The sequence below is a fragment of the Peromyscus californicus genome, unplaced genomic scaffold (assembly GCF_007827085.1).
Source record: "Peromyscus californicus insignis strain IS unplaced genomic scaffold, ASM782708v3 Scaffold_6__1_contigs__length_162567912, whole genome shotgun sequence".
Taxonomy (NCBI): domain Eukaryota; kingdom Metazoa; phylum Chordata; class Mammalia; order Rodentia; family Cricetidae; genus Peromyscus; species Peromyscus californicus.
Window position 1 is genome coordinate 87,488,459 of NW_026294584.1, and position 126,160 is coordinate 87,614,618.

General features: G+C 51.0%; 2 protein-coding genes, 2 long non-coding RNA genes, 1 other non-coding gene and 1 pseudogene across 6 annotated transcripts; 4 read left to right on the forward strand and 2 right to left on the reverse strand.

Annotated features, from left to right (window-relative positions):
• Positions 1-2,430: 2,430 nt before the first annotated feature.
• Positions 2,431-36,036, reverse strand: Atoh8 (atonal bHLH transcription factor 8). The gene is made up of 3 exons (XM_052719028.1): positions 33,008-36,036; positions 22,263-22,454; positions 2,431-3,364 (listed from the first exon to the last, which is right to left on the reverse strand). The coding sequence occupies exons 1-3, from the start codon at positions 33,770-33,772 to the stop codon at positions 3,359-3,361; spliced, it is 963 nt and encodes a 320-aa protein (XP_052574988.1). The 5' UTR covers positions 33,773-36,036; the 3' UTR covers positions 2,431-3,358.
• On the forward strand, positions 14,509-16,914 carry LOC128098218 (uncharacterized). Its single transcript, XR_008214167.1, has 2 exons — positions 14,509-15,684; positions 16,266-16,914. It is a non-coding gene; the product is annotated as an uncharacterized LOC128098218 (long non-coding RNA).
• A 7,803-nt stretch (positions 36,037-43,839) lies between the features above and the next one.
• LOC128098220 (uncharacterized) lies at positions 43,840-53,129 on the forward strand. Its single transcript, XR_008214169.1, has 4 exons — positions 43,840-44,223; positions 44,834-44,999; positions 46,571-46,690; positions 49,050-53,129. It is a non-coding gene; the product is annotated as an uncharacterized LOC128098220 (long non-coding RNA).
• Positions 53,130-91,575: 38,446 nt separating this feature from the next.
• Positions 91,576-103,657, forward strand: LOC128099695 (S-formylglutathione hydrolase-like; annotated as a pseudogene).
• On the reverse strand, positions 98,362-98,463 carry LOC128100186 (U6 spliceosomal RNA). The gene has a single exon (XR_008214704.1). It is a non-coding gene; the product is annotated as a U6 spliceosomal RNA (small nuclear RNA).
• Positions 103,658-112,772: 9,115 nt separating the features above from the next.
• Sftpb (surfactant protein B) lies at positions 112,773-120,857 on the forward strand. Of its 2 annotated transcripts, none has more exons than XM_052719031.1 (10): positions 112,773-112,839; positions 113,149-113,276; positions 113,557-113,628; positions 114,035-114,160; positions 114,828-114,992; positions 115,213-115,302; positions 117,527-117,710; positions 118,242-118,402; positions 120,027-120,107; positions 120,795-120,857. In XM_052719031.1, the coding sequence occupies exons 1-10, from the start codon at positions 112,773-112,775 to the stop codon at positions 120,855-120,857; spliced, it is 1,137 nt and encodes a 378-aa protein (XP_052574991.1). The 2 variants fall into 2 exon arrangements, with proteins under 2 accessions (XP_052574991.1, XP_052574992.1); XM_052719032.1 differs by having other exon boundaries at positions 117,596-117,710.
• Positions 120,858-126,160: the final 5,303 nt, after the last annotated feature.

Sequence of the window (126,160 nt, forward strand, 5' to 3'; positions counted from 1 at the left end):
TGAGTGGAGCAGAGACAGGAAAGACACTGGGGCTGAAAGTTCCAGGTTCAGTGGGAGACCCTGCATCAAAGAAACACGGTGGACAGTGACGTAGGAGATACAGATACAGGTAAAGGAGAACGTGCAACACTCTCCTCAGGCTTCCCCACATACCTGCAGAGACATGTGCACATATACTGTGTACACATACATACATGCACACATACATATACACACACACACGCATATGCATATACACATACTCAGGCACACGTGTACACACACACATACAAACACAAAGTGTATGTGGTGCATATTACATGCCTGTATGTATATGTAAGAGGGGCGTTTTCTGAGAACTTCTGGTGTAAGACGGAAATGCAACCCCAGAGGATGAAAGCATGCTGTCTGTGGGCCAGATGACTTTCAAGATGGCTTAGGGCACGGGCTTGACTGCTCTTGCATGTTGGGGAGAAGGCATCTTTGCCCTGCCCTTCTTTCCCTCTGTGGCCCATCTGCTGCATCTGAACAAGTCTTCGGTACAGCGTACCTGGGAGTGGGAATGTGGCTGGTCCAGGGGGAACCTCAATCCTCCTGGAGACAAGACCAAGGTCCTTACTCGGCTGAGGCAGGGGACTAGCCATGCTAGCTACCCTCCTGCCTCATGGCCCATCCACTGGTCACCAAACGTTATAGGTCTGTGGTTTTGAGTCTGGGACATGAGAATAAAAAGACCAGACTTCGGCCGCAGCTGTAGGACAACCTTAGAGTGAGTCACAGCCCAGAAATGCAGCGTCAGGGGGAATTACAACTACTGGAAATACGAGAAGAGCTCCATAAATGGGGAAGTCAAGGCAATGCCCTGCTCCTTGTGATTTGTAAATGTTGTAAACTTTATCACAAACAGCAAAAATGAACAGCTCTCCACACTGTTGCCTTGTATGGGCTCTGTTTCAGGGACACGGGGTAGAGAAGGAATTGGCCAGGAGAGGTAGCTGAAGCAAGGGCCACAGGGAGCTGACCCAAGAGACCAAAGGCAGAGAGACCTTGGGATGTCAGTCCCCTGAGAACTGTCAGGGATCTGGGATGTCAGTGGGCTGTGCCTGCTTCCCTGGGACACAGGGTGGGGTGATGTTTTTATTTGTATGTGAAAGGAAAATTGTGCCCCAGGATAGACAGGCATGCACCCAGGTCATTGCCGCTGAATGAGTCCGATGTCTCCATCAGCCCCAGGGTCTGGCTCAAGAGAACTAGAATTCCCAGGGGAGCCGGAGGCCCGGCAGCAGACGGTGCTCAGGGTTAGAACTAAAAGGAACTCTCTCCACTGTCGCAAGCACAGGGCTCCAGGAAAGAACCTTGTTCCGTGGGAAACCACAGAAAAGGAAACAGGGACTTGAGAAAGGACCGATGGTCTTGGGATGGGACTCGGCACCCCAGCCAGGATGAGGGTTGTAATAAGCTGGGTAGAAGCTACAGATTTCAGAGATGTTGGAAGAGTCTGCAGTGTGCCTGCTCTCTGGTTTCTTCTCCTTTTAAAGATTTATTTTCTTTCTAATGATGTGTCTATGTGTGGGTATGTGCATGTGAGTATGGTGCCCGCAGAGACTTTAGATCCCTCAGAGTGGAAGTTACAGGCTGCTGTGAGCTGCCCGGGGTGGGCACAGGGAGCCTAACTTGGGTCCTCTGCAAGATCAAGTGCTCTTCACCACAGAGTCATCTCTCCAAGCCTGGTAGGCCTGTCCCAACCTAAGCAGTTGTACCCTGTCCCTGCCCAGGGCCAGAGGCAAGTGCTCGGACTGTGCTCTCTTCCAGCCACCAGCAAGGCTCTCGCCATGGCTCTGTCACTGGCTGGTCCCTGGACATGGAGGTGAGTGTGGTACAGAGTGAAACTGAGAAAACTGTGTCGGGCACACTACAGTCCCCGGAAAGCCTCACATCACACTCCCCACATCCAGTCCCTAACACCCGACAACCCTTACCTTCTCCTTAGTGTATCCGCTTCCCCGTCCGGTCTCTATCCTAAAATGACCCACAAAGGAAAGGAACAAGGCCACCCAAAAGTGTTGTGCTGGCCTGGAAAAGACTTGAGAGCACAGAGCTTGGAGCCAGGCCATCCCGATTCAAGGACCGTCTCTGTTGATGACTGGCCCTGTCTCCTGGGGCCTTGCTTTCCTCATTTGGAAAATGACATTAATAGTAATCCGGATCTCACAAAACTCGTGGTGGGGGCTCAGGGAAGGATGAAGAAGGCGTCTCACAAGACCTGGCCAGCCCTGCTGAGCATAGCCTAGCTCAAGGCCCTGCTGGGGGTCCCTCACCAACACTGACTCTGAAGGACTCCCCACCCCTCCTTCCCAAGCCCCAGCTAATAACTGCCCAATGTCCTGCTCACCCCCAGAGTTCACTCAACACACACCAGTGCTTTTTTTTTTTTTATGTTGCAGCTTTTACTTCAATTTGAAGCAGATGGTTGCACACAGATGTGAACAGCTTCGGCCTCTGTAGCACATGGAGCAGGCGTTGGCTTTGAACGTGCCCCCTCCCCCCACATACTGGCCCATTCCCCTGGTCCCTTCCTAAGTCCAAAGGTAGCTGACCTACAGCAGGGTTGCTGCTGTCTTGTGTGCTAGCCTGAGCCTGGCGGCGGGTGAGCACCTGGCGGGGTAGGCTCTGGGAGCAAAGACCCTGGGACAGGCTGTCTTGGGGCATGTCCTGGGTGGGGTAGGGGACGATACTGCTTCTTCACTCGACCCCTTTCCTCTCTGCTCAGGAGGCCTGGAGTCCAAGAAGGAGTCGGGACCCAAAGAGTATCAGGCATGGCGTCAGAGGCCTGGATGGCTAACGGGAAGAGACAAGGATCTCAGACCCCACCTTCCACAGCCTGCCTGCCACGGCCCTAGAAAGCCCGTCTTGCACCCAGCCAGCTCGGGGTCCAGCACACACAGAGCACTGGCCCAGAGGGTTACGTGCTTCTGAAGGTCACCGAATGTCTGCTCCTTGCATGAGTTCCTGGCAGAAGTGCTAATCCGTCTTTGGCTTGAGGTGGACTTGGTCGGGCAGCAATGGTGTGGTTTGCGCTGTTGGGGCTTCATCCTGTACTTTCCTCGGACAATCTCTGTAGAATCTTTGGCAATAGTCTGCCCCACCAGTCACAAGGCAAAATCTGAAGTAACCCTGGAAGGCTGCAGGACAGCAGGAGACCGCTGAGAGGGAGGCAGGCTGCCCTTGCCCTGGTCCTGGGTGACCCTGAGAGCCAGTTAAGTGGGCTGAGTATCTGGTGGCATCTTGGAGAAGACAGGGAATGAGGCTGGCTGTCTTTCTCCTCAGGCCCAACTGGGAAGAGACCCACAGCAGTGTCCGTGGTCTAGCCTGTGGCAGGTCACTCCTGAAATAAAAAAAAAGAAAGAAAAGAAAGAAATTATCAGCAACATCCCCTGTTTACCCTCAAGCGGGATGCTGACACTCACAGAACATTCTGGAGCCATTAACTGAAACACTGCCTGGGTAGGATGGGTTTAAAGATTTGGACCCAAGACTAGCTGTCCCCAAAGCACACACTGCCCCCTTCTCTCCACCTCCATGAACTGCTACACTGAGGAAGTCCAAGCCCTTTTAAGCTCAGGGACACCTGGCACTGACATCATGAACCCCAGATTCACACTTTTGAGGGACATCAGAGTCAATCCTGATACTATAGGGTGCTGGAATGGGTGAACGGTGGGCCTTCCCTGGTTCCCAAGGAAATGGGTGTCTGTCCAGGACTCTTACCATCTCCCCACCCTGTTCAGACAAGAGCATGCCGCAAGTCCTGAGGCCCGTCAGCCGCCACCCAGGTGACCTGACAGTCACTTCTCCAGTTCGAGGTCTCTACCTCTGACAGATGGCTCATATGACAGATGAAGGACATCAAGAATTCGCCTCCCCCCTTTTTTTCTAAGTGGAAATGAGAATGGATCCATAGAATCCTAACCCAGAAAACAAATCAGCAGAGTTCTGTGATTCTAAACGTCATGAGGTGGAGACACACAAGGACCCGAGTCCTACTGTGCTATGCCACCTTCCCTGAGGAACCCGGGACAGTCTTGAGAACCATGAGTTATGGGTCAGGCCATCTCTAAGTCCCAAGCTTCCATGAGGGGCAGAAGAAAAGGACAAGCCAAGGACACACTGGGCATCAGCGTGTGTGTGTGTGTGTGTGTGTGTGTGTGTGTGTGTGTGTGTGTGTGTGTGTGCAGAGGCACATGAGGGTTCCAAGAATCTACCCAGAACAAGGGAAAACTACTCGGACACCTTGGTGCAGCTCCCTGTTCTGCAAGACTCCTGAACAAGCAGCTCACGCCGATGTTAAAGCAAACCATCCGTCAGGTACCACTGACATGTCAGGATCCTCCTCACATCCTGAGTCAAGGGTGAGCCACGCAGAGCATGGAGTGAGTGCCACACACCGGCAGTGCCAGGATTTGAACCCAGATCAGCCCTGTTTCTCCTACCAACAGAAGCTGCTCCTACTGAAGCCTGGCTTTGGAGAGCAAGCAGGAAGGAGCCAAACCATGAGGCTGGAGAGCTGCTAACCACAGACCCTTGTACGTCTTGCCTTGGAGGCCCCAGGACGTTGGTAGGAACACAGCCAAGATGTGGTCCAAAATAAGAGTTTGGAGCCAGGCTGGATGCAGGGTCCAAGGAGGATGAGTGAGCCAGGCCATGGGGGAGGAAAGCTGTCCAGCTAACGGTGGACAGCAAAGAGAAAGGAAAAGTGAGAGACGGGCAGGATTTTGATGTGGTAAATCCCAGGCTTGCATTCTCCCGGCTCACTGTGCATGGCTGGCCCCAACAGAGATCTGCTTTTTGTTACTGAGTCTGAGGAGAAGGATTAAGAAGCGGAAAGGAAACCCATGGGGATGGCACTGGGTCTGTGGTCCACAGCATGGTTTATAGCCACGTCGTCCCAGCACTGGCTGCCTGGGCGGGTCCTGCCATGAACTGAGCCTGGAGCCCCTTCTCATGCAGCTTGACTGTGGTCTGGAGACGGAGTGGAGGGCTGGAACCATTCTTCTAGCCACACTGCAAAGGTGGCCAGGGCAGCCCGGCTCCAGCTACAAGCCCTGCTAGCTCTCAGACTGAGTTGACGACAGAAGCCCAGCTCTGAGCATCCTACCCTAGACCAGCAAAGGAAGACGACTGGGCTAGCTTCAGTCTTCAGTTGATTTCTTCCTCTGGACCAATCAGCTGTGGCAGAGGGCAAGGGAGCATACACAGTTGCATACTGTTGCTTCTGGCTTTTCCGGCATGCCTGGTCTCATTGATGCGATCCGGTCTGTATGGCCGATGGATGAGATCATCACAAACAGACGCTACCCCTGTCTATTCATGGTGTGTGGGGGTCAGGACATCAGCTGACCCCCGTGGCGGCCTGTGGGCAGCTCTGTTCACTGAGGTCGCCCAGGTCCCAGCCCAACTCCAGCTGCCAGCACCATCTCTGCAAACACAGAATAAGCACAACTCCTCTCAGCCGCAGCCTCCGGGGTATCGCAGTTCTCTCGTACCACAGGATCATCCTCCATTCTCAGCTGGAACATGGAGCATTTGTGCAGCTACGACTGTCCTTTGGGGAATTTTTTTTCCCTAAGCTAGAGCAACCTCAGCCAGCTCACCGGTCACCTCAATTGGCTTCTCCTTCCCTCTCTGCTACTGTGTGTCTCTGACCTGAAGTCCTTCGCTTTTCCTCTCTTGATCACCTGGGTTATGCAGGGTCACCGAGTCACTTTGTGGACATCGAACATTGATTTCAGGCCAGTGAGATGGCACCAAGAGAGAAGGTGCCTGCCACCAAGCCTGATGACCAACCTGAGTCCACTCCCAGAAACTAAGTGTTGACAGGAGAAAACTGGCTTTCACAGGTTGTCCTCTGACCTCCACATAGGTGCCACTGCCACACACACACACACACACACACACACACACACACACACACACAGAGTAATTTACTATTGTGTGAATGTTTTGCCTGCATGCATGTGTGTGCACCACATGTGGGCCTGGTGCTCACAGCGGCCAGAGGCGGCACTGGATCGCCTGGAACTGGCGCTATGGACTGTGTGAGTCACCACGTGGGGGCTGAGAACCAAACCCAGGTCCTCTGTGAGAGTAACCAGTGCTCTTAGCCACTTAGCCACCTCTCCAGTCTCCATCTCCCTCCTAAGTTTTAAAAATTCATTGCTCAGCTACAAAGTCCACTTTACCTACTTCACCATTTTCAAATTATGCATTTTTTCCACATTTAAGCCATTTGGATACAATCTTCCACACGTGGGAAAAAATACCCAGTGAGTTTCAAATCTGGAGGGTTTTTTTTTTTTTTAATTATTATGTCCTAAAAAGAACAGGCAAATTTCAAGCACCTTTAGAAATCTACAATGCAATAGAAAAGTGGGGAGATGGAAGAATTCTACAAGAAGCACACTGCTGCCATCCTTGACCCTTCCACATCTGCTGCTGCTGGGACAGTGAAGTCAGCTCCGGGGCCTGGGCAGGTCAGCTAAGCTCTGCAACTAAGTGTAGGTTTCCACTTAAAAAATGGCATGTGTGTGTGTGTGTGTGTGTGTGTGTGTGTAGATGCACATGCCACAGGGCTCACGTGGCAGCCAGAAGACAGCGTGCAGGAGTTGGTTCTCTCCTTCCTCCTGGAGGGCACCTCAGGTCCTCAGGCTTGGAGGCATCTCACCTGGGACTGCTGAAGCAGCTCCCCGGCCCCTCCCCATTTCCTCTATCTTTAGGGCGCGTGGGTGTGTGCGTGCCTGCACAGAAGTCAGAGGCCAACAGCTGCCGAGCCACCTCACGGCCCAGGTCTGTGTTCACATCTGAGCCGGGAACTGCAGATCAGTTCTGAGCCATAGGCTTCTGGTCTCCAAATTTCTCAGGGAACTGGAAACAGGCAAGAGTCCACCCATCTCTAGCCGCTGCTGTCCCACCTGACATGGACACCACGAGGCAGGCAGAGAATTCGGGAGAAGTTGCAGGTAGCTGCCGTTTACTGAGGACAGGGACATGATAGGAATCTGTGGTCCCCGCTCTGTCTTGGCTGGGAGGATCCTCAGAGCTCCTGGGAGCCTAAAGGCATCCAAGCCATAGGCAAAGCCTTTGTGAGCCAGGAGAGCCAGGCTGGGGAGAATCTGTTCACTCTACCAGTTGTACCGAGTTGCTGTCACAAAGCAGCTTGGGGACAGGCACTGAGCTGGAGGCCCTGCCCTGCTTCCTGTCTCCTCACAGAAGAGCTGTCAACCCTGCCCGGTCCCCTGTACTCCCCGGGGCTGTCCCCCAAAGAGAAAGACATTGTCCTGGATTCCAGGTTAGTGTCTGTGACCCCCCAGGTCCCAGGCCCCTGGATCCAGAGTACTGGATCCAGCGAGCCAAGTCTTTCCTCTGCTGAAGCCAATGATTCAGGACAGACCTCTACGCCAAGGGATGGTATAGAGGTGGACTTTCCAGACTTTTCTAGCAGTAAGAAGCAACCGCCGTTAAACCAATGTTGGGAGTTGAGAGCCGGTGGCCCGGAAGACCCCTCACGGTGCTGATGTGTCAAAGTTAGAGCTGAGTCCCGGGCAACCTGGGCCGGCACTCATTGACTATGGGCTCTGGAGACTGATGGAAATATCCTACCCACGGACTTGCAGACTCCAGGGGGGACTATGGCTTGTGTTTTTGCTGACACTACCCTGTAGAGAACATTCAGTGTCTGCTCAAGTCCACCCTCTCGTGCCCACCAGCTCCCACCTGGAAAGAATGAGCTGTTACTCCCAACTCCACTTGACTTCCCAGTCCCCTCCATCTTTCTCCATCTTTTCTAGATTACTGTTAGTGGAGGCTGCTCGCCCCACCCACCCCTCCACTAACTCCCAAGGGGCACTGTCCTAGGCATTGTGATCTTCCCATGGCCTCGCAGGGAAGTGAGGCACTGGGGCTCAGTACCATCTTTTTAGAAAAGTGGTCATATGCTGGGAACCTCGTTGCATTCTCTTGCTCACACGGACAAAGACAACCCTTGGGAAATGGATGTTACTGCGTCCATTCAGCAGATGAATAAACAGAGGCCTGTCTAATCGCCCTGTTGCTGGAACTGTTGTAGACAGAGCCTGGGCCCTGGCAATCCTAACAAGTTAACTTCTGCCATCTGCCTTCATTGGGCCAATTAAACAGACCGTAGCCGTGAAGAAGAGAGAGACCTGGTAAATGTAGCCAGGCAGGGAAGAGGAACTAAGAAAAGAGTTCCAGTGACCCCCAAATCTATTAAATAGAGAGGAGTGAGGTGTAACAGAGCAGCTCTGTTAAGACGTGGCCCAGCCCATCATCGCCACCTCAGCTCCAGACTCGCCCTGAGAAGTGGTCTGACAAGCTGTCAGAACTGTGTGAAATCTCTTCCTGGGAGACAAGGCTTCAGCCTTTTCCCTCTCCTGGCTGGCGACAGGAGAGGCTGGCACACCCAAAGCTCGGCCCATAGCCTACAAGGAGCCCCCAGGGCCTGCAGCGGACTGCCATGCCACACAGACGCCTTCTCTCAGGCTGCCGGTCTGTTTCTCGGAGCTCTGCCTGCGTCTCCCTGAGCCAACTCTTTCTTGGCCTCTTCTGTGTTTGTCTCTCTAGGTCTGTCAGTCTGTCTGTCTTTCTTGGTCTGGAGCCCTGGAAGGGCAGGGCTGGTCCAGGCGAGGCTGTAGGGCACAGCGGCTGCAGCTTCCCAGCTGCCTCCAGTCCTGCGGCTCACTCACAGCAGCCACCACCCCCCACCACACCCCCCGGGGTTGGGGACTTTACAACACCAGGCTCGGGGACGGGAAGAGCTGGGTGGACAGAGCTCAGTCAAGTGGGAAAGCCCCACTCCTCAGTCTTCCCAAGTGGGCCTGACCTCACAGACACCCCATACGTGTGTACACACCCGCAGTCTCTGGGGAAATTCCAATTTCTTGGGGCTCAGTGTTCAAACAGTCTGACAGATAAAGGGGGGGGCACAGTGTCTCCTTAGAGACATCCCTCCCCCACCAGGTTGGTTACTGCTCTTGCCTCACATCGCGCTTCTCGGGAACAGCAGAGCTTGGCAGACCCTGGCTTTGGCCTGCAGATGCTTGTCTTTTTTTTTTTTTTTTTTTTTTTTTTTTTTTGGTTTTTCGAGACAGGGTTTCTCTGTGTAGCTTTGCGCCTTTCCTGGAACTCGCTTTGGAGACCAGGCTGGCCTCGAACTCACAGAGATCCGCCTGGCTCTGCCTCCCGAGTGCTGGGATTAAAGGCGTGCGCCACCACCGCCCGGCCTATGCTTGTCTTTTCTACAGTGGACAGGACCTCGGGTTCCTGAGCGGATCTGCCCTGAGATGGCAATCGCTCCGTTATTGTGTATCTAGCAACATCTCCCTTCCGAATCCTTCTAGCAAAGTGACGGGGGTGGGGTGGAGGGGGCAACGCCAGATAAACCAATTCACGCTGGCCAGGAGGCCTCTATAAAAATCCCTATCTACACCCAGAAAACACACATGAAGGAGCCTGACACCAATGGAGTGTGTGTGCATGCATGCATGCATGCAGTGTGTGTGTGTTGGAGTTCCATGAAACCATGGGGTTTTGTTTTGTTTGCGTGTTTCCTTATTTACTTACTTACTGAGATAGGATCTCACTAGTAACCTCAAACTTGCTATACAGCAGAGAATGACCTTGGACTTCTGTTTCTCCTGCCTCTGCCTCCTAAGTGCTGGGATTGCAGGCGTGAGTCAATACTCCTGGTTTATGCGATGATGGGGGTCAAACTCAGGGCTTCACGCATGTTAGGCAAGCACTACCAACCGAACTATCCCTAGCCTGCAAATGCAGTTTTAACAGGAGATACCCCTTTCCCTTGTCTCTTCTGATATCCTTAAGCCCATGCCTTAGCTAGAATCCAGAGCACTGTGGGATGTGGGGACAGGTGGGAACATCTCTTCAGGCTTTTTATCCTGACACCCTATAAGTTACTCCATAAAAGGAGGTTCCAGCAATATTAAGGAAAGGCTGAGAATGGGATGGGGGAAATGACTCTTTCCTTCCTCTCACAGACGTCCACACATGTGTGTGCCACGCGCCCAGCAGGCAATCCAGTACAGTGATTGAAGGTGCCAACCAGTGGCGTCAGGGAGTCTGTGTTCTGAGTCAGAGATCCCCATTCTACTAGCTGTAGGACCTGAGCGTGTCAGTTAACGTCTTCCTGGACAACTCGGGGTCAAGCCCATGAGCACCACCAGTCTGGACAGGCCCCTGGGTCCCTGCCACGCACAGAGCCCTTTGCTCCAACACTACATGGCCTCTGCTTCGGGGCCCTTCACCATCACCTTTCCACTTCTTCCCCGGTGACGTGGCCCCTGGCCAGCTCTGCACCTGCTCCCAGAGCTGGCCTTGCTGCAAGAGGTTGCTTCTGTTCTGCTGCTCAGACCCCAGCACCTGGGAGTCCAGGCCGCAAGGTCTGCATGCACACCAAGCACAGCGAACTCCTGTCCACACAGGGCCCTCCTCTGGATTTTTAGCTTTCACTTTTGTGTCCTTTAGCTGCTCTCCAGGGTGGGGCCTCTGTCTGGTTTATTCTTTGAAGTAATCCTAGGGCCTAGAACGAAGCTGATGGGGTGAACACCGAGACTGAGACTCATGTAGTCTTAATAAAAGCTCAGGGCCCTTTGGGGCATCTTCATCATTTCCTACTCAAAGATCAAAACAGAAGTAAAATTTTATGGGCGGACGGTGTAGCTCACTTGATAGGGTGCTTGCCTCCCAGCACAAAGCCCTGGTCCTATCCCAGCATGGAGAAAGTGGCTGGGCTGGAACATGTCTGAAATCTCAGCTCTGGGGAGACAGAGGCCGGAGGATCAAAAGTTCAAAGTCACACTCCACTAGAGAGAAATCTGGAGCCATCCTGGGTTACATGGATCAAAAACGTACATACATAATTAAAAATTAAGATTAACGTATTATGTTGGGGAGGGTACAAAGTGGTCCACTTTTGTAAATAACCCTTCGGGTGCCAATCCGTGTCCTTCCTGTTCAAGTTTAGGGACGGGCAAGCAGGAAAGGAAGGTGTGAAGCAAGGCTACCATGATGGGAGGGGACTCCCAGAAACGCCTGTCACCCCCAGCCCCGTTCTTGGTGGGCTCTGAGCAGCTCATGTCTGCCCTCCCTGCCACCACAGGGCCATCTCTAAGGGCGCTTGAACTCTGGAGGGAGTACTTCAAACCATCAACTAACTGCATTCTGAAATGCCCCTTGTTCCCGTCTTGAAAAATGGTATAGTCTTCAGGAAACCTCCATCTGATACTGACAGATGTGCAGTCCTGCACACCTGTGCACAGCGCGCAGACGCAGACACACACACACACACACACACACACACACACACACACAAAGGGGTGGTAGTGCACAATGACCAGACTTGGGAATAACCCAGGCTAGTATGACACTTGGCTTCTCCTGGCCACTTTTCAGATGGGCCAGCCCTGTCCTCCAGGACCCCTTCTGACTTCCAGTTGAGAAAACCTTTTCACAGCCATTGTGCCCCCGAGTCCCCTGCCCCCTGAACAGCGGTATCTCCATTTTAGGAGGAGGAATTCTGCCTGCTGAAGGCAATACCCACGCTCAGAGCATGCACAAACAAGGGTGTGCTGAAATGCAGACCCCTGTCCCCAGAACCCACACTGCTAAGCAGTCCAGAGGGAGGGTGTGTCAAAGGGTGGTGGTGGCAGCCTGATGTACCAGCCTGCATGGGTCCTGCCCAGTCCTGCCCTGCTCTGGGCCTGGGTGACTTTGTCATCCCATACCCCTCAATAACAGAGATTCCAAAAGGTGGTAGGATCAAGGAACTATTGATGTGAGAAGATTCTGCAAACTGCAAAACACCTAGTAACTGTACAGAGGTGTGAGGTCACCGGGGAGCTGGCCACCTATACTCTGAGAACCTAGATGCCACCAGCTGAAAACGAGGCTGGGACACCAGCTTTGTAAGGATATGGTTAGGATGAAGTGAGCTAGGGAAACAGTTTTCTGCCATGGTGGTCAAAGTTAGAACACAAGGTTGGCCCCACTAAGAAGAAAAATGCCCTGTCACAATTGGAGTCAATTCTCCTGGGTTGACCTATGTGGGGGCTACTCTGCTGCTCTCCCCATGGACAAGCCCTGATGGTTTTCTTGGGTTCAAAGAGAGCCACTGTTCAGGGAGGGCAGGAGATACCTAGGCAGAACCGACTGCACTGAAGAAAAGATGCCTTCATCTGGGTCTTGTCCCCACCCAGATTCTGGATGCCCTTTGAGGTGGAAGCGCTTGAGGCTACAGCAGCCACTGTGTAGTCATGAGGAAGAAAGGAAAACCCTGGATCCCCAAAGCTGTTCTACAGGCCCCATGAGGAAACTGGAGTAGGGGTCCAGGAGGGCTTCCTGGAGGAAGTGAGCCTTTCACAATGGGTGGGAGTGAGGCAGAGCTAGACCAGCTGAGAGGCTGGGGTGGTTATCATAAACAAGGCTAGCATACACGCAGAGCAGGCCAGGAGCTCTGGGACACAATGAATAGGTGGCTGGGGCTGGGCCGGCGGGGGTGGCGGCGGGGACAGTCAGGTGTCCTCTTGAGTCTGACTTATGTCTCACCTATGGAGAATACCTGGGAATCCTGAATGGGTGAGTGAAGCTGCCGGCCTGGCTCCTGCTCAGCATCTGGGATGGGTCCTGGGGGAGTGCTGGAGTCTGAGCTGCTTGGCTGCTGGCACAGGACTGGGATAACCATGAATATCTTAAAGGAGGGACTGGCCCCCAACTCTGTCCTTTAGACACACGTATACTGGGAAATCAAGGAGGGGAGGGTTCTTTTTTCTCCTAGAATCTGTTATCAGGCCTGCTGGGGTGGGTATAAAGGGGACAAGCAGTTCCAGGGCCGGCCAACACACTCTGCCCATCAGGGCTAAGCAGTGGGCAGGTAACCCCTCCCCAAACCTTGTCCTCTGGAAACCTAGAACTAAAATCAATGCCTGGTCACTGGGCCAGTTCCACCTTGTCCCCAGGGGCATAGGCTCAGCAGTCACTATTCTTTCCTAGGTCCTCCATACCTCTGGCCTCAGCCAAGCCTAAGATTCTTGAACAAGGTCTCATGGTCCCCAAAGCACCACTGAGACCCAGTCCAGACCAAATACCCATACACCCCCACCCCCACGGAGGCCACACAGGGAGGACCCCAGGACTGGCGCCAAGCCCCTCTGGACGTGAGATTAATGGCCCTGAAATTATGGTAAAATAAACCTTTGGTCCTGCCCTATCTGCCCAGCTCACCGTGGATGGGAGAAAAGCAGAGGGTAAGGCAGGAGAAAAGGGGGAGAGGTTTGAAGAAAGCTCAGAAGAAATGCAACGCGCTCTCCAAAGGCCCAATGGTAGGCGTGGGGAAAGCAGGCCACTGGCAGTCCTTTCACACTGCTAAGCGAGGAGCTGATGGCTCTGGGGTCTTGAAGGGACAGTAGGGAGGCAGCAAACGGCAAAGAAGTGCAGGGGGCTGAGGAAGCAAAAGAGAACTCCACACTGTCCCCGGCCCCACCCCATAACTGCATTAACACCAGAGGCACCCTGCCCTACCCTACCAAACAGTCTTGACCGGTTCGTTCCCTGTCCCAAGGGGTGCCAGGGAGACGGGAGGCCCTGCTCTTCTCGCTTTTCATCCCAGCTGCCAGCCCTGCCCCAGAACCCCACAGCCCTGGACAGGCCACCTGGTGACTGTTCCCAGAAGGTGCCCAGATTCTGAGCAGACATGTCCCAGAAGCCTCTGGCGGCAGTGGCAGCAGCCGGTTCTTTAAAAAGACTTCATGTCAGGCTGCAGTCAGCTGTGGGGGCCCAGGCACCGGGGTGTTTCTGGCTACCACTGTTCTCCCAAAAGCTCCTCGGTGCTGCCTTCTGATGAGCCCGTGGTGGGGTCCCTTCTGCTGGTCCCACCCCAGCACATGCTTGCTTCTGCAAGCTGGGGTCAGTCAGGGTAACGATGGGATAACTTCCCACCTCCATGTTCGTTAGCACTCCGACGATGACAAGTTAGGACCGGGACTTTTGGAGACACCTCAGCAATGAACAGGTCGGGACCTAGCCACGCTAATCCAGGTGTGTGTGTGTGTGTGTGTGTGTGTGTGTGTGTGTGTGTGTATGTGTATGTGTGTGTATGTGTGTGTGTGTGTGTATGTGTGTGTGTATGTGTGTGTGTGTATGTGTGTGTGTGTGTATGTGTGTGTGTATGTGTGTGTGTATGTGTGTGTGTGTATGTGTGTGTGTGTGTATGTGTGTGTGTGTGTGTGTGTGTATGTGTATGTGTGTGTATGTGTGTGTGTATGTGTGTGTGTGTGTGTATGTGTGTGTGTATGTGTGTGTGTGTATGTGTATGTGTGTGTATGTGTGTGTGTGTATGTGTGTGTGTGTATGTGTGTGTGTGTGTATGTGTGTGTGTATGTGTGTGTGTGTATGTGTGTGTGTGTATGTGTGTGTGTGTGTGTGTGTGTGTGTGTGTGTGTGTGTGTCACGTGGGGGACAAAGGTTAACATCAGGGTATCTCCCTCACTTCTGTACACTACCTTCCTTTCTTTTTTGAGACAGGGTCTCTCCCTGAGCCCTGCCATTGAATCGACGACGCATGCTGCCACCCTTGACTTTCTACTCCGATCCTCACTCTTGCACGGCAAGCACTTCACTTACTGAGAGCATCTCCCCAGCTGCTGCCCTCCCATTAGACTCCCCGACCTTCTTGCTTGCCAGTCTCTTCCAAACCAGAGGGAAACAGTCACTTCCCACTACCCTCGGGGTTAACAGCTTTGAGACCAAAAAGAAAAGCTGACAGTATCCTAGGAACTAATTAGGTGGCCTTCAGGTACTCCCAAGGAGGAAGAAATGACACCTGGTGTCAGAAAAGGAAGAAAAAAAACACACTGAAGGCAAACAAGGGCGTGGGGGGTGGGGAGGAATAAAAACCCGAGATAAAAAGTCAAGAGCAAACAGCGGCGGCGCCTGAGAAACACGAACTGCGGCCGCCAACTTTTACGGCATCCAGCCCTGTTATTCATAAGCGAGTTTCCTCTCACAAAGAACCTTTTGCACGGTTTTCGCTGCTGCCTCCAAACCAGCTGCTCGCGCTGTTGTATCCTGAGTGATGATGAGGTTCTGAAAGGGCTTTTTGGGAACAGATGGCCAGGGGAGAGCTGGGGAATGTGCCAGCGGAGGGCCGGGCGGGCTGCCAAGGCCTGCGGTGACTGAGTTCTTGGGCTTCCAACTCGCGTGCTTTCCCTGCCCTCTGCCCTCCGTGGCGCCAGCAGGCCTTCCCAGCGAGCGCTCGGAACATCTGGAGTCTGGGGTTGCCAGGAGGGGGGGCGGGCGGCCTGGAGGGGGGGACCCGCTGTTCCTGCGGAGCTCCCATAGACTCGCAGCCAGGCCCGCCTCTCGCAGCTGCTAATCAAAACCACAGCACCGAATGGGAACCAGGCGGCGCTCCCAGCTGCAGCCGGAGGCCGCCAGGCGACTTAACCCGGTGTCAGGCCTCACTGGCGGCGCAGCCCTGGGGGTGCTCGGAGCTGATGACACCCCCGCCCCCGAATCCCGGCCCACCCCACTCCTCGCCACCACCAGCGGGCTATTGGCTCCCTGCAGCTAAATGGAACCTCCACGTGCTGCAGATGCCTATTTACATAAGGGCTCCAAGTGGGTAGGGCACAGGACATGGGGGGGGGGGGGGAGCTGACGCTCCTGGGCAAGTTTCAGGGGAGAAAGAGCTTGCAGTTTTCAGCCAAAGAAAGAAAACCTACTTCTTGGCCCTATGGCCCAGGGCCTTCTCTTGGCCTGTTTCCATTCTGTGCAGAGGGGGCATCGCTCCTGACTCCGGGGGTATTATTAACAAGGGGTAGAGATGGCGGGCGCAGTGTCTGGTGCACAGTGGGCCTCACCATATGGCTGGTGTCTGTTGATGGTGGTCTGTTTATTGGCATTCTTCAGCACCAAATGTTGCCTAGGTTCCTTGGTATAGATCCGTGCCCTTTGAAATCTAGGATTTATGGACTGCCGGCTTGCTGGCCTCACTTTAAAGGACAGGACCAATGCTTCAGATTCACATGCTAGAGACTGGAGAGTCCTCATCTGCCGGCCCTGCGGACCTGCCCTTTCCTGAGATGTTCCTTCCTAGGGCTGGATACGAACTTGTCACCTTGTCGCTGTAAATTCAGAGATTCCCTTTCTGAGAAAAGGGTAGTCCCTTTCTGACACACGGTTTTGTTTATTCCCATCAGAACAGGAAAGGTATGGCGTTCTTGCCTTATGGTGAAGAGACCTCGGGATCAGAGGCACCAAGAAAGAAGTACCGCTGCCAGGACTTAAAACCTAGTCTAGCCCCCAAGTCCTACATTTTGTTTACTTCAGAGCTAAACACAAACATGCCAGAGATGGCTGCGCTCTTGAGAGGTGTAGGGCTCCGGGGATTCCGCCCAACTCTACACAGACATCTTTCTGCAGCATCCATGTCCTAAGCATGGCGGGTTCCTAGAGCACAGACCGCTTTCATGTCCGCGCATGCGCATTGCTTCTCTCTCGCTACCATTGAGGCTCCTGAGTCTTCCTTCATATCCAGCACTGCAGGGTGAAAGGCAAGAGTTGTGATCCACGGGGCTGGGACCGCGGCACCTCAGCCTCGACCTCACCTCAGACCACCCAGGGAACATCATAGGCCCTTGCAAGGAAAGCCGGCCCAGCTCACCTGGGAGGCCCCCCAAGCTAATGATCCCACCAACCCAGGCCCTGCCAGACTTGTGGCCTAACAGTGTCAAATGTGAGAGAAGAAACGGCAGCTGAAAGAACGCTCCGTGTTGGAACAGCTGGCGACAAACATCTATGTAATTGGAATGCCAGAAAAAATAAATTGCATCCATTTTTATGACTGGAGGGGAACTGGGTAGTGGTTTCTTTCCCACACACCTCTCTTTTTTCCCAGCATAGATGGACTCTACAGGCTTTGAGAGCAAATGGCATTTAACTCAATGACTTATCCTAGAGGATTTGGACTTGAGGGCCACGCTGGCCTGCCTGTTTCACATGGGAAGCAGTCAGTGCCTGGAGGGGCTGTACAGAAGGGGAGAGCCAGGCACAGTGCAAGTGACCACTTCCGAGGCAGGTTGGGGACACAGCTAGGACAGTACCCTCAGTGGGTGCGTGGACCCACACAGAGTTGAGGGAGCTGGACCCAGCCGGGGAGGGGCTCTTGAGACTATACCACAGGCACCCAGACTCTATGAACAGACCACACAAGGACTGTTCAGGACTCAGCCACCTAGATAGGAAGCAACCGTGAACACCCAAAGCTCATACTGACTCCCCCCTCTCTCCTACTGAGGACCACCCAAAACCAGTCTGCCCTTGGTCCGTCCCCAGAACTGACAGTCTGGTACTCCACCTGCCATCACCTTAAAAAGCTCCCCCTACCCCCAGGTGGCAGTGGACAGCGGAAGGATAAAACTTTACCTGCTAGAGAGGTCTCAGACTCCCGGGCACCCACACCAAGAGGCGCTTCTCCACTTCCTAGCCCTACGTGCCAAACAAGCAGGCTGGTACCCTGGCTTCCTCCAGGGATTGCTGCTTATCCTGCCCTCCCGTCCTACCCCACTGTTCATGAGCAACTAAGGCCGGGACTTAGTGGCCATTCATTACCAAGACTCAAACAGCTCCATGGATGTCAGCAGGAGATGTTGTAACTGAGCTACCTGAAATCCCTGGAAGAGGGTGTTCTAGACTAGGGGTACTGGCTCTCCTATTCCATAGGTTGGGCAGGTCCCACAGAGGCCAGGTATGAAGGAACAGGTCAGTCCTCCTCGTTGTTCGGTCTTCCCCTCCTCCTGAGAGGCTCCCAGAAGCCGCCACTACAGAAACTGACTCTGCAGGAGCATGGCTCAGGGCCAGGTGCTCAGCTGCTCTCTCTTCAGCAGAGTTGGGACAGCCCTCCCTAGACCCTTCCCTCCTTCCCTGTCTCTGCTGAACGGCCTCTCATAGGGCTCCCTGCATGGCCAGGGCGTATGAGTCGGGTCAAAGCTCAAAGCTAGAAAGGGAGAATGGCTGGTGAAGGGCTGTGATGGACAGAGAGGCACACCTGAGGCCTAGGGAGTGGATCAAATTCAGTGTTGACTCTGTTCCTAAGGCAGACCTGAAGGAGCAGGGTGGCTCACGGAGTGGGAGGTGGGGGTCAGGAGCCACCAGACTCAGGCTCTCAAACAGATACCCTGAAGGAGGGTCACCCAGCCTCTGGGGGCCATGGTCGCTCATGGAGCAATCCCTCAACTCAAACTGTCATCTGCTGGGGGTGGTATCCTCTGGACCCAGCCAGTGTCCCAGACTGTGGCATGGCAGTGCTGAGCCCTGGAGCAAGAACACAGCCTCCACCCCCTCTTGCCATGTGAGGCTTCTCAAAAAGGCAGTTCTGCACATAAGAAGGAGAACCCTGGTGAGCAGAAGCAGGGCCTGGGAGGCCACAAGTTTCTACTTTGAGTGGACAGGACATATCTAAACATGTGCTTACTATGGAAACCCCCCCCCCCATCCCAGTACAAAGGGAAGTATCCTCCAACCAGTCACCAAGCAGGCAGGTCTGTCCTCCCAGGACCACCAGCGTCAGAGGCAGAGCAGACATCTGTTCACTGACAGCAGTCTTTACCCACAGCCCCTTGCTCCCAGCCTCTTGCCATCCTTCCTGGTGGTCTCAAATCAGAACTACTCTTTCCACTGAAGGCTTTTGTGGGGACCTCACTCGATAGTCGGAGTTGGCCTGGAATTCTTGGCAGTCTTTCTGCCTCAGCTCCCGGGGTGCTGGGATTACATAGGAGCCATCTCACTAGGCACCACTTAAGTTTTTAAACTTGAGTTCAAATGAGCTGAGTCAGATGGCCGCCCGTGAGCTGGCTCAGAGGGTGAACGCAGCACCTTCCACCAAGCCCAATGGACTGAGTTTATCCCTGGATCCTAGGTGGTAGAAAAGAGAGAACCAACAAGTGTTTCTCTGATGACCTCCACAAGCATGGCACACGTCCCCCTCCGGCCCCATGAATTATTTTTTAATGTAAATGAGTTGTGATGGGGTTTCAACTACACAATACATGTGCCCTCAGTTACGTGTATTGGAAACTCAACTCCAAAACTCAAGTTGTCAGTAATATGGGGGCAGGGACTTCTGGGAGTTGATCACATGAGATGAGGTCATCAAGGTGGGGCCCTAGGTGACAGTCCTGGCTTTGCAAGTGGAAGAGAAACCTGAGTTAGCATGCCCGAGGTCTGACTGTGTGATGATGCCCTTGGCCAGTGAGACAAGCAAAGAAAGTCCTTCTCAGAAACCAACACTGGGCTACTGGACTTCCCAAGCCTGGAACCCAGAGCTGAATAAACCTCTGTTCTTCACAAACTGCCCAGTCTGTGATATCCTGTTACAGCAACAGAAGGCAACAAGGGCAGAGGCAACCATGAAGCTATCCCCCACAGGCACATGAAGGGGCAAGCAACCAACCATGGCTCAGCCTTGGTGGGAAGGGGCTGGGGCGTCGCCTGAGACGGCTATCCCAGTTTCCATGGAAGAACAGCAAGGGCCCCTAGTGTTCCTGAGTTGCCCAGAAGCCAAGGGAGGGTATGTCATGATGTCACGATGTCATTCGGAGCTTGCCAAGGCCCCTGTGCCCTATCCCAGGGCCTCCTCGAGGGTAATTTTAATGACAAGCCCAGGGCATGGAGTCACCCTGCTACTCAAGATCCATAAAGGGCAAAGCAGACACCTACGTGGAAGGCTCCAGATCTTATCTTCTTATACTCTCTAAGGCCTGACAGGGCTCTGGGCGAATCTGCCCAGCCCTCCCACCTGCAGAACAGACTCGACTCTATCCATGGCTTCCTGGTGGCTTCTGGTGGCTGGAGACTCCACGTGAAGAACAAGAATTCTTCATTAGATCTCGCCTTCTTCACTCTGGTCACTCTCGGCTTCCAAATCCTCCAACCACAGTGTCCTGTTGCCACTAGGTGGCAGGGGCAGTGTGGCAAACTTTTTCTATCTATACCACCATGTCGGTCACAAAGAGGGTACCGTGCAGGGAATAGGCATACGGAGGGCTTTAAGACCCCACTCGATCGCCTGCGTAAGTCACATGCTCTGAAGGGGGTAGCTATCTGCTGGGGGTGGTATCCTCTGGACCCAGCCAGTGTCCCAGACTGTGGCATGGCAGTGCTGAGCCCTGGAGCAAGAACACAGCCTCCACCCCCTCTTGCCATGTGAGGCTTCTCAAAAAGGCAGTTCTGCACATAAGAAGGAGAACCCTGGTGAGCAGAAGCAGGGCCTGGGAGGCCACAAGTTTCTACTTTGAGTGGACAGGACATATCTAAACATGTGCTTACTATGGAAACCCCCCCCCCCCATCCCAGTACAAAGGGAAGTATCCACCAACCAGTCACCAAGCAGGCAGGTCTGTCCTCCCTTTGGAGACCCACAAACACATTTCATCTTCGAGGTGGCCCTGAGTGAGTGCCCCAAGAGTTCCGATTATCAAGCAAGCTTGAGGGGTTAGGAAATGGTCCTCAACTAGTAGGCAACAGCCAGGGCTGTCCAGTAACTCATCCATAGCCTGCTCTTTCCATCTCCTCGTCCGTACAGAAGGGAGGTCTCTATGGTTTCTTAGGCTTGAGGTGATGTCACAGGACTCCAAAAGTTTGGCTCTGCAGGGGCATCTCACTCTGCTGGCCCTGTTTCCCTCGCTCTCTGGCTGGGGCTGCAGTGCGCTGTCTACACCAATCAAAGGACTAGCAGGGGGCGGGGGGGGGTGGTCTGGCATTGCTCGGAGTGGGAAGGGGGTATAAAGAGGGGGGAGGAGGAGGAGGGGGAGAGGTAAAGAGTCTGCCCATGCTGCCTATCTGCACCACTGAGGGACACACACCAACAGCTGAATGCCACAGGAGTTCACCAAGAGTTTACCAACCTCCTTTGTCACGGAGCACGCGGCATGGAGCCATCGATCACACCTTCATTTACCCATGTCACTCTCCCGAGGAAAGCAGGAAAGCTGGCCCCAGAGTGGCCAGTGGCGCTTCCTCTCTCACCCACTTGATGAGGGCCTCTCCTAATTGGCCCTGCTAAATCACTCCCAGGAATGCAGTGTGCAATTAGGGGCTGCTAGCACCCCCTGAGGAGGGCCTCCCTGGCTGGGGCCTCGGTAGCCTCTGGGAAATCAGGGCAAGCCATAGGCTCCCTACCCAAAAAGAGCCTGGGGGAGGGGCAGGCCCAAAGGATTCAAGCAGGGGATTGGATGAAGGATACCAGAGTCCCCAGCTCCTGTTCCCAGGACCTCCTGGGCATCTCACAGACAGACTGGGTCCCACTGTCTGTTGCCATGTATTGACAGGGGAACAGAACCCAGACAGCTACAGGAACTCTGCTACGTTCTGGCTCCCGACTGGATATCCTGAAGCATCAGGCATGTAGGAAACTATGGTTGTGCCCAACCCCTTTCCTCCTCCACAGATTTCCTTAAATACATGAGGCTGTCTGTTCTGTCTCCAGGGCTGTCCACTGTTTATCTGCCTGGTGGCCTCTTAGCTGTCCCCAGCTCAAATGCCGCTTCCAATAAGATGTTCTGCCCAGCTCTCTTGGGCAGAAGTATTCTGTGACTCTTCCTTCTGGCCTTCCCCCGCCCCACGATAGGCCACACTCTCCATCCACACCAGGGATATCTTTCTGACTACCCTATCACTGCAAAGAAAGTTCATACCCCTATCCCACCTGCTCAGTGAATCTCTCCAAAATGAATAAGTGAAATAAAAGAAAGAACAGACAGCCTCCACCCTCACGCACACTTTCATATCACTCCCTAGACAAAACCACGCTCCCCAAACCTGCAGAAGGCCTCTCTTGGGATGCCACCTATTCAGGGAAATCTCATCCTGATATAACATCTGTCAGGGCCACATGGATAATTTGGCCTCAGATCACCTAAGAGCAGGAAGGGCTTCCAAGATGGACCATTGTCTTCATTTTAAGCAACAAGCAAACCCAAACCTAGAGGCTCCAGGCTATCCAAGGTCCCCAGTAGCTTTATGCCCATGATTTCACCCATGATCCCAGGGAAGTTAAGGATCCCTGAATCCGAGGTGTCTACTAGAACATTCCAAGGCTGATCTCTTAGGACACTTGGGATTCCCGGGCACAGATGGGGCACCCCCACCTTACTGTCCCCCGCCTCCCTTAAGGCTGCTGGCTGAGTGCAGGTGCATACCTTACGCTTCTTGGCACGTCCTTCTGCCTGCAGGGTGCGGGTGCAGCGCTGCACACACTCGGAGAAACTGAGGTTGCTGTGGTCGGCGCTGTAGTCCAGGTCAGCCAGGCGTGCCAGGGACAGGATGTAGTTGCAGGCGATCCTCAGGATGGCCAGTTTGGACAGCTTCTGCCCGTACGAGTAGCATGGCACCTGAGGATGGCAGGGGAGGGCATCAGGAACCGCTGCAAAGGCCTCGGTGCTGGACGTGCACCCCTCAATACCCACCTAGGCGGGCAGGGAGGGAGAGGCAGCCTGTCTACTCTGTGTCTGGGCCTGACACCTGATTTTATGACCTGTGCTAAGCATCTCAAGTGTACACTCCCACATCCCAGCTCATCCACTCCCACACTCCAGGTTGTGCCGGAATTCCCATCTGACAGGGGAAGACGATGAGGCCCAACCCGCAGCCAAGCACCGGTTGAAGTATCGCAGATTTCTGCTCTGACAGACAGAGCCCTGTCCTCCTCCCCCTGAGGGGGCAGATGTTCTTTCTACTGCCGACGCTTTCTCTTCATGGGTTCATTCATTCACTGACACTTATTTTGTTGGACCCTTGATGCCCCAACAGTTAAAACATTTTTTTTTCTTTTTCAAGATGGGGTCTCACTATGTAGTCCTGGATGGGCTGGAACTCACTATGAAGACCAGGCTGGCCTCTAACTCATAGAGATCTGCCTGCCTTTGCCTCCTGAGTGCTGGGATTAAAGGTGTGCACCACCATGCCCTGCAAAAACTTGACTCCTAAGGGCCTGCTAATACATACCTATAATCCCAGCCTTTTTGGGAGGCGGAGGCAGGGAGATCAGTTCAAAATCAACCTGTTATATAGTAAGTTCACAGAAAGCTACAGGGGACTCTGTCTCAAAAAAAAAAAAAAGCTTCTAAAAAGTTAAAATAAAAACATGATGCCCAGCCAAGCGTGGAGGTGTACACCTATAATCAGAGCATTTGGGGAGCCAAGGCAGGACACTGCTGTGAGTTGGAAGCCACCCCTGGGCGACACAGTGATTACCGGACTAGCTAGGGCTACAGAACCAGACCCTGCCTGAAAACAAGCAAGCAAATAAACAAACTTCAACTCCTGCCTTCAAAGAATTTAGACCCAAGAAGAACGATGCAGCCTGGAGTGATGGCCCAGAGGTAAAAGCTGTAGCCATGCAAACCTCACAACCAGAGGCCAGTCCTGGGACTCCATGTGCAGGAAGGAGAGGACCCAGCCTATCTGTCCTCTGCACCTCTCACATGTGCCAGGACAATATGCCCACATGCGCGCACCATCCGCACACACATTTAGTAATAAATAACATTTTTAAAGATATCATACACTCTCCTGGGACCCTGGGAGACATTCAGGGGACGGTGCAGATACTCAGACACAAACATGTGATGTGTTTTCTTCTTGCTTCGTTTTCCCTATGCCCTCTGGACCTGGGTCACTGCCAAGCATGGCACACAACAGGTGCGTAATAAATGCCACCAGCCCCAACCAGACTTGATTCATTTGTCTCTGATTCAGCAGCAGCAGCTAATCACTCACTAATTATAGAGGGGTGTGCTAGGAAAGGGGCGGAGCCTCTGACTTCTTAGCATTGTCCACCCTACACATGTGCTATGTGAGCCATCTAAGAGTGAAGACCACAGGATAGAAGAACTGAGTGTGGCGTTGTAACGTGGACGAAAACTCCTCAAAATATACCTGACAGCTACTAACCAATGGACCTGTTCTTTCTTTCCCCTGTTCACCCAAATGGTTGAAATGTTCCACCAGCAACCAAGGCTCTGGTCCCAACTACAGCTCTTTGGCATCTTACACAGTATCCATATCACCAACTCGCCATTACTCCACCGAGCATGGGGCCCACACAGAACTGCTGCTGTAGTATTTAGGGAGCATTCTCATGGGCCAGGGGCTCTTTGAAGTCCACGGTTTTGAACCAGGGATGCTTTTATCCCTCAAGGGACGGATGGCAAGGTCTGGGGACATTCCTAGTTGTCACAACAGAGGAGCAGCAGGGTTCGGAGGGATGCCTGGGGTGCTGCTGAACACCACACCATGTACAGGACCCTCAGTGCCCTCCACAACAAAGAACTCTTTGGCCCCAAAGCTCAGTAACGCCCAAGAACGAAAAGCCCCACTGGAAGCCCCAGAATTAAGGATGAGCGAGACCTCTGACTGTTCCCTAAATACAACATTCCCTTTGACCAGCACTTCATTTAGGAACTTTCTGTGATTTCTCATGCCTACCCTATACCAAGGGAGCAGCCTTGCTTCGTGGAGCTATAATGGTACCTATCTTTCTTTAATTCCACATTTTTGCCCCCACTCCTAGTGACCGGTGTCCCCATATGCTGGGGGAAGGCTCACAGCTGTGGAGTGTAATCCAGATCCTGCCCAGGCTCCAAAGGGGCTGATTAAATAAGGCAATGAGTGAATTAACTCCAGAATCTTTTGACTCTAGTTCCAAAAACACTATTTGGGGGCTGGAGAGATGGTTTGAAGTTAAGACAGCATACTGATCTTCCAGACAGCCAGAATTTGGTTTCCAGCAGCCTGATAGGGCAGCTCACAACTGCCTGTAACTCCAGCAACACAGGACCCAAGGTGTCTTCTGGTCTCCTCAGATACTGCACTAGCATACAAACCCACACTCAGACACATATACACGTAATTAAAATAAAATAAGGGACTGGAGAGATTGCTCAGTGGTTAGGATACTGGCTGTTCTCCCAGAGGACCTGGGTTTAACTCCTAGCACCCACATGGCAGCTCAAAGCCATATGTAACTCCAGTTCTAGGGGATCCAATACCCTCTTTCAGCCTCTTCAGGTACCAGGCATTCACATGGTTATGTAGACAAACATACAGGCAAAACACTCATATCTATAAACACAAATACACCTTTTTTAAAAAGATAAAATAAAAATACTTTATCTGGGCTGAGAAGAGTTTAATCATGTGCCTTGCAAAAATGATGTCCTGAGAGCCGGGCGGTGGTAGTGCATGCCTTTAATCCCAGCACTCGGGAGGCAGAGCCAGGCAGATCTCTGTGAGTTCGAGGCCAGCCTGGTCTACAGAGTGAGATCCAAGACAGGCACCAAAACTACACAGAGAAACCCTGTCTCGGGAAAAAAAAAAATGATGTCCTGAGTTCAGTTCCTAGAACACATATTAAAAATGTCCAGGATGGTAGCATGTGCTTATAATCTCAGTACTGGGAAGGCACAATCAGAAGCATCATGGAGCTTGTTGGCCAGCCTGCCTAGACTACTTGGTTAGTTCCAGATCAACGAGAGGAGAGAATCTAAATTTAAAAAAAAAAAAAAAAAAAAAGAGGCACAGAAGAAGCTATCCTCTGGCCTCCACACATAGCCACACGCAGGCACACATGCACACGCATGCACATGTCCTTCATCTCTCTGAAGACAAAGAAACAACACATACAACACCTCTGACTCCTGGATTCAACACCTGGCTCTGACTCTGTCCAGCGTTAAGACTGAGTGAATGGCATACTCACTCTGAGCCTGGGTGCCTTCGTACACTGGGAACAGGACTGACCTCACAGGGCAGCAGGGATTCAGTGGATGACGTAGGCACTGTACACAGCAAGCCTAGCAGAGGCCAGCAAGATGACGATATTCAATATTGCAGAAGGTCCCAAGCAGGCTCCAGAGAGGGTGAGAAACCTGGGCACAGCAGCTAACCACCTTTCAGCCTACAGGAACCGGGGGACCAGAAAACCAGAGCAAGAGGGCAGAGAACGCAACAGAGCAAGCTAACTCCCGAACCCCCAGGCCCCACCAACACACCCATCCTCCCCATGACCACGTCACCAAACCCACCCACGAGAAGCTGCCAGAACAACGTGATCTGCCTGTTTTTAGAGTCCAGAAAACCCTGTTATCAGTTTGAACAAATAAACAAGATCTGGGTCAGGGAAGAGGGTCTCAGGGGCAGGCCAGCTCCTCTGCCTGCTCCTCGACCCAGGAGGTGATGTCTGCCCTGCAGGGTGGAGGAATCTGGGGACCCAGAACTATTGTCACTTACAGATCATTCTGGAAGTCTCCCTTCAGCAGCCAACTCTGCACCTGGGCCCCCAAACAGTCTGGCCTCTAGGAAGAAGCGAGACTTTGAGAAAGGTCTATGTGCTGGGGCCCAGAATGACAGGTGGGGCCAAGGCCAACCCAGGAGCACCATGCCACATCCTGGGCCAGCCTGTCCTAGACTGGTCACTTTGTGCCACTGCTTGGGTCAAGGTCCTGGTCAAACAGAAAGAAAACCATGGATTGAACCCTTGTCCATCTGGCACGGTCATAGCCTTTCACAGCATTATCCTATTTGAAATCTGCCCCAAGTAAAGGTGAATGTCCCATATGCACATGAGGAAAACAGGTGACATTCTGAGCCTCGGATCAGTCAGCTGAGACCTGGCTGGAGCCAGCAGTTCATCTGCCTGGCACCCAAGGAAGGCACACACAACAGGACACTCCCCTGCTACCAAGGTGGCCACGCGAAGCAACAGTGGCCTTCAGGTGGCTTGCCTGTTCCTCCCCCCCTACCCCGAGGCTGGCTCTCTGGTTTACCTGGCTCCTTCTAGGTTATCCTGGTGCCAGGACTAGAGAGAGAACTCAGCAGGTAGAGTGCTTGCTTAGCATACCTTGATACCCTGGGTTCAGTTCCCAGCACTGCACCAACCAGGAGTAATGGTGCACACCTACAACCCCAGCACATGAGAGGTAGAAGCAGGAGGATCGGAAGTTTGAGGTTATCCTCAGCTATGTACTGAGTTTGAGGCTAGCCTCGGGTACATTAGACCCTGTCACAAACATTTAAAATACACATACCACTACAGCAAACAACAATAAAACCACTACCAGGCATTCTCCGGTGCCTATACAGCCTTTAGCCCTCAACAGCTCAGCTACAACACAGCCTGGAGACACCTTGGTCTGACTGCTCCTGCAAAGTAAGAGTCTAGAATATTCTGTTTCTAGGATGCTTAGGTGAGACAGGAAGAGCTCCTTTAAATTCCAGGCGCTTACACCAGCATGATTTAGCCCAAATGCCCTCTCCTCTCTCAGCCTTAGTTCCCTCCTTTACAGGGTAGGAACAGCAACACCCACGTTCCTCACTGGGTTTACTTTTTTAATATACATTGGTGTTTTGCCTGCATGTGTATCTGTGTGAGGGTGTCAGAAACCCCGAAACTCGAGTCAAGCGTCTTGAGCCGCCATGTGGGTGCTGGGAATTGAACTCAGGACCTCTGGAAGAGAGCCAGTGCTCTTAATTACTGAGCCGTCTCTCCAGCACCTCCTCACTGAGTCTTGAGGACATATATTGGTGTTGTAAAAAGTCCCCAACAGCCACCTCCTACAAATCCCTGCAGATGGAGGCATTCTGAATGCCCTGTCTATACCCATCTCTCCAGCAGACCACTGTGGAAAAGGCGATGATGTCCACTCCACAAAGATGCACTTGACTCCCAGCTGTGTGGTCTCCATAGTCTCCCAGCTGCAGAGAGATGCTGGGTTTTGAAGTCATGGCTGGACCAGGGCTCTTCTCAATTAGCTTAAGACGGGGGTGGGGATAGCTTTGGATAAAGTTTGGGGCCAGTGATCCCAGAAGACCCCACTTTTGCACATTACCTCTGTGAACATCCACAGCAAGCCACAGGCCCCGTCCACACCCCACTGCCAGCACAGGACCCTGCTTGGTCAAGAGCCTGGAGTTGAAGGAGTAGGTAGGGCCACCTGGCCCCCCACTCTTCATCTACACTTCCCAGCTCCCGGAATGGTAAGGGGACCCCCCCCTCGTGTTCACCCATAAGGACTAGCTGTATCTGCACACATCTGTGCAGGTGTACGTTCCTATGTTCGAGTGTGTGCGTGAGGGCCAGAAACCAATGTCAGGGGTCCCCCTCAACCACTCTCCATCTTAACTTTTGAAACAAGGTCTCCCCTGAACCTGGAGCTCACTGGTTCAGCTGAACTGGATCGGCTATCAAGTCTCAGAGCGCCTCCCCAGCGCCAGCGTGCCTGACGTCTTTGTGGGGGGTGGGGCGTTGAACTCAGGTCCTCAGCAAACATCTTACTGACTGAGATCTCTCCCCTGCTCCTGGATTCTAAACTGCACAAAAGATCAGCTATGGCATTCTCACACGGTCCTCTAGGCCCTCAAACATTCCACTCCTCCTCCATGGCCCAAGCTAGACCCTCCCTTGGCTCCTGCAAACACCGGCTGGGCAGCCTCGGGGCCTGGCTGTCCCTTGGACATCGTCTTGACTTTAAGGAGGGCCGTGGCCTTACAGGACCTGGTTCTTCACCAGAAACGTGGGCATCCCAACAGCTGCTTCTCAGAATGGGGTCACAGCGGACAAGTGTGGGGGGAAAAACAACACAAACAAAATCAAGAATCTACCAGAACATGCAGGAAAACCCTCAAGGCCCTTTGCCCTCTGACAGTCCCTCAGCGGCAGCCCGACCCCCCAGAGCTACAAGCACATGATGTCCCTGCAGACAGGGACATTCTAGATTCCTTCTGTATGAAATTATTCTCTCGTGTCTGTGGGGCAGGACTCATGGGGTGAAACTCCCGGATCTAGGGCTATTCAATATCCCTGCCAAGTCTACTTAGAAAGGTCCTTTAAAATTCCAAGTCTCTACAAAATGAAGTAGGGCCTAAGACCCCAACCATTCACTCCCAGGGCCTGACAGACCTGGGGACAGATCCTGGCCACCTTCTGCAAGTGTCCTTGTTGGTGTAATGACAAGCAGCCTACAAACTTATGACCAAAGATACATATCTATGTCACAGGAATCTCAACAAACAGTCTCCCTTGGAAGTGTGAGCTCGGGGTTAGGGAGAGTCCTGTCCCCCCTGCCAACTGTGGGGAACTCCAGTGTGAGCAGGCTCATCCCCCCACTGTCTGGGGGATGCACAGACACTGCTGGGGGTCCCCTGTGTCTCTTTCACCTCAGAGGATTTGCGAGTCCAAGAGAGGCTAAGCTGAGACCACCATCCCCATACCCTTCTGAGGCCACTTTGAATGAACCTGGGGAGACCCCTGGAGACCCCCAAGGTACATTGGGGGAGGTAGCCTGGACCCCACTTGCTCGACACCTCCCTCAGGGGGAAAGGCAGCAGCTAAGAGCCCATCACACTCCGCTGCCGCTTCTCCACGGACATCAAGGGAGAGAACAAAGCCACCCACAGGCTAGACATCCCAAAGGTGGGCACAGCTGGAGGGTCCTGCCAGGGAACCGAGACCCACAGCTCAGGCCCTTCCGTCCTCTACCCAGTACAGCTGGCCTTCCTCTGGACCCCTCCCACCTGGCAGGGAGCAGCCTGCACGTGGCCAGGCCCAGCTGCACACACATGGCCCTCATATGAGGCAGCAAGAAGGACTCCGGTGCAGCTGGGCTGGTGGCGAGTGCTGTGGTCTGACCATCTGCCCCAGAGCCCCTCTTCCCAGACCAGAGGGACTCTCTCCCACCTGTACCTCTGCCAGCAGCCACAGGGCCCCCTCTGCTGTTTCTTCCCAGTTGGGAGGGTCGTAGATTGTAATGACAGGCAGAGGCCGGACTGGTCCCCTGGTGCTCGGGGGTGGGTAAGCCAAGAAGCAAAGCCATTAAGCACTGGCCACTGGAAAGACTCACTAACCCTGATTCATTCCAGGCTTGGTGGTGACCACACAGCTTCTGCATCTGCACAACGCCATGAATGCACTGCCCAACTGGGACCTGAAGAGCGGCCCACGGATACAGCGTGGCACAAACACCCGTGAGTGAGGCCACCAAACACCCTGCGCCACCTCAGCCAGTTCACGCAAGCTTCCCGAGACCCCCGGGACAACCTGGTGTGAACCGGGGTGCTGTGGAATGATGGCAGCGCCCACTTCACGGCACCAGCTGGAACATAGAAGATGCTAAGACAGAGCCTGGCGCTTCCTGCTCTTGCTATCAGATGACTGAAAAAGAGTGCCTAGATAGCTCAGAGGGTGCCCGCTGCCAAGTCCAACAGCCCGAGTTTGACCCCCAAGGCCCACGTGGTAGAAGGAGAGGACCAACTTGGAAGTTGTCCTCTGACCTCCACTTAGTCTGTGGCACATCTATTCGTGCATGCACACACAAATACAAATTAAAGTGTCAGGTAATCTGGGTGTGGTGGTGCATGCCTTTAATCTCAGCACTTGGGAGGCAGAGGCAGGTAGATCTCTATAAATTCCAGGCCAGCCTGGTCTACACAACAAGATGCAGGCCAACCAAGGCTATAGAAAGAGACACAGTGTAAAGGGGGATGGTTTAAATAATAAAGAATCCACACTGTCTCATCTTACAGAGCCCCGCTCAGCCCTGAGGCCCTTGCAGACGTTTGAGAAATGTTCCTCCTCCTTACTGTCCCTGTCCGACTCTGTCCCCTCTGCCCAAGGGAGCTGCCCGTGAGGTAGGGCATAACATCATGATGCAACCTTAGCAGCCGAGGCCCAGAGAGGACAGGTGACTGTCCACGGCCACACGGAAAGACCACGAAGCCTGAAAAATAGGAGGTGGAGGTCCAGAGAGGGAGATGTTCCCTGTGACACAGCACCCCCTCGACCAGATGGGCACTATGGTGGTGGGGACATGGTGGATACTGTCTCAGTCCCTGGCTATATTCCTGTCCTCAGACAATAAGCAGGCATCCGATACAGCCCAGCAGCCCATGTAAGGAAAGGACAGAACAGTTAGGGTTAGGAAAAAGCAACAGGAGGGGTGTGTGTGTGTGTGTGTGTGTGTGTGTGTGTGTGTGTGTGTGTGTGTGTGTGTTGCGTCCATGTACTGAACACACGTTCATACATACATTTAACTACATGTATGCACACTCAAAGCCTCTCTTTTGATAATGTGTGGGCTCACTTTCTGCAGACACTCGTTGAACTTGCCCCCAGATGGCAGAGGTGAAAGGAGGCACTAGTAACCTCATCACTGAGAGTCTCCGAGGGCACCACCCAGTGGGAAGATTTTAGCCAGAGAAGCTTTCCAGAAATTGCTGCCGTCTAACCCCTAACTCACTACAAGACAGTCTTGGCTAAGCCGCCCACCTTCTCCTGGCCTCAGTATTGCTTGCTATAAAATGGGTCTCCCCAATCCTGACAGGGACGTTAAGACTAAATAAAGTAGAGTTCCTTGTTGGAAGTTACAAAAGCCACAGGACCCGAGAGACACAGATGACCACACAGCCATGGATGCTCTCTCTGGGAAAGGCTTTAGAAGGTAGCTGGACACAGATAAAGGGCGATGAGATGGAGGCTCTGGGCACGTGTACAGGCAACTTCCCGCCCTGTCACCCTCCTGTCCCGAGACAGGGACTGCAAGACACGCTGCAGGCTGTCACTGCCCAGGCATGCAGGGGCACAGCAGCTGACCAGGGCAGAGTCATGGCTCCACAGCTCAGGGTAACAGCTGATGTGTCTGCAGGCAGGAACAGCCACTGATCAAACATTTCTCCCACACTCACGTGAGACGCTCAGGCTGCAAGGCCATTGAGGCCACTTTTTTTCTAGAGGTTCCACATCCAATTCATAGACGGACTAAGTCCCCATTGCCTGACCTTACCCACAGAAGGAAAAGGAGAGTATGAGCGAAAAAGGTGATGTTTTCTGAAACGGTTTGTGACTGGCTAACGCCCAGAGAGGTTGAGTAACTTCCAGGAGACAAACGCGAATCAGCAGCACAACAAACGAAACTTTCATCCACCACCCACTCCAACCCCTTACAAGACCTGGACGGGAAGGCTCATACTTTTAGATCTCACTCGTCCCCAAGGAAACAAGAAACTAGAGTCCCAGGCAAGCACCAAGCTTATCTTAAGTGGAACTGTCAACTGCCCCCCCCCCTCCACCATGGGTATTCTTTTGCTTCCCCTACAGGCTCTGTCAGGTGAGGGCAGTCCCCACCAGCACCCAGTGGGAAGCCTGAGACTTATCCAGAACTCAGCTCTGCAGACCTCCCTGGAGAGAATGCTCCCAGCAGCTGTCTCCTGGGCAGAGGTGACTGATGTGACCAGAAGAGGAAGGGCAGTGGTGGGCAGGATCTCCTGGGAAAGTTCCCACACATCAGTTCCCGAAGCTGTCCCAGGAAGGACTTCAAGCTTGTAGCCCCGGTGCTTAGGGACTCCGGGAACCAGGCAAGTGCAGAGATCCCACAAGCAAACCCAGTCAACATGGAAGCCAGGGCCTGAGAAAGTTGACAAGCTCCCCTGACTTCCCTTTACATTTCAGGACACCCCGCCCCCTGCCCCGCCAGGAACCACCTCTGTGGTGTTATGGGTCTCGGTGCCACCCATAGGGGGCCAAGACCTCAAGCAGGCCAAGTGCTCGCAGAGCTGAAAGGTCGTGCACGCTCTGCTCCCCTCCCCTGCCGGGGGGAAGATTCCCGTATTCCCCCTCTGTATTCCCCACCGATCCCAAGGGATTCCAGGAGACAAATGCGCTGCGCGCTGCCGTACAAGTCAGATGCAAGGACAAGATTACCCCTCAGGAACACGGGGATGCGTTTGGGCCAGAGATCCTTGGCTTTGGCCCACTTTGCAAACCAAGATCCGTGGCAGCAAGGATAACTCAAAACCTGCCTGCGTTGCGGGATTCCCTTTATCCTGATTCCAATCCTGGGGCCGCTCACCCACCCACTCCTGCCACTGTCGCCCCGCGGCGGAGAGTGGGTACCTGCTTCCTGAGCGCCTCAAAGGCTGCGCTGATGGTGTGCACCCGGGTCCGCTCCCTGGCGTTGGCCAGGAGCCTCCGGGTCTGCTGCAGGGCTTTGATCTCCGTGGAGGCGGCAGTCGCTTCGCCTGGCCGTTTCCTAGGCGACGCTGAAGAATCCGGGTGGTTATTGTAAATTACGTGTGAAATTGACGAGTAGGAACTTTCCCCCGGGCGCGTGGGGGGCGCAGGGCGCACGGGGGACTCTCGTGGCGCCGCTGGGGGTTCGGGAGGCGCAGACGGCGTGGGGCGTGCGGGAGGGGCGCACAGCAAGATGCGGGGACGCAGAGCCGGCTCGCGGTAGGGCTGCGCCTCCGGACGCTCGGGTGCCAAGCTCTGGGACGCCGGTGGCGGCGTGGGTAGTCTCGGTCCCACTGTGCCCAGGGCGAAACCGCGTTTGCGCGCGTCTGAGACCTCAGGCGCTCGGATGCCCCTGAGCTCCCTAGCTGTGTCCGTGCCTCCACTTGGAGGCACCGCTGGCGCCACTGAGGCTGGTACTGGGGTCGCGATCGGGAACGGCTGTGTCCTGTCCCGGAGCCCGTTGGTGGCGGCGGTGGCGCTGGCCGTGGCGCCGGGCTCGGGTGCTTCCAAGTCCAATCGGAAAGTTTTATAGCCGTTCGCGCGCCGCACCGGCTCCTTGCCTTTCCGCTTGAGTTTCTTGAGGCCGTTCAGCTCTTTCACGCACACGGTCTTCCACGGCCCGTCCTCGAGGACCGGGATGTGCTTCATGGCGCGGACGGCGCCAGGCAGGGGCGTGGGACTGCCCGGGACGCGCGCCCGCTGCGATCGCTCTGCACGCTGAGCGCCTGGCTGCGCCCGGTGGCCGCCGTGCTCAGCGCCGCCTTGTCGCCGAGCTCTCTCCTCCTACCCTCCCTCCCCGGGTCCCTCCCTCGCTCCCCCACTCCCGGGGCAGCTGCGCCTCCGGCTCCGTGAAGCCTCGGAGGCTGCCCGTTCCCCCAGGAGAGCTCAGAGTGTCATCAGAAGTCGCTGCAGCCCTGCCAGCATTTCAGCAGAACGCCCGCTGCGTTCCATCTGTGTTTGTTTAGCCTCAGTTTACACAGAAGCCCAGTTCGCTAGATCACTCAGCGCCGCCCGCCCGGAGAGGAGGCAGCTCCCGCCGCCGCCGCCGCCGCCGCCTGCCTAGCCCAGGCCGCCCGAGCCGCGAGCGCCTTTAAAGAAACAGGAAGCATTTTTCAAAACAGCTGGGCTGAGGGCCGCCTCCTTTGTCCGCGTGCTCTCGGCCTCCCCCTACCCCCTTGTCTTGTGCCGGAACCTGCCTCCTCCTGCTCGCCCTCCCCGCCCCCTACTCAAGTTAGGGGCGCGCCTCCTCTCCCCAAAGGCAGTCGGCTCCCTCCACTACTGTTCTGAGCACGTGGCTGTTGACCGCTCTGGCCCTTCACTGCCCTGCCTTGTTGGTCTGGGGGGTGATGCAGCGCCGACCTTACCCAGCCAGAGCCTTCCCGTCTACCCCCGACCCAAACTGTCCAACAGAGGGAGAAATCCCAGAACGGTGACTTCTTCTGGGAAGGGAAGGGAAGTGGGAGAGAACCCCAGAGAGGCTGGTCATTGTCATCCCGCTACAAGGTCTTCTCTCTTCTTTCTCCCACTTGCTGGAGCAGAGGTCCCAGGAACACAAGAGGTCACATGGGCATTCGGGAAACGGAGGCACCGAAGTACACGGGAGGCAGAGGAGGGTGCAAGTTTCTGGTTTAGCAGACCTAACATCTGTGAAGATCTGAAGTCATCTCACCCGAGGCGCCCTGCTAAACCCAGATTTACTCATCTATGAAATGAGAAATCCGGAGGACGTGGAGAACATCCGTGCTTGTCACAGCCCGGCAGTGAAGCACCAGAGGCATGGAGGTGCCCGTTCAACAGTTGCTGTACTAACGTCGTGAGCCAAGGCAGGACAGCTTCTCGATCACGCAAAGTTCGCAGTTCCAGAGCTCAGCTTTGCCCTTTACCAAGTCACCTTGGCACAGTCATGCAACCCCTCTGCTCCTCCCTCTCCTTGTGGCTAGGATGGGGTCATAATCACGCTTGCTTCCTGCGGAGACAGTAAAGATAAACTGGGCACAAACCCTAATGTCAGTGGTAAGGGGCAGAGTCCGCCCTGCAGACCCCCAGTCCTCCATGCCACTGGAGATCCTTCTAGAAGAAAAGAGGCCAACCAGGAGGCCCTCACAGGTCCTCTCCAAAGACCTTCTTCCCCGGGCCAGCGTTCTTCTTCCTTGAGGCGAGGGGGTCATTAAAAGGGTTAAATGAGGCTTGTATATAGCATTTGAATGACGTCCAAAGTCAAGTGAACGGTGGCCTGGGACACCCTGGTCATGGTCACCCCGCTACACGGTCTTCTCCCTTCCTTCTCCTGCTTACTGGAGCAGAGGTCCCGGGAACACAAGTCACATTAACATTCTGCGAAACTGTCTCAAGATCTAACCAGAGTTGGGCAGAGTGGCAGAGGGGTCGCCCGTGGCAGTGGAGTGTATTAGAAGCGTCCACGAGGTAGGATAGATGTCATTCCTAAAGAGGCAGTTAGTGTGTGGGGAGAGCACATCTTCGGTTGAGTAGGAAGGGCTCCATGAACGCTGAATCCCAGCCCTTTCCTGATATCCCCCATGAGGAGGGAAGGACCACTGTAATGGATGGAAGGAGAGGGAGCAGATAGAGGATGATGACAGCTATGCTGGGGAGATCTTGCCTCCCCCACCCCCTTGCTCCCTCTGGACAACTGGAGTCGGCAAGTGTCCCCTCCGCATCCTAACACTGTCTCATTAGTCACAGGGTGGACAGAAGAGAAACGTAAGTAACCTAACCGATGAGAAGGGTGCCTGTGACTGCATCCTCACCCTGCCAGGCCACAGACTGCAGGATGAGTCCCGCTGTGTACACCGCTGAGCAAAAATCTGTCCCTTCCCAGTACTCTGGATTCCCATCAGCTTCCTTGAGAAGCTGGACAGAAACCCGCTGGACAGCGCCCCCTGGTGGTATAAAACTTCGGCGACTCACACTCACTACTGACTGCTCTTTTTTTTTTTTTTTTTTTTTTTTTTAAAGTTAGGTTTTATTTTACGGAGGGCCATCACAGAAACTTCACATTTTTTTTTTAAAGATTTATTTATTTATTATGTATACAGCATGTATCCCTGCAGGCCAGAAGAGGGCAGCAGATCTCATTACAGATGGTTGTGAGCCACCATGTGGGTTCTGGGAATTGAACTCAGGACCTCTGGAAGAGTAGACAGTGCTCTTAACCTCTGAGCCATCTCTCCAGCCCCCTGACTGCTCTTAAAAGGAGTGGCCCTATAAAGAGGGTACCAAGAACTTCCCGAATCCACAGAGGGGCAGAGAGGAAGAGGCTCTCGGTTCTCCATCCTTGCTTTGTATGAAGTGACACAGATACCCTCCAAGAAAATCTATATCCTTTAGTGAAACCTTCCCCCACTGAGACAACCTTTTGAGGTTATACTGGAAGAGCATAATGGCCTCCTCTGGAAGGTTCCATATCCTTTAAATGGCGGTTCCATGGCACAGAAGTGAAGCTAGACAAGGAAGGGAAGGAAAATGCTTAGAGCTTCCATGACAGGAGAGACATGCTAGCCAGCCACATGTTGATAATTACCACCAATAGGGAGCGACCACGTAGGTTCTATATCCCTCGTCTTTACAAGGGGAGGCAAATCCACTCTACCCACAGGAAAACCAAGGCTTCTGGAGGAAGAAGTAGCCATCAGAAGGGGCGTGAGAGAAATGCTGTTTGAATCCAGACCAACTGATCCTGAAGCCCGAGCTCTGAACTACTGTACTTCCCTCTGCCTCTTGAGAGCCCAATGACTAGCTCCTGGAGGTGAGGGACTGGAGGTGGGACTGGTCTTTTTGACAGCTGGCTGTCTCTGCTTGTGTTTCCAGCCTGAGTAGACGCTGCAGCCACAAGTCTCCTTTAGCCCAGCCTGACGTCTGCCTGGTTGCTTCCAGGTCAGAGTCAGATGGCAGGAACCTCACCTTGGACAGTCGGGAGTCTCGGGCTCAAAAAGCCTGAACCATAGTAGCCATACACTACCGTTTCTCTGTGTGCCGTGTGGACCCTGCCCCGTGGGGCCTTGGCACACAAGCACAACCCGTGAGATAGGACAGCTCTCCGGGATGGGGCTCTGTGATGTCTGTCTTCTTGGCCAGATGAGAAGGGACTTTAAATATTTGCTACATGAAGCTCTGCATTCCTGAACATGGAGTCTATTTCTGGCTGTTCAGATTGTTCCAGAGTGCCTGTGCCCCGTTAGAGAAAACAGGGAAGGGTGAGAAGTAGACAACCAGGTGCAAACAGAATTCAGTGCGGACAGCGCCCTTTGGCGTCGTGCTCACAGCGGCCCTGCATAGGACCAGCTGGGGAGGGAAAAGAAGAACAGGTTACCCTGGGTCCAAGTAAGCCCTTCTCTAGCCACCTAGCTAGGGAGCCAGGACTGCTGCTGGTAGCCAACAGGACATTGGATCGGGGAGTGAGGAATCTTCTACCTTCCTGCTCCCCAGTGGTTATCCAGCTGTAGAAAACCCAAGGGTCTTGGGGGTAGGACAGAGTAATAGGGCTCTGCAGGAAGGGAGGAAGGAGCCTTTCTCTGAGACCCTGTGGTTCTAGCTTTGTGCTGAGTGCGCTCTGCCCTTCGTGGAGCGGATTCTCTAGGAAAAGGGCAGTGTCTGTGGGGTGAGGGTGGAGGGCTTACTCCTGACTCAAATTCAGAGGAAAAGGAGGACAAAAGAGGAACAAGAGGAGTGTAGTAGAATGTGCAAGGCTCTGAGTTTGATTCCTAGCCGGAGGCGGGGGAGGGGGCTGTTAAAGTGTAGGATGAACTGTGACATCTCTCTGCTCAAATCTCCCCAGTAGCTTCACTTTGCTCAGGTGTCTTGAGGACTTTCATGGAGTCCTTCTCTCTGTGTCTTCCTGGAGAGAGAGCAGCGGGTCTGGGCTGTCCTGTGATTCCTTTGGCTAATGTAGCCTCGGAAGTGGCCATGTGCTTTACAGGGGCTGGCTCTGTCAGCTTCCTGTCGGTTAGAGCCCTTAGTAGAGACCCCTGTGATTCTGCTGGGGGTTGGGGGAGCACCACAGTGCCTCTAAGACCTCCTCCTCCCCCTGGGATAAATTGAGCAGGAGACAGCAGTTCAAATTAATAGCCATTCATACCATGGGCAGATTCAGCCAGCTGCCATGATGGTGTTGGCTAGCAGGAGGAATTTGATGAGGTTCCTGCTGTCAGTAGCCCACCTACTAAGGGCAGGTAGTTCCCATCCATTTCTTTTTTTTTTTTTTTTTTGGTTTTTTGAGACAGGGTTTCTCTGTGTAGCTTTGCGCCTTTCCTGGGAATCAGTTGGTAGCCCAGGCTGGCCTCGAACTCACAGAGATCCGCCTGTCTCTGCCTCCCGAGTGCTGGGATTAAAGGCGTGCGCCACCACCGCCCGGCCACATCCATTTCTTTGAGCATCTGTAGTACTGGGATGTTGTTGCTAAGGCTGGGGACAGAGCAGTGAATAGAGAAAAAGCCCTGACCACAATGGATCTACCATTCTGGTGCAAAGACTTGGTCATGGAGGAAGGCTGAGTTTGACCTTGTGCAAAATGGCATGCTTCTGGAAGAGTATAGGAAGTGGGGTGTGGTGGAACAGCTCTGGGGTACTTCTTGGAAGAAGAAGCGTTTGAATCAGGCTGGAAGGGGGTAGGATTTGCCCAGAGGACCCATACCCCTGGCTTGCACCTTCTTCTGTCATGCCTACGCTGTTATGTTCCACGATCACAGAGACCTCCTCTATCTGTTTGCAACTGGAACCCTGACCCTTTCAGTCTGGAACCTCCCCCAGGACATGCTCTTCTTTTACATCACATTTCAGGGTCTGTGATGTAGGAGGACATTTGGAAGATGAAGAGGAAGCAACCAAGTCTCCAGGCACCCAGTTTCCCTTGGCATGCCCTGCCCTCATCCTCCCCTGACCTTATTGTTAAAGTGAGGACTCATTCTGCATTCCTTTCTAGGGCTCAACAATGGGGGAGCGCTGAGGGGTGCAGGCAGGCAGGCTCTCCGCTCTTGCGTTTCATCCAGACAGTAGAATCCATCACAGTCACTTAATGTGGCCAATAGGAATACTGAACATCTATGTTTGTGTTCCTTTATTGGTTTGTTTGGGGTTCGAGGTTATAGAAGAAAGAAAGGGGGACTGGAGAGGTGATGGAACAGTGGCTAAGCTCACTTACTGCTCTTTCAGAGGACCCAGATTCAGTTCCTAGCCCCCACATTGTGTTGTTCAGCACCTCCTGTAATTCCAGCTCCTGGGCATCCAAGGCCCTCTTCTGGTCTCCTCAGGTACCTGCACACATATGGTACATATACACTCACTCAGACATACACACATACAGGTAAAATAATAAATATTTTAAGAAAGAACGGGAAGGGAAAGAAAGAAAAAGAAAAGCATAGACTATAATTCAGGGCTGGGGTTGCCTAAGCTGACAGAGAGCCTAGCATACAGGTAACACCGAGTTCCAGCCCAACATCGCATAAACTAGGCACTGTGGTGCACATCTGTAATCCCAGCACTCGGGAGGTAGAGAGGAGGATCCAACACAGAGTCATTCTCAGCCATATGAGGAGGTGGAAGCCGGACTGTAATACCTGAGACCTTGTTTCAGAAAGAAGAAAAAGAAGCTGGAAAGAGGGCTCTGCAGTCAAGGGCACATACTGACCTTGCAGAGGACCTGAGTTCAGACCTCAGCACTGCCACCTGTCACTACAGCTTCAGAGAATCTGACGGCCTCTCTGGTCTCCAAGGACACTGCACTCATGTGTACTCCCCACGCACATATAAACGTAATTTAAAATTTTTAAATAGGGGCCAGAGAGATGGCTCAGAGGTTAAGAGAACTACTGCTCTTGAAGAGGGCCTGGGTTTCCAGCACCTATGGGGTGACTCACAACCATCTGTAGCTCCAGTTCCAGAGGACCCAACACCCTCTCCTGACATCCGTGAGCACCAGGCACACACACAGCACATACCTACACTCAGGAAAACAAATACTCATAACGGATAAAATAAATAAATCTAAAACATAACTTTTTTTAAATAAAATCTTTTTCAAAAGAAGGAAAAGTCTAATTCAAATCCAGGAGTTTGGGCCACTGTTTCCACAGGTGCCACTCAAGTCCGAAGGGGCTCTGGGCTAAACAGTGTGTGAGTGAGTGAGCTTCCTACGGCTGTGAGCTGCACTGCATCCTCTTCCCAAGGCAGGTCTGTACCCTGCTCCGACCCCCTGCAAGGCTCCACTCATCTGTAAATGGAGAAGCGGGAGGATGCAGAACCACAGACCTCAAACCGCCAGCTCCAGTAAATTAAGATTTGTGCTAAAGATCCTCCCACCCCAGAGCACAGCACCCGCACCGGGGAAAAGAGAAACCTCCACTCTGGAGACAGAAGCCCCAGGAGCCTCCCCCACCGGCAGGGAAGGCTCAGGGCCCTTGGAAATAGGATCAGCCAGGGAGGCAGCCAGGGAGCCAGCAAGTGGCTCCTTAAGGCTGTGCGCTTCAGGACCTAGTTGTCAACAGCCTAACAAGGCTAGGCTTCAGCCGCTAGCCTCCTGGGATTGATTCCCAGTCCCCACCGCGGGGCTCAAGGGCTGGATGGGAAACTACAGTGTGATGACTCCTTCCTTTTCATTTTCTTTCTTCAGGAAAACAACTTTCAACTCCCTGTGGAGTGCATTCCTCCACTGTGAAGTCTTCCCAAACCCATCTCCCCCAGTCTCTCTGAAAGAAGGGAGGGGGGGCTTGGCTGCTTCTTCGGTGAGACTTCTAAAAAAGTCTCTGCTGATGGCAGCAGTCGGAGAACATGAGGGGGCAGAGGAGAGCTGACGCAATCTACATTTATTAACGGTGATGGAAATTAATAAGGCATAGCAGTGCAAGGCCCACTCCATAGGCCCGGGAAGCCCCGGGGACAGTTGGAGGTCTGGTGGTCTCCGCCCTGGCTGAGTCTTCAGAATACCTCATCAGTTGCTATCCTAGATCACCACCACAGCTGGAGCAAGGCTCAGCCATGGCCATCGTCTAATGTCCCAAGGACAAATGCTTTTTATCACGCATGCCAAATCTAATTGATTGGTAGGGGTGGCCTGAAGCTCTGTGTTGAAAAGGATTCTGAGATATCTGGGCCCCTGGGGGGCGGGGGCACTATAATTGATTGGCAGATGTCTGCCATGGGTGAAAGCGGAGGAGTAGTCGTGTTCACACCATGTGCTGGCCATACCTGTCGTAGTCCAGCCTTCCCACGTGATGGATGGGGGAGACAGTCCCAAAGCCCATCGTTTGTAGGGGTTTCTCCCCAGTCTTCTCAGGAAGCCAGCTGCTTTGGGTAAGTGGCACCCAGTCCTGACCTCAGGACTACAGCTGTCAGATCCAAGGGCTGTCTCCAAGAAGCAGAGGCAACTACCAGCTTGGGTTAGCTGGGTTAATCGCCTGTTTCCTGAAAACAACTGGGAGACGCAGTTATCACCGTGAACTGGCCAGTCGGCTCAGCTGATGCAGGTGACATGGCGGGCCTTCATAGTTGACCTAAGACTAGTGGTCAGTTCAGTCAGAACGGGATCTGCGGGTGAGATGAACTAAATACTTGGGCACAGGACAATAAAATGCCCAGCTAGTCAATGGAGTTGCCCAAGTGGGATGAATCACTGTCCAGCGTACTTGGGTTGAGCTGGCCTAGCCGCTCTACCCACGACCTCACCTCTTCTGTAGCATCTCCTCATGCCCTGCCAACCCGGCTCATTTCCTTCTCTCTCAAGCCTGACCTTGCTTCTCTTGGCAGAGGGGCCTCCTGTGGTAGGCTGGGTTCCTCAGACAAATCTTCCCAGCCCCACCTCACCTGCCCATCAGCTCCACTACCTGAAGTCTGCCACAGCACAAACACCAACCAGGCTACTTCCCATTTTTAAAACCGGGCACCCTGGGGCCTGATGATGGAAAGAAGTCACCTAACGTCACATAGGGGTGACAGGTCCAGGGCGCCTGGCCCTGACTTCAGGGGTTACCCTGGGTAAATACACCCTATAGAGTCCATCCCAGTTTCATTTACTCCTCAGAACAGCACAGACAACTTCTGAGGATGCTCAGGGAAGGTCCTGAACAAAGGTCTGGGTAGCCAAGAACTTGGCGCATGAAGGGTGTAAGGTGGGGCATTGGAAGGTAGCCAGGCTATAGGAAAGGACCCATGCGGTAGAAAATGTAGCAGGGCTGCCGAGGCCCCATCACCACCTCCTGGGAACACCTCTCATCTCCAGACACTTGTCCTACCGAGCCCTAGGAAATCCAGCCACCTCCTTAGGTCCTCGAGGTCCCTCACCTTGAGCAGAACAATCCTCTCTGCGGGGTGCTAGAGGAGAAACTTGCTCTTGCCTAAGAAATCTGCTGATGTGCAAAAAGACCATTAGCGTCGGAAGGAGGGCTCGAGCTATGGAGAGACAGACAGCCCTGGGTTGAGCTCCGGCTCGCCACTTCCAACCTCACAGATCGACCAAGTTTCCAGATCGCTTTGGGCCTCAGCTTCCCCATTTGCCAAGTCAGGACTGAAAGATTACTGACCCTCACGAAGCTGTGGCGAGGACAAAAGAGACCAAGGCCTGGGATGCAGCTCAGTCAGTAGCGAGCACACACCAAGCTCTGGGTTCAGTCACAGCACCACATACACTAGGTATGGGGAGGCATTCCTGTAATCCCAGCGCTGGGGAGGTGGAGGCAGGAGGATTAGAAGTTTAAAGCCATCCTCAGCTACACAGGGAGTCCTAGGCTAGCCTGGGCACAGGATACCTGGTGTCACACAAAGGATAAAAAGGATTAAGGCGATGATTAGTGGAAAAGGCTTGGCGCATGGTAACCACTAGCAGGCCATCAAACATAGATGCTTTTCTTTTAGTGCAAAGCTTCAGGGCCTTACCTCTCACACCTCCTCCAGGAAGCCTCCCCTGAACACTTGAGAATATCCATGCACCCTGCTCTGAGAGGATTTCCAAGGAAATTGGCCTGTGCTCTGTACTGGGAGCCTTCTTTCTCAGTCCCAGGGTCCCCCACTCCCTCCCACCAGTGTGCCCCTCCACCTTTGAGCAAAGGACTCCGTGAGTACTGAACGAAGTGGCCGAAAGGATCTTGCCGTTCATCCCACTCCACCCATTTTACCCACCCCTTCGGGTTTTCCTACTCCTTGTCTACTTCGTTCCTAATGCTTCTGTCTCCACGTCTCTGGGGCTCTGTTTGCATGAGGGGGGAAAAAAGTCTTCATGCACACACACAGCCCAGAAAGCATCCAGTTGCTCCCGGGCCGCCTGCCAGCAACTGAGTGACCTGCAGCTTCCTCCCCAAATCACATTCCACTGGCACGGATCTTGCCCCGCCTGACGCCAGCCTCCCAACTCGCCCCCAGAGCAAACATTTCCAGTTGGCAGCCTGGCCTTGTTTTTCTGAGGCCCTAATTCAGTCTCCCTTGTAGAAAACAGAAAACAAAATGCGTGGGACCAAAAACTGCAACAAAATAAACTTTAAAAAGAGGGGGGCTGGAGGGTGAGGGCTTTGTTCCAAGGCACATGGAAAAATATAAGCTTCAGGGGGTGCAAAGAGTTTTAAGCAGCAAACCCACATGCTGCCCATCACCCCGCCACTCATGCTGGCTTGGAGGCTGAGACCAATTCATTCAGGCTGCTGCTAAAGATGACTCTGTTCTCATTCATAGCTGAGCTCTCCGGAGGACAGAGAGAAAGACGCCCGAGAGGCTGGAGACTGAGGAGGGGGTGGCCGAGCTTCAGCACTGGTGTTTGTTCCAAAGGGGAAATTACAGGAAGAAAAACAAACATGGCCAGCCAGATTGGAAGTTCAGTTCGCGCAGCATTGGGGCGCTAGAGGGGCAGGGTGTGTGTGCGCGTGTGTTAGCGTGTGTACATGCCTGTGGGCGCCACTGGGTTTGCCTTCTCAAAATAAGGGCTGCTCAGTGGAAAGATGTCATAAGCCGGGCTGGGGCGGCCAGGGGATGGGCCAGCCAGGGAGGGCCGAGGCTGGCGCCCAGGCCTGCTCATGAGGTCAGGCAAAGGCCGGGTGTCAGAGTAAGGGAGGACTGCCAAGGCCTGTTAGCCAAGGACATGTCGGGACAGGATTCTGAAGGTCAGTGTCCGTGGGGGTCCTTCCTTGGGGAAGAGGTGGGCCCACAGCTCTCTAATGGAGTGATCTGGGGACATGGTGCTTATCTCGGTCCTTCGGGGACGGCTCTGGAGATGAGAGGCAGGCAGGGTGTAGGGTAAGTGAGGAAGTTGGGGGTGAAGAGGTAGGAGAGGAGACAGGATAGGGAGGTGGTCAGCAATCCACAGAAGGAGGACAGATGGACACAGATGCCGTCAACCCACAGAGGAGCAGAGCAACCAAAACTGGTCAGGAACCAGGGTGCTGGGACCAGCCTAGGCTCTCAGGTGGAGGTGGCCTCCCCTCCATCCAAGCCAGAACGCTTGTCAAACTTTAGGGACCAGGGACAGTCACAGAAGAAGCTGAGCTGGCCAAGACAGCTGGAAAACTATGAGGGAGGGTTGAGAGTAAACACAGTTCGGACCCAGGTCGCTTCCCCTTGCCCTGTAGTGCCAGCTCCCCACACAGGGAAGACCCTGGGGATGCGGAACCGTCAAGGTGGATGAGGCCTCGGGGTGAGGGGCTTGATGGAGTTTGAAGTGGCTGTAGGGACTGAGCAGATAAGGGTTGTTGGAGCAGAAATTCACTCTTGTAGAACAAGGGAGAAAAGCCCCGAGGGACACCGTGACAGGACCACACCTGGGGTGTGTCGTCAGCCTGCCTCCCTGCCATTCCTTCCCCCTGCTGGATTGGGCTTCATCTGACTGGCTCCTAAGGAGCTGAACTTCAGATGGCCAGCCTGCAAGCTTCTCTTTGTCCAGGTAAGGAGTCCCTCCCCTTGAAGAGGCTGACAAGATCTCTGGCCCCTGGGCTCTTCCCCAATTGTCCCCCAGACCTGAGGAGCCCAAGGACTTGCCACTTTCCCTCTCACAGAGAAACCGGGGTGGGGTGGGGTGGGGTGGAGGAGGTGGGGGAGGTGGGGAGTGGGGGGGGGGGTTGGAAGAACCCTGGAAAGTTGGTCAACTAGTTTTCGAGTTCACTGTATTGTCGCGAGTTCCCAAAGACGATTTTTGTAAAATTTCCCCTTCTTTTCACTCTGTCAGGTCTCAGAAGGACAGGCTGACTCTCTAAATGTCCTCCAAAAATCTCTTTTTTAAAATGTGTTGTATATGTGTGTATGTGTGCGTGTGCGCACATGGAGGGCAGAAGCCAATGCTGGCCTCTTCCTTGGTCTCTTTCACCCTGTTTTTTGAGTCAGCCGTCTCCCTGAAATGGGAGCTCACTGATGCAGCTAGGCTGACTGGCCAGCAAGTCCCAGGGATCTGCCTGTCTCTGCCTCCCCAGTGATCCACCAAAACTATTCTTTTGCTATTGGTGGGTTTCTCCCCCTCGTGGGGTCTAAGGATTTGAACTCAGGTCTTCACATTTCAGCAGCAACCACTTTACCTACTGAGCCATGGGCCCAGCTCCCGAATGTCTCTGTATCAGCATTTTGAACTCAAGGGTATTCAGTACGCGGATGGTCCCATTTATCCGGGATGACCGCCTTCAGGTCCTCTGTCATGGTCCTGCTGGGGTGTGATCTCTTTCTTGCTTTCTAGTACAAGATGTTCTGGGCTTATCTTACTCACTGACCTGGAAACAGGCACTTCTCCAGGAAGTGTTACTCCTTCCTGTGGGAGAGAATACTTAGAGACCACAGTTAGGGCAGTCCATGTTCTCAGAGACCGTATGTGTTCTCGGCTTCTCAGTTTTCTCCAAGAAGAATTTGCATTCAGGGAAGGACCACCCAAAGGATGTGGCATTATGCAACTAAGTGTGGCTCTCCCAGATCTGAGGCTGTCAGTCCTGAGAAGCAAGCTTTGTCTGGCTGAGGCCACCTCTCCCCCTCCCAGAGACTAACCTTGGTCCCAGGGTTGGCCGCCATGCACAACTTCTTTTGGATAAGTACTGAAATGTGAGGGGCTCAGTCACTAAAATTATACCTCCCAGGAGCTGAGCTTCTAAGCCAAAGTTCTTCCAACAGCATGTGAAAGTTATTGCAGCAGCAAGATGAAAGTATTTTTTAATGTTACATTTTTTATTTTAAAATATTGATTTTATTAATTTATGTATATGAGTGTCTTACGCGCATGTATATATGACATCTCACTGGCCCAAGGTGTTTTAAATGAAGTGTGTCAGGCAAACTTCTAAGCACACACACTGGCAAACAGAAAGCCCTAGGAAATGGTACAGATCCAAACTGTTGCCTGTCCGGAGACTCCTTGTGTGCTCATGGAGTTTCCGGAAGTTCTCCTCGATATCCTGCCTGTGTGATGATAGCCTTGATATCCACTTTGTTATAAAACAGAGTCAGGATGATATGTGGTAATAATGCCTGCAATTCCAGTGTAGCTCAGGCTGCAGGGCTGTGAGTTCCAGGCCAGCCTAGGCGACATAAAACCTGAAAGAAAGAAGAGGAGGACCAGGCAGAGACGAAGATGAGGAAGACAACACAGTGAAGGTGAAGGTGAGAAAGAAGACAGGAGGAGGAGGGAGGGAGGGAGGGAGGGAGGGAGACAGTGCCCATGGGTAAAGGTACTGTCAAACCTGATGACCTGGGTTCAGTTCTAGGAACCTGCATGGTATAAAGAGAGCTGACTCCTGCGTACTGTTTTCTGGATTCCACATGCGTCCATACACATACAAATAAATAAATAAATGTAGAAGAATGCAAGGGCATTGTGGCACATGCTCTAAATCCCAGCACTCAGGAGGCAGAGCTAGGGGGATCTCGGTGAGATTGAGCCCAGCCTAGTCTAAATAGTGAGTTCCAGGCCAGAGATCCTCTCTTAAAAAACCCAAACAAGCCGGGCGGTGGTGGCGCACGCCTTTAATCCCAGCACTCGGGAGGCAGAGGCAGGCAGATCTCTGTGAGTTCGAGGCCTGCCTGGTCTACAGCGCGAGATCCAGGAAAGGCGCAAAGCTACACAGAGAAACCCTGTCTCGAAAAACCAAAAAAAAAAAAAAAAAAAAACCAAACAATAATAATAATAATAATAATAATAATAATAATAATAATAAGAAGAAGAAGAAGAAGAAGAAGAAGAAGAAGAAGAAGCAGCTGGGCATCGGTGGCACACACCTTTAATCCCAGCACTCAGGAGGCAGAGCCAGGTGGATCTCTGTGAGTTCGAGGCCAGCCTGGTCAACAAAGCAAGATCCAGGACAAGCACCAAAACTAAATGGAGAAACCCTGTCTGGAAAAAACAAAATGATGATGATGATGATGATGATGATGATGACGATGATGAAAGGGAGGGAGAGAGGGAAGGAGGGAGGAAGTGGGGCTTGGAGTATAACTCAGTGGTAGAGCGTTTGCTGGCCTGTGTGAGGCTCTGGTTCACTTCCCCAGCACCACCTAAACAACAGAGACCAACCCCACAGACACATTGGTAACAACAGGCCTTGGAGGGAGGAATTTCCCAGTTGCAAAGGAGCCTCCAGATGAAACAAGATGTCTGTGGGTGGATGCTTCAAGTGATAACACACAAATGTATTTGTGCAAGTCAGTGAGGGACAGAGAGCTTGTGTGGACAGAGGACATCAGAGTCTCACACACTCTTCCTGTGGCGTCTGAGGCAGTTCTGGAACCAGCTGGCTCTCTGTGACAGACGATAAGGATGGCCACACATGTTCCTGTGTCTGTGCTTACGTTAACATTGTCTGCCTCTTTCTGCCTTTAAAATGTAGGTGAGGCTATGAAACTCACACTAGCCAGTGTGTTCTAAGCAGAAGAGGCTCCAGAGAGAATCCTCAAATTGTTCGCCAAATGTCTTTTTCCTGCCTCTGCACCCATGATGCTCACGGCCAGGTGTTCTTTCATGATGACCAGGCGTTGAGGTTTTTCTCTTCTGATCTGTGGGCCAGATTGGGTGTGGACAAGAACAAATCCTGAGGGCTGAAGAGTTGGCTCAGTGGTTAAGGGCACCTGTTGTACGTGCAAAAGAACCAGGTTTTGATTGTTAGCATCCACAGGGCACCTTGCGATGGACTCTAACTCCAGCTCCGGGGAACTAGACACCATCTTCTGATCTCCATGGTACCATGCACATACATACAGGCAGGCAAAACACCCATGCATATAAAATAATAACATTTAAGAAAAAAAAAGAAGCCCTGATTGATTTAACTGCTAAGATTTAGAGTTGTGTCCAAAATACAGTGTATCCTTGCCTAAATACCTGCACTCCATTTCTTCCTTTGTGCATTTCGTGTGTGTGTGTGTGTGTGTGTGTGTGTGTGTGTGTGTGTGTGTGTGTATGTGTGTGTGTGTGTGTGTAGGTCAGAAACCAACTCCATCACTCTTTCACTGTTTCTGCCAGCCTGGCTAGCTAGTGAGCTCTGAGGATTTACTGTCTCTACCCTTCCAAATACTGTGGTGTGGGCACTCATCACCATGCCTCGCCCCTATTTTTCAATATGAGCCACTGATAAAGAGATACAGGAGTTACTGGGGATCCAAACTCTGGTTCTCATGCTTGCATAGCAAGTGCCTCACCCACTGAGGCATCTCCCCAGACCCCTGTGCAGCCTCTCCCCTGCTGTCTCCCTCCACTTCTCCGCCCCCCTCCCTCCCCCTTCTCCCTCCTCCCTCCCCTTCTCCCCCCTCCCTCCCCCTTCTCCCACCTCCCTCCCTCCCCTTCTCCCACCTCCCTCCCTCCCCTTCTCCCCCCTCCCTCCCCCTTCTCCCTTCCTCCCTCTTCCTTCCCCTCCCCCCTCTCTTTTTCTCTCTCTGCTATTTCTGTGGTCAGCTCCATCCTCTTTTCCCCTGGACTCTAGGATGGTTTGGTCTCCATTTGTATCTTCCTTGGTTTCTGCTCACACAGCCCTTCTGCTTGCTTGGCATTCTCCCTGTGGACTGAGCTCTGCTCTGCTGCCCTGCCTCTGGACAGCATCGCATCTTCATGTAGAGAGGCAAAGGAAGACCCCTGGCTCCAGCTCCTCTCTTCAGATCATCAGATGGCCACCCGAGCTGTCTCTTTGTGCTAAATATGGATCCCAAAGAGCTCTGGTGAAGGAGACAAGTATGCAGATGCCATCACATGACCCAAAACTTAGCACCTGCTCCAGGATGTGGGCAGGGCGTGGCCACCTAGAAGAGGCTAGGAGCAAGCATACCTCAGACCACCCTCCACCCCTGCCCCAGAGCAGAGAGATGGGAAGGATACAGGATGCATTTGGTTAAGCATGAGATCATGTTAACCTCCCATCTCTAAGATGCTAAACATCTGGCCGAAAACAAGAGCAGTGTAACCGAACATCTGGATACTCGCTCTGCACAGCACGGAACAGCTGCACGCTTGGCAGCAATCTGCGTGAGGAACTGATGGGGGTCTCCTCTGTGTGCTTAACATCACATTCATGCTTTCCTTTGCCTTGTAACCAAAAACCAGACCTAAACTGGTTTAAATTTTAAAAGGGAAATGCTTAGCTTACTGGGCTGAGGAGCCCCAGGACAAGGTCGACTTTGGCTCTTGGAAAGTGTTAATCTAGCCGCTGAGTAGAATCCCCACGGACTCTGTTTCTCAGTTCCCTGCCGTCACCTTTGCCGCCTCCCTGCCCCAGACAGGGTCCCCTGGGTGGTCCCACACAGACCGCCAGAAGCCTGCTCTTGTTCACGTCAGAAAAGTGGGATCACATTTACCCCAGCATTGCCAGCAAAGGCCTCGGCGTCTATTCTGATCGGGCAGGACTGGGTCACACATCACACATCTGATCGGGCAGGACTGGGTCACACATCCCGGCGGATCCAGTCTCTGTCACCAGAGGTTCCTGGATGCTGGCTTAGTTGTCTGCTCCAGCTGAGAAACAGATGGAAGCAGCATCTTCAGAACTTCCAGAATCGAGCTGGAGAGTGAGAGGGAGAGGCATGGGACGCGGGTACAGAAGAGGATGGGACACCTCCAGCCCGCCACAGGGGTGGGGCTAAGATGAGGCACCTGAGGAGCTAAGGATACAGCTGAAAGTGTCACCCCCCTCACCAGAGACCGTGAGCTGACTCTGCCCTTCTTATTGTCAGTTTTCTAAAATGCATCCAGTTAGTTAGTATGTAGGCATGCATGTGGCATGGTACGTGTGGAGAGATCAGCTGGCAACTCACAAGAGTTGGTTCTCTTTCCCCACATGTGGGAGCTGACTGAACTCAGGTCATCCAGAGTGGGGGCAGGTGCTTTTATCTACTAAGCCGGTAGTTCTCAACCTTCCTAATGCTGAGACCCTTTAATACAGTTCCTCATGTTGTGGTGAACCCCAGCCCCAAAATTGTTTTGTTGTTAGTTACCTCGTAACTATAATTCTGCTGCTGTTTTGGGTGGTAACGTCAATATCTGATGGGTGGGATATCTGCTATGTGAGGTTGCGACCCACAGGTTGAGAACCACTGCACTAAGCCATCTTACAGGCCTGACTTGGGCCTTCTAAAATCCTGAGAGTGGTGTACCCCCTCCCACTATGTACCCCAGCTGTACCATGGGCTTCCCTCAGTGCCAGCCCCAACTGACTTCACAGCAGACTCTCCAAGACTTGCTGACTTGAAACAAAAAACATTGGTTCTGTGGAGGATTCTGTGGGCCAGGAATCTGAGAGTAGTTTAACTGGGAGAAGTGGCTTGGGGTCTGTCGTGAGGTGCAGTCCCGATGTCAGCGGGGGCTTCAGTCATCTGAAGGCGTTGCTGGGCTGGAAGATCAACTTCTAAAATGGCTGTTGGCAGAAGGTCCTGGTCCCACCCCCAAAGGGCTACTGATATATATGCCTCATGGTGTATGGTAGCTGTCTCCCCCCAGAGCAAATGATATGAAAGAGAAAGGAATAAGCTATATTTCCTTTATGACTCCCTCTTAAAACTCACACCCTGAGCCGGGCATGGTGGTGCACACTGTTAATCCCAGCACTCCAGAGGCAGAGGCAGGCAGATCTCTGAGTTTGAGGCCAGCCTGGTCTACAGAGTGAGTTCCAGGACAGCCAGTGTTACACAGGAAAACAGTGTCTCAAAACAAAACAAAACAAAACAAAACAAATGAAGCCATGCCCCATCTCTCAGCTACTGTCAGTTAGAAGTCACTGAATCCAGTTGCAATCTGCCTTCTGAAAGGAATGCCAAGGAGTTTGTAGACCTCTTTAGAGGTGCCATGTGAGGAAATGACAACATGGGTGGATCACTATAGGTGCCCTGAGGACATGGTAGTGCACACATGTAATCCTAGCACTTGGGAAACGGAGAGAGAAGGATTGCAAGTTCAAAGCCAACCTGGCTACTTGGTAAGACCCTGCTTCAAAAAGCAGGGAGGTCTTGGGACTGGGGCTGTAACTCAGTCAATTGTAGAATGCCTGCCCAGCAATTGAACAAATAAAACTCCCAGGGCTAGAGGGATGGCTCAGCGGTTAAGAGCACTGGCTGCTCCTCCAGAGGACCCGGGTTCAATTCCCAGCACCACATGGCAGCTCACAACTGTCTGTAACTCCAGTTTCAGGGGATCCAAAATTTTCCATGGCAAAACACTAACATACATAAAATAAAAAACAAAACAAATAAAGCTCCTAAATACTTGAATTATGGCTACTTTACCTCCCACTGTCTAAGGCCTAGATAACATATTTTGATTCTTTCTTATTTTTTTTTTTAAGATTTACTTATTTTTATTTTAGGTGTGTGGGTGTTCTGCCTGCATGTATGTCTGTGCACTACATGCATACCTGGTGCCCAGGGAGCCTAGAAGAAGACATCAGATCCTCTGGACTAGAGTTATAAACAGTTGTGATCTACCATATGGGTGCTGGGAATTGAACCTGGATCCTCTGGAAGAGCAGTCAGAACTCTTAACCAGTGAGCCATATCGCCAGCCACACATTTTCATTTCGTGTGCCAACCACTTGATTGGTTCAACCGAGAAAGTGCTATACTTCATTGATTACTAATGTCTGCCCTCGACCAAACCAACACCCATTGTTCCTTACTTCTTTGATAACAGAACAAAGAAAAGCAGAACTTTGTTCTTGCTCATGATCCAGCCTTAATGTGCTCAGAGAAAGTGAGTTCTAGACGATGCCTCATGATCCGGTGAAACTCTCCACCCCGTGGGAAAGGGTAGGCCCATTCATTCTTACCCGTGGTTGACTTAGGGAAGAAGATGTACCCAGTCTAGTCAAGATAGGGGCAATCCTGGTAGAAATGTTCTGGGAAAGGAATGCCCTCCAGATAAAATAAAACTGGTGAGGAGACTACCTCCTTTGAAAGCAATCTGGGGCCGAGGGGAGGCGTGGCAGCACACAGCTGCCATAGCAGCATTCACAGCAGAAGTAGGATCCTTCGTGCCTAAAAACAAAGAAAACTGGCTGGGGGAGCTGCCTTTGTCAGTAGAGTGCTGCCATCCAGGCATGAGGACCGGCAGTCAGCCCCCCTGAGCTGTAAGCACAGTGGTACGGCACCTGTTGTCTCAGGGCTGGGGAGGAAGAAGCAGGAAGATCAGAGACAGGACTGGCTTGCTGGTCAGCCACGCTAAATTAATTTGCAAGTTCTAGATGTGATGAGAAATCCCATCTCCAAGAATTAGGTGTGGAGACTGGGGAGAGGCTCAGCAGTGAAGAGCACTGGCTGCTCTCCCAGAGGATCTGGGTTCCATTCTTAGCACCCACGTGCACGGCATCTCACAACCATTTGTAACTCAAGTTCCAGATGATCCGACACCCTCTTCTGGGACCAGGCACGCATGTCTTACACTGACATACATTCAGGCAAAACACTCATACGCATAAAATCAAATTAAAACAAATTAAATTAAATTTGAATTTAAATTAAGGTGTAGGGTGATAGAAGAATTCTGCTGACCTTCCCTGCACCCCGACACACGTGAACACGGCTGTACACACATGCAGACACTCAGAAAATTCAGATCTAAAGGGCTTACAAGGCAAAAGGGCCTGTTGTGCAGGTTTGGCGATCTGAATTTGATCCCTGGAATCTATGATGAGAGAAGAGAATCAACTCCCCAAAGTTGTCCTGACCTCACACACATGCCATCGCATGTACCCCCACCCCTGCCACTAATAAATAAAATAAATATTTAAAAAGAAAATGAGAGCAGTTTTGGAAGGGCATCGTCTTTGGTGGTCTGACTGCCGCCCCACATCTAAAGGAAGAAGCACTGTCAGGGTTGTGGGAGATGGAACAAGAGCCCCAGCGCCAAGTCCCGGTGCCGTCCTCGGGGCTTGATGCTTTGACAGATACAGATACTCTCGTTCAACATTCTGGACAGATTTTCTATCATGTGAAGCCAGTTGTAGCCTCGTTGCTACATGAGACAGTCCTATATGGCGTATGTACCTTTACTACCTCGAAGAAAGCCCCTCAAGGTTCTTGCTTGAATGCCAAAAACATATAATTCTGTTGACATCCATCACACCGTAGCTACGCTCAGGAGCCTTTTCTCAGCTTAAGAGACAGTTAGACGTTGACCTGGATCTTTTTATTTTTATTTTTATTTTTCTTACATAGTTTATTGGTCTATCTATGTGTGTGTTAGTTCCTGAGGGTGTACATGTGTGTGGGTATGTAGGTGTAGAAGCCAGAGGTTGACATCAGTTTGCTTACTCAGTGGCTTTCTATCTTACTAGAAAACCATGTGTGTGCATATGTGTTGCATTTTGACTTTGTATACGCATACCGCTGTGCACATGTGGCCGCCAGAGGACAACCTGCAGGAGTTGACTCTCACTTCCTACCCTGTGGGTCCCAAGGATTGCACTCAGGTCACCCACCGAGTCATCTTGCTGCCTCCTCTCTATCATATTTTTTTTTTTTTTTGAGGTAACGTCTCCCAATGAACTCGGAGCTTGCTGCTTTGGGTAGACTGACTGGCCAGTAAACCCTAGGGAGCTTTCTGTCTCCACCTCTCCAGCACTAGATATACGGCCGTACGGGTCCTTTTCACATGGGTGTTGGGCATCAAATTCAGGTCCTCATGTTAATACAGTAAGCCTTTTACTGAATGAGCCATCTCCCCAGCCCCTGCGTTTAGTCTTCTCTCCTAGTGTTAGACATAGACCTTTCCTGGAAAACCTCACCAAAAAAAAAAAAAAAAAATCCACATCATACTCCCAGGAGTTCATAGCAGGCTTAACAATCACTGGACAAGAGAAAGGATCTGGCCTGCAAGGATCTAATCTATGACAGATTCCTAGAGCTAGTCACCCTAGGGTAAGAGCCGGGAAGGCTGATGGTCAGGTCTAGCAAGGCTGCTTAGTTTCCCCTGTGCGCCTTCCTGTCTCCCTCTTCTTCCTAAGAGTCCCCTCTTCTTTACCCTCCTCTGTGCCAGTTTCTATTGTCTCCTTTTTCATTGAGGTTTTTATTCTAGATCCATGAATGTTCAGGAAAAAAAAAAGGCTACGTTGTCCAGGCTCCCTTGCAGCTAGATGTAGCTATGAGAAATATTCTGCCCAGTAATAAGCCTAAGGAAGTTGGATGTAGCTCACACTGGGGTCCTTAAAGTCCGGCCTGTACCCTCCCCCACACCTCATCCTCCAACCTGCTGCTTAAAATAGGGGCTGAGCATGATGGCACATGCCTTTCATACCAGTGCTTGGGAGACATAGGAGAGGCAGGCAGGACTCTATGAGTTCAAGGCCTGCCAGGTCTACAAAGTGAGCTCTGGTTCAGTTAGGGCCACACAGTGAGACTCAGTCTCAAAACAAAAACTAAACGAAAGGCTGGGGAAGACGCATTAGAAAGGGTCAAAAGCAAAAGACCTTGGGTTTCCACACTAACACTAGACCTCCCCACAGCTGTTAGGTAGTGATGGTTCTGACATGTTGGAGCACTCTTACTTTGGGGTCTGGTGCTAACCGTAGCCCAGCTCTGTCTTCCCCTGCTGCTCCTGCTCCTCCTCTCCCCTCTCCTGATGTCTGATTTCTTCTCTGCTCCTTCCTTTTCCCCCTTCTCCTCCCAATTCTCATACTCCATGATCTCTGGCTTCTGCCTACTCCGAAGCTCCCTAACCCTTTCTAAAGTGACAGGTGGCAAAACTGGTCTGCTGAGGACACAGGTAGGCCTCCTGCTATCCAGCCTGTAGGGACATGTCCCTATCCCAAGGGCTCTGCCCTGCCAGAAATGTGTCTCCACCCACAGGAGTCCCTGGCCATATTCAGCTATGTGCCCTGACGGTGCCCTGCTCCCTGGGAGGAGACAGAGAGCCAGCCAAGGTGCTAACCCGAGGCAGCCTCTCCTGTGGCTGATGCCAGTGCCCAACTATGCCTATGGCTCTGCGGTGACTGCAGTGACGCCTGGAATTGGATGCTAGCCTGGGCTAGAGACCATCTGGCTGTGCCCTCTGGCTTCCCCAGAAGACACCACTCTTGGATGTCAGGGTAGTTGGAGCCAGCCTGAGCTGGGAGCCTACCACGGCTGTTACCCTTCAGTTCCAAGCTGCCCAGGTGGGTGATGGTGGCAGGAGACAGGCAAAGAGGGACAGCCCACAAACTACTGTGCAGGCCGCTGTGGCTTGCCCTCCAAGCTCTCCTGCCAGCCTTTGTCCCCAATCAGCCTTTGCAGTGACAGATGGTGCCTTGAAGCCAAGCACTGGGCTGGAGCCCAGGGGGACCATGTCAGCTGTGACAGGGTTTCCCTTTCATCCTCCAGCCTAGGGCTGGGGCAGCCCCAGCTCTTCACCTGGCTCAACAGGGCTTAACAGGCCTGGGACTGAGCTGCAGAAAGGCACATGGCAGAGTGGCAGTGGCCCTTTGGGAACGGAGGCCTGACTGAGAGAAGAGATGACAAGACTCTGGGCTGAGTAGGAGAACACAGAGCAGCCATACTGGGTCCCTCTTCCAGCCAGGGGTATAGATGAAGATTAGGCTCTAGTCCCTGGGAACAGATGAAGGGCACTTGTTCACATCCAGGATGGGCGCAGAGCCAGTCTGGATGCCCAGAAGGACTGTGCTGGGACCACCCCCTTGGTTCTAGATATCATTTCCACTTCCCCACAGCCTCCAGCAAGCCCAGGTCCTTCGCCTGGGCTAGCTAGGCAGGGGGAGGATGGGTTGACCCGGCTGCTGGGAAAGGGTGGCCCAGCCTGGGCAGCGTCGGGTGCTGTGATGTCACATCAGAATTCTCCAAAGGCTTTCCATCTGGAGTCAACACCACCCTGGCAGCTGCTCTTCCTGTGGTGCCCCTCCCCAGCTTTGGGCTGGATCGAGTGTCTGTCCCTCTGGAAGCCAAGCCTGGGACAGGCTTAGGAAGAACAGATTCAAAGACAGCTTTTCTCACAGAACAAGCTCACGGCAGAGGACTGGGGGGGGGGGGGGGGGCAAGACAGCACTTGGGTGAAAGATAGAGAAACATTGGAGAAGTCACCTCTCTCTGTCTCTGTCTCTCTGTCTCTGTCTCTCTGTGTCTGTCTGTCTGTCTGTCTGTCTCTCTCTCTCTCTCTCTCTCTCTCTCACACACACACACACACACACACACACACACACACACACACGTTCATTCCCCACACTCTCCTCTATGTTCTGTGACTTCTGTGTCCTTACGCTCTGCCCCATCACGAATGTCCTCTGCCCACCTGGTAAATTCCATTCAGCCTTCAAGAGGCCAGCTCAGATGTCCCTGACACGGGCCCTCACGCTCTGCCTTTCTCCTCACGAACAGATTCATTAAGCCCCCAGCAGCTCCATGCACGGGCACGGAGTGCCCACTGCTGCGCTAGCAGATGGCCTCACAGCCACCTGTCTGTCAACCCTGCCAGCCAGCAGGGGCTCAAGGGCAAGCGAGGTGGTCTGGCGGAGCCCGGGAATGGCTTGTCTTCTCTAGACATGTGACCACCAGGGCCTGTCCTTAGGGGTTACAGACAGGTATGAGTATATCAAGCTGACCCTGATGATGGGTTTGTCCTTGCTGAGGGTACATTGGGGGCACTGGCAAATAGTTACTGAGGGGATGCATTTAAATAGGCCTTTCCTCAGCTGGGAATAGAGCTCACTGGTAGAGTTCTGCTCAGCATGCATCAATCCCTAGGTTCCTGATCCCTAGTAAAGCATGAAACTAGGCAGCGCTTGGGAGGTGGAAGCAGGAGAATCAGAACTTCAAGGTCATCCTTGCCTACATAGCTAGTTCAAGACCAGCCTGTGCTACAAGACACTCCATCTCAAAAATACGTATTTTTGAAGAGATACTTATCATCATCTCTCTACAATTCTCAATCCATGGGGATCTCTCCTTCATGCCCTGGAGTCATTTGAAATTGATCTTAGTTATAGAGGGAGAAATAAAAAAAAAATCAAACTGTTCCTGTGAAATCAAAAGTACCCAGAAAGTTCCCGTACCCAAGAAGCCAATGACAAAAGCAAGGCCCGGGGATTCTGGGCGCCCCGCCCTCTCATCTGTCCAATGTCAGGCAGGATGCTTAATCAGTCAGAGCTGAAACTTATGCTTTGGTTCCTGAGAAAGAAGACCTACAACAATAAGATTCATTGTTGGAAAAAAAAAATGAGGTGACAGGTGACGAGGTGATTGACAATAAAATGTAGCACAGTAATGGACTCGGGGGTCATCCCGCCCAGTTCTAGAAAACCCATGCTGGTGCACAGGGTCTGGAGGGATTCTGTGAGAGATCATCTGTGAGCCCATGGCAGGGATTGAGGGAGTGCTGTGGAAAGGCTGTTTTAAAGAGTTCTGTTGTAAAACTTTTCTTGGGGAGGCATGAACTCATGCCTGTTCACCCCAAATAGGGCTTCGGTGGGAGACCGAACAGATGTCCCCGGGCCAGTGAGATGGCTCCGTGGGTAAAGACACTTGCTGCCTAGTCTGATGACCTGAGTTCAACCCCCAGGACCCACAGAGTGGAAGACTAGAACTGAGTCCTGCAAGTTGTCCTTTGACCTCTGCAGGGGTACCGTGGCATGTACGCCCTCGTACCACACACACATACACACGCACATGTGTGCAAGCACACACATACATACTCATACAAGCAAATAAATGTAATACAGAATAAAATTCCAGCTTGGAGACAATGAGTTAATTGTGCTTAATTACAGGAACATGCATGACTCCAAAAGCAGCCACATCGCCAAAAGCCTCCCCTCCCCCCAGCACGGGGAGGGAGACAGCCTCTGGAGAGCTGCTTGGATGGAACCCCCTTCAGTTACCTTCCCATCTCCTCTATACTCTAGCACCCCCATGTGTAGTTGGGGAGGGGGGGTTCAAGAGGATGTGAGTGGCAGCAGTCTCAGATGGGATCTGATGACTCCCTGGACTCCTTCCATGAGGAAATGTTGATAGGCCCTACCTTGTTTGGCATGGGGTGGGGGGGTGCTCACAGGCAAGCATCTGATTGCACAGTGGTGACATCAGTCTTGTGTCTGGAAGACAGAACTTCACAGCAAGGTCTTATCCCAGAGATTCCCATTTCCATGTGTGTTTCAGATGGCCCTGCTTCACTAGAATGTTCCTACTGACTAGAAGAGAGCCCCTGAACATGTTAGGTGACCAGTGGGGAAAACTCAGGGACAACTTATAACAAGCAGGACCTCACTCTATGCAATGGGAACGCAAAGCCAAGGCCGAGAATCATGCGTCTTCTTCTTGCTCCTCCAAAGAAATTAAACATCATTGTAGCCATAATTCTTCGTGAAGCTGACACTATCTGTGTGTGTGTGAGAGAGAGACAGAGAGAGAGAGAGAGAGAGAGACAGAGAGAGAGAGAGAGAGAGAGAGAGAGAGAGAGAGAGAGAGAGAGATGTTCCCCATAGAAGAGGACATCAGATCCCCGGGAGCTAGAGTTATAGGTAGATGTGAGATGCCCAGCGTGGGTTCTAGGAAATGAACTTGTGTCCTGTGGAAGAGCAGCAAATGCTTTTGATTGTTGCGCCATTTCTCCAGCCCCTACCAGTCTTGGATTTGCTATGTAGCCAAGGATGACCTCAAGTTTCTAATTCTTTTGCCTCTACCCGCCGAGTTCTCAGATTATAGGTGTGTACCACCATGCTCAGTTTATGAGGTGCTGGAGATTGAACCCAGAGTTCCATGTAAGCTAGCCAAGCGCTCTACCAGTGGGCTACATCCACAGCCCCTGCAATCGACACCGTCTTCAAAGTGTGAAAATAAACCAGTGACCTAACTTATTCTAAAAAGGAACTGTAAGTCCTAAGTCATTTAAGATACTGTCTTTGTGCTAAAACTTGCAAGGACACTCTAAAAAGCAGAAGTCCAACTGAACGTACACTTTTTTAAAAACTTATTTATTTTTGATTTACATGTATCATGTTTTGCCTGCAAGTATATATAGGCACCATGTGTGTGCCTGGTGCCCAGTGGTTATGAGTAGCCAAGCGGGAGCTGGTAACCAAACCTGGGTCCTTTGCAAAAGCAGCAAGAGCTATTACCCAATGAGACATCTTCCTGCCTCCCATAAACACATTTTATAAGAAAAAGGACGGGAGCCGGGTGTGGTGGCGCACACCTTCAATCTCAGCACTTGGGAGGCAGAGGCAAGCAGATCTCTAAGAGTTGGAGGCCAGCCTGGTCTACATAAAGAGTTCCAGGTCAGCCAAGGGTACGTAGTGAGACCCTGTCTCACCCCACAATTCCACTCCGCCTAGTAAAAAGAGAAAGAAAGAGGGGGGGAGGGAAGGAGGGAGAGAGGGAAGGAGGGAGAGAGGGAAGGAAGGAAGGAAGGAAGGAAGGAAGGAAGGAAGGAAGGAAGGAAGGAAAAGGGTCGGCTGGAGTGCTGGCTCAGCAGTTAAGAGTGTCCATGTTCTTCCAGGGGACCTGAGTTGGGCTCCCGAATTCCTGTTGGACTGCTCACACAGGTGTGAGCTCTGCTCCAGGTTATCTGATCAATACCTCTGGCCTCTGCAGGCACCTGCATTCATGTGCACATACCTACTCGTACACCCAAACGCATAAACATGATTAAAGATAAAATAAAAAAGTTTTGAAGAGGAAAGAAGAAGGAGGGAGAGAAACAGAAAGAGGATGGGAAAGAGGAAGAAAGGGGAAAAATAAAAGAGGATGGCTGTAAAATGCACGTGGTATGGCCACCGCATGTGAGACCAAGGCCGGTGCCCGGCGCCCCCACCCCTGCCCTTGGGTCCTGCCTCAGGATGAACCTGAAGGGCAGCTGCCTCCCATCACCCTCTTGCACTCGCCTGCCCAAAGAGAAGTGGCCTCGTGCTAAAATTAACTATTGGCAAAGCAGAGGTGTCCCACCCATGTGACACTGGCAGCCTGCTGGTGCTGAGGCACACCTGTTCACGAGGCCTAAGGAGTGGGCGCCCCTGAAGGATGCTGGGCAGGTGAGCAGGTGGAGACGGGGCAGTACCTCCAGCAGCTGCAGCACCGTGCTCCATCCCCTTCCAGGCCAGTCCTGGGCAAGCCCAGAGCTCCACAGACCACACAGGTTTCAGCCAAGAGTGAGGGCAGGTGTGAAGGGGCTACCTCATCTAGCCAGGCCTGTTCCAGACTTCTTTGGGGGGGACAGAGCGGGGGGGGGGGGGGGGGGTGTTGGGGGTAGACATGGAATCCTGCTGGGGTAATTGTGGCTGGGAAAAGTGTAAGAGCCTCACTCCGCATACTGGGGAAAGGATCCAGGCAGGGCCACACTTCACACACACACACACACACACACACACACACACACACACACACACACACACACCCCGCAGATGAAGAAGTGTGGCTGTTTTGGGTGTGGTGCAAAGGTAAGCGAGGCTGACCTTGATACTGGGTGTGTAAGTCTCCTCACCAGTGCCCTGTCTTTACCATCTCCTGCTGGAGGCCTGCCCCCGCTGTCCCAACCCACACCCATCAGGACTTAGAGGAGCAAGCTTCATGATCTCTAGTTTTTATTTTCTTTATTTTAGTCGGTGTGTGTGGGTGTTTCTGTGTGTGTCTATGTGTGTCTGTGTGTGTGTCTATGAGTATGTAGGAGCTCGTACATACGTGTGTGTGTGTGTGTGTGTGTATGTGTGTGTGTGTGTATGTGTGTGTGTGTGTGTATGTGTGTGTGTGTGTGTGTGTGTGTGTGTGTGTGTGTGTGTGTGGTGAGGTGGGAGGCTGACATTGGGTGTCTTTCTCAATCGCTCTCCACCTTTTACACTGAATCAGGGTCTCTCAGTTGAACCCAGGGCTGGCTGATTTGGCTAGGCTAGCTCGTCAGTTTGCCCTAATCCTCCGCCGTCTCCTGAGCCCTGTGATCCTGCCCACCAGGATTTCAGCGGGTGCTGGGGATCCAAAATTCAGTCCTCAGGTTTGCAGGGAATTTTTTTTACCCATGCCCATCTCCCCGACCCCTGTCTGTTGTTTTCTGCTTTAGTCAGGGTCTCATGTAGCTTAGGCTAGCCTCTAGCTATGTAGCTGAGGGTGGCCTTGAACTCTTCTCTAGGTCCTCTTGCCTTTACCTCCTGAGTGCTGAACTTACAGGTGTGAACCACCATGCCATTCATGGGGTGCCGAAGATCGAACCCAGGGCTTCGGCCATGGAGGCAGCACTCTGTCAACCAAGCCAGGCGGCTTTCTAGAACATTTGATCCACTCTTGCCCCCTAGTGCCTTACAACCTGGGTCTCCTTACCAGGCAGCCTCTAGAATGGGCCTCTCCTTGGCTCGTTTTAAAGAGAACACTCATTTATTGTCAGCTTTGGGGACAAGTGAGCAAGTGTAGCAAGAACATTCACAAACAGACACCCAACCTGGGACCCCCTCGGAGCCAGCCTCTAGCTCAGAATTCCTCCCCTCTCTCTCCGACTTTGCGCTGTCACGCAATCTAAAATATTAGTCACTGCGCTTTAACATTGTGTGCCTTGGCTGTTTGTTTGGGTGTCCATCTCCCCCAAGGGCAAGCCCTGGGCTTTCTTTTCTTTTATTGATCTCTGTGGCCCCAGGCCCCAGCCAGCATCTAACACACCATCCCAGGGAAGCATGAGGGCCTGGCCCACACCAAACCTGTCTGAAGAAGACGGAAAATGTACCCTGTGAGCAGGATTATGAAATGACGGGATGACGTGAGGGGCTTTCGAAACCTGGAAAGGCATCCACCCACGTGAATTACAGCCCCTTGCTATTCTCGGCCGGCCTCAGGGACTCAGGCTTTGACCCAGGACAGCCAACCAGAGCCTGCAAGTCAGCTGGGGACAGAGGAGCCCTGCAATACAGGCCTCTGCTGCCTCCTAGTGGCTGTTGGGCCTTGACTGAGCGGAGGCAGCCTGATAGCTGCTCTTTAGAACTCCGCAGCAAGCCTTCCAAATTCACCTCTGCTGCCAAGAACATCCCACCCCAATAGGGCACTATGAAAAGCAGAGAGAAGGGCATTCGGGGGGCCTTCCTTTTTTGCAGTGTGACTCAAGGGATGAGCTTCAGTGACCCCCTTCATCTTCCCGGGCATCCATTCTCTTATCTGCAAAAATGAAGATGGATCCTGCTCCATACAGTTGTTGTATAGAATAAAGGAGAGCATGCATGGAAGCTGTTGAATAAATCCTAAATACCCAAATGCTAGGTATTGCTAGGGAGTTGTAGCCCAGGTTGGCTTCAGACTCACTATGAAGTCGAGGCTGAGTTTGAACTTCTGACCCTCCTGCCTCCACCTCTGGAATGCTGGGATTACAGACATGCACCACCACACCCAGTTTATACAGTGCTGGGGATCAAACCCATTTGCGTTAGACAAACACAACCAGCCGAGCTAATTCCCCAGCTCCCATTGCTACAATTAAAATGAAGATGCTCTCAGATACTCGTGTTCCCCACTCCTCCCTGCCTCTAGGATGCCTCTGCCCACACAGTCTACTCTTCTTTTCTCGAAATACTGGAACTTGAACTCATGCCTTGTGCATGCTGGGCAGTGGCACCACCGCTGTACTGTATCCCAGGTCCCAGCACATGCTGTCTGGAGAGCTGAGAATGGGATCTCTTGTCTCTGTTCTATACACCGGCCCTGGAGGATGCTCGGTGGTGCTGGCTGAATGAGTGACTGTATCATGGGTGAGTGCAACCTTCTTCTCAGGCTCTCCTGTGTGCATGGTAAGTGAGCTGGCTTAGTGGATAAAAAAGTGGCCTGACGACCTGTGTTGGACCCCTGGGACCCACATGATAGAAGGAAAAGAACCGATTCCTGTGGGCTGTCCTCTGACCTCTACACGTGTGCGCACAAAGCCCCGCCACACGATAAATAATAAATGCAATTTTAAACCTTTAAAAGATTTCTCTATATAATTCAAAACTATATTAAACATAGTCACTTTTTGAGGGGGAGGGGGGCTTATTTCATCTTACAGACATAATCACTTTTATAGCCACATAAAAACATATTAATAGGGAACAGTGGGACTAGCAGGGAAGAATTATAACCTTCCCCAGTGCACAGCCTTCTTCTCCAGGTGCTGGTGACAGTGAGTGACAGAGAGCTCCCTTTCTGCATGACTCACACTCCCCAGTTCACCCTTGCCTGGCAATGAATCTCACCCCAGGAGATAATTGTGAGTCCCACAGTTGCCTGGATATCCACACAAGCAACATCTGACGGCAAGTGTGTGCCTGGCTCAGAAATGGAGAGTGGAACCCACCCACCCCACCACCCAGGACCTCCCCACACCGGTACCTCCCCGGGCCAGGTGCCAGGGTTTTGGTCCTTGGGTGGTCTGGAAGCCCAAACCTTGGCTGCTTTGGGAAGGTGAGGTGTTAGGACGAAGACGTTGACTCACATCCATCATTGCTGCCGTCACCACCTGGAGAAGGAGAATGGGGTCCATTCACGGGGCAGGCCACACTTCTGTACCATGTCTCTTCCTTTTCTCAATTCTTCCTTAGTAACTTACGTTTTTGTATGTGATTACAAAAGTCTACATTTACTATAGAAAATTTAGAAGGTACAGAAAGTCTAGAGAGGGCCAAACCTACTCATAATGCAATCATTCATTTGGTAGACACCAGTGAGCAGCCCCCAGCCCCTTGGGATAAAAATCACATCTCAGCCCGCCCCAAGCATGCTCAGTCAAAGGCATCCCAGTGTCCTGAGACAGGCACGGAGGGTGGGTTGATGGGTTTCTTTCACGTTTTTTTTTAGAAATATTATCTAAATATATATCTAGTGTGTGTTGTTTGAGGGTGAGTGTGATGTATGTGTGTACATGTCTGTGTATGCATGTGCAGGCATGTGTGTGTACATGTCTGTGTGTGCCCGTGCAGGCATGTGTGGGGAGGCCAAAGGCTGCTGTTAAATGTCTCCCTCAATCATTCCCCACATTTTTTTTTTTGAGACAGGGTCTCTCACTGAATCTGGAGCCCAATTCTGAAAAATTAGCTGGTTGGCAAGCTCCAGAGATCATCCTGTCTCCACATCCTGAGTGCTGGAATTATAGGTATACGCCATCATGCCTGGATTTAAATACATATATTTAACATATTATATGTGTAATATATTAATATCTATTTTAATATGATATATGTGTACTAGGAATCAAACTCAGGTCCTCATGCTTGACAGGCAAGCTCTTTACTGACTGGGCCCCTCTTTTGCTTTGTGTTTTGATACGTGGTCTCATCTAGTTCAGTTCCTGCCTCCACTCCTCCCCCAAGGGCTGGGATCCCAGGCACGCATAACCATGCTTGGCCTCCATACCTAGTTATTTTAGGCACTGAGGTCATCCTGTGTCTCTCTAGGTTGCCTACCAAAAACATTCTATCACGCGTATTATCAGTTATTCTCTCATTTCCAATCTTTCTGTGATTCTAAATAATTCTGTGATTAAAATCCACGTATTTATTTTTTATTATTTTTTCAGCAAGTGCATTAGTCAGCGTTCCCAGAGAGGCCAAGATCATAGCAGTTGTTCTGTCCTTGAGGCCGGGTGTCTCCACAGTCCCCCTATGGTACTGGAGGCCTGAGGGGTACCAGAGACCCGAGGGGTCCCTGCAGAGTGGCTGGTCCCCAGTCATAGTTGGAAGCCTGGAAATGCTGATTCTGGAATCACTGAAGGAATCGGCAGCAGCCGTGATGGGGAAAGCTACTTGGCAGCAAGAGGGAGGCCAAATCGGAAACCTTTCTTCTTCCCTTTTATCTGGCTGCTACAAGAAAATGGTTGCCCGCATTTGGTCACCCCACATCAATTAAGGCAGTCAAAACAAGCCCCCCACTGAGGCTCCCTGCTTGAGCGATTCTACATTGTGACAAGGTGACATTTATAACCAGCCATCAGTTAGCATATGAAGTAGTAAGTTCCACTGCGACATTTCCATACACACATTGTAAAGGGCTCACATCTGCCCTTTCAGCCCCTACAGACCCCACTGTCACTGGTCCCTGTCCCCCTCCCTAGACAGCATCCTTTCTGTTTCCGTGCTGGGGAGTACATTTAAATCTAGATGCCACATAAGAGAGAAGATGCCTGTCTTTTCGTTCCCGCTTCTCTTTTCCTCTCTCCCTCCAGACTCCTTCCTTCCTCGTAGAGGTCTTTTCTATTTTCATACTCTCTGTATTTTTCCCCTAAGTTTAGATTCCACGTGTGACGCTTGTCTGACTGGGTCTGGCTTATCTCACTTAACACGGTGATCTTCAGTTCCATCCATTTCCCTGTGGTTGACATGATTTCGTTCTTCTCGGTGGCTGAATAAAACTCAGTTGTGTTCACACATAACCACTCTCTCCTCAGCGGTTCATCTGCCGCTGGGCATCTAGGCTGGATCTATTTCTGGGCTCTTGTGAATAGTGCTGCACTAAACATGGATGTGCAGGTATTTCTGCGGTCTCCTGACTTAGATTCCTTCAGACTATTTGCTCTAGATTATTTTATGATCAGCTTTGCTTGTTTTTCTGGTATATTTTCCTAGGGAGTGAATTAAGAGATGAAATGAAAAAACTACCAGAAAAAAACAAAAAGTGCTGAATTTTATTATAAAGTAAGGCTGGGAGTGTAGTCAGTGGTAAGTACCCACCTACTGTGTGTTAACTCCCATCTCGCTTTGCTTCTCTGTTGCTGTGATAAAACACTGTCCAAAAGCAACTCCGGGAGGCAGGGTTTATTTCACCTTACAGCTTACAGCCCATCACCGAAGGAAGTCAGGGCAGGAACCTGGAGGCAGAGCCTGAAACAGAGACTGCAGAGGTAGCCAGCTACTGCTTCCTTACTCTTCATGGCCCGCTCAGCTTGCCTTCTTTACAACCAAGGACCCCTGCCTAGGGTGACACTGCCTACAGTGGGTGGGCCCTCTCACAGCCATCAGTAATCAAGAAAACGCCTCACAGACCAATACGATGGAGGCTGTGCCTCAGCTGGGGTCCCCTTCCCCCAGGTGACTCTAGTCTGTAGCAAACTGATAAAAATTAACTAGCACACCCCCACCCCCAAAATGGTTCTCTTTGATTGTAAAATAACACAACTGTTTCAATACATAATTGACACAATACAGCAAGATACAAAGGAAAAATAATAGTCATCTATAATTTACTGCTCCTAAGTAATTACTACCAATAATTTTGTTTGTTTGAGGGTCTTAAGAGAAGGGGTTGTTATTTGGAGACAAAGTCTAGCCTAGAATCTGCTGTATAGCCCAGGCTGGCCTCAGACTCTCAGAGATCTATCTGGTGCTGAGATGACAGGCGAGTGCTATGTCCCCAGCCTTCCAGTTCTGCCTCTGTTCTTGACTGGTGTCATCTTCGTGCTGATGAAGTTCCTGCGGTGCCCCCAGGAGGGAGGGCTGGGTAAGAACACTGTTCACCCAGGGAAGAGTCCTGCCCTCACCTGGGAACTAGAGGAGGGTCATGGTGAGCAGCCACCCTCTGACTAGGTCCTGCTGCAAACCCACTGTGGCCCAGTGACAGTCCAGCCAATGATCTTGCAAGGCTTACGGGTGACACTTCCTAAGGACTTCTCTGAGGATGACCTTGAACTCCTGAATCTCCTGCTTCCACCTCCCAAGTCCTAGCAGGTACCACACCTGGCTTAATAACAGATTATTTTCTAAAATTTCCCCCACTTTCCCACCAAAATAGATTTATTTATCTTATTGTCTAATACTTTGGATAGAGGAAAGAAACAATCCCTACAGGCTATTCTGACCACAGCAAGCTTCCCAGCATCTCCTTTAAATTCCACTCCCTTGGCCAATGTGAGAACTCCTGTACTGCCTGTCACTCAAAAGGTGAGTAGGGGAGCTGGAGAGATGGCTCAGCGGTTAAGAGCACTGACTGCTCTTCCAGAGGTCCTGAGTTCAATTCCCAGCAACCACATGGTGGCTCACAACCATCTGTAATGAGATCTGGTGCCCTCTTCTGGCCTGCAGGGATATATGTAGACAGAACACTGTATGCATAATAAATAAACAAATCTTTTAAAAAAAAAAAAAAAAAAAAGGTGAGTGGGGTTGTGAAGATGTCATCCTAAGGTCCTGACTTTGGATCCTCAGCACCCATGTAAAAAGCTGGGCAACGTGGTACAGTTTGTAATCCCGTGCTAGGAGGCAGAGACAAGCAAATTCCTCGAGTTCACTGGCCAGCCAGCCTTGACTAATCAGCAAGGCCCAGGTCCTGACGAGAGGCCCTGTCTCCAAAAAACAAAGTGGACAGCTCCTCAGAAACAATATGGGAGACATCTGGCCGCCACATTCACAAATGTGTATGATCCGCGCGCACGCACGTGTGTGTGCGCACACACACACACACACACACACACACACACACACACGAGCAAGAGAGGTTGTTGACACGTTGGGGAGGATCTTTGACACTACTCCCTTTACCTACCACTGGCTCTGACACATCTCCTTCCTCATCAAAGAGTATCTGCCCTGTCTTTAAAGAGTATCTGCCCTGTCTTTAAAGAGTATCTGCCCTGTCTTTCGGCATGGATGGACTGACAGACATCAGACACAGAGTTGGCACAGAAACCAGCCCAGCTCTTCAGAGAATCTTGCCTGTTTGTCCGATTCAAGGGCTTTGGCTTGCTTGGGTTTTTCTTTTGCTAATCCCGGTGAAAAGGAAGAAGAAAAACTAGAAGAAGCAGAAGAGAGACAGGGAGATCAAGGAAGAGAGAGAAGCGAACAAAAGAGGAGGGGGAGCAGAGAGGAAGAAGAAGAGAAGAGGAAGAGGAGGAGAAGGGGGAGCAGAGAGGAAGAGAAGAGGAGGAGGAGGATGGAAGGAAGGGCAAAAGAGGAAGGCTCTCCTGCTCCACATTTCAGTTGTCAGGCCCTTAGCTTGCCCCATAGTAGAGAAAGCCAGTCAGCTAGAGACCTAGAGTAGTCAAGAGCCGTCAGGCTGCTTCTCACGCTGCCTTGGTTCTGTTCTCCGTATGCACAGCCAGAGGGAGAAACAGCAGCTTCTGGTGATGTCAAGAGCGTGTGTGTGTGTGTGTGTGTGTGTGTGTGTGTGTGTGTGTGTGTGTGTGTGTGTGTGTGTCTCGGGGGGTCACTAGGCACTGTCCTGACCTAAAGAGGATCCTTGAAGAAGGAGTTGACTATTTTTGTCTCTGAGATTTATGGCTATGAAAACACGGCTGAGATTCCCCTCTCTCTTCCCTTCACCCAGGACTCAGTGTGTCCATTATCTGGGGTTGGCACACGTAATAGACCCTCACAGAGAGTGCTCTGAGCGTGGGGGAGCGCTTTGCACCGCAGTCACCCCACCCTCCCGTGTCTGTCTGCCCTTGCATTACCTGGGACTTGTGTGTGTGACAGGCCTGCACCGCAGTCACCCCACCCTCCCGTGTCTGTCTGCCCTTGCATTACCTGGGACTTGTGTGTGTGACAGGCCTGCACCGCAGTCACCCCACCCTCCCGTGTCTGCACTTACATTACCTGGGACTTGTGTGTGTGACAGGCCTGCACCGCAGTCACCCCCACCCTCCCGTGTCTGTCTGCCCTTGCATTACCTGGGACTTGCACGTGTGACAGGCCTGCACCGCAGTCACCCCCACCCTCCCGTGTCTGCACTTGCTCTGGATTCTGACTCGCTACTCAGTTTCCTAGCAACTCTGAAACCCCTGGCCACCCCTTGGCCCTCCCAAACCCCCAAGACACGCACTCTGCCAGCCTTTGGTGCAGTATGGGAGACAAAGAGCCACCACCCCAGATCTCAGAGCTACCCAAGTGACAAAATCTAGCGTTTCATCCTGGCACCATCAACTATTCACTGAGCACTCATAACGAGACAGTCTCATTGGACATGCACCTGTGATTCATTTCCAGAACCTCCCAGTAGGATGATAGCTGTCACCCTCGACAACGCCACGGCTCTCAGTGCACAAAACCCCTTCTCAGGAGCATCCTCCAGTACACAGGGATGCAGGCCTCTGTTGGTTGTGGTTTGTAGGTGAAGACAACAGAAGCCACTAGAGCTAATGGAGAAGTGGTTCTATTAAGAATTACTAAAGGGCGGACATGTAGCTCAGTGATAGAGCACTTTCCACTACGCGTGAAGCCTGAGTCCCAATCCTCAGTCTGGGAGGAAAGATTAGAAAGCTCCTGGGTCAGAGGGGTGGAAAAACAGGTATTAGGTGGGCTTCCAGAAAACTCCTAGGAGCCCACTGCGGAACTGGCCTGGCACGGGACTGGTTCCCATGCCAGCTCCAGAAATGAATGCCCCTAGTGTCCTTGTGTTAGCAAAATCACTGCTCCAGCGGCCATCACACATAGTGGGTTCAAAAACCTGAACCTGAGTGGCCAGGAGATGCAGGTTTCTAGATTCTTCTTAAGGTGATACTCCCAGGGTGAAAACAATGGGGGTCTCTCAATAGATTTGGCCCAGCCAAGAGGTCTTCCCAAAGTGAGGTATGTCCTTAGTGACAGTCTCTACTGACATCTGACACAGGCTGAGATAATCAGGCTCCCCCTTTAAGACTATGGAGGGGCTGGGGAGGTGACTCAATCAGTAAAGTGCCTGCTGCTCAAGCACGAGGACCTGAGTTCAGATCCCCGACAGCCATATAATAACCAGGTGAGGATGCATGCATCTGTGGTCCTACCCTGAGGGATAGGGGTAGAGACAGACAGACCTTCGAGCTTACTGACCAGCTAACCTAGCTGAATCAAGGAGCAACAGGTTCAGTGAGAGGTCCTGTCTCAAGGAAAGTGGAGACTGATGAAGGAAGATGTCAAATGTCAACCTATGACCTATGTACCTGAACCCACATGTGCATAAACCACAGAACGTGTGTAACATACACACACACACACACACACACACACACACACACACACACACACACACAAGGGGGTGATATCAGGGCTGGGAACGTATATTAGTTGGTAGAGTTCTTGCTTCGCCTGCATCTCAGGTTTGAGCTCCAGCATCACATAACTGGGCACAGTGGTCCATGACAATAATCCCAGCACTTTGGAGGCAGAGGCAGAAGAATCATGAGTTCAAGGTCATCTTTGGCTACATAGTAAGTTCAAAACCAGCTTGAAATACATGAGACTCTGACTCAAAAAAAAAAAATGTGGACTAATGTCCAGAGAGGTAAAGACTAAAGATCCCGAGCTGTGAGCTTACTTTGGCAATAATCTAAAGCAAGTGCTGGAACTCCAGATTTTGTCTGGGGTCGGGGAAGATGCAGGCTGTGCTATCAAGCCTCGTCCAGGCCAAGGGAGCTTTAAAAACATTGATGTCAATTTGACAAAACAACTTCATGCCTGTTAACCTCAATAATTAAAAATGAGGTCTGGCCAGATGTGGTGGTGCACAGCTGTAATCCCAGCAGTGGGGATGTGGAGGCGGGAGGATCCAAAATTCAAGTTCATCTTCAGCAATATATCAAGTTCATGGCTAGTCTTTTCCTATGTGAGGCCCTGTCTCAAAAAAAAAAAAAAAGTTTAATCTGGACATAGTGGCGCACACCTTTAATCCCAGCACTCGGGAGGCAGAAGCAGGCAGATTTTTGTGGGTGAAAGTTCAAAGCCAGCCTGGTCTACAAAGCAAGTTCCAGGACAGACAGAGCTGTTACACGCATAGAAACCCTGTCTTGAAAAACCAAAAGAAAACAACGACAACAAAAAGCTACATTAGTGAAAGTCCATTACGGAATAGAAAAATTAAAGTGACCCCCAAAGGGAGACACGGGGTTTAAAATATTTGTCTATAATAATATCGGTAACTTCTCCAACGCTGGCCCTGCACTGATGACATGGGCTTTCACTGCATCAACCTTCTTTCAAAATGAAGACGTGAAAGCCATACTCAAAAAAACAAAAGCCAAAAACCTCCTGCTGCACTGTATTGTAACATGAGCACTGAGGATCATTACTGTGCAGTTACAAGCCTCTGTAAGCACGTGAACCCAAATGCTGGACCAGTCCTTCTAGTCTGTAAGAAATCTCCTTCATAAAAGAGGGCCACATCCAGTCTCTGCGGGGGGGAGTCCCCAGAGAAAGCCCTTAATTCTCATAAAAGCTGAGTGAATTTGGCAGAGAGAGCCCAGCAGAGGAAGATCTCCCTACCTAACAGCTGCCCCAACACCCAGGACCTAGGACAGTCCTCAGGGCTCCAGCCAGGCTGGAGTGGTGCCCAGCTCACCAAGCTCCAGGCTCTCTGCCTAATCATCTCATTTTATGGCATTTTCAGAAGCATCGGAATATGACATTTGGAATTTTAGGGACTTAGTCCTCTAAGCGCAGAGTATGAGCAGCGCTGCATGGAAGATTGGTCCAGATCACACTGAACCTGGACTTCCTGGCTCTGCTAGAGGTTAAGTGACCTTCCCTACCTCAGAAACTAGGCACCCAAGGGCCCTTCTAATGAATCGCTTGCTCCTCTAAGCTAGTCAGAGGCAGCTCTGATCTTTGACACTGATGACACTGATGATGTCGTGAATGACACTTTTATCTCCACTGCAGATAGGAAGATCAAGCTTCACCTATGTTAAATAGTTTGCCCTGGACCTCCACACTAGTCACTAACTGAGGCAAGATTGCAGCCAGTCAGCCTGCTCCCTTATCTCCCCCTTTCCATTACACTGGCTGAAATTTTAGCATACCAGCCTTGAGGATTCAAACCCTTCTGGTATGGGTGAGGGATGGTGTAATAGGCATCTTAAATATTGTTGGTGGAAATGCAAACTGGTAGGGATGTTGGGGTGAGAGTATTCTCCAGAGAAGCAAAACTCACAGGACATATGCTTATACACGGATGTGCTACAGGACTGGGCTCACACGACTATGCTGGGTGAGAAATCTTACCATCTGCCACCTGCAAACGAGTGGACCCAGGAAACCAGTGGTATCATTCGGTGCCTGGATGAAAGCCTGGGAACTAGAGGAGCCCATGGTGATGGCCAGACTCAATCCAAATGCCTGAGAACCATCTACCTCCAAAGTCCTGGTCATTGTCTATGTCTGGTGACACCCAGGTTCTTCTCCAGCCTAGACCTCCTCACTGAACTTTAGATTTGAAAGACCCAGTTGCCAGACTGGAGCCTGCCATGGCCCAAACTTTTCATTCCACTTCCCACTTTAACCCATTCCACACCAGGTGTTATTAGCACATGGGACCGCCAGTCACCCGCTCATGAACCTGGAAGTCAGCTAGACTCTCCCTGCCTCTGCCCTGTGTATACAGCTCCTTTAACTTTATAGAGTACAAAGTTAAAGCTGTCATTTTACTTTCAAACATGTCTTCTTTCAACTCATTCCTTCTCCCATCCTCCTTCCCACAGCCTGTGACGGGCTGGTAACATGGTCCAGGGTGTCTCATTCAGACTGGTGCTTTCCCACTCATTTGAAGTCAGGTGTGCCTGTGTGGTTTAGCCAATAACATGTGAGAAGTAAATGCATGCTGTCTTCGCTAGGGTTTCTATTGCTGTGAAGGGACATCATGAGCTCGGCAATGCTTATTTATTTATTTATTTATCTTTTATGTGCGTTGCTGTTTTGCCATGGGTGTCGGGTCCCCTGGAACTGGAGTTACAGACAGTTGTGAGCTGCCATGTGGGTGCTGGGAATTGAACCCGGGTCCTCTGGAAGAGCAGCCAGTGCGCTTAACCACTGAGCCATGTCTCCAGCCCCCATGGCAACTCTTATAAAGGAAAACATTTAATTGTGGTGGCTCGCTTACAGTTCAAAGGTTCAGTCCATTGTCAGCATGGTGGGGAGCATGGTGACGTGCAGGCAGACATGGTGCTGACTACATCCTGATCCGAGGGCAACAGGAAGTAGACTGACTGTCACACTGAACAAAGCTGGAGCAAAAGAGACCTCAAAGCCCGCCCCCACAGTGACACACTTCCTCCAAGACCACACCTATTCCAGCAAGGCCACACCTCCTTATACTGCCACTCCCTATAAGATTATGGCAGTCAATTACATTCAAACTACCGCACATACACACACACACACACACACACACACACACACATATTCGCTTTTGATAGTGAATCCCAAAGCCAACATGCTTCCTTTCCTCTTGCTATGCAGACTACGGGAACTGTGTTTGAGAGGAAGACTTGTCTCTGGAGCCCCTGAGTGGCTAAGATGAAGATCGGAACCCTTCCGCTGACCTACAAAGTAAACTAATATTTGATAAGTGAAGTCATTAGAATCAGGGGTGGTTTGTTGTTGAAGTACAACCTGCTCACCCTGCCTAAAGTGCCCTCATAGCCCATCAGCCAAACTCCTGCAGCAGCCTCTGACTTCTATTATTCTGAGCCCACAGAGCAGCCTTTGTAGGATGTGGATCAAAACCGTCATGCTCTCCTTAGGACCCCACAGCACTTCCTGTCATACTTAGAAGCAAATCCAAACTCTGGGCAGGGGAAATGGTTCAGTCATGAAAGTACCAAGCAAGATCACTAGGGTTGGATTCCAAAAGCCCACACAGAGTCGGGCACGGTGGCCAGCACCTGGTTCCCCAGAAGATCCCTGCATGCAGATCTCACTGGCCAGCAAGTCTTGCCCATTTGACAAGTTCCAAGCCAGTGGGAAGCACCGACTCAAAACAAGATGGCTGTTGCTGAGTAATAACACCCAAGGTTGTCCTCTGGCCTCCACACACACACACACACACACACACACACACACACACACACACACACACACACACAAATTCCTTCCCACAGCCTAAGAAGAAGGTGTGATCTGGACCCTGTCTATCGCCGAGTGGTTTTGCCCCTGCCCTCCCCACACGGCCCTCCCCACACTGTGTCCCCCACACTGCCTCCCCACACTGCCCTCCCCACACTGCCCTCCCCACACTGCCTCCACCACACTGCCCTCCCCACACTGCCTCCCCACACTGCCCTCCCCACACTGCCCTCCCCCACATTTCCGTCCCCACACTGCCCTCCCCACACGGCCCTCCCCACACTGTGTCCCCCACACTGCCTCCCCACACTGCCCTCCCCACACTGCCCTCCCCACACTGCCCTCCCCACACTGCCCTCCCCACACTGCCCTCCCCACACTGCCCTCCCCACACTGCCTCCCCACACTGTCCTCCCCACACTGCCCTCCTCACACTGTCCTCCTCACACTGCCTCCCCACACTGCCCTCCTCACACTGCCTCCCCACACTGCCTCCCCACACTGCCTCCCCACACTGCCCTCCTCACACTGCCCTCCCCACACTGCCCTCCCCACACTGCCTCCCGCACACTGCCTCCCCACACTGCCCTCCTCACACTGCCCTCCCCACACTGCCCTCCCCACACTGCCTCCCGCACACTGCCTCCCCACACTGCCCTCCTCACACTGCCCTCCCCACACTGCCCTCCCCACACTGCCTCCCGCACACTGCCTCCCCACACTGCCCTCCTCACACTGCCCTCCCCACACTGCCCTCCCCACACTGCCCTCCCCACACTGCCTCCCCACACTGCCTCCCCACACTGCCCTCCTCACACTGCCTCCCCACACTGCCCTCCCCACACTGCCTCCCCACACTGCCTCCTCACACTGCCTCCCCACACTGCCTCCCCCACACTGCCTCCCCACACTGCCTCCCCACACTGCCTCCCCACACTGCCCTCCTCACACTGCCTCCCCCACACTGCCCTCCCCACACTGCCTCCCCACACTGCCTCCCCCACACTGCCTCCCCACACTGCCTCCCCACACTGCCTCCCCACACTGCCTCCCCCACACTGCCTCCCCACACTGCCCTCCTCACACTGCCTCCCCACACTGCCCTCCCCACACTGCCTCCCCCACACTGCCTCCCCACACTGCCCTCCCCACACTGCCTCCCCCACACTGCCTCCCCACACTGCCCTCCCCACACTGCCTCCCCCACACTGCCTCCCCACACTGCCCTCCCCACACTGCCCTCCTCACACTGCCCTCCTCACACTGCCTCCCCACACTGCCTCCCCACACTGCCTCCCCACACTGCCCTCCCCACACTGCCTCCCCACACTGCCCTCCCCACACTGCCCTCCCCACACTGTCCTCCCCACACTGCCTCCCCACACTGCCCTCCCCACACTGCCTCCCCACACTGCCCTCCCCACACTGCCCTCCCCACACTGCCCTCCCCACACTGCCTCCCCACACTGCCTCCCCACACTGCCCTCCCCACACTGCCCTCCCCACACTGCCTCCCCACACTGCCCTCCCCACACTGCCCTCCCCACACTGCCCTCCTCACACTGCCTCCCCACACTGCCCTCCTCACACTGCCCTCCCCACACTACCTCCCCACACTGCCCTCCCCACACTGCCCTTCCCACACTGCTTCCCCACACTGCCTCCCCCACACTGCCTCCCCACACTGCCCTCCCCACACTGCCCTCCCGACACTGCCTCCCCACACTGCCTCCCCACACTGCCCTCCTCACACTGCCCTCCTCACACTGCCTCCCCACACTGCCCTCCCCACACTGCCTCCCCACACTGCCCTCCCCACACTGCCCTCCCGACACTGCCTCCCCACACTGCCCTCCTCACACTGCCTCCCCCACACTGCCTCCCCACACTGCCCTCCTCACACTGCCTCCCCCACACTGCCCTCCCCACACTGCCTCCCCACACTGCCTCCCCACACTGCCCTCCTCACACTGCCTCCCCCACACTGCCCTCCCCGACACTGCCCTCCCCACACTGCCTCCCCACACTGCCTCCCCCACACTGCCCTCCCCACACTGCCTCCCCACACTGCCTCCCCCACACATTCTACTCTGGGACTTTCTGCCACCTGCTGTTTGCGCCTGAGCTCCCTCCTGCCTCAGGGCGTTAGCACATTCTATTCCTTCTGCCCAGATGCTTTTCCACAACACCATCTAGGTAGGTCTCCTCTACGGTTTCAATGACGCTGCTCAGGGAGGGCACCTGGCCACCCCACCACTGCTCCCTGTCCAGCTCAGTTCCTAGATTCTTATCACAAGGTGAAAGCACGTTCCTTTCATGTTTACTTGCTCGCTAAGTTGCACGCTGTACAGAGGCCATGTCAGCGCTTGGTAAATATTTTTAATAGGACAAAGAAGGAAAGCAAAGACGGTTTCAGAATGTAGCGTGTGAAGTAACTGTCAGTGGTGGTTCTGGAGCCGGGAAATGTCACTGACCCAACAAAGGTTCTGTCTCCTCTTCCACCAGAACCCACCACACAAGGGACAGCGTTAGGAGTCACATGACCTCTCCCTAGTACTTAGTCTAATCTCTGTCACCTGCTCTTGGCACCCAGGGAGTTGGACTCTTTGCCTTGTGGCTTGTGACCTTGGATTTAAAAGAAGGAATTTAGCCTGGCAAGCTACCTGCCTCAGCTAAGATCCCTGGGAGCCGGCTCTTCCTCCCCATCCTCCACCCCCCAACCCTGATGACTCTGCTTGCCCAGCTCATTTACCAGATCTCATAGCTGGCCCAACCCACAGCACCCACCCAGACAGCACCCCATCCTCAAGCAATGAAGGCTGAGGACCCAGGAACCCAACCTAACCTTCCTTGGTTGCGAGTTCTGAGTGGAGCTCCCAGCTCCCTTCACTTGCAGGAGGCAGTCACCAGACAGGCCTGCTCACGGGAAGGAGCTTTCTGCCAGGGCAGGCCAGAGATGACCTGCTGAAGCTGGGGAGATGGTGTGATTAAAATGCTTGCCACACAAGTTAAGAACTGGAATTGGGAGTTTGAATCCCCAGAACCCATGTAGTGACATCTGACCTGCAATTCCAGCCGTGGGAGGCAGAGACAGGGGATCTCCAGAGCAAGCTCCCTAGCAAGATTAGCCATATCAGTGTGCTCTGAGTTTGGTTGAGGGACCATGCTTCAATGAGTAAGGTGGAAAAGTGATAAAGGATGACTCCCAGCATCATACACACACACACACACACACACACACACACACACACACACACACACACACACACAAGTTGGGGGTGGGGTGGGGGTGGGGAGAAGGGCTCCTCCTCATTTAATTTCAGCACATGGGAAGAGTATAGGGCTTAGGAGAGAGCCTGGGGGTGGGAGACCACAGTCGACTGAATGCTTGCCTAGTGTTCACAGATTGCTGGGTCCCACACTGAGCACCCCATAAATGGGGTGTGATAGCACACATCTGTAATCCCAGCACTCAGGAAGTAGAGACATCTGTAATCCCAGCACTCAGGAAGTAGAGGCAGAAAGGTCGGCTGCCCAAGGTTATCCTCAGCCTGGGTTACAGAAGACCTAGTCTTTAAAATTAAAAAAATAGGAGAAGAGGAAAAGCAGAGATTTGCTGAGCATTTCTTTCTACAGGCCATCCAAGCAGTTCCAAGCAAAAGCTGGCAAAATGTTCTCCATATGTCAAACCTGAGCAGCCCTGTCAGGAGCAAGGCTCCCCACTCAGGGGCATTCTAAGTCCACGACTTAACTCCAGCACCCCTGTATACTGTTGTGATGGTGAGTGCGGTTTTAATTGTTTCTTTTTTTAATTTTTATTACACTTATGTTTATGTATGTGTGCTTGCCTGAATGCCACAGTATATGTGGAGGTCAGAGGACAACTTGTGGGTGCCTCAAACTTAAGTCCAGGTCCACAGGTTTGGCAGCAAGCACCCAGGAGCCATCTTGCCCACCTGTGGTGGTGAATTTGAACACTTGCCATTCCCCTATGGCAAAGTGTGGTCAGGCATCTCAGAGAAGAAAGGATATGTTTTGTGCTTCTGCTAGGGCTTCTAACTGGTGCTTCTAAGGTGGGTGAAATCAATGTGCTTTCTCCCTACGTCAGAATGTCTCGATGCAGACTTAGTCCTCGGACTCATCTGCTCAGAGGGCCGTTCTTCCTGCAATGTGCAAAGGGTAAAATGATTAGTGTCCATTATTAATTGCGCAGGCCCAAGTTAAGAAAGTGAGGGCCAGCAAGATGGCCTAGTAGGTAAAGGCTCTGGCCACACAAATCTGGCGACCTGAGTTCGATTCCTGGACCCCACGTAAAGGTGGAAGGAAAGAACAGACTCCACGAATGTGTGCTGAGGCCTCCACATGCATGCCATGGCACATGAGCCCTCTCTGCCCACCTTATACACACAATAACAGCATTACAAAAGACTAAAGTGCATCGGGCCAGATGTGCTGGCACAGCTGCAATCCCAGAGTCTGAGGCCAGCCTGGGCTACACAGTGACATCCTGCCTCAGGTCGTATCTGGAAGATGACCCAGGACGATGGTTCTGACAGCTCCTCTGGGCAACACCAATGTGCAGCCAAGTTGAGAACCACACCTTTAACTTGAGTCCCCCCTCGCTCACTTTTTTTTTCAATGAAGAAAATAGTGCTGCCTGCAGCTAACGGCAGACGGACCCTGCCTCAGCACTTGCCCTGTCTTGCTTGGAGAGTGACCTTCTTGTGTTAGTCACGTCTGGGCCCTAATTTCTCAGTGTATTGCCTGAGGGAATAATGAGAGGCGTTCAGAGAGAGTTTTCACAACCAGGCCAGGACTCCTTACAGAGTTCTTTCCCTACCTCGGGGTTTCTCATCACAGTATTGTTTCTGTGGGGAAATCGATCCAATTTTAATCTTTTTCACTTACACCACCTTTTCCTAGAATATAACCTGCTATGAATTCGAACAATACCTGCTTTTTTTCTTTGCTTTGCTTATAAATGTGCGAGTGTGGGTGTGAGAAAAGCTGGAATTCCCTAGGACAGGGCAGGGTCCAGGACTTGGAACAGCCTGGGAAGGTGGGGGTGGGCTGCAGTCAGTGCTCAATGTGGGTAGCTGGGCTATTCTGATCCTCAACTTGGTACCTCGCCCACCATATGCACCACCTCAGTAAGCTGCTATCTGGGGAGGCCAGGGCCTCAGCTGATAACCAGGACTGAGGGGTTTCCTGCAACGTAAGACAGCGCAGAGCAGAGCTTAAACTGGGAAGGTTCCAGAAACCCATGATAGTTGTGGGTGTGTGACTACTGCCTTCATTTTTTACCTCCTGAATGCCTAGCAGTGGTAGAATCTAGCTGACCTCCTGAGTCCTGGTGGCTCCTCAGACAGAAATGTGGCTGCTGGGGGAGAGCTGGTACTCTTACAGAAGACCTGGGTTTAGTTCCCAGCACCCATACCGGATAGCCTACAATTGCCTATAACCTCAGTTCTGCTGAATCTGATGCCCTCATCTGGCCTCCAAAGGGACTTGAACTCACATAGACATGCAGACAAGCAGGCAGCCACACAGACACATAAAATAAATATTTAAAATGGAAGAAAAAAGAAATGAGGTGGCTACAGACTCCTCTGTGCCATGAGACTCTCAGGCATCAGCTCTCAAAATCCAAGGCCCGCATCCACTTCTGCTGGGAGTCTCTATATACCCAAATGCCTGTGGTGAAGGCACCTGTTTATCCCTAGGTCCGCATCACATGTGGAATAACTGGAGCATTCACGGGCCACCTCAGAGTTTGATGTCAGTGGCCTAGAGCAGGGAACAGACAGGCAGGAAACTTCTCTCCTATATGGGAAACAAAATGTTGCTCTTCGATGTGTCTGATCCTCTGAGGTTGTCTTAATCAAAAACATTCCCATTTTTTTTGGGGGGGGGGGCCAGGAGGATTGCTCAGTGGTTAGAACACTTGCTTCATGAGCCTGAAGACCAGAGTCTGGGTACCCAGACAGAACCCATGTAAATATTGTGTGGCTGTGGCAGTCTCCCTATAACTCCAGCCTCCGAGAGCAGGCAGGGGAACCCCCAGGACAAGCTGGCTAGTGAGACAAGTCATAGATTCAAGCCCTGGGTCTGACTGAGAAACCCTGCTTCATTGAATAGGTGGGTGTCTTAGTCAGGGTTCCTGCAGCTGTGTTCAAAAGCAACTTGGGGAAGAACGGGTTTCTTTCAGCTTCCACATCCCAGTGACAGTTCACCGTGAATGGGCAAGGGCAGGAAGAACTCGAGGCAGGAGCTGATGCAGAGGCCGTGGAGGAACACTGCTCACTGGCTTGCTGCTCATGATTTACTCAGTCTGCTTTCTTATAGTGCCCAGGATCACCTGCCAAGGGTTGGCACCGCCCCCAAGGAGCTGGGCCCTCCCACGTCAGTTTTCAATCAAGAAAACGCCCCACAGGCTTGCTCACTGGCCGGTGTGATGAGGGCATCGTCTCAACTGAGGTTGCCTCTTCCCGAAGGCCTCCAGTTGACATGAAACCAGCCAGGCCTGTGGAAGATGAGTCCCAGCATCAGGCTCCGCCCTCCACATACATACACACGCAAACTACGTGCACTTGCGCCTACACACATGCGCGCGCGCACACACACACACACACACACACACACACACACATATATATATAATATATATATAATACATGAAAATAGGGAGGAAAAAAGGAAAAGTAAATAATAAAATCTTTAAAATGTCCCCCTAGAGAAATCAGACGTTTTGCTGTGTTAGTTGGTGGAAAACAGATTATAGTGTGTGTCTTCATGGGAATTCTACTTATTTTTTTGTCTCTCTTCTGGGGGTTTTGTTTGTTTGTTTTTGAGTGAGCATCTCATGTGGCCTGGCCTCAAACTTGGGATGTAGCCAAGAATGACCTTAAACCCTGATCTTCCTGCCCCCACCTCCCAAGACTCTCTCACCTAGCTGGAGAGTCTTAATTTATAAAGTCCAACCACTCATTTCTTTTTTTCAGACTTCTTTTATGTGTATGAGTGTTTTGCCTGCATGAACGTCTGTCTATGCATCACAGGCACGCAGTGCCCAAGCAGGCCAGAAGAGGGCACCAGATCTGGAACTGTAGTTTTGGATGGTCATGAGATACCATGAAGGGGCTGAGAATCAAACCTGGGTCCCCTGTAAGAGCAGCCTGTGCTCTTAACCCCTGAGCCATCTCTCCAGCCACGAGTTCGGCTCACTTGTAAAGGTAGGATGTGGGTACCCTTTGCCCTGTCACTCTTCTTTCCCAGCTCTCCCCCGGCTCTGGCCCCCTGAGGCCCAGCATCAGATGCTTCCTTGCCCACTCTCCCTCCCTGTCTCCCGGTTTGTTTCTTTGGGCTGTAAGAACTGCTTCCTCCTCATAGCTGCTGAGGAGGTTGGAGGATCCCCTTGTCCCTGTGGGCTTTTCTTACCTGACCAGGCCTGTGGCACTCAGGGCCAGTCACATTTACTCCCTAGAATCTGGAATCTAGGGAGTAGATGTCTGAGTAGCAGGAAATGTGTTCTGTTTCCAAAAGGTCACAAAAAGCCTGATGCAGCCACATGGAGAAAGAAGTATTGAGGTCATGAACAGGGATGATTAAAATGGACAACCTTATTTCCAAGAATATTTCTACCTTAGCCAGTCAGGAGCTGGGTTCAAAACCTTGACCCCTGGTTCCATGCACCCCTCTCCATGTCCTTCTATCCTAGGCCACCACTGGTGGTCCCATCTGCCACCATCCAACCTGATGCCCATTGCCCTCATAGCCACCTTCCTGGCTGGACACCAAATCTGGGCCCTTGCTGTCCCACTAAGACCCTCTGCCCTCCTCCTCCAGCTCCCACTGAACCTCAGAGTGGCCAACACCTGCATCCTCAGGGACGTGCAAAGAGAGCTGGCCTCCTCCCCACAGCTTCCCAAGAACCCCGTGTTCTCACCCCCATCTCCAGTTTCCACCTCAGCAACCCTCCCCCTTCTTCCTCGGCCCGGAAGTGTCTTAGGCCACGTTTGAGTGGGGCACTCAGGAGAACCAAGTAAACAGTGCTTTCCTCACATTCCTGTCAGCCTTTGTTTTTTAAGACTGAAGAGTCTAAACTGGAGAGGTCCCCCCTCTCCCTCCCCATCCCTTGGCTCTTGCTTTTGACCTTGGGGTTAAGGACGTGGCTGGCCCGGATTGCTGGGTTTACACCTTCAGGGGTCTCCTCCATTGTCCTGACGTGCCTCTACTCTTGCCTAGGAGTGAGGACTGGCTGTAGGACAAGACAGGGCCCAGGCTGTAAAAACAAAGCTGCACCAAGGATAAACTCTGTACGTGGCCATTGTGCTGCCCTCCTCACAGCCACGGCCACAGATGGCCTCCAGGACAGCCCCTCCAGCTCTGCCCACAACTGTCCCAGCCAAGGGACCTGGCTTCTCTTCTAGGATGTGTGTGGGCCTCAGGGGAGGGCTAGAACAATGCCAGGCCCCTTATCAACAGCTAATCCCGGCCTGGCAGGCTCTGGGACTTCCCTTCTCAGAAACACCCGCTCTTATTTTAACACATGGCATGTTCACTTCTGACTCAGCCCTAATTGCAGACAGAGCAGAGACAATCCCTCCCTAGAGCCACAGCCAAGAGCAAACACCTTCAAGTCCTCCAGGAATGGGCCTGGCTTCCTTCTGCCTTTGTCAGAGGGCTCCTGGTGCCACAAAATGGAGGGGCGAAAGCAGAAACCTCAGGAAGAAATCATCAGCTTCCACCTCTCTTCCAGGGTTCTGTTCACCGAAGCCCAGCGAAGGCAGCTCCAGTTCAGAGCCACACAGCCGTGGGATTCCAGAGCCAGTCCTGTGTGCCTGTCCTCGACACTTCTCAGGGGGCTGAGGAGGCGGGAAGAAAACTCATACATTGTTGTTGAGGTTGTCTCCATTCATGGCTGGCTTCCTTACTTTCTTAGGACTTGTTCCTTCTCAGGGGTCAAGTGGTGTGCGCCGCAGCAGCAAGAAGTGAGGACTGGTTTCGTCTAGAAGGAGAGATATCATAAGTTGGAACCTCCAAGTAGGCTAGGCATGGTGGTGCAAGCCTACAGTCTTAACACTCAGGAAGTGGAGGTAGGAGGATCAGAAGTTCAAGGATAGCCTCAGCTACACAGTGAGCTTGAAGCTAGCCTTACATGAGGCCCAGTCAAAGGAAGGAAGGGAGGGAGGGAGGGAGGGAGGGAAAAAAAAGAACCTCCAACCAAAAAAAAAAAATTTGCGTAGGTGAGCAGTGGGTAGGGACATCTGCAGCTCTGGAAACAGAAGTCTAGGGCCAGAATGGCCTCCAGAGGCACCGGTCTGTTCCAGGTTTCAGTGAAGATTTGTACCAAACTCAAAGTGGGGAGTATGGCTGGACATGAGGAACAGTGGTAGAGTATTTACTTAGCACGCACAGCCCTAGGGGTCCAAACTCCAGGAGAGAGAGAGAGACAGAGAAACAGAAATACAGAGAGGGCCGGAGACAGAGAGACAGAGAAGAACAGGCTCGGAGAACGCACTCAGAGCCTCCAGCTCAGCCCAGCACCCATGTTCTGATTCCTGTCCATCTGAACCAGGACTCCGGAAGCAGCTCCCTGTGGTCAGAGCCTGTGTCCCAGCTGAAGTAGCTGGGCTTGGAAGCCAGACAGATACTGAGCAGTTCACTCTGCCTAAAAATGCTTTGGCTAGCCATCAAAGCATTAGGACCCCAGTGAGTAACCATAGCCATCTTCCCGACCTAGAGTTGTCCCCGGTCGTCTCTGGAACTACAGCACTCTGGGACAGGTCTCTGAAAGCAGGAAGTGTCAAGCCCTGTGGCCCTCAAGACCGTGCTAGAGATCTCTGAAACATAGACATAGCAGCCAGAAGCTGTGATCAGAAAGTTCCAGAACTGGGGCAGGCTTAACCCATTTAATGTATGTTCTGCTTTTCAGTTGAAACGTCTAATGAGCCTTTACTATCTGACCTACTCAGTGTGTGCCCAAAGACTTCCCTTCGAGGCATGAGAAAGGTCAAGGTCCGAGGCTTTCCATTGACTAGAGGGGATGAAGATTAGAAACTCTGGCTAATGTTTAAGGGGTTCGAACTTTAGTATCAAAACGTAGCTTACTTTGTAATTACCCCCCCACACACACACACACACACACTGTTCTGGTGTTGGTTTTGTTTTGTTAGAATCTCAGTAACCCAGGCTAGTCTCCAACTCTCTGTGCAGCTGAGGACGACCTTGCGCTTCTGATCCAAACTCCTCCACCTCCCAAGTGCTAGGATTTCAGGCATGTACTACCACACCCAGTTTACGAACTCAAGGTTGCACTTGTGGCTTCGTGCATGCTAGGCAAGCACTTTACCAACTGAGCTACAACCCCATCCCCATGTACTGCCTTTAAATATATATATATATATATGTATATATATATATATATGTATATATATGTGTGTGTGTGTTTGGTTTTTTGTTTTTCATTTTCAAGCATTTCAAACATTAAAAACATCACACATGGGACTGGAGAGATGGTTTAGTGGTTAAGAGCACTGACTGCTCTTCCAGAGAACCTGGGTTCCATTCCCAGCACCTACACAATGGCTCACAACCATTTGAACTCCAGTTCTGGAGATCTGAGAGCATCATACACATGCAAGCAAAACACCCATACACATAAAAATAAAATAAAATGAAAGAAATGACCTCTTTAAAAAATCGACTTCCACGTGGGCTGAGGATGTAGCTCAGTAGTAGAGCACTGGATCCCAGCACTACAGCTTTCCCAAATGCTAACCTTTTCTTTCTTCTTGTGCTATGGATTGAACCTAGAGCCAGGCTCTAGCCCTAAGCTCCAGCCCTCAATGCTGACATCTTAGATAGCTACAGCTTCATCAGCAAAACCAGAGTGTGAAACAGAAGGATAATGCTGTTAACTTATCTCCAGACATTAGCTAAAGTCTGCCAACTGTCTCACTGATGTTCCTATTCCAACCCAGGATCATGTATTGAGCTGGCCTGTCTCCGTGGTCTCCTGTGAGCTGAGACAGTTTCCTCATTCTTTGCCCTTCACGATTGTGACATTTTTGAAGGGCAGTGGCCAGTTACTTTGCAGAGTGTTCCTCACGCTGGGTGTGTCTGGTATTTTTCATTAGATTGTGGGTCTGTATGTTGAGCAAGAACACCACTGAAGAGACATTGTGTCCTCAGTCATCCCAGCAAGGGGGCAGGAGGTTGTTGCTTCTGTTCCTGATGATGGTAAGATGATCACTTGGATTAGGTGGTGCCCAGTGGATTGGTTACAAGCAAAGTCACTATGCTGGCCTTTGAAATTAGCATGCTATGTGAAGAGACGTTTTGAGAAAATGCAATGTCTTTTGTCTGCCATACCCCACCACTACCTTCAGCCTCATAAACAGTCCTCTAGCCATGACCACTGTGAAGCCAGCCAAAGCCTGGCTCTTCTAGTTCCAGCGTTCCTTCTCCCCTGACCAAGTGGAATTCTAGAGGAGAAAGAGCATCCTTATTCCCTTGTCAGCTTATTTATTCAACTGTTTGCTCATGTCAACACGGAGATGATGTTAGTCTTACTCTAAGTCATTATTTATTATTTTAATTCTCCCAGACTTGACCAGCAAATGCCTATGATGATCAACCAGCATGAGATCCTGTCTCCAGAAAAAAAGAAAAAAAAAATAGAATGATATTTGAGACCAAGCTCTCACTGGCAAGGTGGCTTGGCAAGTAAAGGCACTTACCACCAAACCTGCATTCCATCTTCAGGTCCAACAGCTCCCATGAGTTGTCCTTCTGACCTCCCTGTGTGAACTATGGTATATTCATGCATGTGTGTTCACACACACAAATAAATAAATAAATAGATGAATGAATTAATGAATATGAATTTAAAACATATCCCATTGAGGTGTGGCTCCGTTGACAGAGTGCTGGCCTAGTATGCATGAACCAGTACTACATAAAACAGTGGTAGTGGCACATGACTATAAACTAGCACTTGGGGCATAGAGGCAGTGGGCCAAAAGCTCAAGGTCCTCCTTGGTTATATAGTGAATTCAAGGTCAACTTCGGCTACATGAGACCTTGTCTCAAAAAAAAAAAAAGTCTCATAGTACTAAGATATCTTTAGTTCTAGTGTTGTGGGATATTTGTACACTGTATGAAGATATATCGCTGTGATTGGTTTAATAAATAAAGAGCTGAATGGCCAATAGCTGGGCAGGAGGTCCAGGGGGGACTTCCGGGCAGAGAGAGGAAGTAGGGGGAGATAATCAGGGTGCAGAGGAGACACTAACAAGACATGGAGGGAGTCAGATACATAGAATGAAAGAAAGGTAAAAAGCCACATGGTAAAACGTAGATTAATAAAAGCAGGTTAATTTAAGTTATAAGAGCCAGTAGGACAAGCCTAAGCGAAGGCCGAGCTTCCATAATATTAAGTCCCCATGTCGTCATTTGTGAGCTGGTGGGACAGAGAAAGACTTGTTACAAGTGTCTGTCAAAGAGAACTCAGCCAGGAAGTGCACAGAGTCATCCTTGGCTATCTTTTGGGCTCAGTTCCAGGAAACCCCACAGATATCAAAATTGACACAGGCACAAGTTCCTAATATAAGATGATATCAGGGCCCTGGGGTGTGGCTCAGTCAATAGAGCGCTTCCCTAGCACGTATAAAGTCTGGGTTCCATCCCCAGCACCACATAAAACCAGTGTAATGAACTCACCCTTGTAATCCCAGCACTCAGAAGTTCATCCCTCGGCTACACAACCATTTCAAGGTCAACCTGGACTGGATGGATGGATGGATGGATGGATGGATGGATGGATGGATGGATGGACAGACAGGTAGATAGATGGATAGATAGGAGTAAAGCAGTTTAACAGAATCAAAAACATGTAGTTAGCTGGGGTATTTCTAGAATGGTATTGGGTACTTTCCTGTGGGACTTTTCACACGGGGGTACAAAAGAGGGGTCAGTTTCAGGTTAAACCAAAGACGGCTCCACCTGAGACAAGGTGGAGGAATTTTGCCCAGTTACAATCCAACACCTGCAGATTTAATAATAAAAATGGATGTTTGTAGGAATTAATGATGAGAAGAAAAACATCTGTACCTGTTCAGGAGACACACAGCTACAGTAGGTCCCTCTACACACACAGATGAGACACAAGGCAAGCAATGCTTACATGCTCTGGAGAGACACTGGGGATGCCAGAAGCGGTTGGAGGTTCCATCAAGTGTGCCTACACTTTGTTCACCTCCATTTTAAGTGCTCGTCAAGTGGCAAACCCAAGTCTTGTTTTGTTTGAGACAAGATCTCGCTATCTGAAATCTCGCTATCTGGAACTTTCTGGAATTTTTGTTCCAATATTTCCATCCATAGACTTAGCTACAACCTGTGCTGTGGAGTGCCTGTGTCTGACCATCTCTGTGTGTAAAATCCTTGGCTCATACCAGTGCTTAGGATCCAATCTAACAGAACAGGTATATTACTGCTACATGGGTTCTGATTCCACTGTCCAGCTTATAATTACTTATTTGCTTAATTGTGGAATACACTTGAAAAAACTTCCAATATTTCTAAGACCTTTTTTATTGTTGCTGTTCATTATTCTTGTTTTGTTTTGCTTTTTGAGACAAGGTCTGACTATGTAGCCCTGGTTGACCTGAAACTTGCTATGTAGACAGGTTGGCCTAAATTCACAGAGATCCTCCTGCCTCAGCCTCCTAAGTATTGTGATTGGAAGTTTGTACCACCATACCCATCTGCTGGCTTGTTGCTGTTTTTCTTTAAAGGTTTTTTGTGTGTATGTGCACATGTGAGAGTATCTATGTTTGGGGTGTGTGTGTGTGTGTGTGTGTGTGTGTGTGTGTGTGTGTGTGCGTGCAGAAGCCGTCAGAGGGTGTTGGATCTCTTGGGATAGAGTTACAAGTGTTTGTGAGCCTCCCATTGTGGGTGCTGGGATCTGGTCCTCACGACACAGTAAGCACTCTTAACCTCCGAGCCATCTCTCTAACCCCTTGTTTCGTTTTTGAGACAGGGTTTCGTGCAGTCCGGGTTAGTCTCAAACTCACTATGGATCTGATGTGTGTCACATCCTGCCTTCACCCTTCCAGTGTGAGGATTGCAGGCAGGCACCATCATGCCCAGCTTACAGAAAAATTTTCCATTGGTTAAAAATTGCAACCTAATTATTGCAATGAAACATTGGCCCATGCTAACAGTTGGTGTGAGGGAGAACAAGAGAGATTGGAGGAGTGGAGGCTTATAAAAAAAAAAAATCTCTTATTATGTAATTAGGATGAAACATGGTTTTCTCCCAGTAGGTGGCAGCATGTGAACCATGTTTAAAGCAGGTTCTTTTTTTTCTCCCCTTGTGGTTCTTTGAGTTTAGGCTTAGTGGTTGCTGCTGCTGTTCTTTGAGACAGCATCTCATGTATGGAGCAGAGGATGGAGTCTTCAACGTCTGCTCTTCCTGCCTCCACCTCCCAAGAGCTGGGGACACAGGTGTGTACCACCACACTCAGTTTATGAGGTGCTAGGGATCAAACCCAGGTTTTTGTGCGTGCTGGGTGAGTGCTCTACCAGATGAGCTACATCCCAGCCCCTGTCGCTCTTCTGTAATGTCGCTTTAAGGTTGGGACCCGGCTTCACCGTGTAGCCCAGTGTGACTGAGCACACAATCCTGCTGTGCTGGCTTCCTGAAGGCTGGTAGCAAAGGCCCATGCTGCAGCCCATCTGAATCAGGTTTTCAGTGAGTCTTGGTAATGAAATCATCACAATAAACAATCCAAGTGTGCTACAGAAAGCAAGCAATCCACATCCTCATACAAACCATGAGATAGAACACACAATGTAAAACAGCTTTCATAAAAAGAGGGCTGGGGAGAGAGCTTATTCAGCGAAGTGCCTGCCTCACAAGAATGAGGATTTGAGTTCAAATCCCTACAACCACACAAAGCCTGGGCACGGCGCGTTTGTGGATATCCTCGGAGCTGGAAGAGGGAGTGGCACACAGAGACAAGAGGACCCCCAGAGCTCATTGGCCAGTCAGTCTAGCCAATCAGTGAACTCTGGTCTCAGGGAGAGCCTGTCTCAAAATAAAAGGTAGTGTGAACTGGAAGACACCCACCATTGACCTCTGCCCTCTCACATGCGTGCACACACAAACAGGCGCTCACACACACACTACACACAGAGATAAATAGATGTCTAAACAAACAAACAAACAGAAAATGTACTACCTATCACCCACATGTGAAGCACCTCCAGTGAATTCCAGGAATAATTCTCCATTGTAAGCAAGGCCACAGGAAAAGTGCTGCCTTGAAGGATGAGGCTTAGGTCCTTGGGGGCCTTGGAAGGTCATCCCAAGAGTAGATAGGGTCATAATAGGATATATTAGCCAGGCAGAAACTAGAGAAAACACACTCTACTCACCTCCCTGGCCCAGGACCCCATATTGTGCATGGCCTGGGGAAAGAAATCTCAACGAGAAGCAAGACAACAGAGACTTATTTGGTGCTGTGAACATGGAGGTAGATGAGGAAGACAGGCCCAGGGCAGAATCTTGTATCTTGTGTTTAGCCACAGACTCAGCAGTCCTACTCAAGAGTTAGAGGAGTCCGTGGGATGACCTCTCCCTTTGGGATGCTGTTCCATTAATGATAGGAGAGGATAAGTATCCTGGGTGTTACTCACACACAGCATTCTGGAAAGTCTGTTCCAGGTAGGATAGAAAGAGGAAGAATTAGCCAGTAGGCTGAGGCAGGAGGATCATTACAAGTCTGCGGCCAGCTGGGCTACATGATTATGAAACCAGCCTGTGCTGGGAAGGTACAGGGCCTGCCTAGCATGCACGGAGCCCTGGGTCCCATTCCTAGAACCATGCAAAGTAGGTAGTGGCACAAGCCTGTGATCCCACCACAGTTCAAAAACTGAAGGTCGGGCTGGAGAGATGGCTCAGAGGTTAAGAGCACTGGCTGTTCTTCCAAAGGTCCTGAGTTCAATTCCCAGCAACCACATGGTGGCTCACAACCACCTGTAATGAGATCTAGTGCCCTCTTCTGGCCTGCAGGCATACACGCAGGCAGAACATTGTATACATAATTAATAAATCTTTAAAAAAAAAAAACAAAAAAAACAAAAAACTGAAGGTCATCCTCGGCCACACAGCAACTGTGAGACCAGGCTGGGATACAAGACACCCTGCCAGAAACAGAAACAGAGGCAGAAACTATGAAGGAGACACGGAACTGGAGAAAAAAAGCCCAGGCATCCTGGAGCATGGTGACATTTCTTGCTGGCTGAGTCAAAAGCTTCACAACTGACAAAATCAAAATTGCCTACAAAATCCTTTTCCCAAAGACATCTCACATAGGACGTTAAAGCCAAAAATGGGCCAGGTATGGTGGTGGAAACCTTTCATTCCAGGACTCAGGAGGCTGAGACAGGCAGATTGTGAGCTCAAGGCTAGCCAGGGCTACATAAGGAGATGCTGTCTCAAAAACAAAATGAACTAGACTTGTGGACAAATTGAGTTGTACCAGTGTTCGTTCATCTTTCCTTCCTAGTCTCAAGAAGGGCATCTGGGAAATCATCTGACCAATTCATTTCACAAAGGAAATTCTTTAAGGAAAGAGAAATAAGGAAACCAGCTTGTATTTTTGTACTTAATTTTTAGGTTTTGCCTAATCTTTAAACCTGATTGTAAATGGTATCTTTTGAGCAATTTTAACTTTGCAAACTATTGAATCATATATATCCATAGCGAAGGCACCTAAGGCGTGTGCTCACAAGAGCTTTCTCTCTCCTCCTCTTTCTCTGTCTCCCTCTCTCGATGTCTCTGTGTCTCTCTATCTGTATCTGTCTCCCTGTTTCTTTCTCACTGTCTGTCTCTCTGTCTATCTTACTCTCTCTGTCTCTTTCCCTCTCTGTTTGTCTCTCTCGATGTCTCTGTATCTCTCCCCTGTCTCTCCTCCCCCCTCCCCCCTCTGTCTCTCTCCCTCTCCCGCTGTCTCTGTTTAAATCTGAGGCAGGTGCTGTCTCTTATCTCTCCTTACTAAGCACCCTTTGCTTTACGCTGACTCCTGAAATTCTCTCCTGCTGTGTAGGCAAGGACCTGGCTTTATCTGAGCGACAGTCCTTAAGGGGCAACTCCTCAGGCTACAGACAATGACTGACATGTCAGTGGACTCCAAGGTTCTCAGCGTGAGTGGACTGAAAGCAGGTCTCACATAAATTTCCATTTCCCAGGCAAGTCTCCAGTTCCTGATTCCTGTCAGAGAAATGGCTTCCTGTTAGTCAGTACGATGGTGACCTCACCCTCCTAGCGTCACAGGACGTGTGTTTGAGCCAGGCATGGGAGCACCGGCACTGGAGGATTACTTCCGATTCAAAACTAGTCTGGGCTACACGGTCACGGTGAGCCCCAGTTCAGCCAAGCCTGCACAGTGAGGTAGCAAGACCCTGCCCTCCATTCCAAAGAAAAAGGAACGTGTACTGGCCACTTCGTTCGTTTCACCATCACATCCTTTGGGCAATCATCTGGAACTCACTTCGTATAAGCTTAGTGCTCTGTCCTTCTATCCTAAGCCAAAGGATCTCCTGTGTCTCCTGCTGACTACTCTCCCATTTCACAACAACCAGTCAGGAGTTCAAGGCCAGACTTGACTATAGTGAGTTTAATGTCCAGCTGAGCTGTGTGAGACCCTGTCTTCTTCCTCTTGTTTGCCAAGGCAGGGTTTCACCGTGTAGCCCTGGCTGTCCTGGAACTCACTCTGTAGACCAGGCTAGCTTTGAACTCACAGAGATCCACCTTCCTCTGCCTCCTGAGTGCTGGGAGTAAAGGCGTGCGCCGCCGCCGCCGCCGCCGCCGCCGCCGCCGCCGCCGCCGCCACCACCACCTGAGGAGGCACCGTCTTTAAAAACAGATAAATAAAAGTTCTGAGCTGGAGAGATGGCTCAGCAGTTAAGAGGATTTCCTGGAGAGACAACATCCCTCATCCAGCTTAGGTTACAACAGACAAGAAATACCCTCTAACCTCAACTGGTATGACAACAGGGACTTTAGGATCCATGTTTGCTGAAAAGCAAAGACTCAGGCCAGCCGATGCCCAATGGGCAAGAAGATCAGTCCTCTGCCTTCACTCTATATCTGTGTGCCTTTAACTCTGGGTCAGATTTCTGCTCAGCTCCATGCACAAGCATGCTGATCATTTAAAGCTAATAATAATGTTTGTGTAAAGCTAATAATTTTCCCCTTTCGAGGCTGAAGACCTCAAGGTAAGAGGAGCTAAGGCACCTCTGACAGACTTCTGACCTGCCAGCTGCGCCTGGTTCAGACTAGAGAACAGCGGGCAGGAAATGTTCAGTTATTAAACTTTCCAGGAATAGTGGGGCCATGCAGACAGAGCAGCCCATGATAAAGCTGTTCTCGTAAGAGAAGACAATGACCCCAGGAATGGAAAGGCAGCCCTGCTTCCTCAAGTGACGCTTGATATTGACTCTCAACTTAGCAGGATCTAGCATCACCTGGAGACGGCTCTCTGAGCATGTCTGTGATGGAGTTTCTAGACTGGGTTGTTTGAGGTTGGAAGACCCACATTAAAATGTGGGCAGCAGCCTCTCATGGGCTGGGGTCCTGGGCTGGATAAAAGGAGGAAAGTGGGCTTTTGAGACGCCTCAGTGGGGGACTTGCTGCCAAACCTGACTACACGAGGTCACTCTCCAGAGCCCACACCGTGGAAGGGGGAACCAGCACCCACAAGTTGTTCTCTGGCCTCCACGTGTGTGTTTGGTACAAGTACACATGAGTGAATAAATGTAGTACTTTAAAAACGAGATTGATGGTTCATCTCTGTGTGTGTGTGTGTGTGTGTGTGTGTGTGTGTGTGTGTGTGTATGTGTGTGTGTGTGTGTGTGTGTGTGTCTAGAAGAGGGCATCAGGTCCCCGGGAGTGAGCAGCCTGACAGGGGTTCTGGGAACCCAGCTTGGGTCCCCTGGAAGCCGCAACCTTCTTAACTTCTGAGCCATTTCTCCAGTCCCATAGTGTTTTTATTTTGAGGAGAAAGTAGGCTGGGCATGGTGGCACGTGTCTTAAATTACAGACTCAGGAGACAAAAGCAAGTGGATCTCTGTGAATTTAGGGTCAGCCTGATCTACAGAGTGAGTTCAAGGCCATCCAGGGATACATGGTGAGATCCTGTCTCAAAAAGAAAAAGGAGGAGGAGGACAGGGTGGGGAGAGAGCCAGGCACCGGCACTCATTTCCTACCTGCTGACCGCAGAGGCAACGTGACCAGCCACCTCGCCTCCTAGTGCCAATACTTCCCCCCACGATGGACTGTACCTTAAACTGGGAGCCAGAGAAAGCGCCTCCGTCTTTAAGCTGCTTTCGTCAGGCAGTTTGTTGCGGCAAGAAGAAAATTAAGCAAGGACACCCCATACGCAGTGTAAGCAGAGCTCTTATATGACTCTGGGTTCTAGAAGCCCCTGCTAACTAGTCATGGCAACCTGTCTTCAGGACACCAAGTAAGTAGATAAGGAATGGTAGAAAGCAAAGAGAGGGGATTGATTCAATATGGTCGTGTGGTGAAGAGGAACAAGCAAAGGGTCCCAGTGGCCCTCAAGTCTGTCTTTGGGGTACTGGTGTTAGCTTTTATGGAGGAAGCATTGGGGCAGAGAGCAAGAACTCAAGGTGTAGTCTGTTGATGGTCTCCACTCTGGTTCTGCAAGGCAGTCCAAAGACTTCCTAAGCATTGTTGTCCCTTGAGGGGGCCAGTCTGGTTTCTACAAGATGTTCCTCCTGCTCTAGAGTGCTCCTAGCCTACCATCATGGGTGACAGCCCTTCTATGGGAGGTGGGGAGGGGAGGGGAGTGGTCCAACCTGCAAGGTTACGTTCTCTCTGGAATCTACAGTAGCTGCAAGTTTAGGTCAGTGACTTCTCTGCATCTTCAGCGCTGAAGGGGACTGAGTTACATTAGATAGGCTCTCCATGTGATGAACACGTGGACCTGCAGAGGCAAGCTGGTGGCCCAAGGGAAAAAAGTAACAGATAAGGGCAGAGATGCCAGGCTTCCATATTGCCTTTGGTTGCCTTGTGGACACAAATGAGGAGTCTTAGGGAATGTGGCTTCTGAGGGTGCCATCTCTGCAGCACCTGGGCTCTCAGGACCCGAACTGCCAGGATCACAGGACTCATAGAGAAACTCATGCAAAGCGAAGAGACTCTGCAGACATCCTTCTGCTAGCAGCATTTCCTCGGCACCCAACCCAGAGCTCCCCTGCCTCGCTGTCACTGTCCCCTCAACGTCAGCATACACAGAGCTGACACAGTGATCAGCCAAACCTCAGCCTGAGTGTGGCGGCTTGGCCACAGACTCTTCTTGTCCCCATCCCTGAACTACCTCGAAGACAGGGCTGGAGCACTCAATCCCTCTTGTCTTCCTGGTGTGGCTCAGCTGATCCCCTTGCCTACACTTCAACACTACCTTTTTCATTTGATCTGGGGGGGGGGGGGGGGGGCTGGCCACCTCTAGCTTGTTGGGACCCCAGGAACAGAAAGGCTGAGGCTCTTCATGGTGCGGCACTGTCAGCAGAAGCCGGGAGGCCCAGGCCAGCATTGCTGCGGAAGCCCGAGGGGTGTTCTGCCTAGGGAGCTCTACTAAAGTCAAGGCAGATCCCTGCCTACGCTGCAGAAAAGAATTTCAAAACAGGTAAGAGTGAAGCAAAGTGAACCGAGTTTATTAAGCAGAGATAAGGAGAGTGCACGGTTCACACTGAAGCAGGATGTTGAGAGAGAGTGACTCACCGCAAAAGAACAGCACACACCTAAGATAAGAGGGCTTTTCAGCGGAGAGAGCTGCAATTAGATGTCTTCAGAAGGGCTATGTATAGGATTCTGCCGCTGAGTTCTGTTTTTCAAAGGATCTAATTTCACAACAGGGTTTAATGATTAAGTGAAGCTTAAGTTTTAAGCAAATTTTAAAATTTCAGTAAAAATACAGAAACTGGCCAGGTCTGGTGACCCACACCTTTAAGCCAGCACTCAGGAAACAGAGGCAGGTGGATCTCTGTGAGGTGGAAGCCAGCCTGGTCGATACAGCAAGTTCTAGGTGATCCAGAACATACGGTGAGAGATGCGGTGAGACCCTGTATTTAAAAAAAAACAAAAAAAATATTTGGGGGGAGGGGGTGCTGCAAGGGCAGAAGGCAGCTTCGCAGAGACGGGAAATGAATGGGATCGAGATGCATGATGTGTAAGACACAAAGAATAAATGAAAAGAATATATATATGTATGTTTTTAATAGGAACTAGCTTACACACACACACACATACACACACACACACACACACACACACACACACACACACACACCACACAACACAACACACAAGTATCTGTAAAGGCCAGAGGAGAGGCAACTCCCTGGAGCTAGAGTTTCAGTCTGATGTGAGTGCTTGGAATTGAACTCTGATCTCCTGAAAGACCAGTACTCATTCTTTTGGTTTTTGTTTGTTTGTTTGTTTGTTTGTTTTTTAGGTTTTTCGAGACAGGGTTTCTCTGTGCAGCTTTGTGCCTTTCCCGGATCTCGCTCTGTAGACCAGGCTGGCCTCGAACTCACAAAGATCCGCCTGCCTCTGCCTCCCAAGTGCTGGGATTAAAGGCGTGCGCCACCACCGCCCGGCCACTACTCATTCTTAACCACTGAACCATGCCTCGAGGCCTCATTTTGAGGTTTTAGTTGGTTAGGGGGTGGGGGTGGGGTTGCATGTTCTCACTGTGCAGCACAGATTGACCTGGAACTCAATGTGGAGACTCACAGAGGTCTGCTTGCCTCTGCCTCTGCCTATACTGAAGATGCATGCACACCGCCATGGCCAGCTCTCTCTCATCTTAAAGGACTCCCTTCTGTAAACGGAATTGTGAGGCGATGCTATGTTCAGTTTAGGGATGAGAGGAAAGCTCTCATACAGTTAGACTCAAGACCACAGCACCGCGCCTCAAGTCAGCCCCGATCCTGTTTGGAAGCACTGCCCCTATAAGAAATCGTGACTTTATTGTCTTCAGGCCTCTGAACCCCGGATTCCAGAGTAAGGGGCTTCTTTCTCTTCCCGTGTCCCCATAATTTTTCTTGTCTTAAAAATGTTTTACTGCTGGCCGGGCGGTGGTGGCGCACGCCTTTAATCCCAGCACTCGGGAGGCAGAGCCAGGCGGATCTCTGTGAGTTCGAGGCCAGCCTGGGCTACCAAGTGAGTCCCAGGAAAGGCGCAAAGCTACACAGAGAAACCCTGTCTCGAAAAACCAAAAAAAAAAAAAAAAAAAAAAATGTTTTACTGCGCCGGGCGGTGGTGGCGCACGCCTTTAATCCCAGCACTTGGGAGGCAGAGGCAGGCGGATCTCTGTGAGTTCGAGGCCAGCCTGGGCTACCAAGTGAGTTTCAGGAGAGGCGCAAAGCTACACAGAGAAACCCTGTCTCGAAAAACAAAAAACAAAAACAAAAAAAAAATGTTTTACTGCATTTTAATTTACTTATTTTATGGAGGGCAGAGGACAGCTCTAGGGTCCCCGGCTTGGCAGTAGGCATCTTTACCCACTCTCCACCCCGTTTCCCATCTTTCTGTCCCACTCACCTAACGATGCCCCTTGCCCCAGGTTATGGGAAGCTTGAGGGAGCGGGAGAATACAATACACAAATTCCTGATGTTTACCGAATAAACCGACTCCATTTGCAGCTGTTTGTAGAAAGGTCCAAGCTTGCAGGTGCTCTCAAGCACAGTAGAAATGGTGGTGAAGGATGTCTGGGAAGAGACCCAGGAATATGTGAAGACAAAAGGAAAATTAGGGTAAAACCACCATTGGAAGAATTTTCCAGAATAGCCTTTGGAGGCTGCATGGGGAGTCTCCCTCACCATGTATCTGCTGCCGGAGAATATGAACCTTAGTCACCCTACGTGAGCATCTAGAATAACCTAGAATGACTACATGTTCTCAGAGACCTTAGATAGAATATAGATAGATAACTGATAGATAAATAGGTAAATACATACATATATACATACATATACATATACACACACAAAACTTACTCATACCCATACAAACACATAGGTAGGTAGATAAATGGATCTTGGGGCCATAAACTTGTTTTATGGACATTTTGCAAATATATAAATATATATATATGTATAATTTTCTTTTTCTTCTATCATTTACACCTACACCTGTTCTCAACTCCAGCAGAAGTTTCCCCACATAAGAATTAATTTTTATTTATGTGTATGCATGGGAGTGCCCAAGGAGTCAGAAGAGGATGTCAGATGCCCTGGAACAAGAGTCATAGATAACTGTGAGCCACCCAGATGTGGATACTAAGAGCCAAAACAAGGTCCTCTGCAAGAGCAGCAAGTACTCTTCATCCCTCAGCTGGCTCTCCAGCCCCAAGAATTCTTACTCCCTTGTAAAAACTCAGCACTGCTTGCTCAGTGTAACCTCCACCTTCTCTTCCTTCCTCAGGACACTGACTTTTAACTATCAATATCCATGTTCTCCGAAATACAGTTTCTGGTTTTTGTGATTTGCTTTGTGCTGGTGATCCAACCCACAGCTTCAAGAATACGAGGCAAACACTCCACCTACGGAACTTTATTTGCAGCCTATGTGTGCATGTCTGTATGCACATGTGAGCACCTGTGTGTGCATTTATGTGTATGTGTGTTTGTGCATGTGTGTTATTTTCTAAGATCATGCAAACAAGGTTCTCCCTGAACAGGGAGGGTACTGAAAATGGGTTTGTTTGCTGGTTTGTTTGTTTAACTTTTTAGACAGCACCTCCACTATGTAGCCCTTGCTGGCCTGAAACTCACAGCTGTAGCCAAGGACGACCAAGAACTCTTTTTTTTTTTCTTGGTTTTTCGAGACAGGGTTTCTCTGTGTAGCTTTGCGCCTTTCCTGGAACTCACTTTGGAGACTAGGCTGGCCTTGAACTCACAGAGATCTGCCTGCCTCTGCCTCCCGAGTGCTGGGATTAAAGGTGTGCGCCACCACCGCCCGACCTTGAACTCTTGATCCTCCTGCCTCCACCTCCTAAATGCTTGAATTGTAGGCTAGGCCTTCATGCCTGGCTCTCAAAACATGTGTTTTTTAAAATATGGAACACTGTGCATCTGTGTGTCATTCTTGCACGGAGGCCATGCTAATCTCTGTATCATTCCAATTTCAGTATGTGTGATGCCAAAGCAAGCACTCGAAATACATTTTCTAAAGCCCCCAAACAAAATCCTTTACCTCACGGTTTCTGAGTTTGAACTAATCCACACATTTGCTGGAAATGGGGCTAAACCGGAGCTGGCTAACACCAATGCAAACCAAGGAACAAAGACAGTTTATGGTAGAGGCGAACAGGAATGGCCACGGCTAGGAACACAGATTCAGGATATTCAAACACCATGTTTCAATGTGAAAACGGGGGCCGGATTCTACGGCCTCGCTGAAACTCCTGCATACACCAAAAGCAGCCTGTGGCCTGCCACCATAAAACTGTGGCCATGTGTGAACCAAGTGACCTCAGGCAGGGCAAGTCGGGACCTTACAGAGCTAGCCTAGGCCTGCAGGTGAGGTCAGTTGTTTCTGCACAGAAGTCAAGAGGCCGTGGGTGGAGTGTGGCAATAGATGGCACAATTGAGAGTTTGGCAAGGGTGACCAGTAAGTTTTTGGAGTTTGCATGAAAAGAGACTGTGCTTATTGTCTAATAGCAGAAGAGGCGTGGCTCATACGTGTGCAGTCAAGACGTCACGGCCTCCCTGACTCAGGGTCCAGATGTGGTACTTGTGCATGGCTTCAGCTGGCTGCACTGAAAGAGAACAGTGTTGCAATGTACACATATTTCTACTCCTGTTTGAAATATTTTGTATATTGATACAAATACAGAACTACTTATTATAATGTACATATATTTCTACTCCTATTTGAAATACTTTGTATATTGATACAAATGTAAAATTGTATTTGTCATACTGTATGTATATTTTGCCTCTGTTTAGGATATTTTGTATATTGATACATATTGTTGTCATATTGCATACTGCACTATACATTTCTACCTCTGTTTAAGGTATTTTGTGTATTGCCACAATTTTGAGGTCATTGTCCTTTTATTGTACATTTGCTTATAGACTGTTTACCTTGTTTATATGAAGCCTTAGTCCTTAGGTTATTTAGGTAGAGAAGACTTACAGATGTATAGTCACCCATGCTTGTCATTTCTATAGTTATGTTAGTTAGGTTGTCCATGTTTACAGGTACATATGTCAGATGGACAGATAATCTTCAAACACTTCACAGACCTAGAGAGTATGGCATTTAAATAACTTAGAATTCTGTTGACATGAGACACGATTGCTCCTGGCAGTACCAATCTGATCCCGAGATAATGTTGGGCTTTTAAGACACTCAGTGTGGAAGTTTGTCTTCTTCCTGGCACAAAATGGCCTGTTGGGCAAAGAACTGCCCTTGCCTCAACTGCTGACAGTATGAACGCTGTCCTTTCTGGACAAGCAGGACACAAGGAAAAGTGACTACTGAACCTTGCCAAGACAGGGTAAGATGGTCTTTCAAAATTCCTTCTTCTGAAAATGGTCTGTCAGATATTCTAGACCTGTAGCCAAACTGGATGTCCCAACAGTGCTGAAAAACTTTAGGTGACTGTCCAGGCTGCCAGCTGTCTCTGTCTATTCTTGAAATTTTTCCAAAAGTTGCTTGCGTGCATCTCCTGTTTTCTCAGGTATTATTATATTCCTTCTCAAGTCTTTGATGGGGTTGAAGACTAACAGTTACAGTTAGTTACAATCTTCTTGTAGCTTAGCTAGAACATACTAAGTTCTAGATTCAGGTTCTTCAGGATAGAACACCTTTTGGAATGATCTCAGTAACATGCCATTTACCTATGCTCCAGACTTCTCTGGATGTTAGTATGTGTCTCTTGTTTGATGTTGCTCTTGTTGGTTGTAGTTGCATTTGTTTGTGTTATTACCCTTTACTTCTCCTTGATAATCGTTCCTATTGTATATAGTTTTGTGTTAGGTTAGAATTTTCTTATTTAGACAAAGTGGGGAGATGTAGTGGGTAGCTGTTTGAGCCATACCCTGAAGCATCACCCCTAGTGAGGCAGCTGTAGCTGTTACACCTGCCTATGACCTTGAGGTACTTACCCCTGAGGTATGGCCACTGGAAGACCCTTAAGACCTGGGATGCACGTATGCATCTCTCTTTTGGTTACTTTGTGGTTTGGATGCTGAGATCTTGGACCAAGCCGTTCAGTGTGGGACATAGCTCAGCTTTCCAGGACCTTACAATAAATCTCCTGTGGTTGTGAGTTAACCCTCAAATAAATTCCTTTGATCATTAAGCTGATTCTGTGGGTTGTTAGAGATTTAATCACATTAGAACAGGATTAACTGAAGCACCGGGTGTCGCCTCCCACACAATTTGTTATAGTTAATAGTTTGAGAACAGCCTTTTTTGGTCCCTCTAATTAGATAGTAAATCATCGGGTTCAGCAGGTCCTCCTCTATTATTTCCTAGGCTAGTGTCCTGATATGATCAGCAGGGTCCCCTATCAGGCACAACAATGAGCCTTGCCAGGCTGTAACTGGGTTAGAGCAGACATCTATCTCATCAGTCTATGAGTGTCCTGAAAATCAGATAGAGGATTTCCTCATGCATGCAGTGGGTTATTAGGATGGCAGATCTGTCTAACCACAGCAAGTCCTTTGAATTCCTTAACAAAGGTGGAGAAACGCTGGCTTAAAAAGGGGGGGACAAACCCGTTTCCTAGTTTGGACTGTATGTGGGGTGTGTATCTGGATGATGCCAAGGCCCTCATTAGCTACCTCACGAAGGGAAAGAAAATCTCTATATCTCTGTCTCATCTGTCTCTCTCTCTCTCTCTCTGTCTCTCTCTCTCTGTCTCTCTGTCTCTGTCTCTCTCTCTCTCTGTCTCTTTCTCTCTCTCTCTCTCTCTCTCTCTCTCTCTCTCACACACACACACACACACACACACACACACACACACACACACAGAGAGAGCTCATGCTGGCCTTGAACTCACTGTGTATCCGGGAATGTATTTGAATTTAGAAGGATTTTGAATTTCTCCACCACCTTGCCTTCCCCTCTCAGGTGCTAGGATTACAAGCGTGTGCCACCATTCCCTATTTTTCCAGTGCTTGGGATCAAACCCAGGACTTCACGCATGTTAAACAAGCACTCTGCCAGTTGAGCTACATCCCCAGCCCAGGCAGATTGTTTCTGAAGGCACCAGGAGTGGTGTTTGGTTGTGCCTGGACTTCTTACGCAAGAAATTCCCAAGTGCTGCCCCCACCACAACCGCCAGATGGGAAGACCCCATTGCCAAACACAACACACTTTGGTTGCAGGACATAAAGAAATTGAGCTGGATCTGAAATTTCCTCCCTACTGGTTAGCTTTCATAATGCCAAAAAGTACTCTGCAGGCTGCTGGAAGAGAAATATCATCAATGGTTTACCCAGCAGTAGACCCTGCATGCTACAGTGCTAACCCGCCAGGTAAGACGTGTCGACTGGAGAACAGTGTCATGACTGTTATGGGGCTAGACAACGGACTTCTGATTAGATTCCAGGACTGTTCCACAGGCCGAACTCATGCCTAGTTCTGTGAGCCTGGCCAAAAGCCCATAGTCAGGAAGGTCATAGGTCACTGGGGGAACCTACTAATGTTGTTTTACTAAATGAATGTGCTGTCAAACTGCCTTCTAAATCTTTGTTTATACCTTTAGATTAGTGCTACTCCCAATCTTGGTGTGAGAAGCTTCTTTTTCCAGCGGGGACCAGTCAATGCAGAGACTCTTAATTGGTCAAAATGCTGAGAATAAGCGAATGTTGAGTACGGGACGTCTATCTCCATCCTCACAAGGCCCAGGCAATATAAAGGAGTCGGGGGCAGATAGCATGTAAGAGCCAGAGGATGGGAGGAGCACTAGAGAGAGTTGCCTTCCGGACATGATGTGGTTACTGCACTCATGAGCTGGCCCTCACAAGCAGCACAAGCTGCACAAGACCAAACCAGTCACTAATTCCAGCAAGGATGCCGGAGAGGCCCCCAAGGCCCCACCTAGCTGGAGAGGTATCTGCATTTGATGGCTGCTGGGGAGAGGGAGTTATTTCCTTTAGAGATGTGGTCCCTGGTAAGTTTCCCATGAGTGTGCAGGCAGTACTAATGAAATTAGTGGAAGGAAGGGAGGAGGAGAAGACGAGGAGGAGGAGACCGAAGATTGTAGGAGCAGGTGTTGGGGGTGTCCAAAGGAAATGGAGTTGGAATGGCTGTAATAAAGATGTATTTATATGTATGTATTATCAAAAATATTTTTAAAAAGAAATGTGTGCAGGCATAGTGGCTCATGCCTTTAATCCCAGCACTCAGGAGGCAGAAGCAGGTGGATCTCTGTGGGTTCAAGGCCAGCCTCATTTGCACAGCCAGTTTCAGACCACCCAGGGCTACATAGTGAAACTCTGTCTTAAAGAAAGAAAGGAAAGAAGGAAGGAAGAAAGGAAGGAAGGAAGGAAAAACCAAGCCAAAACAACAACAACAACAAAAAACAAGTAGCCATTGGCCAGGAGAGGAAGGGCATTGAAACAGATTTCCAGCAACAGGTGCTTTGGAAGGCTCCAGAAAGTTTTCAAACATGGCAGTGTTGAGCTGACATGTAAAGTGAGATTTGCTGTCTACCACCACAGGCAGAGAGTGGGAAGTGTCCTGCACTCTACGGGCTGTCTGGCTGAGCTTGCACAGAACAAAATTTCCTGTCTAAGTCTGGCTATCCGCAAGCTGCCTCAGAACCCCGCCTAGTCGTCTCTGCTCCAGATACCAGCCCCCGTGGCTGCAGCGCTAAAGGGGAAGATGACAGCTGGGACTTTGGCACTGGGGCTGGGTTTTACATGAATGCCACTGAAGATCCCTGGAAAACTAAGAACGGAATGTTCTCTTATGTAACAGAGGAGCTTCCACAACTCACAGATGCCAATTTCCCAGCGGATCCACACAGGATGTCTATTTTGGTCACTCCATGGGAGGCCACAAAAAATTCCTGGAAAATACAAATCTGTGTCAGCATTTGCTCCAGTCTGCAACCCAGTGCTGTGTCCTTGGAGCAAAAAAGCATGCGAAGTGACCTGTCTCGTGTCCCATCTGGGTTCCCAGGTTGACACATTAATTGATCGAGGAAAAGATGATGAATTTCTTCCAAATGGGCAGTTACTCCCTGATAACCTCAGAGCTGCCCGCACAGGAAAGAAAATCCCTGTTGTTTTTAGGATACAAGTGATGAAGGCTTCATCACAGCCTTCATCACTACCCACCACATCAGGCATCATGCAAAATATGAAAAAGCTCCATACAAGTGAATATCATCAGGATCATGAAAGTTGAAATAAACAGAATTGCTAAATAGAGAAAAAGAAAAGTTGGTCACGGAGGTAACTGCAATCCCAGTGCTTCGAGGCAGAGACAGGTAGGTCCCTGGGGCTTTCTAGTTAGTCAGCCCAGCCTATGAGACCGTGTGTGTGTGTGCGTGTGTGTGTGTGTGTGTGTGTGTGTGTGTGTGTGTGTGTGTGTGTGTGTGGTGGGTGGGGGCGATAAAGGAAGACATCAGACAGCCTCCAGACTCCATACACATGTCCATGGGGGCATGTACCCCCACAAGAACACTCCACAAACCAGGAATGTAAGGGTAAAGGGTATGTATGTCCTCATCCTAATAAAGAGCATCTGGGAAATAAACAAACAGAAAGACTCCATGTTTAATGGTAAAATACTCAACGCTTGCTCCTAAAGAGATGGAACAAGGCAAGAACGTCTGTTCGTGGCTTCTATTACATTGTGCTGAGGCGTCTAGCCAGGGAAGTCAGACAAGAGAATCTAAGGCCATCTGGGTCGATGGAGAGAGGTACAGCATGGAGACGGGCTGTGCTCTGCTCCCGCTCCTACCACGTGACCGAGCAGTAGCTTCCACACTGCGCCTTGCCTGTACTGACTCCATGTTAGAAAGAATCAGTTCATTCCATCTTCAGAGCAAATGTTGAGGCTGGTAAAACAGCCACCAGCTGTCCAGCACAACCTGTGAGGTCCAGTCTGAAACACAACTTATGCATGTGAACAAAATATCAAAGTAAATGAAAAACACATGCACACATGTGTGTATCAAAACCACATCACGGCCTGGAGTGGTGGTGCATGCCTTTAATCCCAGCACTCCAGAGCAGCCATGGCTACACAGAGAAACCCTGTCTGGGGAAAAAAAGAAACAACAACAAAACATATAATGAGGTGGGGAGATGGCTCAGCGGGCAGTGTTTGTTGACTAAGCTTGAGGATCTGAGTTCAAGTCCCCCAAACCAATGCATGGGGCTGGAGAAATAGGTCAGCAGTTGAGGGCACTTGTCCTTGCAGAGGACCCAGTGTGGGTCACAGCTCATGTCTGTAACCTCGGTATTCAGGAAGCTGAACCAAGAGGATTACAAGTCCAGGGCCAGCGTTGGAGGGGACTCAGTGGCTAAGAGCACTGGCTGCTCTTGCAAGGGACCTAGGTGTCAACTCCCAGCATCTACATAGAGGCTCACAATCATCCCTAACTCCAGTTTCAAGTGATCCAATGCCCTCTTCTGACCATGCCAGCAAATGGTACACATACATATATGTAGGCAAAACATTCATACATGTAACATAAAAAATTAATTAATTAAAAAAAAACTAGGCCGGGCGGTGGTGGCGCACGCCTTTAATCCCAGCACTCGGGAGGCAGAGCCAGGCGGATCTCTGTGAGTTCGAGGCCAGCCTGGTCTACAGAGTGAGTTCCAGGAGAGGCGCAAAGCTACACAGAGAAACCCTGTCTCGAAAAACCAAAAAAAAAAAAAAAAAACTAAAACATGTTCAGGACCAACCTGGTTTCCATAGTGAGATATTGTCTCAAAAATTAAAAAACAAAAAACAGGCAATACTGCTAGATAAAGTGGGTCTGGTTTATTAATTTATTGTTATCTAATAAATTGACATGAATGATGCAAATATGTCTATGTGTGGTTGACAAAGCTCACTCACAAAAAAAAAATCAAGTCTTTTATTCACAGATAACATGTTTCCACACATAGAGAATTCAAAGGAATTCACTGGAAAAAATCAATCAAAATTAAGGAATAGTTAATGCCATAACCCTCTGTTCACAACGAAGATTCATGTATCAAAATTAATCAGTGGCTGGAATGAAGCCACCAACTGTGTTTTTATTGAGTTAAGTAAACTGCTCTACAGGATTCTTTTTATAATGAAATCTTTAGCTTTGTATCTTAACATAGTGAGATCCTATAAGAAAGAGGAGCAATACATAACAATCTCAGTGGGTTAAAGACCTATGTGTAAGACCTGAGATAATTAAATTCCTATAAGAATGCAAAGGGTGGTGGACAGCACAGTGGTTTATGCCTGTAATTCCAACACTCCAGAGACAGAGGCAGGAGGATCACTGCAAGTTCGAGGCCTACTTGGTCTATATAGTAAGGCCAGGCCAGGCTGATCAGGAATGGAAACAAGATAAAACAAAACACATTGGGGAAAGCTTTGTAGAACTTGATCTGATGATTTATTTTATACAGCAAACATTGTTTTATATAAAAACCAGGGACAGCAAAAGCAAAAAAGACCAATAGGACTTCATCAAGCTATTCATATACACTAAAGGGTCTGATCCACAGAGCTCTACCAAATGGGACAGGGGTTAATATCTAGAACATACAAAGATTTCCTTCTGCTGAGTAACAACAAAAACAACCTAGTTTCAAATGTACAGGGGGACCCAGGGTTGTATCTCAGTGGTAGAGCACCTGTCTACCATATATGGGGCCCTGGATTCAACCCCAGCACCACAAAATATGTGCAGAGAACTCATAGGACACTTTTCCCAAAATGTTATGCAGACGCTCTACATGCACCTTAAATCACTGACCTCAGAGAAATGCAAATCCAAATGGCGAGTGTCTAGTCTGGAGCTACATTAGGATGGCTACTGTCCAAAAGAGCAAGCACATGCACACAAACAACAAATAACAGCTGGCTTGTGACACAGGGAAGCTGGATTTCTTGAGTATTGGTGAGATTGTATGCAAAGCAAATAAGGAAACTTCTTTAAAAAAAATCCATTGAACTGAAGAGCTGAAAGCTGGGTCTCAAAGGGTGTTTGTATTCCTGCATTCATAGCAGTGTATATGTAATGGCCAAAGGTGAGAACATGTGCCAATCAATGGATGGATAGGTAATCAAAACGAGGTATGCAAGGTCTAAACCAACAACCAGGGAGCGAGCCTGCATGGGATGGACCTAGGCCCATTCACATATATGTGAGAGTTGTGTAGCTTGGCCTAGATTCGGAGCAGGAGCTGTCCTCAGTGCTTTGACTGGCTCTGGAGAACCCATCCCTCATGCTGGATTGCCTTGTCCAGTCTGAATACAGTGGGAGATGCTGTGGGATATCTGTACACTGTGTGAAGATATAGTGTTGTGATTGGCTTAATAAAGAGCTGAATGGCCAATAGCTAGGCAAGAGGTATAAGCAGGACTTCCAGGCAAGGAGAGAGGAAGTAGGAGATAAATCTAGGTGCGAGAGAGACACATAGAATGGGATAGAGGTGAAAGCTTGTGGTAGAACATTGATTAATAAAAATATGGGTTAATTTAAGTTATAAGAGCTAGTTAAAAACAAGCCTAAGCTAAAGGCTGAGCTTTCATAATTAATAATAAGTCTCTGTGTTGTTATTTGGGAACTGGCTGGCTGGACAGAGAAAGACTCGGTACAGGGAGGTTCTTGATATTATGGCAGCTTGATATGCCATAATTTGCTGAAGCCCATGGGAGGCCTGCCCCTTTCTGAGTGATTACAGAGAAGAAGTGGATGGGGGCAGCTGGGGGGGTTGCAGAGGGAAGGGGAGGGATGCAAAATAAATAAATTTTAAAAAGCCATGGTGTATGCACAGAGGAATATTCTTCAGCCTTCCAAAGGAGGGAAACCCTAACATATGCTACTCAATAAACAAACACAAGGACAGTAAGCCAAGTGAAGCAAGCTCATCTGAAAAACACTCCATCTCCACGCAGTGTCCAGAGTTGTCAAATTCAAACACAGGGTGGGAAGCATAAGCTCAGTTGGTCGAGTGCTCACCTTGCATGCGTAAAGCCTGTGTTCAGTCTCTAGTACCACATGAGCTGGGCACAGTGGCACAGGAGGATCGAAGCTCAAAGTCATCTTCAGCTACATATCAAGTTTGAGGATAGCCTGGGCTACATGGGAGTTTACTTTAAAAAAGTGTGTGTGTGTGTGTGTGTGTGTGTGTGTGTGTGTGTGTGTGTGTGTGTGTTTTGTAGAAACTGAACTGGTAGAGCAATCCCCAGCACTTGAGAAACAAAAGCACCCACACACACACAAATTCACAGAAGCAGGAAGAATGATAGCTATCAGAGGCTGGAGAAGGAATAGAGAAGAGTTTAATGGGTACAGAGTGTCAGCTTGGCAAGATAAAAACGTCCTGGGATCTATTCCACAATGTGAATGTACTCAGAACCTCAGACCTGGCCACATCAAAGCAGTTAAGATGATAAACTTTATGTTCATTGGGGTTTGCGGTGTGGGGTTTATGCTGCACAAGCTCTCTAGCACGTCTGTTACGCTTTATTTACCACAAGGGGAAAATGGTGTTCTCCAAGAAAAAAGGTTTAGTTCAGCTTGTGACCCAGCTGTGCAAATGCTGTTCCCTGAGATAACATCAAACCTCCCATGCAGAAAAGTGCTTTATCTGTGTTTCTTGTTTTATATAAACAAACATAATATACTTAAAAGACATGTGAGGGGCTGCAGATACGGCTCAGTGGTTAATGGACTTGCTATGAAATCCTGAGGACCAGAGTTCAGATCTCAGCATAAATCTAACAAAGCCAGGTGTCTTCTGCACACCTGTAACCCCTATTCTGAGGCAGGCAGAGACAGAAGGATCATTGGAGCTTTCTGGCTGCCAGCCTGGCCAAGAAAATGTGAACTTCACATTCAAGGAGAGACCCTGCCTCAAAGGGAGAGACAGTGTTGGGGGAAGAAACCTAACTCTCTCTTCTGGCCACTGTAACATCCACACACTGTGTGTACACTTAAACACACACACAAAATAAAGATACAAATATTTTTTAAAGATACAACTTAGGGTTTGGAGAGATGGCTCAGTGTTTAAGAGCATCTGCTCTTCTCAAAAAGAGCTTGATTCCCAGCACTCACATCAGGTAGCTGATGAGCACCTATAACTCCAGCTCCAGGGAATCTAATGCCTTCTGGACTCCAAGGGCACCCGCACACACATGGAAGGCACACAGAGGCACACACATACGCATATAAACCATGCATAATTAAAATTTTATAAATATTTTAAAAACAAAGAAAAGTAGACTAAACGAGTAGGCTTTGGTTTCCAGTTCACTGGCACAAATAATAACGGCCCTTGAGGAGATAACAGCTGGGGATCTCCGACATTCCAGCTTTCCACAAACAGAAGTTCTAGGCAGCCAGTCATCCTTGCTGAATGTTTAACGTGTGTATAGCTTTTTTTTTCTGGGAACTTCTGTTCACAACGGTCCACTTCCTTCAGCCACTCTAAACCCAGATTCATCTGACACCAGTCACCTCCACCAGGCTGCTTCCACCTCATCCCAGTGACAAAGATTTGTACCTGAGAGGCCCTGGTGGCCAAGTTAATGCCATGTCTATCCTGACCCTAAGATTAGTCCCTGGGCTCTGAGGATCGCAGCAACATGGACCATTCGGAATGCACAGGCCCTGGCCAAGGTGGAGCTGATGCTTCTGCCCTGGCCATCAAAGCCCTCAAGGACCCACCAAGAGGCAGAAAGAAACAAAACAACACACGACACAGCAGAATATCACTGCTGATGGCACCGTCTGCATTACTTGGCAGATGTGGCACTAGTCTCCAGCCGAAGGACTCTCTGGAGCTTTAATCGAGGTCCTGAGGACCGTCCAGTCTGTGGGGGCCGTGTCTGACAGTCACACCACATGAGACACCGAAGGTGTCATCAGCGGCACAGTGGGATGCCTAGAGAAACACAGGCGAGCCAGACATGGTGGGCACACACCTGCAACCCCACAAAAACCAGGGTGGCACTGCACACCCATAAACTGCAGGGCTCAGGAAGTGGAGGCAGGGGATTAGGAGTCCAGGGGTCATCTTTGGCTACATTACCAAATTGGAGACCAGTCTGGGCTACATGAGTCCCTGTCTGTAAGTCAAAAAGCAAAGCAGATCTCATCACTTTCTTAAGGAGGCCCTTCCCTAGCCTCCCCTGGGGTTAAGTGTAAATGGGATGAGAGGCCACAGAGGCAGACACCACACCATCCTGGGCCCTGAGGCCTCCCTCACTGTCGTCCACTCTTTCTATCCCCTGCCAGGCAGCTGGTGGTGACCTAGGAGGCCTGTGAGCCTCCGACCAAGCAGAGGGAGGAGCCTGGGTCCTTGAAGGACTTCAGGGACCAGAGCCTCTGACCAAAGCCAATCTACACTTCACGGTAACACAAGTAAAATGAAACATGTATGTGCAAAGCCAGGACCCCAAAGCTCTTAGTATAGTAGATGGAGAATAGCAGTGATCATCCTGGAGGTGATCGTACAGGTCCCACTGCCCTTTCAACCTGTCACGATTGTATCCTCTGTCTGTCTGTCTGTCTGTCTCTCTCTCTCTCTCTCTCTGTCTCTCTCTCTCTCTCTCTCTCTCTCTCACACACACACACACACACACACACACACACACTTGTGCCACCAGACTTAGTTTACGTGGTACCAGGGATCAAACCCAAGGCCTCAAGCATGCTAGGCAAGCGGTCTACCAACTGAGCTACGTCACTAGTCCCTTGGTTGAATTTGTGTTGTGTTTGGTTGGCTTGGTGTTTCAGGGTGAACCCAGGGCCCTGTGTGTGCTAAGCACGAGCTTTACCTCCCAGCTCTACCTTCAGTCCTTAGCTAATTTTTACAACACACACCCATTAGCAGATAAATTAGTTAAAGCTATTACAAGAACATTCCAGTCACACTCTGCTAAACTTCTGTTTTTCATTGTTTTAAATGGCAATCTTTAACAGTTTTTTTTTAGATTGAAATATCTTTATTTTAGGTTGTTTTGCCTGTATGTCTGTATGTGTACATCTGTGCACCAAATGTGTGCAATGTTCACAGAGGCCAGAAAAGGGCATCAGATCCACGGAACTGAAGTTACAGCTGTTCTAAGGTACCATGTAGGTGCTGGGAATCAAACCCAGACTCTCAGGAAGAGCAGCCGGTTCTCTTAACCACTGAGCCGCTCCAGCCCCTTAAATGGCAGTCTTGGGTACTATGACTTACACATAAATATTTAATATATACATTTAGCCAGGTATAATGGTGTATTCCCTTAATCCCAGCACTCGGAAGGCACAGGCAGGTGCAGGTGGATCTCTATGAGTCCCTGGCCATTCTGGGCATTAATGAGTTCCAGAGGCAGGATTTTCAACAGGGTTGGATGTCTGGGAGTCAGTGGTCTTCATACAGGACTGGTTGAGAGGCAAAATGGAAGTCAATAGATCCAAGGCTGAGGATATAATTCATGAGCTGGGAATACAGATCAGCTGATAGAGTGCTTGCGTAGCATGCACAAAACCCTGGGTTCAATCCCCAGCAGCACATTAACTAGGCATGGCGGTGTCTACCTGTAATCCCAGCTGTCAGGGTAAGGGCAGGAAAATCAGAAGTTCAAGGCCAGCTTTGGCTGCAAAATGACTTTGAAGCCAGCCTGGACTTAACATTGTCTTAATAACAATAACAGTAATAATAAAGGATAACAACAAAACGTCTCCCTCTGTAACCCCGTCTAGTCTGGAACTTGCTATGTAGACCAAGCTGGCCTCAGTCTGAAGTTTGAGCCAAGTCTCTGGGCTCGTGATCTTTGGTCACACATTTTCGGTTAATCCTCACTGTGGCAACTGTTTGTCACAGGGACAGGCCTTGAAGCCAACAGAAGCTGTAGGATCCCTGAGCCACTTCCAGGGTGTCACTTACCATCACATGTCCAACTCCCTGCTCTCATCTTGGGACGAGCTCCCACCCCGCCCAGCCTGTGAGCACTGAAGTACCTCCCAGGAGCCTCACTGGGAAAGGCTATGGCAGGGATCAGATAAGGGGGTCCTGATGGCTGGGGGACAGTAGTCCTACTGTCCTCTCCTCGACTCCAACAGGGCCTTGCTCTGCATCAAGCTGTAGCTTTTTCTCTCTAGGGCCCAGCCAGGTGGGGACATAGCCTCAGAGGACCATGTGCCCTGGACTCAGCTGAGCCCATCTCATGGGGGGGGGGGGGGGCGGTGGTGGCTAAGGGGCATGGGTATCTGCTTCTGGATAAAGTAACCTGAGAGCTGCAGGCGGGGGGTGGGGGGGGGACGGACACACGGACAGAAATCTCAGTCTCGGTCCCCGCCTCAGCCTCACAGGGCACCGTACTATCTCATTTTGTCTAAACACTCTTGTCACTAGCACCAACCAGTCTATAGAATCAGGATTTTTTTTTAATTTTATTTTATTTTACCATATAATTTAATTCTACATATCAACCACGGATTCCCTTGTTCTCCCCCCTCCTCCCCAGCCCACCCCCCATTCTCATCTCCTCCAGGGCAAAGACTCCCCCTGAGGATTGAGATCAACCTGGTAGACTCAGTCCAGGCAGGTCCAGTCCCCTCCTCCCAGGCCGAGCCAAGCGACCCTGCATAGGCCCCAGGTTTCAAACAGCCGACTCATGCAATGAGCACAGGACCTGGTCCCACTGCCTGGATGCCTCCCAAACAGATCAAGCCAATCAACTGTCTCACCCATTCAGAGGGCCTGATCCAGTTGGGGGCTCCTCAGCCATTGGTTCATAGTTCATGTGTTTCCATTCATTTGGCTATTTGTCCCTGTGCTTTATCCAACCTTGGTCTCAACAATTCTCGCTCAAGGAGGGAGTGGGAGTTAGGTAACCCCAGGAGCACCCTGGGTGTGCCCTTCCGGCACTCACCCTGCATCAAGAACCAGGCAGGAAGCTCGAGAGGAGAGCATTGCGTAAGGATTGAGGATTGAGAAGCCTGGGGTGGGGCTGGAGAGGTTCACTCTGACCCCACTCACAGCCCTGCCTCAACATCCCTCGCACAGAGAGCTGGGATTAAGCAAGACCTCTTGAAGATGAGCAGAGGGACAGAGGGAGCTGGGGAAGAGGAAAGGAATAGGAACCAAGAGCAGCCAGCACAGGGGAGGTGACAGGCGTGACCCTGCTGAGAAGACCTGGGATCAAACACCTGGAGGGCTCTCAAGACACAGGCAAACACTGAGGTCAGCTTGCTCCCATGGAGTCCGGCCCCCGGGGCCTCTCCCCCACTATAAGAGCCTCTGCCTCAAGTAGGGTGCCAAGGAGTAGGCAGCCATGGCCAAGTCACATCTGCTGCAGTGGCTGCTGCTGCTGCTGCCCACACTCTGCAGCCCAGGTGCAGGTGAGTCTCCCAGGCCCCCCGCCCCCACACACCCAGAGGCATCTCCACCACTTACTGAGCCAGCTCTGTGCCCAGAATGACCCCAGCCTGCACATATTCCTGAATTTAAAGACAAGTTAGTCACGGTCCAGAGAGGCCCTAGGCGCTCGTTCAAGGTCAGCTGGTAGATACTGAGGCAGGAGGACTCAGAGATGATTGACATAAGTGATGGCCACTCGTTTGCAATGAACCTGGGTTGGGGGTGGGCTGAAGGCAGGGTGCCAAGTGTATCCTGGATCCTGATGAAGGCCGCTCTGACCCCAACTGTAGCCGCCGGGTCGGCATCATCCCTGGATTGTGCACAGGGCCCTAAAGTCTGGTGCCAAAATCTGGAGCAAGCAGTGCAGTGCAGAGCCCTGGGGCACTGCCTACAGGAAGTCTGGGGACACGCAGGACCTGTGAGTAACACCCAAGGGTGCACGAGGGCTTTGGAAAGAAGGAATTGGGGTGGGTTCTGAACGGGCATAAGTGGGCTTCCCACAGAGACCGGGGTGGCATGGAGGATGGACGGTGTAGTATGACATAAAATGATGAGTAGATTGAACGGAATGAAATGGATGTGATGACACAAATGGGGTGAATGGGATGGACCTGTCAGCCTGTGTCTGAGAAAGCTGCGCTCCCTGGAGCTAGGAGCACGCCCCAACTCATTTGCCCCACTTGAGACCCTTTTTCCAGAATGACCTGTGTCAAGAATGTGAGGATATTGTCCACCTCCTCGTAAAGATGACCAAGGAAGACGTTTTCCAGGTAATGGGAACCAGATCCTGGAGGAAGTTTAGGGAACAAGGGATGAGGGGCAGAGAGTGGAAAAGGAGCAAGCTCCCCAGAAGGCTATTTCCAGGCCGAGGTGAGGCCTTCACACTCATCCAGCCACCCAAGAGTAGGTTCATAAAACTGAGCTTAGGGGGTAGAAAGATGGTTCAGTGGCTAAGAGCACATCGTGTTCTGGAAGACCTGAGTTCGGTTCCCAGCACCCACATCAGACAGCTTACAGCTACTTGTAACTCCAGGATGAGCACACGCACTCATACGCACTCATACACACTCACCCACACATATCCAGTGTGCTCTGGTGGAGGCCTTGCATCAGGGGACTCTGGTGGGGGCAGACCTCAGAAAGGCCAAGCTAACCGTCCCTTCTCTGCCCTCCCAGGACACAATCCGGAAGTTCTTGGAGCAGGAGTGTGAGGTCCTTCCCTTGAAGCTGCTTGTGCCCCGATGTCGCCAAGTGCTCGATGTCTACCTGCCCCTGGTTGTCGACTACTTCCAGAGCCAGATAGTGAGGGCCCCGACCTGCCTGCCACACCCACCACACAGTTCATGTGCTTAAGTGGCCACTTTCCTGTAAAAGTGGCCCCAACACACACACACACACACACACACACACACACACACACACACACACACACACACATACACACACACATACACAGAGAGAGAGAGAGAGAGAGAGAGAGAGACCATTCAACCAGACACATACACAGCACCCACACATATACATGAACACCCATATCCATACCGACCCACACACATACACCACTCAATCAGATACACACATGGAATCACACACACACACACACACCACTGTAGCCATAGGAAACTCAGTTCCTTCATCCAGACACCCAGATCAGAGCGTACCTGTTCAATAACATACTACAGACATTCAGGCACACCCTCCATCCCCTCTCTCTCACACCCACATTCTTATTTATTGTCATACAATTTGCTCACGTGCATTCACACATTCCCAGATACCTGCCCCGAGGCCCTACACCACCCCATCTCTGTCTTTGCCCCTTCTCTGGAATCCTAAGATGGAGCACCCCACCCAGCCTGCTCCCCATAAATCGAGGCTCAAAGACTGTGACAGTCCTTGTCCCTGAGCAGAGTCGGGCAGCGAGGGGTTCCCTCCTGATCCTAACAGCCCTTACCTTTCTGTGTCCTAGAACCCAAAGGCCATCTGCCATCATGTGGGGCTGTGCCCACTGGCACAGGCTAAGCCAGAACAGAAACCAGGGATGCAGGATGCTATTCCAGACCCTCTGCTGAACAAGCTGGTCCTCTCCGCCATGCCAGGGGCCCTCTTGGCTAGGCCTGGGCCTCACACACAGGTAAGCCAGCCCTCCCCACCTCCCCCGCCAACAGCGCTTATGGGGAATCCAGAAGGCTAAAGTGGCCACTGAGACACATGAGCACCCAGAGGGGTAGAGCTGGGAAGAGACGAAAACCACCAGGCAGAGCTTGAACTAGGAGGCAGAGAAGCAAAGAGAGATAGGCAGGGCTCGGAAGGCACCTCCCAGCCTTAACCCACCTCACCACTTCCTTCCTCAGGAGCTCTCTGAACAGCAGCTCCCCATCCCTCTGCCCTTCTGCTGGCTCTGCAGGACTCTGATCAAGCGGGTCCAAGCCGTGATTCCCAAGGTAAGGCCTCAGTGTCCAGAACCACATAGAGCTCGGGAGGGCCTCCAGTAGCTGTACCTTCCCCCACCTCAACACACCAAGAAGGCTGTGAGGAGTTAAGACACCCATGCCTGGTCCCTACCCAAGGAACCTTGAGGCTCAGGTATGGGAGAATTGGTCAGGGCCAGCCTCCTCTTCCAGTAGCTCACCATCTGAAGGCTGAGAAAGGCCTGGTTGTCACTGTGGGGGAAAATGCATTAATTTCTCAAAAACAGAGTGTCCACCAAAATATCACCATCCCTTCTGTCCTCCGAACGCATAGTGGCTTCTCCCAAAGGCCTCATCAGCGCAGGGTTGTCCTGCCCACAAATGGTCACGCTCTATCAACACTGCCCAAATGGGGACCTGCAGGCAATGTCACTCATTAAGACCCACAGCAGGGCACACATTTCAGCCTTTCTGAAGCTTGCGTTGTGGAAGGAACGTGCAGACTATAGACCCTGCAGAGCTGAGGGTTCACACGGATGAAATGATGGGAATTAGACAGGTAAGCCAGGGAGAGGTAACAAGCCAAAATCTGGGAGGAAACAAGGCCCTCAGGAGCTAAGGGCATCCATCAAGTAGAAATGAGCTCAGGGGGCTAGGAAGACGGCCCAGTGAGTAAAGTACTTGCTGAACCTGAGTTCAGATCCTCAGAACCCATATAAAAAGTTAGGGGTAGCAGTGCACACTTGTAACCCTACGCACCAGGGAGGCAGAAATAGGCCAATCGCTGACACTTGCTGGCCAGTCAGCCTAGCCAAATGGATGAGCTCCAGATTTAGTGAGAGACCTTGCCTCAAAATACAAGGTGGAGGGGCTGGAGATACTGCTCAGCAGTTAAGAGCTTTTCCAGAGGACTGAGCTGGGTTCCCAGCACCCCTGTCAGGCTTCAACCATCTGTAACTCCTGCTCTGGGGAATCCAATACCCTTCTGGCACCATGGGTACCTGCACATATGTGCAGATATGCACACATATACATGAATAAAAATAAACCTTAAACAATGATAAGGTGGGAGTGACTAAGGAAGACACTACATTGACCTCTAGCCTCCATATATCTGCACACACAAGCGTACATATACATGAACACACACACATACACTTGCAAAAACAAACAAAACCCCAGTCACATCAGCCTGAACATCACTGGCTGAAGACCGAATCAAGGACCCAAAGCATGAGCAAAACCATCAGGAGACAAGGTGTGGACAGGTGGAGACGGCATCAGAAGAGACGAGAGGGAACAGCCAGCAAAGTGGGGCCGGTGGTATGCTGCCAGGGAATCCCAGAGAGGAAGAGTGTTTGATTGATCAGAAAACTGCTGGACCACCAGGCAGGATGACAGCTGGACAGGGGGTGCAGGAGTGAAGTGTTCCAGAAAGGGGAGCAGGCACAGTGAGGCTTCCTAAGGTCAGAAGGCATCATCCTCTCCAGCCAGCAGGGACCAGAGAGAGGGTACAGCCAGGGGAGGCATGGGTGGAGGTATCACAGAGGTGGAGTCATTTCACCAGTGAACAGCTTGGTCACTGACTATGATGACTGTTGGCCTGTGTCACCATAACAGGAGGAGAGCCATGTGTGGGTCGATCACAGGTGGGTGCCTTAAGTGAAGGGCCCCATTTCTGACGTGCCGCACTCCAGGGGTGTCCGTACTCTGAACCCTCTTCCTTCCTCAGCCTCCTGGCACTAGGGCCAGCTTGTCACATGTAAAGGAAAAAGTCACAGGTCCGTGACCTCTGTGATCCTTCAGCTTCGAGGTAGTTTGGAAGTGAGATGGGAGAAGTGTTGGCTTTCCCAGGGGTTCGCATAGCCAAGGGTCTGTCAGCTTTGACAGCCCACAGAAGGAACTGACAGTCTTTGTGATGGATGACCATGGGGAAGTAGGGTGGCCCTGGGTCAGGAAACGGGCTTCGAGTTCTAGCTTCGGGTCAGGCTGTGAGAAGCCGTGGCCTTGTTGCCCCCTTTCAAGTGACTCTAAAGCCTTTGGAGTCAGATCTGGGTCTGGAGTCAACCGCTGACTCTCTCCCGGAGACTCCAGGTGCACCCCAGGTCCCCTGCTGTCTTGGATGCTCAGTGGCCGTGGACAGCTCTCCTTCCTAGGAGGGAGAGAGGGGTGTGCCTGGGGTGTCCACTCCTACGGGTACAAACAAGAGCCTGTCAGAGGAAGGTCCCATGCTGTCCTTTCTCCACCTCCACCCCAGGGTGTGCTGGCCGTGGCTGTGGCCCAGGCGTGCCACGTGGTACCCCTGGTGGTGGGTGGCATCTGCCAGTGCCTGGCCGAGCGTTATACAGTCCTCCTGCTAGATGCACTGCTGGGCCGGGTGGTACCCCAGCTCGTCTGCGGCCTCGTCCTCCGATGTTCCAGTGAGGACGCCACTGGCCCAGGTAAGTCTGCTGTCACCTCCCCCACTGTCCTCCTTCCTTGGTCCTCTTCCTGGCTTATGTCACTGCGGGGCACACAGGGGGAAGGAGGGAACACGGACAAGGTGGGGGACAGGAACCAACACTATTTTCGACTACGTATTATTTTGTATGGGTAGGGGTGTTTTGCCAGCATCTCCATCTATATACCATGTGTGTGCCTCGTTCCCACAGAGGCCGTAAAGGATGTTTAGTCCTCTACAATTGAAATAGCAGACAGTTGTGAGCCACCATGTGGGTACTGGGAATTGAACCCAGATCCTCTGGAAGAGCAGCCAGTGCTCCTAACCACTGAGCCATCTCTCCAGCCCCAGAACCAACACTTGCGCAGGACAGCTTTGGGGGAAGGATTAGAACGGAGTCCTTCTACACACCACAGTTGGCCTCCAGCTTGGTGTGGTCCTCCTGCCTCAGCCTCTCAAGTGCTGGCATGACAAGGTATGTGCCATCATGCCCCGCCTGCGGGACAGACAGTTTTGGCTCTTTTCTCTTCAGCCCTCCCTGCTCTGGAGTCCCTGACAGAAGAAGGGCCACGACAAGACACTGAGTGCCATCTCTGCAAGTCTGTGATCACCCGGGCCTGGAACGCCAGCGAACAGGCTATGCCACAGGCAATGCGCCAGGCCTGCCTTCGCTTCTGGCTGGACAGGCAAAAGGTATAGGGTGGGTACATGGGTAGGCCTTATGGCCTGTGTGTGGTAGTGGCTAAACCAGGACACTTTGTAGCCAGAGACACACAGGACGCTGGAGTGGAGCCCAGCCAGGTAGACAGGGTGTGGGTCAGACAATGGTGGGATTGTCACAACTGTAAGAGAGAGACATCACTGGGCCCCAAGTGGAGCATCGGCAGGCATCATGGGCTAAGCACTGTCAGTCCCGGTAGAAAAGGGTCATACTGTCCTTTATTGGTTTCACACAAGGGTGTGTTGGCCACACCGTGCCCCTGGTGTGACATGTTACCCCTATGGTGGGTAGCATCCGGCAGTGCCCACGAGGCACCAGAAAATGAGCAGAGCCCAGGCCAGCTGGAGCAGGCAAAGAACTCAGCCTTCTCCCAGGATCCTTCCTGTCCCACCCCCCGCCCCCTCTGTAACTCAGCTGGAAGAAGTCCACCTACACAAGAGGGTTAGAAGCTGGGTACGGAGGTGCTGGCCTGTAGTCCTAGCCTTTGGAAGGCTGAGGAAGGAGAATCAGGAGTTCAAAGGCAGCCTCAGCTATATAAATAATGAGTTCAGGGTCAGCCTGGGCTACATGAGACCTCGTCTGGGGATAGGAGACAGAGAGAGAGAGAGAGAGAGAGAGAGAGAGGAGGGGGGGGGGGGGGGACTGGGCAGGATGGTTCACTGGCACTGACACCAAGATGACAAGCTAAGTTTAATCCCTGGGATCCACACGGTAAAGGGGAAATCAACTCCTGTAAGCTGTCCTTCTGAGCACACACGTGTCCCCCACATATAAATAAACAAAACACAACTTTAAAGCCAGACAGTGATGACACACGCCTGTAGTCAGGCAGATCTCTGAATTTGAAGCCAGCCTGGTCTACAGAGTGGCCTACAGGACAGCCAGGGCTACACAGAGAAACCCTGCCTCGGAAACAAAACAACAACAACAACAAGAAAGACATTTTACAAGAACTGTAATTGATGGTTCTGTAAACCTGTAATAAATTCCCTCACCAAAGTAGAAAAAGACTTTCTTCAGAGAGAGTCTCACGGAACCTAAACTGAACTTCTGATACTCCTGCCTCCACCTCCTCTGTACTGAGACTATAGGCAGGCACCACTCTGCTCAGTCTCGTGTGCTTCAGGAAGTTTAAACTGAAGGCCTCGTGCGTGCTGGTAAACATGAACCAATGTTGAGAGGGGAGGCTGCTGGTCTCCTCCCAGCAGCCAGCTCCAGTATCCTGCCTTTCTTAGGAGGGGTCCTTTATTTGTTTGTTTGTTTGTTTGTTTAGCTTTATTTCATGTGTGTGTATGGGCACCATGTGTGTGCAGTGCCCAGGGAGGCCAGAAGAGGCCAGCAGATTCCCTGGAACTGGTTATGGTTAAGAATGGTTATGAGCCATCATTCAGGTCCTCCAAAAGAGCAGGAAGTGCCCATCCACTGAGCCATCTCTCCAGCCCTTGGGTAGAGTCTCAGTGGTCAGCCAGGCACTGACTGACAGATACATGCTCACAGTCAGAAGGAATGGAGGGGAGGCAGAAAGGCCAGGACTACAGGACAGGTGCGTCCTGTCATAGGCTGGGGCCTACATAGTGTGTGTCTGTCTTTCCTCAGTGTGAGCAATTTGTGGAACAGCATACATCCGAGCTGCTGGTCCTGGTGCCCAGGAGCCGGAATGCCCATGTCACCTGCCAGGTACGCCCAACCCTTCAGCTGGTCCCAGGACTCCCCTCTGCTCCCATAGCCCCTCCCTCCATGGTTCATGACCCTCAGGGACCCCATCTCTTGGATCCAGGCAGCCTCTTGTGCAGCAGTCCAGGACTAACTGTACCCACAGAACAGGTGTTGGTCTCAGAGCAGCAAAGAACACGCCCCAGTAAAATTGAAGGGATGCATGATGGGATAGACAGCCGAGGCCGTGGTGTGGTGCTCACTATGGGATATGGTTATGTTCAGTGACCAGTATGCATTCGGTGGTGGGGTTATAGCATAGGAAGCGGGTGTGTGTGTGTGTGAAGGGGGGGGTCCCACCTCCTCATCTTTAAGTTCCAAAGGCCATGGCTTGGGGAATAGCACAACGGGTCTTGAAGGTCGTATCAAGAGTACCCATCAGGCTGGGTGGTGGTGTGCACGCCTTTAATCCCAGCACTTGGGAGGCAGAGGCAGGTGGATCTCTGTGAGTTCGAGGCCAGCCTGGTCTACAAAGCGAGTTCCAGGAAAGGCGCAAAGCTACACAGAGAAACCCTGTCTCGAAAAACCAAAAAAAAAAAAAAAAAAAAAAAAAAGAGTACCCATCAGGCAGCAGGTCTGAAGTGAGAGTTGTCTCCATACCCTCTGAGAGTTAGAAATGGAAAACTGAGGCCCTGGTGCTGTCTCTGGCAGGCCCTGGGAGTGTGTGAGGCCCCGACCAGTCCTCTGCAATGCTTCCAAACCCCACACCTCTAAGAGCTTGGTCTCCAGGTGAGTCCCAGCCCACCGGGGGAGGATGGGTTTGGGAACAGAAGGTCCTCCCGCCCCTTCTGTGGACTGTCATCCTACCTCCCCCAGGCGCAGCTCCAGGCTGCCAAGGGTCTCCAGTGGTTCCATCGGGAGAAGTTTTGTTTGTTTGGTTGTTTGATTGGTTTTCTTTGGTTGGTTGGTTGGTTGGTGGGTTGGTTGGGTTCTTGTTTTGTTTGTTTTTTGACCCATTATCACTCCATGCCCTCTTAACCCATCTAGCCCTCCACAGTTTCTCACCAAGGCCTCCTCACATCTGGGCTGCCTGACCTTAAGGATCTCACATGTTCGGGCTAAACCCAAAATTTCTTAGACTTCAAGGGAAGTCACATTTCACAGTCTGTGCTCCCTCCCCCTCAGAAGCCAAGAGTCCCATGGTCACCTGACCCCATCCTCCCCAGGCCATAGATTTCCAGGTCACTGTTTTCTAAGCCAGGAGTAGCATTGTGACCTGGCCCCCCGTTTCCTGTCAAGGTCACTTGAAAGGACCACTGTTGCCCTTTGCCCCCTAGGTCATTTCCTGACTCTGGCGTTAGAGCAACTCCTCACAGCACCTCGCACCAGATGACCACAAACCTCAGTCTGAGCCCTCAGCCCTGTGTCAGGCCGTACGCCTCACTCTAATCACCGCCCAGCACCAGAGTGGTTTCTGCCTCCTTTGGGAAGGAGGTGCAGCAGGCCCATCTTCTGGAAGCCTTTAAAGGGGCTTCAGGTCTCCATACCCACCAGAGCCAAGCCCAGCTCCAACAGCTCCTACAGCCTCCAGGGACCAGCCTCCTACTGCCAGAGCTCCCAGAGGACAGCAAGGAGAAGCTGGGTCTGGCCACACCCACCCACCCCTTGCTAGCACATCTATGAAATGCAAACTTCAAAAGAATAAAAATGGGAACATGAAGTATCCTAGGGGCTGTGGTGAGGCTCGGCGGAGGCAGGGCACTTTCAGAGCACGCAGAAAACCTGGGGTGAATCCCCAGTTTAAAGGTGGTATGGTGGTGGCTCTCACCTACAATCTCAGCACTTGGGAGATACAGCGAGAGGACTGAGAGTTCGAGGCCAGCCTGGGATACAGATCTTTTTTTTTTTTTTTTTTTTTTTTTTTAAGTGAAACAAAGACACATACAACAACACAGTCCAAAAGATACAGATGGGCATATGAAATCCTCAGCTTGTGCTTTTTCAAAAAAGAGAAATAAAAAAAAAAAATCAGGATGGGCTGGTGAGATGCTCCGGTGAGTAAAAGTTGATTGCCCCCAGGCCAATGGCCTGAGTTTGAGCCCCTTGATCCTCATGGTAGGAGGAGAAAACCAACTTCTAGTGTCCTTGGCCTCCACACGTGCCCCGCACACTTAAAGACATACACACATGCATGCACATTTAATTCAAACATCAGGAAACTGTGCCAGTGACCTGGTTCAGCAGGTAAAGGTAACCGTTGAACAAGCCTGAGGGTCTGAATTTGATCCCTGGAACTCAAGATGGTGGGAGAGTTGACTTCCAAAAGTTTCCTCTGACTCCACACTTACGCCATGGTACACATGAGCCTTCCTGCTCCTTTATAAACATACACATAATGATGATAACTTTCTCCTAAGTCAGGAAATCCCTGACTGGGTGAGGGTGAGCACTGCATGCTCCGGGCATTATGGTTGCATATTTGAGGTGTTCTGCGCTGAGATAAAAAGGGAGCTGAGGGTAGAGCAGAGGGAAGAGCAGAGGGGAGGGCTGAGGGTAGGGCAGAGGGGAGGGCAGAGGGGAGAGCAGAGGGGAGAGCAGAGGGTAGAGCAGAGGGTAGGGCTGAGGGTAGGGCAGAGGGTAGGGCAGAGGGTAGAGCTGAGGGTAGGGCAGAGGGTAGGGCAGAGGGTAGAGCAGAGGGTAGGGCTGAGGGTAGGGCAGAGGGTAGGGCAGAGGGTAGAGCTGAGGGTAGGGCAGAGGGTATGGCAGAGGGTAGAGCAGAGGGTAGGGCTGAGGGTAGGGCTGAGGGTAGGGCAGAGGGTAGGGCAGAGGGGAGAGCAGAGGGTAGGGCTGAGGGTAGGGCAGAGGGGAGAGCAGAGGGTAGGACAGAGGGGAGAGCAGAGGGTAGGGCACTGGTTCATGCTCTAGACCCTGGTTTTATCACAGCACTGAAAACAAAAGGGCATGAGAAGAGGGACAGATCCTCCTGACTTCAAGTTTACAATCCTGACGGTGATTCTGCATCTGCATGATTATTTAAGGTCACTTAGGACCGTAATACCAAGGCCAGTTCCCATGCCAAGACAATGCCTGAGCCACAGCTAATAAAAGTTCCGTTCCCTTGTGTAAAATAAGAAAACAGTGTCTCTTAAGGGGTGTCAGGAGTCACAGCCTCAGCCTGATGTCAGCAGGGCCAGAGTCCACCTCTCTCTCTGCCTTACAGAAGTCCACATCTGCTCCCCCCAGTCCCTGCTTCCAGCCTGGCCTCCCTCCTGCTACCCTCTCCCTGAAAGCTTACTTCTTAAGGTGTTCTGAAGGTGCTAAACATCAAAATAAGCAAATAAGAGGCTGGAGAGATGGCTCAGCAGCTCAGAGAACTCTTCTCTTGCAGGGAACCTGGGCTAGATTCCCAGCAGCCACACGGTGGCTCACCACCATCAATGGCTCACCACCATGGCAACTCCAGTTTCAGAGGATTCGATGCCCTCTTCTGACCTCCATGGGCACCAGACAAGTGCCTGATGCACAAACACATGTGAAGGCAAAACATTCATACACATAAAATAAATAAATCTAAAAAAACCAAATAAACAAATCCATCTTTAGTATTAAAGATCTAAATGCCAGATGTGTCCCTTTTTTTTTTTTTTTTTTTTTTTTAGGTTTTTTGAGACAGGGTTTCTCTGTGTAGCTTTGCGCCTTTCCTGGATCTCGCTCTGTAGACCAGGCTGGCCTCGAACTTATAGAGATCCGCCTGCCTCTGCCTCCCGAGTGCTGGGATTAAAGGCGTGTGCCACCACCGCCCGGCGGATGTGTCCCTTTTTATATATATAAAAACTTTTGTCATGTTTCTAATTATAAAAAAACTACATCTGTTAAAGAAAACCTAGAAACTGCAAACAAAAAACAGACCCATTACACTCAATCTCATCAACCCCAAGAGGGCACTGTAACTACACATATATCCGGACGTACACTTCCTCCACTCTCATCTCCCAAGCACCAGAATAAACTTTCTGCTCACCCTGCTCTGACAGAGGATGAGATGCAAATCCTCAGCCTCTAAACTTAAACTTCACAATAGGTATTTCATAGGTGTGCATTAGATTATTGTCTTAAAAGTCACTGTTTTTGTTATTACACTCAGGTAGCGGATGGAAACAGGGATATTTTACATTTAAAAAGCAGCAAAGGTAGCTACCTAGGTCGGGGAAATGAGCCAAAGCATGAAGGCAGGGAGCGTGTGTCCCAGAACAAGCGCGCTATGAAGGTCTGAGGGGAACCTCGGCTATTTCTGCCTGACGGCTTCACTCCTGGCTGGTGAATGCATCAACTGTTTCTGCTGCGGTTGCCGCCGCTATCCTTCACTCACAGGAACTTTTTAGGCTTTCCAATGTGAACTTCAGACCAGCAGCTCTCCAGGAATCCTCCCGGCGTTCAAGGCCAGACTGGAACTACGGAAGCACCCAGCCTCAGGGACTGGGTGGCTACTGGGTGCTCAGCCTCTCCAGTCTGCAGTCATTGTTGGACTGCCTGGTCCATATTTATTGTGTAAGCCAATCTAATGAATCCATATGTGTTAGCTTGGGATAAACAAGGCCCTCTTGAAATTAGCATTTTTTAAATTAAATATTTTTATTTTATGCACAAGTATTCTGCCTGCATGTATGTTCACTGCACATATGTCTGTCTGGTGCCTTCAAAGGCCAAAGTGGGCACTGGATGCTCCGGAAAATGGAGTTATAGAAGGTTGTAAGCTGCCACCTAAGAGCTGGGAATGGAACCCTGGCTCACTGAAGAGCAGCAAATAATCTTAATGGACAAGCCAGCTCTCAGCTTTGATTACTGAATAAATCTATATGCTTACAGGTTGTTAATATTTTATCCTTTGTGAAATGTCTGTTTGGGCTTTTGGCCTGATTTTGTTATTCTTTTCCTTATTTTAAAAAGTTATTTATGGGCTGCAGAGCAGCTCTGAGGTTAAGAGCATGCACTGCTCTTCCAGAGTTCAATCCCAGCACCTACATCAGGTGGCTTACACCTTCTATTGCTTGTACTCCAGCTCCAGAGGTTCCTGACCCCTCTGGCCTGTGAGGCTACCTGTACTCACATGTACAAACCTACACACAGATACACACGAAAATAACAGTGGGACATCTGACATTATCCTCTGGCACACACATGCATACATGCAGGCAGGCAGGCACACACGCGCGCGCGCGCGCGCGCGCGCACACACACACACACACACACACGCCCCAAAAGAAAATGAAAGGATGACTCCTGAAAAAATCAGTTTTTGTTTGAGATAGGATCTCATGTAGCTAAGAATGACCTTGAACCTGTGGTTCTCCTCACTATATCTCCCACATACTAGGATTAGACACATGCCTTCATGCCTGGTTTATATGGTGGTAGAGATTAAACCCAGGGTTCCATGAATGCTAGCCAAGTATTCTACCAACTGAGCTACATTCCTAACTAAGTTCGAGTTGATTTTAAGACATCCAAAAACAAATCAAATAGGCATTTGGCTTTAAGATCAAGAATTGAAGCCGGGCGGTGGTGGCGCACGCCTTTGATCCCAGCACTCGGGAGGCAGAGCCAGGCGGATCTTTGTGAGTTCGAGGCCAGCCTGGTCTACAGAGCGAGATCCAGGAACGGCACAAAGCTACACAGAGAAACCCTGTCTCGAAAAACAAAACAAACAAACAAACAAAAAAAAAAAAAAAAAAAAAGAATTGAGGGATGTGTGGTATCGGGACTTGTTTATGGGGCACCCGCTCCCTAAGAGTGGAAGCAGAGCCACAGGCACAGCTGAAATGGCCTGGGGAAGAGGTAAACTGAGAGGAGGGGGGGTCCTAAACAGTCTCGAGAAATTCCAACTTCTATCAGCTGTAAAGCAATACACCAAAGCAAAGCATATGGGCCACAGCTGCAGTAGCATCCAGGTTCAGAACCTGCTGACAGGGGAGTGGTGGCCTGTAATCCCAGTACTCCAGAGGTGGAGACAGGAGGATGGTGAGTTAGAGGCCAACTGAGCTACAGAGCAAGACCCTGTTGGAAGGAAGGAGGGAAGG

What these genes read in the sequence shown, in the direction of transcription:
- Atoh8 (XM_052719028.1), bottom strand. Translation starts at nt 33,772, where the DNA reads ATGAAGCACATCCCGGTCCTCGAGGACGGGCCGTGGAAGACCGTGTGC. An exon ending in TTGAGGCGCTCAGGAAGCAG is followed by an intron (nt 22,455 to 33,007) that starts GTACCCACTCTC and finishes TGCCATCCTCAG; the next exon opens with GTGCCATGCTACTCGTACGG.
- Sftpb (XM_052719031.1), top strand. Translation starts at nt 112,773, where the DNA reads ATGGCCAAGTCACATCTGCTGCAGTGGCTGCTGCTGCTGCTGCCCACA. An exon ending in ACTCTGCAGCCCAGGTGCAG is followed by an intron (nt 112,840 to 113,148) that starts GTGAGTCTCCCA and finishes CCCCAACTGTAG; the next exon opens with CCGCCGGGTCGGCATCATCC. An exon ending in GGCCTGGGCCTCACACACAG is followed by an intron (nt 114,993 to 115,212) that starts GTAAGCCAGCCC and finishes TTCCTTCCTCAG; the next exon opens with GAGCTCTCTGAACAGCAGCT.